Source organism: Desmodus rotundus, chromosome 6 (assembly GCF_022682495.2).
Source record: "Desmodus rotundus isolate HL8 chromosome 6, HLdesRot8A.1, whole genome shotgun sequence".
Lineage (NCBI taxonomy): Eukaryota > Metazoa > Chordata > Mammalia > Chiroptera > Phyllostomidae > Desmodus > Desmodus rotundus.
Window position 1 is genome coordinate 9,280,831 of NC_071392.1, and position 144,179 is coordinate 9,425,009.

Genomic DNA, 144,179 nt, shown 5'->3' on the forward strand with positions numbered 1-144,179 from the left:
TCTCCTTAAATGCCCTATCTCCAAATGCTATTACACTGGAGCTTAAGGCTTCAAGATACAATTTTTTTTGGCAATGGCGGGGAGGGGGGCATGAGTCGGTCCATATCGCATCTTTATAAAGCGAATGGTAAGTGGTATAGGGGACTACGGCTTTTCATACATAGGTGCACATGTGTCTCACTTGGAGCGTAAATGAAGACAAATCCCAGAACAATGTTTTATACAAAACAAAGCAGTTCTCTTTATTTCTACAAACACTTACAGGGAAGTGACTATGAGCAAGATACTGTTATCAGATGTTGTGAAGGATACAAAAGTGAATAAGATCTCCTTGGGACTTCCTGCCTTCCTGCCAACCACAAGAAAGGAAACCTATTATCATTCTAAATGTCAAAGGACATCCCCGTTTTCATGCAGAGCTTTAGGAGAAAGCAAATGCACCACTCAGGGCACTACATTTGTTCAGATTAAATGGGAAGTTGGGACTTGTTTTCTGGAAACAAGTATCTTGTAGAAAGAAGATGATGCAGGACAGGAATTCTGGAGAGAGCTGGGGACGGGGTACAGAGGCCTGCAGGGCGAGTGTCTACGGAGGAAGGTGGTGTGGAGACAGAGAAAGGAGGGTGAAGGAGGGGAGGGTGTGTCCACACCCCAGGAAGCCGAGTCAACACAGGAAACTGTGCACTGGTCCAAAGGGTCTGAGGGCTCCAACGCACAGGTTTCCCGACAGTGATGGGGACTGGCGAGGGGGCAGTTCTGGTAGTGGGTCGTTTTTAAAAGAATAGCTTTTTAGTTAACTTGTTGGCAATGGCCTCCACTTGCCCACCTTTCTATACAAATTGGAAGCTTCCATGCAGTTTCCTGACTCTTACATTCTTCATTTATTCCCCCTTCCTTCGCGTTCCGGGGTCCGTAGAGACTGCAAGTACATTTGGCCATAGTGTGCACATTTCTGCACTTTCTGGGTGGGCGGGGCCTCCCGAGCCTCCCCAGCTGAATGGAAGCAAGTCCACAGTTCTGCTTCTCACCTCAGGGGTCTTACCAACAGCCCACTTGCTGAGAGCTCTGCCTAGCTGGAAGACCCCCTGCTGTGCCTTTCCCACAAGGCAGTCTGCGTGACTTCTTAATGCAAATCAGATCATATGACAGCCCTGTGCAAAACTGCAATGGCTCTCCATTACCCAAGGGTCCTGGCTCTCCGCCTCCAGCCAGCCCGCGGCCCACCTCGTGGACTTCTGTCCCTCCACTCCCCCATTGCTCAGGCCCTCAGTCCCGCTCACTGTTTCTGCCTCAGGGCCAGAAACTTTCATTCCCTCTGCTTTCAAAATGGTTCCTTCCCCAGAATTCCACATGGCTTCCTCTGCCTCCCTCACCTGCCTTAGCAAGGCCGTCCCCAAGCAGCCTGACCACTGCGTGTGCGTCTCACCCCACACCATACACTCGTCCAAACCACAGCACTAGCCAGGGCTGAAATTATTAGTTGTTTCTCGCTCTCCGTCCAGTTCTCTGTGGGGAGAACCCAGTCTGTCTGTTCACATCTCTGTCCCAACACCGGGCCCGTGTGTGGCCCATGCGTGGTGCTGCACCAACGCTTCTGGCCACCCTTGTGCCTGGACCTCCTGTGTCACTCCTGCCGCTGGCCCTCCCAATCCCCTGGTGTAAATAGGACTCCCGGCTGTGTTCCTCTTTCATAAACCCCGTTATGGCCTTCACAGCATTTACACACAGGTTTTCAGTTCATACGTGTTTATGTTCATGTGGTCTCGGGGCAAAGACTGTACACCGTACACCGTGTGTGCTTTGAGACATACGGCAGACCCTTGAGTGATGTTCTTTTTTTCAACATTGCTTCATTAGGACGTTGATTAAATGCTGTGGGAGCTTATCTCTTGTTTGTAGCAATTAGCCTGTGGTAAAACTGGTTTCATTATACAATGTTTTGCTTCAAGTCACAGAAGGTATTGATGGTAGGAGGGGACCATCTGTACCTATATTGGCCACCACATATTCCCTCTGCCAGGCACACAGTAGGTGCTCACTTATTCTGTACTGAATGAAAATTAGAATAGTCTCAGTTCCTCCCAGGTTTAGCCATACAGTAGAATATTTATTAAAATAGCCAATAAAAGGCTAAGAGATAAGTCTAATGGGGAAATTCAGAGATCCTTCTCCAGCTAGAACGTGCTCTTGCATTTTGCAGGAAGGCCATCAAGCCCACTCTGACTTAGAGGTCGACATCTGTCTCCTTTTCTCCAACAGGACGGTGGGACAAAAGGGCTGCACCCAACTCCTCCCGGGCTGGAGGAGACATCCTGGTGTGGCACTCTAGGGCGAGTGGACAGGCAGCCACGTGGCTTACACGTGGGCAGGGAGTCTGCTGGCCATCATCGGCAGGGAAGGCAGCCCCAGGGGACAAGGCTGGGTGGGCCTGGGCGTGCGGAATCTGGCTCTTCTTGTCTTCTGTCCAGTCACATTGGTGCAGATTTGTACAGTTTTCGGGGGGTTCCCCTGTGAGAAGCTCAAGCTGCTAAAAGGAAAACAACAATACAAAGAGGGGACGACTTACCTTCTACACACCAAACAGCTAACTCAGATGTGTGGGGAAGGTGTGGATGGGTGGTGAGTTCTCCAGAGTGGGCTTGTGAGCTAGCAGCAGGTGCTAGCCGTGACTTAGCCCACCTTTGGTCCAAAGCTGTGTCTCTCGTTCTCGTTTGGAAAATGGGCTAATAGCACTATTTACAGGGCAGGAAGAAAGACTGGCATGGGGGCCAGGTGACCTGAGTTCTAATCCTGAATCACCATCGGTTAGCCACGTGGCCATGAGCAAGCCAGTGTGCTACTCTGGACTTCGATTTCTTGATATTTAAAATGAAGGGACTGGTGCATAGCCCTGGACTCTGAAATGACCGCACAATCCGGTTTCCCACTGAATGCACCCCGTCTATGCTGGGCAGCACGCAGTCCGACCCCATGCCCCCTTGCCCCGTACCGACAGGATCTCTCCTCTGATCTGCCGAGCTCGGTCTCCTAGCTGAAACTCCAGCTCCTCCACCTCCTGCCGCAGGGCTTTGCGTAAAGTTTGCAGGTGCTCCGCCTCCTTCCTGCGGGTAAATAATAGAACGTCAAATTTCCCAATCACCTCCACCCAAGCGCCTTCTTCCACTGTTCCTCTCAAAATGTGGGCCACTCCTCTGATAGTCCTTGCAAGAGAGCGTCCCCTTCTTTATTCCTATCAGTTGCAGAGATGGGTGTATTACTAAAGCATGGTTTTTCCTTTTAAACAACTCTGTTGCAGACTAACTTACACATCGTGAAGTTTACCTACGTCGAGTGCTATGCAATGACTTTTAGTGAATTTATTAGGCTGTGCAACTGTCGCCACTGAGATTCGGAACCCTTCTACCTTCCCAATGAGGACCTTCGTGGCCTTTTATAGGTGAACCCTAGTACCACCCCCAACCTCAGGTGACTACTAATCTACTTCTGGGTTTTTAATTTATGTGAAAATAATGCAGGTTTTCTAAACTCTAATAAGCCCGACATTTGTATTTACATGAGGCCATTGCTTTGATTAAAGATATACCGCTGGCTAGGACTTCTTCCTAGCTACGGCCCACCTCTGACCTCAGAGAGTCCTGGCCTTCAAGAGTTTGTGTGGCTGTCCAGCCAATGGCTCTCAAAGATTCCCACCAGAAAGCAAGCACAAGAACATGAACGCCGAGGCAAAGCTGGCCAGCGGCTCCTGGGTGCTCCTCTGTCCTGCCCTGATTACCTCTCCTGGCTTCAGGTGTGTGGGTTGGTACTTGCCCTTATGGCTCCCTCAGAAGAAAGTGTAATTACCTTTCCTCTTCTGACATGTCCCCAGAAAAGAGTGCCTGCTGTCCTGTCAGGTGCTGTTCAATTTCCTCTAAATGCTCCCGGAAACCCTGGCAGAGCGTCTTCATTGCTTCCATCTCATGGGCCGTGCACTGAGAACAACCAGAAAGAACTCAGAAGGACAGCCTTCTGATTCGCTGCCAGTTTACCACGGTGGAGCCTGCCGTCACCTGGGTCCACCGTTTGCTGTACTGCTACTGTGTGAGGAAGAGAAAGGGAAAGTCCAGCCTTGGGCTTCTCCGAGCCACCTGAGGCAGCACTGGCTGGGACAGGAGGGTGGAAGTGGTTGGGTGGGAAGGCAGTCTGGGGGACTAGGGATGGGAGGATGTAGATATGGGGGGTGGGGGGGGGATGGCCAGAAGCGGGGAATGGCCAGAGGGCGGGCGTGTGGTTAGAGAAGTCAGTCATCTTACAGCCTCACTCTGAACCTCAACAGCACTGAACACACGTGTTCAGATGGTTACGTTTATTTAGAGAAAGTCTTCTAAGAATACTTTTTATTAGTCTTAGCTTGGCTTAACCACAGTCCCTAGTGGCTGAAATCTGGGGTCACCTCTAGCCAGCTAACAAGCCCACCCATAGGAAGGCAGGCACAGCTAGACACCCCATCCCACCATGAACTGGAATCGGGGATTGAACCATCCTCCCAGGCCTGCTCCCAGGCACCACTCCTGACGGGAATTACTCTTTAAACCTTACTTTCTCTGTATGCTTTGGTTTCCTTATTTAAATATCTCTTGCAGCCAACAAGCCCTGTCCATTTGTCAGGCACTCTGCTGATTTGCTGAGTTCTTACCAGGCATCCCTTGTTTTCCAGTCCAGGTTGGACCAAGCTTTGAATGGATCCATAATCCAAAAGCCCAGCATCCCTACCCACCTGACTGACATAAATGCTGACTGGAGCCTAATGCCCTCTCTACCAGGCCCATGGGTTTGAACCCCCTTTCTGGTGAGGCAGAGGCTGCTAGTTGCCCACCCACTATCGTTCTCCCCTTTGTTCTCATTAGCAAACTCTAATATCTCAGGAACAGCAATGTGTCTAAGTGAAAAGACCGCATTCCCCAGCATCCCTCACGCACAGGAGAGCAATGAGATGAAAGTGGAGAGCCTGAATCTGGGCCTCTGGGGAGCTCTCGAGAGGAAACTGATTTCTCAAGCAGGCCTCTTTTTAACCTTTTCTTCTTCGTTCCACGGAAACCAGTCTCACAGCTATGTTAATCCTCCCAGCCCTGCTTTGAAGAAGCCCCCGACTTCTTACCCTTTTCCTCAAAACCACATGGCCCATCTTAGCAGCCTGGTGATGTATTTTTTTAAAAACTGGAATTTAATAAAAATTACTTTCCTAGGAATGCTATTTTTCTATTGAAAGCACTCCGTCATTTTGCTTGGAGAGTTTGGTTTTGATTCTATCCTCTAATTTTTATGGCAAATAACGTATTTGTACAGCACAGCCCTCCAGTTACTTTTGCTTCCACGTGAGTGCACCTGAGTCAGGTAGAGGCGTGTTTGAGGCATTCTTGGTGTTGGCAAGAGTGTCTGAAAGGTGACAATTATGGCTCTTCAAGCCACAAAAGATCTTAGAGACCATGAAGAACTTATTTTCGAGATAAAGTGCCGTGACACAGAATGGTTAACCCACTTGTCCAAGGGCAGGACGTGGCAGTCAGATTTCAAACCCAAGTCTGCTGGGTCATTCTGTCTCTCTGAGTCACAGTGGGGCTGCAGTGTGGCTGGCCACATGGAGAAGTCGTTTGTCCCTTCGGAGGGAGCTGATGTGTGGCCCCAGCAGATTCCTACAAGGCGACCACATTCCATGGCCAGTGAGACCCGGGACATGGAAATAGGCTGCTCAAGTAGGCTGAACGTCATCATCACTGAATTGTTTGTTTCCTCTCCTTATTTTAGGTTTTGTACTTGGAAGGTGGGGTGGGGACTGGGATACCTGGCCTGTGGCTCTCTGTCACGGGAATGACTTGGAAAATTCTGAAACACTGCCATCTCCTGGCCATTTGGAAACACTGAAAATACGTTTGGGCTCTAGAACAAGCATTGTAGTAGTTCCAGAAAAAAGAAAACGTTCAGCAAACAAACAAACAAATACAAGAGGGGGCTGTTTTAACTCTTTTTTGCAGTGTGAGAGCTGCGTCGTAACACAGCATCATGCAAGGTCTGCTCTACTGGCCCAGGCCACGAGAACAACCCGTGGCAATAGCCACGCCACCGAGAAACAATGAACTTTTGAGTTGGCTAAACTGTGTGTGCTTTCTTTTTTCTTTAAATCTAAATCACAGGCTTTATCAAAGAATTTCTTAGTACCAAAAAATCTAATTTATGATACATCTTCTTTTCTGGAAAATTTTTAAATTAACAAATCATTGTAAAGAATTCACTTATGCACAAACATTCAATTATGTCAGTAAACCATTGCCTCAGGGGACTCCCGAGACCATGGCAATGGCATTGACCAGCCAAGTGTGTCTCTGCACTGTTACCTGCTGCTATGCGAGGGGGTGTGGTGGTGATGTTTTCCTGAGCTTTTAACCTAAAACGCTTTTAATTTCAGCATGTGCTTGGAATGCCCATTGTCCTGTTAGAGATGGCATCAGTCTCTGCCTGTAATCTCCACTTGGTCCAAGACCTGTTTTCTAGGTAATTTTCTCATTAATTATGAACGTTTCTATCCTTAGCTAGCACCCAGCATCTAACTCGGAGCTGTTTTTCTCCGGGATATTTTTCAGGCCGGCAGACCCAGGCTCGCTCACTGTGGAAGCTTTTTCTCTTTGCTCCTGCGTCTGTTCTTTCGTTTAGTTAAGTAGCCTCTTTCACGGGTGAATGAAATACCTTACTTTCACTTGTTTTTCTGCCTCTGGGTGTGTGTACACAGGAGTACAAATATGCTCCTGTATGTGTGTTCTGGTTGTTTCCTTTGAGTGTATGTTTGTGGTTCCTTGGATTTAAATAAAGAGAAATGCATCGTCTTTTAGTAAAGCCCAATGTAGTATGCATTTCAGCAGGTGCATAATGCTAAATCAGTTTGATATAAAAATACCATTTTTTGGTATAATTCCAAATTCTAAGAGGTGGGAGGGCTAAGTTGATGTGAGACCAGGTATTAGAAGACACGGGATGGTGAAATGCACACTCGTCCAAACTCCTGTTCTTTTAAAACTTACACACCAGTCTGAGGCGGGGCCACGAAGCCCTGCACCTCCTGCAGAAGCGCTACAGGTCACAGAGTCAGGCCAGGAGTAATGACTCTTCCGAGTGGCCAGATCTCTGCACACTGTTGGGGCCGCTCAGACCTGGGCTCACAGACTCTGGCTGGCTTGGGCGAGACTACACAGCTGAGCGACTGTGAGACAGACAACTGGTTAGTTAGACTGCACTGCAGATCAGGTTCAAATGCAGTAATGTTTACAACCTCCTATAGGAATTTGTATAAGGTTCCACAGCCCTCTGTAAAATAGGAATTGACAATAAAATTTGCCTTCCTTAACTCACAAGGCAACAGGAAGTGTAAAATAAGCAGACATTGGTGAGAAAAGACCATAAACCGTAGAGCGCTCCACAAACACTACTCATGACTTGCAACGGGAAGGTGCGCCCCGAGAGCTTATGTTTAGAAGGAAGGCCAAACATCACCCCTTTGGAGTTAGCTGTTGCCTCATCCGCGACCCCGCCCCCTTGTAGAGATCAGCACTCACAGAGCACAGCTCCCTCACTGCGGTGTCCTGCAGGGCTTCCAAAGTCTTCATGAGCTGGGCTTCCAGGTGACCCTGTGAGTGCGGGTCGTGCCTGCAGGCCGAGCGCACGGGGCCGGGACTTGGTCCCCCTGAGTGGCAGTGGGGATGGTGGTGACAGCAGCCCCAGCAGTGGGCAGGTACAGCATGGCAGACGCACACTGGGTAGCTGCTGGGGAAGCCGGCGTCTAGGGAGACAGACTTGGTGAGGGGCTGGGCCTTGTTGCTTGGAACTGAACAGCAGTGCCAGGACCTGGGCTCCCACACGCCAGTCTGCACAGAAACATCATTGAACCGTCTGGCTTCTGTCCCCAGCACTGGCTGTGTCATTGTAACAGGGTCACCCACAGTGCATTCTGAACTTGTTCTTCTAGAGTGAGTCCCCCAGGCCACAGCACTCTGAGCAGCTGACACCAGACTGGAGGACATCTGGACTGTCGTGGACTCGGAGCTAACGGCGTTTGAGTCAGCACTGGAAGGAAGGGCTCCCAGCTCAGGTTCTGCCCTGGGTGGTGTTTGACCCAAAGCCCCATCCCTTGGCTTCGCTTGGGGAGTAGCACCCCTAGACAGCTCATTTAGGTGGGGCATGGCCTTTTCGCATGTGTGACTAAGGTCCACTACAGAGGTCCTGACTGCGCTGGGCATGGGGACAGGCGGTGGTGGACTTCCTTGTGTCTGGGAGCCGTGGTTGAAGTCAGGACAGGTGTTACTGCTTCCCACTGCTCTCGGGGACTCAGGGTCAGCAGGCAGGGACTTGTCTTGAGCACCATCCATTTCCGGTGATGTGTGAGACTCCCAGGGGTGGCTTTGCATGGGTGCCTCCCTGGCTCCCTCAGGCCTCAGAAACCCACCGCCCCCTTCAGTCACCAGGAACTCCAGGGGACAATTCCTCTGGCAGGGGGTCCTGCCGATGTTGGCCTCTTGCTGAGTTTGGGGCAGGGGCGGGGGCTGCCTCCGGTGGCTGTTTTTCCCTGGGCGTTCTCCCCCAGTGGTGGCCCAGCTCAGGACCACATCTGAGGTTAACAGTCCCGGCTGCCCCCCCATGGCCTCAAGCTGAGACTCCTTCTCCACTGCAGGTTCTGGGGACTTGTCTTCTAAGAAACTCCAGTCTTGGCTGGAAAAGGACATGCTCGCCCCACTCTTGGAGCTAGACTCCTCTGAGTCTCGCTGGCAGTGCTGGGATGACCCTAAGTGCGGGCTCTGACCCCCTGGCTTTCTGCATCCATCCTCAGCAGGGCTCTGGCCTGCAGGCAAGGAAGGCATCTGTGGAAGAAACAAGGGTGGAGGCAAAGGCGTCAGGAAGGTGGGGGAGGCGCTAGGCTTAATATGTGCTTTTTTTCCCCCCTTATTGTTACCACCATGAAGCTCAGCTTACTCGTTTAGTAAAATTAAAAGAAACTAAAAGGCAGAGGAATGCTGAGCTTCCTGGCACCCTGTTTAATGTACCCTGTCCCTTGGGGGCCTACGGCATTGTCTTCTAAGCATCGACTGCCCTTTCTGATTGTGGCAGCGCACTGGGAACTTGTATTTCCTCCCACCCTATCCTGACCCTTCTGTGGTGGCCATCTACCTGCCCGGCTGGTGCTTCCAGCGGTTCCTCCAGGAACCCGCTGCTGTCAGACTGGCAGCTGTTTGCTCTGCTCACTGTGACACCTGCAGAAAGAAAGAAAGAGGCCAGGGGAGCAAGGTGCAGACAGGCCAACACGACTGGGCTCAAAGCCCCCGTGTGCCCGACATGCTGTAGACCCTCCAAATGCCCGCTGCTGGGAAGGAGAAGTGAGAGAGGCAGTTCCAGGGGTTCTCCCCGGCCCCGCGCCCCCTACTGACTGTCAGAGGGTCCATGTAAAACTGTGTCACTGGTTTCCTAATATAAGGAGTAAACCATGAAGCAGAGGAGAGGAACTAACATCTCGTAGAATAGCAACGATTGTGGAATGGATCTTTACTGAGGGGAAGAAAATCCAGAAGGAAATGCACATGCCTTACATGTCGCGCTAGAAATAACCAATAAAACCCCAAATTTATATGTCCGTAAGTAAATGAATATTTGTGTCCCTCCTCCAAATTCAAATGCTGAAATTCTAAGTCCCAAGGTGACAGTATTAGGAAGTGGGGCCTTTGGGAGGCTATCTGGTAATGAGGACAGGGCTCTTATTAATGGGATTAGTGCCCTTATAAAGGATGCACCAGAGAGCTCCCTCATCCTTCCACCAGGTGAGGACACAGCAAGAGATGAGCATCTATGAACCAGGAAACAGGCCCTCACCAGACACGGAATCTGCTGGCACCTTGATCTTGGACTTCTCCAGAACTGTGAGAAATAAACTTCTGTTGTTAAGCCACCAAGTGTATGACATTCTGCTCCAGCAGCCCAAATGGACTAAGACATGCACATTCTTGTTCTTTGGACTCAACGTTGGCTGGGAACCCCTTACTAACCTCGTCTGGACTCTGTGTACGTGACCACAAGTCCCTGCTCATGTTTAACAATGCTGCTCCCGTCCCTTCGAGAGGGAGGGGCAGGGAAGGAGCACTGTTGCGTGTGGGCAGGCAACAACTCTCTGAGCATGGCCATCTTGAAATTCTAAACCTGTCTGTAACTCCTTCCATTAATACCCGGTTCTGTTAACAGGGGTGGGGGAAGTGCGTGGTTGCGAGGGAGTCACCCAGCTAAAGATGAAGTTGTAGGATTTTTTCCCCTCTTCTTTACTGAGAAATGCTTCCAGCTACATACAGTAGGGGCTAGACTAGGAAGTCTCAGGAAGAGGGTGGTGAGAATGTAGCTTCCTCACAATACCAGAAGCGGAAGGAGGAGAAGACAAAACTGGGCGTGGGTCTGGGGAGTGGGCTGAAGGGAAACGTTGATGGAAGGTGGGTGCAGTGCTTGGGTATCTGGTACCTGAGTGGGAAGTAGGGAATTTGCCTCGGCATGGAGGACTGGCTGCTGCGGAAGACTTCAAGGGAAAGACGGACAATCCAGCCTCTGCTTGTGTGCTCTAGGTCAACGACAGCTCCACTAAGAAGGGCAGCAGCGCCTCCTCTCCTGCAGGACCGCCTCCCACCAGCCTTTCCTGCCCACGCATCTGCCAAAGTGGAGACAGAGTTCCGGGGCGGGGGTTGTCTACCAGCCCACATCCCAGCTGCCTCCCCCTGAGGTCAACATAGAAAGAAGCTTAGATTTGTAGAATTAAAAATTTGTAAACTCCACGTTCATGAATTCACTTCAAATAAAATGAACGGCTAAAAACCAGAGGATGTCAGTTTTCAATGGCTGAAGCTGAGGGAGATGAAGGAAATTTGAGCAAAGTTTTGAGGACACAATTTCTTTTGACACAGCTGTTACTTCTGTTATGTAATTAAAGATAAAGTATAAAATATATTTACCATAGACCTAAATAAGACCTCTGCTTCTGGAAAGCTGGAGTAACAAAAATGAGATTTCCCTACCACCTAAACAACTAAAAAACTGGACAAAGCCTATGAAAATACGGTTTTAGGAAAGTGGAACATGAATGGTGTGAGCCCTATGGTCACCCTGAGAGAGTCTGCAGGCCCAGCTGCAGGGACAGGGACCCCAGGTTGAGGAGGCAGAACTGAGAGGCTGGAAGGATGGCACCAGCTCAAGCTCACAGAGTTGGGGGCGGGGAGAGGAGAGAGCTGCACAAAGAGGGAACTCGACAGGGCCGCCCTTGAGAATGCAGCCGAGCACCGGTCAGCTCACGCACGTAAGAGAGCTCAGAAGGCCGTGGAAGGAGCACTGCAAAGGATTAGAAGACGCAATGCCCAACGCTCGCCCCGGCCTGGAATGGCGCTTGCTCCCCCCAGCCACAGGCCCAAGCCCCGCACCTCACGGAGCATCGGCAGGACAGAGTACTCGACTGGGCCTTGCCTCAGGACTGAGGGATGATCAGCCCTCCAGGGAGTGTTGTTCCCCCCTAACAGATCGTAAAATGAAGACCTAAAATGATCGAACTGTTTCCACGAAGCTCAACTGGGTCTCAGACCCAAGCTGAAGAATATTTGTAGCAATACAGTAACATCTAGCACTCACAGGTAAAATCCACAGTATCTGGCATCTAATGAAAACTATTAGGTGTGCAATGAATCCAGAAAATATGACCCAGAGTGAGAAGAAAAATCAAAATTAGTCAATTGAAATGAACCTAAAACTGACACAGATGTGAAAATTAGCAAACAAGAACACTAAAACACTGATTATTACTTTAGTCCTTATGTTCAAGGAGCAGAAGAAGGATTAAATGTGCTAAGTAGAGATTACGAGATATTCAAATACACCCAGATTGAAATTCTAGAAATGAGAACTACAATGTCTTAGGTAAGAGTTATACTGGATGAGATGAACAGCATTTTGGAAATGGCAGAAGAAAATATCAGTGAAACTGAAGACAGAGCCACAGAAACAATCCCAAATAAAAGACAGAGATCACAAAAAAAGGAATTAAAAAAGTTGAAAGAGCACCAGTGAGCCTGGGACAACTCCAAGCAGTCAAGTTCACAGGTAACTGGAATGTCCCAAAGAAGAGAGAGCATACTGCACAAAACGTTTCCAAGAAGAGTTTGTTTTGAGAAGGTGAACCAACACCGAACACAAGAAATAGGAAGAAAACTGTAACAAGGCACATCAAAATGATATTGTCCAACACTAATGATCAAGAGAAAAGTCTTAAAGCCAGAGAAAAAAGACACATCACATGCAGAGAAAACAAAGGTAAGAAAGGCAGCATTTCTCATCAGAATAATCCAAGCAAGAAGATAGTGGAGTAACATCTTTAAAATACTGAAAGAAAAAAAAAACCCTGTGTGGGTGCATTTTAAAGATTTGTTACCTAAATCTTTTAAAAGACACTTGACTATTTAAACTGAAATAATAGAAGGTAGTGTGGGCTTTATAACAAAGACTTAGAAGATGGAAAAAAAAGTTACGTTAGAAAAGTTAGAAAAACTTTAGAAAAAAGTTAGAAAAGTTAGAAAAGTGATTCATTTGCATGGAAGGAACTACCTGTAAAATTTCCCTTTAACTGTGATGCACAATTTTTATCCAGGCTTTAGCCTGAGGGGATAGAATACTTGTTTCCTTGTTGTCAAAGGAAATAGTGCACATGAATTGTGTATTATTATAGAAAATTGTGCAATGATTTCTACAATATTATACAATATTTAACACTTACTGCTCTTGCTATAATTAACTCAGCCAATATTAAAACTCTTCAGATCCTTTTAGAGTTAGGAAGAATCCTACTTATAGCCACTATGGGTATAAAATAAATGGTGATTATAACAGAAACCTTTCAAAAGCTCAATGCAGAATTTCAAAATTTTTTTGGTTATATTCAAAGGGTGGAGCCTCTCCACGGACTATCTCTACGCAAACCTCCTGTTCAACCCCCCTCGTGTGCCTCACCACAGGGCCCACCACAGCCTGTTTCCACTGCATCCCCGAGCCCCTCTTCAGGGAACAAAGCGTGCAGACAGAAGAGAGCCAGACAGACTGCCTTCCGCCCCTTCCTCTCGGCCCCCGGGCTACAGAACGAACAGGAGACCCAGAGATACTCACCCAGAGGGCCGAACCTTGCTGAAGGGTGGACGAAACAAATTGGAGCTTCTTGTTCTGTCTACATGCTTTGGTGCAGAGTTCGCACTGTGAGCTGGGAAGGGTGCTGTACATCCCCATTCTTAAAACCCTGACAGTCTCCGTTTTGGAACAAAGGCTTCACGTAAAATGTTTGCTGTCCCCTTCTCACACCTCTAGGAGGTGCTGCGCTCAGACTCGCACTCTCCTGCTCACTGGCTGTGCTATCTCGGGCACGCCACTGTGCTCTCCGGGTCTGCTCCTCGTGGGGAAAGTGGGTATGGTAACAACATTTCACTTGTGGGCCTGCAGTGAGAATCCTGTCCAATAATACATGCATGATGACTTATGCATATGTAGAAAGCTGATATAATTATATAAATAAAGTTTTGCTGAACAGCATCTTAATATTAACTACTCAATCACTATCAATATCATTCAATCACTATTAATATCATTCCATTTCATTAGTGAGTATAATTATTAATATTAATATTTATGAGAGGTTACCCTTTGCAGCACAGGACTCCCTGCACAGAGTTAGATTCTGCCTTCCCTACACTGGCGGACCCTACCTGGGCAGGACCAGTCCTGGGAAGGAAAACTTTCTGCCTGGGAGGAGACAGATGCCTCAGGCACTTTGTCTGAATAATCAGCAGGTGGCAGCCTCACACCGACCACAGCGCAGCTCAGAGGTGCCAGGGAGCTGCTGTCTCTGACGGGGCTGTCTGGTGGGAGAAGTCCACTGAAGGGCCACTTCTCTGAGCTGGCCTGGTAATAAAAGCTCCTGAATCCCATTGGCCAGCTATACACTTAACTTAGTCTGAGCTCCTAGTGGCTCAGGGGCAGAGTCTATGGAGTTACAACGTGAGTGAGAGCAGAGACGACGACAGGAGTCTTTCAGGGGTGAGGCACGCTGGGGTTGTGTCAAGCCAAAGGAACATTCAACCTTAGACTCTCTGGGGTCTACCATCTTCATCTTTTCTTTACTATTCTACTTTGCCTATTCCTTTGCCATGTTCCTCTCTCTTCTGTCCCTGAATAGTAGAAAATTCTGTGACAACTCTGGAGGGAAGCTGAGGCACGGGAACAAGTGATCTTTGAGCTGGACGTTTTGGACATGCAAACTCAAAGGCCGTCAGAGGCTGGGCAGCAGCAAGCGTGGGGGGCAGCCGCATTTAGACAACAGGGAGCAGTGTGGGCTATGTGGACTCCCCAGGCTACCAGGTAGGAAGCCAGGATGGTGCCACCTGCCATCCAATGCAGGAATCCAGAACGTTCCTTATAGGTGGCCATCTAGCCATGGCTTACACACCTGTGTGACACAGACCTGCTCTTACATGTCAGAACATGTCATACGTTTTAGAAAATGCTTTTACATTGCACCAAATGTACTCCGTGGAGTAATACAGAACAGTCTAACCACCCCTTTCAGGGCAGCTCCCTTGCACTCCCCAGGCCTTGCCCCTCAGCTTCAATCTCCCCAGAGCCTTGAAGCCAGCCCTCGCAGGGAGGGGCTTGCAGGCCGCTTGTGTCCTGTACTTTTGAGTAAGCTCTTAGCAATGTGTGCGGTGAACTCTGGCACCTGCAGCTTGAGGCTTCGATACATTCTGACCAGCACGGAGCAGAGGAGGCCCCTTCTGGCCTCGGGATATTTCATGTCTACAGGCAGCGGAGGCTGCAGCAGTCTGGACAAGTGCATTCCCATTGTCAGTCTGAGGTCAGCCTCTGTTTCGACACAGAGAAACACGTTTTGAAAACTGAATGAATGATTTCAGTTGTGTGCTTGTGGAATTTGATGTAGCTCATCTGGGACCATGGCCCCCTCCTGTCAAGGCTAATGTTGATTTCCATTCTGAAGCCTATGTTATGTGTGTTACCTGCAGTTCTGAGCCTCATCTTGCTGTGGGCCAAGTCACTGTTAATACGCTGAAGAGAACAGGCCACAGAGACAGCTTGAAAGGGTATAGAATTCTTGATTTGCCAAATTTCCACTTTGAAACTTAACAGATGAGCCCCCATGATCTCCTGCTGTCTAACAGGAGGATGCTCGTTGAGAGGGAAGAGAGCACGAAGAGCCTTCTCCATTGGTTCAGTAGTCTGAGCGTTGTGTTGTGAAAATACATCATTCACACTGCTTCCTCTGGCGTCTTTTCAATACCATTTTCTTAAAAATTGTCTTAACACACGACCTTAACACATTGAAAAGATACCGTGGCATAAAGTATTCAGAGCCAGTGACTTGCTGACCTCTCTCTGCCCCGCCTCCCCCACAAGCTGCGTTTCTGCCCTCAGGAGAAAGAGGCCAGCGTGCCTGGAGTGGAGTGGCACGGAGTGGCCAGGGGCTGGTCATGCAGGCTCATGGGATGAAACAAGTGAAAACTTTCACAGCAAACCCGCCGTCATTGTCCTGGAAGAATGTGATGACAGACTTTAATTTAGACCCAGTGCTCATCTTATATTTCAACACAAAGAATAGAAGTTTCCGGCACAAAATAAACACTGCCCCCATCACCACTTGAGACAATAGCTGGATTGCAAATTTTGTAACACCAATTGCTTTGGAGCTTCTCATGTCTGTACTGATTCACCTGCCGTGGCTGTGGAGGCGACCAGTCCAACTGCTCCTTCTCCTGTGCAGCCGTCTGGGAGCACACAGTGGATTGTCAGGTGATTGTGTCAAACGTGCACAGTCAGAAGCTGTAGAAGTGCTCTTACATGGCAGCCTGCTTGATCAACAGTAATAATCCAGGACGGAAAAGGAAAGAAATTGGAGTCACCGTGCTGGAGAACTAAGATTTCCATCAGAAACCAGGCTCACCTTCCGCCTCGCTGCCTTCTGGGGGCCGTGTAGGACGCGTGGCTGCATCAGAGGCAAGGGGAGCCTCCGGGCAGCTGGTGTGTTGGTTCCCCTTTATCCCTCCTCGTCTCCACTGTCCCCACTCCAGTCATTCTCTGCCCCGTCTGTGCTGCTCCAGGCTGTCTCGTGAGTTCAGTTGATAGGAGGTGCCCGTAGAGGTAGGGGACTGAGGGCAGGAGAAGGAGCACGGGATACTGACTCACCACCTCCTCCTTTTGAAAACTGCTGCAGAGCTTCCTGGCCAGAGCTCCTGGTACTGCTGCAGAGCTTCCTGGCCAGAGCTCCTGGTGGGGGAGCTTCTCTTCTGAAGCTTCCACCTTTGCCAGGCTCCAGGACCACGATTCTCTCCCTCTGCTTTTTCACACTCATGGGTGACCACGGCTCGCTACTCCTGCTAGCCTTGGGGTGCTTCCCATTACCGACTCTGGAATCCAGCCCTCCTCAGTCAATAGTTCTTTTCAAAAATCTTTCAACACACTAGCAGGAGAGTGGAGCCCTTTGAAAGTGTATCCCGTCCCTGCCTGAGTGACGGGCCCCCAGCGCCACGGACCACACCGTCACAAGTGCCGTGGCTCACCTAGTGCTCACACAGCACTGTGTCTTTTCAGGTTAGTTCTGATTTCTCTGCTTCCTCATAAATGAAGAGGCGGGGGTAACCTCAGCTCAGCCAAGCTTGGAGGAAAGATGGACAGAGGACTGGGGCACTGCTCTCCGTAACTGTCACATTTAATCACTTTTGTCTCTTGGTCCTCCTCATTTTAATGATTCTCTAAAGAATATCTTCATGCCCCTTTTTCTCCCCATTACTAATGTTATTTTTTATTGCTTCCAAGTCATTTTAAAGTTTTATTAAAAAGTATTTTGTGCATAATCTCCACTCCTTTAACAGAAACATTTACTGACTGCGTGTTCTGTGCCAGGCCCTGGGTGAATGGTGGGGGGAATCCAAAGACACAGCGCAGCATCCGATGAGTTTGTCTGTGGGCAAAGCCACAGGTCAAGGGTGAAATAGATGGTAAGGAAAAATACTAGGAATGCCCTTTAATTTAAATTGACGACAAGGAAAAATACCCAGAACATCTTCCCCAACATATTTGTTTTAGAAACATGTAATTCATAAGGTATGCCTTCTAAGCAACCAAATAAAATAAAATCATCTTAAAACAGATGATTAGCCACCCTCTACAAGAAAGCTTGCTGTATTTATAAGTTCATTCTATAAATACTTATCTATTGAGTGCCTACTGTGTGTGAGGCAGTGTGCTAGATTCCGGGGATACACGGGGAAGGAGACCATGCCTCCCCTCTCCAGAAGTTCAGAGTCAAACGCTCTGAGAATGTCCTCAGCCCTTACAAAGAGTCAAACTGCCTTTACAACAAGAGCCTTTGGGCACATTTAAAACTAAGCCCCTTTATCTGGGGCTGTGGCAGCCCTGGCTCCTCCTCTAGAGCAGGGTTCCACAGGCCTGGGAACAGTGGATTCAAATGCTAAAAGCTACTCGGAAGTGAAATCCTCAGTACCTACCTACTACAGGAAAACAATCCGATCTGACTGCTGTATCTACCTGCGGGATACTCGTGATAGCACAGAGAAGCAGGACAGCCGAGGAAAAGAACATCATGGATCTATAGATAGTGGAGCGCAAACAAAAATAAGTTAGGAAAACCTATTTCTACCTTGTAGCACCAGATTACCGATGACAATTTAAAACGTTATCGGTGGCAACGCTCAGAACGGAAGGGCACACACCCAAACTTAAAGCACGAATTGTAGCCAGAAGGTGGCCTATTTCAGGCCGACTTTTCAAAAGGTGTTAGGTGGTTGGCCTAATTTCAAACAAGCGATTTTAATATCTTTAGTCACACAGAATATACTCCATTGCTTTATGTGATGTTACGATTTTTTTTCTGGACTTTGCTCTTACAAAAGGAAAACCAGAAGATGCATGCACAGCAACAGATTTGAGGCTGAATCCTTTTTTTCTTGGTAGAACATGTTTTTGCCAAGTTTACAACCCACTTGAACTTCTGTCTGTTCTTTGATTTTAGAATCAGTTCAGCTCCTTTTAACGTTAGAAAAATCACAGATTTAGTCATAGCGAAAGAAGTCTTAACAAAGTTTACAGAAGATTCTTATCATCCCCAAATATCCATAAATAAAGAACTTTCTTATAACGTTCAGTAAAGCTGAGTCTGATACATAGTGCTTTAATTTTAGAAGAGATCATTTTATTTTGATTAAGCACTTATAACCTAATTTTATAAAACAAAAGATTTCTAAAAAAAATCCTAAGAAATGTTTACTCTAATCTTTATCTGTTTAAAAAATATGCTTTATTTAAAAAACCTAGTTGATCATCTGTTGCTTCAACATACATACTTTTGAATCTTTGCTATATATTAGGCACTAAGGTCAATTCTGGGAATTGAGGAGAAGTGAGACATTATTTCTGACATTAAAATACTATGGTATAGTAGATTTAAGCTGCTCACACTTAGCTTTACAAATAAAGCTAAGACAAAGAATAAATTGGGAACATGTTACACAGACCATTGGTTAATCATCAAATAATCAGAATGGAAGAGTCAGGACTGAGAGTCTTGGGTCAGGATTTGACATTAATTATCATCAGCACTAGGAATAAACCTCACGGGCCTTTCTCCTCTCACATATGAAGTACGAAGGTTGGCCTAGAAATGCAGTCATCCAGTCTTCCATTTTATAATGGCCAAACTCTGGCGGCCTGGAAATGATCACACCCCCGCCTTCACCCCTAAGCATCTAACACGAGCGTGTGTACCGGCTCCACATGGCTCCCTGGAGCCCACGGAGACATAGGAGGGGGCTCAATCCATATTAAAAACTGATAGAATACTATGGCTCATGTAGACAGATTAAAGGTAAAGCGAGCATGATTTTTAGACTCTGGAAGAAGACAAAGGCAGGCAGGGAGTTGGAGTCGGGGAGGAGGGCAGGGAGGGGGGCGCCGTCCCAGACACACGGTCAAGCGCAAGCACTCAGATCTATGGGAGGGAATCTGGAAATGCTTCTGGTCCCCCAGGCCCTCAGGGAGCATCATAAACCATTTCTCCCACTGTGGCTTCTAGCGGGAGGCAATCTGCAGCAGCAAAGTTACATTGGTGGGTTCTTTGCAGCCTGGAGTTTGCAGGACACACCTTCTGGAGTCAGATAAAGCAGGGTGTTGTCCTGAAGCCAGCAGCACCTGCTGGCTGGATCAACCTGAGCGAGTTACTTAACTGTTGTGAGTCTTGGTGTCGTCATTCACAGATTAGAAACGATGGCAGGTAGGTCTTAATACAGAACAATAATTTGGGGGTTCTACGTGGCAACCCAACCAAGGAAGGGAAGTTTTGGGCATCTGCTTTTGGCCTTCTTGGGCTCCCTTTTGCTTTCTTAGCTGAAAGCCTTTTCTAACATTAGCTCTACCTTCTCTAAGGGGAAGAGCCTCCTGGAGCCATTGTGCCTTGTACCTTCCCTTTCTTGACCAAACGCTGTGCGAGTCTTAGGCAGGTCTGCCTCCCAGGGAGGTCACGGCACCAGGAAACGTCTGCACAGCACGCACAGTTTCTCTAACAACAGTACATATGTACGCTTCTGAAATTCTCTCTCTACCACCTCCCTCGCTACAAATAGGAAAGGAACTTTATTTTCTTTTCCTGCAGTGATTCATAGTCTCAGAAGAGAATTTAAGCACCTTTCTTCTGAAATCAAAGATTTTCTTCTGAAATTCAAATATTTTATGTCCATTCTTTCAACCCAACGTACTGAACCTACTGTGGGAGCGAGAAGGGGCACAGAGGTAAAGTAGGAAACCGTGAGAAAGTGTGGGCGCTATTTTTCCCTTAACAGACAAGACACTGAAGGATTTGGAAGGCGAGGGACTGGTCTAAAGAGCAAGTGCTAAGGAAGGACAGGAGTCAAAAGGTGTTCCCTCTGAGTCATCCTGACTGAGCTCTACTATTGCCACTTACAATGACGTTGTCTTCACAAAGAGCAAGACGGTTTTCTTTTAATTAACCTGTTGGGGATATTTGGATACTGTTTCAATGCCCCTCTTGCCTAGCTTAGAAATGCTTAGCACTGCATAGAGGGGTATGATGCCTTTGGCAATCTGAAACTGAGGGCTAATTTTATTGTAGCCTTAATGCTTCTCAATGAAGAACTTGACACGGAGAAGCATCGAGCACCTTCTCAGCAGAGGCCTGTCACTATGTTAGCGGCTGGTGGTATTTCTGTCCTAATGGGAGCAGTGCCGCAGACCTACTGAGGTGATCGCAGGCACAACAGGGTTGTCCCTTCTCCAGGCTTTTCTTCCTGAAAGATGCCAACCACTTTAAAAATTGAACAGGTTGATAGACAAATTGCACTGGGACGAGCACAGCTCCCACTGATGAGCCACCTTCTCGGCGGTAGCTCCCTCCAGCTGTTTACCTCCTCACGGTGGTGCGCAGGAGCAGCTGGTTAGAAAGGAAAGAAGGACGCCACCTGCAATGCAAGCAACAGGGGGCTTGAGGAAGAGAAGACTATCTAGGTTGAAATAGGACCAGGACAACCATACCATATATCAAACCATGGAGATTAAAATCATTCCTCTTATAAACAGAGTACTGGGGTTTGGAAAGGCATAAAGTAGTAGGGGAGATTTGGGAGGCTGACAATTGTTTGACAGACAAGCTAATGTTTTCATGTTGACAACGTGCATTTTAGGGGCCTTTTGGGTCTTGTGTTTTGTTTGTGTCTCATTCACTGGTGCATGATCCTCATGCTGTTTCCTGGTTGGGGCACAAAGGAGATCTTGGGGGAAAGCCACTGAAAACTACTTCCCCAGCTACCTGGGGAAGCTACTGTGTGACTGAGGTATTAGCTATTTTCAAAGCTAACCTGACCGACAGTTCCTGTGGAATTGGAGAGACGATGAGAGACTGGATCCCTATCTGCATGTGGAAGGGCCTGTTACGAAGTGTGTTAACCCCCTTCTCTTCTGGACCCTCTCTTCACTCCCCCACTGGTTTCTCGGGAACACTTGGGAATCACTTTAACACAAACCTTTCTCCCCAGTTCCATTTCTGGGGAACCCAATCTACGATAAAGGGTAGAGATGATTCATAACTGAACTCTGGAACCTGCATGTTGAAAAATCGAATTATTGAAAGCAAAAGGCTCAAATATGTAAAATATTCATCACTAGGCCCTGAAGGGCTAACCATACATATAATAAATGAACAAAGTAAATTAACCATAATTTATAGCTTTTAAAAACCAAGAAAAGCCACAATTAAAAGTCATGATCAGTTGAAAGTAATATTACTAATAAGCAAACCATAATTCTTGAAACACTCAAGAATTCCAACAGTGCACATGTCCGTGTGCATCGCAGGCGTCTTGTAACCGGGTCAGAGCGTGGCAGAGCAGTCGAGCTTCTTACAGAGCACTGGATGAGAACCCTCAGTAACCCTCAGCACCCTGCTTGTGCCAGTCCTCGGTTAGCCACTTAGCATGTTAGTAGGAATGGCGGTGATCGTGTCTGAAAACGAATGTCTATGTAACTGCACATCCTTTGCTCATAAGAATCAAGAAAGGATTTCCTTTTTTTAAAATCAGTTAAGGTCTCATTGTGCTTAAGAGTGTAATAGGGACAATACATCGATGATTACTAATCATGTCTTTGTATCTTTTCCACAGAAATGAGAGAAGGGAATTTGCTAATTACTTTCAAGATGGAGCCATAGTAATAACAATAGCACTAAGAGCTACTACTTCCTTCTCGCCATTATTGTTCTTCATGTTCTGTACATGTTTCTAGTTCTTACGACTTCCAAGTTGGATGTCTTCTCTAATGTCCATCATGAAAATGGAAACACTGACATTTGTGTCCTTGAAATAACTTACTGTAGGTAATGCATATGACCTGACCTTATGTTCATGCTTTTTCCATTAGAGCACACACATAACATCTTTGTTTTTTACAAGTCAGTCCCATATCCGCATTCAAAGAAGAAATAAGAACATACTGACAGTGTGTGTTCAATGAACCTATATTATTTTCTAAGGGTGAAATTCTGGATTATGGTAACTGCTACAGTTTTGCTAATCAATATATACTTTCTAGAAGCCACCCTTATTCTCCTTAAGAAAATATAAAATTAATCTCTGTTAAGTTACATTCTCAAGCTGAAAGCTTATAGCTTAAAAAGAAATATCCACTTAATCCCTTGGCTAATGGTGATGGAACATTAGCAATAGACTAAAGACCATTCAGGATTCCTGGTGATCTGAAAGTATAAACAGAGCTGCTGACTCGGGAGTTTTCTCCGTGGTGCTTTTGAAGTAGGTTTCAAAACTAAGCAATGACCTCTCTAAAGTCAGACAATGAGGGTGTTCAATACTCTTGACTCAGAAAACCTCAGTTACCCAATGTAACACAGCTCTCTGTGCCAGGGCACTCTATGCTTCCTTACCCCACTGATACTTTTATAGGCTTTAAAATCACCTGAAGTTACTAGTACTTAGTTAATTAATTCCATAACTACATACAGAATCCCCATCACGTACCAGGATCTGCATATGTTCTGCGGATCTGGGTATATAGGATTGAACAGAACAGAAAATTACTGTATTCATGAAGTATATAAACCTATTAAGTGTATGTCATTTCTTCCTTTTTTAGAGGCTTTGTATTATTTACAACCATGAACACAATCAGGGATTAATAAATATTTGTTAAATTATTAGAGAAAGTGTAGATTTGCAAACCTGCATGTAGACTTATTTTTTAAATTTGAGCTGAAGTTGAGTCTCTCCCTCCCTTCCATAACTTCCTCTGCACCAAAAGCAGAGGACCTAGATCCAACCTTCCCTAGTAGAGCATAATTTGATTGGAAAACATTTATGGACTGACCTTTCCATTCCATTTATTTTAGGTGCTTAGGAGGATACTGGAGGTGATATAGGTACTTCGGGACTGATGGTTTGGACTAAATAAAATCTAAAACTCCATGATACCTGGAGTCAAGGACATTGGACAGTATAGTGAAGAAGTCTCTACACTTTAATACAGGTGACCTGGATTCAACTCCCAGCCCATCAGTGCATACAACCAGTGTGCATACAACCAGTGTGCAGTGACTGGCCGTTCTGTGGCAATCGCTCAACTCCACTGAGCCAAAGCTCAGCATCTCAATGATGCGGATAAGCCTGACCGCTGGACCTACTGCCCAGGGGAGTGCAGGGAAACACATATGAGATAGAAAATAATGAAGCTCTTATTAATGGCAAGAATGACACACATGTAACTTAATGTCATTATGCTGTACAGAGAGCCATAAAGAGTTCAAAATGATATCTGCATTTTCCGAGAAGCCTTTTCTTTTCCAAACTCAGGAAGGTCCAGAGTAGTGTTGAGTATACAACGTAACTATAAACATAACCACTGGGACCGGGCTTCCGACTGAAGTGAAGCAGACTGTGATCATACGGGGATTTAAAAGGAAGACGACCTTAACCAAGAGTAGCTTTCCTTCTGGTGTGTCTTACTGCTTGATATTCTACTAGTAGAAACTCTTAAATCAATTGTTACTTAACAATAGAACAATGTAGGCTCTTACTAAAATGATGCAGTGAACACATATAATTTTTTCCTTGCTGACTTCTCACTAAAGCTACAGTGGAAAAGTGTGTTTTATTACAAAGACATAAAGAGAGAGAAGCACTTCTGGAGTAGTGGAAAACTAACCCCCAGCCCCGATACTCCATAAAAGCAATAAGAACACTGGTAAAAACTGTCAAAATCAATATTTTCAGAACTCTAGAATTAACCAACAGTTTGCAACAATCTAAGGAACATCAATTCAGGAAAATACAGCAGGATATAACTAAGAATAGTAAACTCTGTGGCATTTTAAACTTTCTCTGACTCCATCATCCTCTTCCCAGCTCTGAATTAGCCTGGTAATAACAGTCTTGAAACAATGATATCTGTGAAAACAAGCAGCCCTAGCAGTTACTGACCTGCCTGGCAGCTCTCTGTCAAAGCCCTAGTTACTAGACTTTTCTTTCGGCCTGACTTACTGCTCCTCAGGTGAGAAAAGCTGTATCATCAGGGTATTTGTTGAAAACAACTAATGGCGATTATTTAACACTGTGGTTGCCCGAGGTGATGACTAACACTAGCTGGCCAACCAGAAGCTGGCTCCTACCTATAGAGGACTTTGAAAAGTGCTGACATATTCCCGGCATCTAGGCGGCTGTACACATGTGCAGGGCTGAGTGGGCTACCAGCAAAGATCTGAGAAGACCCTCATCTGTCACCTTTGGATGACCTTGAGGTTCTGCACAGGAAGTGAAGGTTGAGTTATAAGTAGTTGGAACAGTGAAGGCAAGTCCAACATCTGCACAGAAACAATCTACAAAACACCACAGTTAATGTCATACTTAGTGGTAAAAAACTGAATGCTTTCCTTTTAAGATTAAGTACAAGACAGAAATGTCCACTCTCTTTGCTACTATTTTCAGTACAGTTAGTCAAGAAAAAGAAATAAAGACATCTGGGTTGAGAAGGAAGAAACACAATTATTTCTGTTTGCAGATAACATAAACTTTTATGTAGAAAATCCTAAGAAGCCCACTAAAAAACTATTAGAACTAATAAATGAGTTCAGCAAAGTTGTAGGATATAAGCTCAATATACAAAAATCAATGTATTTTGTATACATTAGCAAAGAGCAGTCCAAACTGAAATTAAGAAAACAATTTCATTACATCATCAAAAAGAATAAAATACTTAAAATAAATTTAACCAACGTACTATAAAACTTGTACATGGAAAACTATAAAACATTGTTAAAAGAAATTTAAGAAGACCAAATAAATGAAAGATATCCCATGTTGTAAGTCAGGAGGCTTAATATTGTTGAGATGGCAATTGTCCCCAAATAGATTTAAAGATTTAATACAATTTCTATCAAAATCCCAGTTTCATCTTTTTTTGGACAGGAATTCACAGGCTGATTCTACAATTCATGTGGTAATGCAAAGAATGCAGAGTGGGCAAACAACCTGGAAAAAGAACAAATTTGGAGGACTTACCCTTCCTTCTTTAAGACTTACTCTAGAGCTACAGTAATGAAGACAGTATGGCACTGACATAAGGGCGGACGTACAGATCACCGGGGTACAATTGAGAAGGCTTCGAAATAAACCATTATGCTCATATTCAATTGACTTTCAATAAGATTACTAAAAACAGTTTTGTCAACAAACAGTGTTGGGACAATTAAGTATTCACAGGTAAAAATAAAGTTAGACCTCCCACCTCACACTGTATATAAAAATGAGCTCAAATGGATCATAAACAATTTTGGAAGAGCTAAAGCATACGGATCTAGTAAATAAACATAGCAGTAAATGTTGGTGACCTTGTGTCATGCAATGGTTTCTAGATATGACACTAAAAGCACCAGCAACAAGAGAAAAATAGATACTTTGGACTACACTAAATTTAAAACTGAGTTTCAAATGATACCACCAAAGAAATAAAATGACAACCCACAAAATATTGAATAAAACATATTTGAAAATGACACCTGTGATAAAAACTTCTAGGTAGACTAACAAAGCTAAACAACAGAAAGAGAAATAGCCCAATTTTAAAATGGACAAATAATTTAAAAACATTTCTACAGACAAGTGATACAAATGGCTGACAAGGACATGAAAAGATGCTCAACATCATTAGTCACGGGGACAATGCAAAGAAAATACCAATAAGGTACCACTAGGATGGCTAAAATAAGAAAGGCCAATAATAGCAAGTGTTGACAAGGATGAGGAGAACTGGAACCCTCATGCACTGCTGTAAGATTATAAAATGGTTCAACTGCTTTGGAAAACAATTTGACATCTGCTCAAAATGTTAAACAGAGAGCTACCATATGACCCAGCAATCCCACTCCTAAATATACACTAAGTATACACAAGAGGAGTGAGAATGTGTGTCCACACAAAAACTTACTCATTAGTGTTCAAAAGCAGCATTATTCATAAGCACCAAAATGTGGAAACTACCCAAACATCTATCAACTAATGAATGGATAAATAAAATGTGGCATATCCATAGATTAGAACATTATTCATCAATTACAGGGAATGAAGTACTGATAAATGCTACAACACAGAGGAATCTCAAAAACACGCTAAGTTAAAGAAGCCAGTCACAAAAGGCCACATACTGTACAGTCTCATTCATATGAAATATGCAGACTAAAAAGTACATTAGCAATTGTCACCGGCTGGGGAGGGAGCATGAGGAATAGAGAAGTGACCGATAATGGGTGTGGGGTTCATTTTTGAGGTAATGAAAGTCTTGTAAAATTAGTAATACTGGTGGCATAACTGTAAATAAAATAAAGCCCACTGAATTATATGTATTAAAAGGGTGAATTTTATGGTATGTAAATTATATCTCAATAAAGTTGTTATATAAAATAAATGAAAGACTGAACAAAAACACGTGAGGGGAGAAGGAAGGAGATGAAAACACCTAGTTTTGAGAGCTAGAAAGCTGATGGGAGAGAGTGACTGATTTAGAAAGAGGCAGCTGAATCATAAAATAATAACAATGAGAACTAGTTCTATTTATAACTCAAGACCATCCAAAGATAGAAGAACCCTCAAGAGCAACCAAAGACTCCTAGAACTGGAGGTAAAAGTGGACATAAAGACAACAGGGATTGGATGGGAGCTGTTTGAGGAGCAGTCGGACCCTAGATTCCCCTCCTCCCAAGCCCACCACATTGAGTGGGTACCCACATGCACCCCAGCAAAATAATGGGAGTTTATTCAATGGATCTGAGAATATAGAGGATCCTTGGATCTAGGACTCAATGACCTTCTGCTAATGGAATGATCACCGTATTATAGACAGACACACATTAAATACTGAACACCAAAACCTCTAAGTTCTTCTTGACCAGGTTCCCAGACTTCTGATTGCCTGATTGTTATGCCAGGCAGAGATTAGAAAAACACTCTCTGAGGACCCTGACCAGTCCAAGAGAGATGGCTTAAATATATCCATACAGGGATCCCTCCCAAACTTGTCTTTTCTACATCAACATACAGTTAAGCTCAAGTTCAAAAGCCTCCTCTACACATTCAGAACTTCTACTGAGCTTTTAAAGAATGTCTTTTGTTCTTTTTTAAAAAAATTTTATTGTTATTCAATTATAGTTGTCTGCATTTTCTCCCCATCCCTCCACCCCACCCCACCTCCCTCCCCTACCTCCACCCTCCCCCTTGATTTTGTCCATGTGTCCTTTTATTCTTAATCATAAGCACTCAACCAAAAATTGCCAGGTATCTAAGGATAACTTATAACATGAAAGATAGAGACCACAATGAGCAGTTGAAAAAATCAACCAGGATGAAACAGGGACTACACGGTGAGAAAGAAAGTTCACAGAGAATGCATCCTTGCATGCACTCAACCTATCACTGATATCTTCAAAGAGATAAGAAAAAGCATCGCAACCACACACAAGAATAGGATGCTATAGGAAAGATAGCATTGTGACAGCATAAACCTCATGTGAGTTACATATGTGAAAACAGAAATGAATTCTATAGACATGTTGGAAGATAAACAGAAAAATATTTAAAAAAATCAGAGCTTAAAAACAAAGAAATGAAAACTAGGAGAGCAAATTTGAGGAAATTAGAGGATAAGTTCATTAGTGCCAATACACAAATAACAGAATTTCCAGCATTAGAAATTAACAAATAATTTAAATCTGAAGAGCATGAACTTGTGATTGCACTGGACCCTGAACACCCAGCCCAATGACAGAAACAGGACCACATATATCATAAAATTTCAGAACCCGAGAGACAGTGAGAAAAGTCTTTACATTTCAAAAGGGAGAGAAGCATAAAGCAGGGCTCACTGTGACTTTAGCCTTCTCAGCAGTAGAAATTGGAAGCAAGAAGACAATGGAGCAAGGCCTCCTGAATTCTGAAGGAAATAAAGATAGGACACGATGCTAAACCAACATATGAATCAGTGTGAAAGCAGGAAAAAGGCATTTTCAGATACATATGATCTTAAAAAAAAAGTGACCTCTCTGCACACTTCTTAAAAAGCTACTGGAGATACTCCTCCATCAAAGTGAAGACATCAAGCAAGTCAGAGAAGTACCAAAAAACAGGAGATCCAAAAAACACCCCATCCAAGGGAACCTCCACACTGATGATTGTAAGGTACCCTAGAATTCCAACTGCGCACTGGGCGTTAAGGGCCAGCACCTATTTATGGAAAAGGCACACTGAGGGCAGAGCATTCCGATTCTACATCCTTTTTATGTAAAGAAATCACTGGAGGCTGAGGGGTGTGAGGGTGTGGGGAGAGAGAGAGAGTGCGAGAGCACAAAGACCAAGGAAAGAGCTCCATAAAAGGCAGAGTCCAACCTAAGAAAAAGGCAAAGGAAAATCCCCAAGGGCGACGGCTTCACTGCAGGCTTCAAAGCCATCCTATCTGGAGGGGGAGAAATGCAAATTACCTTAAAGGTAGATGCTAAGAGTAAATTTAAATTATTGGATTTGCTAGCTTACCTGATATAAAAATTTTCTTTGGTTAAGAAAATGTATTCAGAAGGTATTGGATCACGTAGAAAGAGTAGGCAACATGCACAAAGGAAAATACAAAGAAAAAAATGCTTTGCCAGAAATATCTTGGTCCATATATTTTATGCAGCGTCAGTAGCTCCATGCAAACTTGCAGTTTCTTCAGTACCCTTGATGAAATCCCCAGTTGATACAACAGTGGGTATTAGTATTTAAAAATGATCACCTGATGGGCATAGAAATCTTGTCTTCCTCTAAATTCAAAGCACCTTTTCCATATGAACTCAGATCCACAGAAATCTATGATACTGGATTGTATTACCTTTGCAAAGTTTTACCTAAGTGAGTTACATAAGTCTCTGGACTGGACTGGGGTTTGGCTCTCTATGTAGACATTGAGGGAGCAGCTTGATTTTTGTGGTCTTTTTTGTCATAGGTAGAAACGTAGCCCCTGAGAAATCTTTCTTGCTCTCATTCGCCTACTGAACAAACACGTTCTGAGCTTCCGACAGGTGCCAGGCCCTCCTCTAGGTTACCAGAGTGTGTGTGCCAAGATCTTTGGATCTGCTAGGAAACCGTAATTTGTTCTCTCCACGGTTAGCAAAGAGCGAGTACTTGTGTTTGAAGTGGTCTTATCTCCCAGGAGGCAAGACCGTACAGTGTTATCTATTACTGCACTGGGAACGATAGTGATGCAACAACGACAAAAACAAAGCTGCCTGTAGACCAAGTCTACATGGTTTTCAGAGGAAGTCACTTAATGAAAACAGAATATCCGAAGTTCCTATCGCATTCTATTTTATAAAATAAGTATCAAATCCGACTGGCTGATGCGTCAGACCCTGACCCCCGTCAAACCTGCGCAAATGCCATGCAGGTGGGCGAACTGCACGTGCTGAGGGGAATCGACCATGTCAGATACCATCGTTGATGTCTGTGCGGGCACCGGCAGCAGGCTACAGTTGGCAGCAGGAGAAACCAATCAAAATCTCAGCTGCTCTGGCTCTGAGCCCCTCTCTAACCTCTCTTCCCAGGAAGAAGGACCAGCCTCACCTCTGGCTTCAACTTTCCCAGGAAAGGCTAGGAGAGGGAAATGCCAACTCTCTCTGCAAGGCGAGAACAGCCCGAATAAGGTCAGTTACAAACAGAAGAGCCCGAATATTCTAAGCCTCTTCTAATACCAGTTTCCTTATTTGCTCAACTTACTTCTAGAGCCTGATGCTTATCATACAGAAAGATGTTTGCTACACAGAACGAGAACTGGCAACTTCCTTCTAACAGATCCTGAAAGAGGAGATGGGAAGGGGTGATTTCCCCCTTGCTCTCCCCCAAGCCATTGATCTTCCAATTAGTTACGTACTACCTGAGATGTTTGGCAAAACACAAATTCCTTAATTAATTGCCTAATTTCTTAATGTGATATTCACCTTGAATGGTTCTATACTAGCCATTGGCCAGTAATTAAAGGGACCTAGGAAGCAGAGGGGGAAATGTGTGAGGCTGATTTGGGCAAGAATAGGGGATAAAATGCCAGATAAAGAGCAAGTGAAATGCATCCACTTTGCCTCCCCTTCCTTCTTCTTTGGTGGCTTCTGGCAACTACCCTGGCCACACCGTCCCTTCCTTCCATAACCATCTTTCCAAGCTCAAAAACAGCTGGATTTTCTAATCTCCCTCTAAAACACCCTCTTAGGCTAAAACAAAATAAAAGGATCTTGGTTTCATATCTGAGACAAAGTATCCTTTGAAAAAACTCTGAAGCACATCTCTTGTTAAACAAAAAAAATTAATTTTTAGAAGGGGCATAAGCAAGCATGTGCCTTTTTATTTTCCTATCTGGCATAGTTCTGTGGGGGTTTTGATATTTTTATTACTATTGTTGTTATATTATTATTATTATTAAGCCTGAATTTAAATAAACTCAAACGGTGCCACCCCTCGTGAAATCACAAACTTTGGCTTGCTTCCTTTTTTGGTGTGGACAACTTCAACCATATTAATATACTTTAACTTGAATATTCCCTTAGAAGTCTAGCCATTTTTTTTCTCTGCTGAACTATAAATCTACTTCCACCGACATATTTATATTAGGGTTGTATCTTGACTATTTGAATATGACAGAATTAAGAATTTTGCTAAGGCAATAGAGGAGTCTTTCAGCAAGAGCAAAGGCTTTGGGATCCGACATCTATGAGTCCTAGCTCAGGCACTCAATAGCTAGATTACCTTGATCTAATTATTCAACCTCTCTGACCCCCAGTTCCCATCTGTAAAATGGGAGTAAAATCCACTCACTCCTAGGGTTCTTCTGAGGATTAATTGAGAATATAAAGTGCCTTTTGTTGTTCCTGGCACCCAGATTTCTCAATACAGGTCTGTTCTTACTCCTTAACCCCATTCCACATGTTGACCCCTCTGGATGTGATGCCAACCCCCAGCTGAGAGACGGCTCCAAATATGTATACGATGAATCCTTAAAAGTTAGTTAGGGACGTATGTTTTGTACCAGCTAATTATCATCCAAGGAAAATTGTGTTAAGGCCTACGGTCAAGGCCTATCAAAATTCATGGGGGCACCGAAGGAGTTTAGGATCTTGGAGGAGATGGCAGAAGAGGTGACACTGAACTGAGACCTTGAAGGGTGGATGACTTCAGCATGTGGAAAAGGGATAGGAAGTGGAGTCCATGGGAAGGGGAGCACTGTAGTTGCAGAGATGCAAAAGTGGGCAGTTTTGGGGGTGCTGCGCATCCCAATCCACATAGAGTTTAGGCTGCGGGAGCGGAAGGGAGACCATCAGGATGGACTGAGACCAGAATGGCAAAGACCTTGAATTCAAACCTAAGGAGATTCACATTCATGTACAGACAGTTCAGAGCAATCATTTTTTCAGAAAAAAATATGAACGAACACTACAGCATCTTTGTGAGATACAAACTCCCAAGCAAGTGCAGGGGGTTCTATCTATAGAACGCAGCCTGGAGCAAATGCCCCTTCCACTCGATTGTGGATAATACCCGGCTTCACACTATTGGAACATACTCAGTCAATTAAGAGAAGTACTGATTGCCGGCTGCAAAATATCCGCACGGTGCCAAAATGTCTGTGGAGTGGGTGGGGAGGGGGAGGGAAGGTGTGATAATTAAAAGAATTGTTACTTGCAATGTCACGGGAGCCAATGTGTTAGCTCTGCATGCTGGGAAGCTAGAGTGCTCCCAGCTGCCACGGGGAGGGAGGGTGAGGTTTGATCCCTGGCACCACTCGTTGGGACAAGATGAATCACAAATGTGTTAATAGTGAGGTTCAATGTCATAATGTGCCAGATGGAGGTGGTTACATCTCTGATTGATTGCCTCCTGGCCAAGACAGGGGTTTTCCAGAAGGCGAATGTCTCCAAATTGGCATCGGAGCTCTAGGGATGAGCAGGTCTTTATTTTGGTCAACATGGACCTGACATTCTCGACTTTATGAAGTGTGGCTGCCCCCAAGACACGGCCAGCCAGAACCAGTGTGTGGACGCAGAAGGACGTGATGAGGCTGTGTGATACATGAAGAAATAGTTTTGGGCTGGACAGAGCTCCTCGGGCTAAGTGCGGCTGTTAATGAATCTATGGATGCACTGGAAATAAAGGGGTGGGGTGGGAAACAAGTTAAATAACTACAAAGAGAAAAGGAAAGGAAGAGAAGAGAAGGAGCAGGAAGAAAATGCTTCCCAGCTTCAGACACCAAAGCCCCACAGCAGATGAGCCCGGATGCCAGGCCGAGGCCACCAGGTGGAACCACAGGGCAGAACGTCGCGGGGTGACCTTCCCGCCTGTTCCCTTCCACTCACCCCACTGCCACCATCCAGCCCTTTGTTGTGGTTGTCTTTTCTCCCCCCGCAGTGCAAGCCTCCAACCGTACACAGCCAACTACAAGGGCAATAACTGTGGCGTCCTACTGGGAACCAAGGCAGCCCCTGTGCAGGCGCGGGGTCCTAATACAGGACAGTGAATAAAGCTTCATTACAGAACAATGGAGTTAGCTGCCAGAGCCTACAGATTTGAATAAACAACAAATAAGCAACATCTGCTCCAGCATATGTGTATGGTAAAAAAAAAAAGTCACAAAATAAAAGAATTTGTAAATGCCAAAAGCAACCCTAAACTGCCAGTGCTACTGTGGAGTGAATTTTTAATTGCACATGCAAAGAGGCAGGCTGTGGGTATTAGTCTCACATATGTCTTGTTGCTGCCAACCTGGGAGTATAGATGAATTTAATTAAATAAGGATTATCCCTTCTCCCCAGTACAATTACTTATTTATAACAATGATAAAATTGCCTAATAAAAAAATTGTAATATTTCAAAACAAGCCTAGAAAACGCCCTGGTTTCTGTGTAAGTTGTTCAGGGCTATTTGAGTTTGAGTGTCTCTTTGCCTACTGCCAAGGAAGAAAAAAGACAAACAAACAACAACCCTTATCATAAAGCCTGCCGCAGTGAAACAGCCAGAGACGGCATTACGGAGAAATATAAAGAAGGCACAGAGCAGCATGGGAATTGGCTTTCGTGGGGCGTGCAGAAAATGAAGCAATTGGACTCAAATCGAGGCCAGGCGACTGAGCCAAGAGACAGGGCCGCTGAGACCGGGGCTCCCCCAGCGTCCTGGTCCTAATCCGTTTTGTGAACAGGCAGGCAAGAAAGATCAGCTCCTTTCGCTCTGGCCGTCCCTCTTCCCCGTGTGCTAATTCCCTGTAAACAATAACACTGCCCAATGCAAACACAAAGGAGAGGGACACTCGGGGCCCCTCTTCCCAGTGCCCGCGGAGTCCATTTCTGCCTCCAAGTGAGCAGCCTACGCCAGCAGGGAGGCCAGTGGTGACGGTCCAAGGACGAAACCAGAGACGGTGAAGTCAATTCATGTGTACAGCAGGTTACCACAGAAATCAGTGACTTCTGAGTCTCGCGACCTAAGTTTGTTTCATCTTTGAGCAATTGTGTTGCCTTAATAGCTCCGTGCGTTAGAGGTTAAGGCAAGCACTACAAACTGATGACCTGGGGCATCCTCTCTGGGTCAGTTCAGAAGGCAAGCAGAAACAGAAGACGGGCTCTTAGGTTTGTGACTGTGGGCAGTCACACCATCGCTTGACCTCAGTTTCCTCATCTGTGCAGCAGGAATGATAAGGATAGCATCCACCTCCAAGGGAGGAGTCCGTGAATTACTGAGTGTGGAGAGCCTGGAGCTGCAGCTGGCACAAAGGAAGCACCCTAATGCTGCCAAGAATTTAAAGGGATGCTTTGGCAAGGTACTCACATCTGTACGGGGGCTCTTTCCTGGATGTTAGAAGCTTTTGTCTTTTGCTTCTTTTTTCATGACACTTACTACAATTGTTAGTCAATAATTAATTGGTTCCTCCTAATACTAACAAGCTCCAGGAGACCAGGTTCCATTTTGCTTATGTTTGTATCACCAGCACTAGAACAGGTTCTCATATCAATATGTGTAAGTGCCCATTAAATAGTTCTTGAATGAATGAATTCAGTATGGAAGAACTGGATTTGAATTCAAAACATCCTGGCTTCCCTTTATCAGCTATATAAACTTAGGCAAGTCACTTAATTTGTTGATGTCTTAGTTCTAAAAAGGGACAAAAATAGTGTGGTGATTACATTAAGTAATGTGATGGAACCTGCTTGGGACCCTGCTAAAATGTGTACCAATGTAAACTGTCAATTAACTATCACCTGTTCCTTAATAATAATTGTAATTGGTTGGAATATTAGTTAAATAACAGACTCCATGTATATTTAGCAAGACCAACTTTTTGAGAGGGTGGCCAGGAAGTGTGCAACACTGAAGTAAGTAAAGCACACGTTACTTAGGGCGAAATGCGATACCCCAAATAAAGCACCACTTCTTAAATTTGAAAGGAATATACAAATTGGATACATTCCTGGTTTACAAATGTTGAAATCCATGCCAGTAAAATCACTGAACACACCATGTACTATATATTAAGATCGTCATTATACTCTGCCCATAATGCACCGTTGCAATGCTAAGTCACCGTTGGTCAGTCAGAATGGGAACTCTTCTGGCTAGGACAAGAGAAGCCCAGATGGCGACATGACCGATGTGGGGGGACAGCGAGGAAGTATGGGGTTCTGCGCTGGGTCGGGCACTGTGCTAGGCCTGGGGATGCCCGCTAAATAATATGTAATCCCTGCCCTCAGGCAGGACACCATTTAGCATTAGAGAACAAAGGATTTCAGTTCTTCCAGGTGAGCCCTGTAGAAGTGTTGTTTACCAAGCATAGCAATAGCATGAGGACGACGCAGAGAACAGAGACTGTGGAATCTGTCTGCTTGAGAGAGGAGAATGGGCCATTTTTGATGCTCTTCTAAATTAAACCAGTCCCTTTGAAATAACACAGAAAAGAGGCGGGGGAAAGAGCGCACTTGAGTGCACTGAGCGGGAAGAGCACTACCAGGAGAAGGGATGGAGAAGGTACGTCTTCGAAGTTACCTTTCCCAAATGTGCACTGGGTCAGAAATCCTATAAGCAAAGCCTTAATAATTAGGTCTCGCCAAATCTCCAAATATACTCAAACGGTAAAAATTAACATTTAGGATTGTCTTTGTCAAATGATTATTCTGTTGGACAAACCAGAAAACAGAGAGAAGCAGGAGAAGGAAAAACCAGCAGCAATTCTATCGACCAGAAATCGCCACTGTGGACACCGTGACCTTTCCTTCTCTGTCCATCCATCTATCGATCTTTTTTTTTGTGGCAGGCGAAGGTTAGAAACTTGTTTAAAAATTTTAAATTTGTACAATATAAAAGGTAAAAAGACGAAAGAAAAAATACTACTTGAAACTCATCACCATGAGTTTCACCATTCATCTCATGGGCAATTTTATGTTTATATATGCAATTTTGTATCTAAGTGAGTTATTTTTCTGCTTTATTTTGTGCCTTGTTTTTCTCTCTTAACTTTGAGTCTTTAACCAGTGTGGCACGAAATAGCAGTTGTGTTCTCGTTTTAAATGACCACATGATATTCCAGTTTACGTAGCATTGTTTATTTAAACACTCCTCTATATTGGCAATTTTGGCTAGTTCTAGTTTTTCACGCCTCTTTACAGTTGCCACAGGATGACTTCTAGAGTACACACAGGTCAGAAGGCCAGCACGCGTGGAAGCTTCCTGATACACAGTGTTGTATTGCGTTCAGAAAGCAATGTGTATCCTCACCAACATTACATTATATCGCCTCTTACACTTCCATCAACTTAGAAACTTGCTTGACTATTTTAGTATAATTTAAATTTGTATTTCTTAAATTACTACTGAGATTGATAATTGCTTCATTTGCATTATTCTATTGAAGGAAATTCCTACTCACACCTTTGGTGTTTTCTTAAGCTTTCTCACAATGGGAGATGGTTCCCATAACTACTCACCAACTCCATGAAAATGCAACATTGTCCCTTAATTACTTCCATTTTTAAAAAACCCTCCCAAAATTAACCAGAATCCTAAATTTGGTGTTAATATTTTCCCTTCCATATTTTTGTGCTTTTACTTTGTATATTTATTTTATTGTTTTTGTGATTATTTCTTGAGTCAGATATTTGTTTTTCCTTGTTTGATAGTGAAAGCGATTAATGCTATGAATTTGCCCCAGATTAATGTTTCTATTCCAATTCCCCAATTTGACATAAAATGTTTATTATTCAAGTGATCCTCATTTATTACTTTCACTTAGCACTTTCTGCACCTGGAGAACTCAGTCCTTGGGTTTGGTGTTTGTTTTGTTTGTTTGGAGGAGGAGAGTGTTGCCTATATTTTTATTATTGAATTTAAATATCACTGCATTTATATCTATTACAAAGTGACCTATACATGATGTGTGAGAGTGTGAGTGTGTAAGAAATAAAAAAAATCTTTGCATTTACAAATTGTTAAACATTTCAATAAATATTTAAAGGACACTGGCAAAGAATGCTTATTTCAATATTTTTCTATTAAGTGCATATTGTCAATTACAATATTGCTATCTTTTCTATCATCATTTATTATTTCCCGTTTGATCTGTAAAAGAGGAGAGGAATATTAAAGTCTCTCAATTTGGGGGAAAAGGCTGGTCAAAGGGCAGTTGGTGGGATGAGTTGGTCTAGAGACCTAAGGTACAGCAAAGTGATTAGAGTCAATAGCACTGTATTAAATACTGGAAATTTGCAAGAGAGATTTCAGGTTCACTCATCGCATACACAAAAAAGGTCGCTGTGTGAAGAGATGACATGTTAATTAGTTCACAGTGGTAATTATTTCACTGTATATATGTACATCAAATTATCATTTGTATACCTTAAGTAATATCAGTTTCATTAAAATTTTTAAAAAAATTAAAAAATAACACAAGCAAAAATGTTTGGACTTCTTGTTATGGGGAATGGGGCAATAAATTAACAATGACAAAATCTCCCATTTTTATTATGTTAATTTCCTATAGTTTTGCCAGAATTTTTTGCTAAATGGTGTTATGAAAATAACATATGCACATGGTAACAAAAGAAGAGTAGAAGATGCCAATTAATTAAAACATGTTAGTTCCCTTCTGTTAAGGTGTAGCCATTAGTGGTTCTTCATTTAGTCTTCCAGGAGCGTTCCACGCACACTTCCCCCTCAGTAAAGATGGATACACTCTTTTAACTCAAAGAGATGTCTACACAGCATCTTTTGCATATAACTTTCTCCTCTCATTTAATAATTGCATATTTCTGAGACCTTTCCACATCAATATATAAAAATGCCGTTTTCTCAAAATAATGTCTGCACTGATTTCCATGTCCTTTCCTCTACCCTTTCTTCAGACTTTCCATCTACCACTTTTCAAATTCCAGCATTTCTGACTTCAAAGTGTCCAGTCTGATATTTCCAATGTGTCCTATGACGGAATTAAGTCTCCCCATTTGTCTATTTGTTGATTCTCAAAGCTGGAAACCAATCAATACTATATACATGGTTATGGCCGTGTACATATGACTCACTGCAGGGTCAGTGGTTTCCTCAGATGACATTTCCTTCTCTTTACGTCCACTGCCAATGTTAAGACTCCCATTATTTATGTACCACTAAAAAAAAAAAAAACACTCAACTTCTGCCAACTAAACTCTGACCTGTCATCAACTGCATCTTTTTTATCCTTACCTGAGGACATTGTTTTCACACCACAACTGGGAATTCACCCTGCAACCTGTGCCCTGCCTGGGAATCAAAAGCACAACCTTTTGGTGCACGGGACGGTGCTCCAATCTCGCAAGCCCCACCAGCCCGGACCAGCTGTATCTGGTCATCTTCTAACTTATGAAATTTGGTGGTCAACTCTTCTCTTGCCATCTTGATCTGTTCTTGAGAAGCTGTCTCCCTGGAGTCACACCCCATTCCACAGTCCGTATTATTATCCTCACACCTGGTCTGGGTGCCTTCCAACGGCACAGGGGTCCTTCAAAGTTGCACGTGCCGTGTTTAAGCGAGCAGACTCTGGTGCTAGATGGCCTGAATTTGAAACCTGGAACCACTTCTTACTATCTCCAAGACTATGGAAAGTATTGAACCTCCCTGTGCTTCGGGTGAGTCATCTCATAATTGGGGAAAACAATAGAGCCTACCTCCCATGTTATTTTGAGGGTTAAATGGTGCAATGCAGGTGAAGCACATAAAACAGTGCCTGTCGCTCTGGGACTGCTTCTGTTAAATACAATGAAGTGGCTCTGCAGGTGGTCAGTCTCCTTGAGGCCTCTTACAGCTCAGAGTTAAAAGCTAGCACCCCCAATCCTCCTCCAAATGCTGGAATGGGAACACAGGCGGGCATCAGTGTTCGCCAGTGAAACAGCACCTTCAATCAGTTTCCTTGGGAAAGCTGCGTATATGGGTTTGTAACACATCGGCTTTGTATCAACATTTATCTTTTTTAGAACCTCAGTCAAACCTAAGATGTGAAGAATCTAACTGGAACCACCTGTTACATCTATGTAACACTCTTTGGATCTGTCTTCCTTGACATTTTCCTTGTTATATTCATTTCTCTTTCCACTCAGTTCTTAAATAACTTCTCACACGTCTCCTACCTTCATAATCCGGTTATTTTCCTGCAGTATTCAACCTGTCATCTACTGTCATCATTGCAATTTTTGAATTGTATTTTAATTTCTCTTTTAACATTTTAGTATACTTGTGTAATATTTTTAGTGGTTGCTTTATATCCTTACTCTTTCACAATCTACTTAAATGTAACACTTGATGGAATACTGTAGGAACCTGGCAACGGGGCTGGTCTGTTAGGCAGTCCCCATACTCCGTGCTGTAATTGCCACAGGCGTTACACTGACGTACGGTGAACACACCACCATCCACTGTCCATATTTAGTCTGCAGACCTCCCTTTAGCATTGCTTGCAGTGCAGGTATGCTGACAATCTTGTTTCCTTTTACCTAGGAATGTCTTTATTTTACGTTTGCTCTCGAAGGATACTTTTGCTGCATGTAGAATCTGGTTCACAGTTACTGTCTTCTGGTCTCTGTTAGAAGTCTTCCGTCGCTCAAATCTTTATTCCCTGGCATGCAGTATGTAATTTTTCTGTATCTGCTTTGAATATTTTCTCTTTGTCTTTGACATTTTTCAGTTTGATCATAATATCATTTAAGTGTAGTTTTCTGTGTATTTGTCCTACTTGGATTTACTGGACTTCTTAAATATGTAAATGTAAATCTTCGAGTGAACATGGAAAACTTTCCACCATTATTTCTTCACATTTTTTTCCTGCTCAATTCTTCCCTTTTCTGACTACAGTTGCATGTACATTCAACCTTCTGATATTGTCTCACAGGTCCCTGGAACTCAGATAATTTTATAAATATAACTTATCTTTTTTACCTGTTCTTGGAGCTGCTCAACGCTGTTCACCAAAGTGCCTGCACGCAGCATCCACATATAGTGTGGGGTTTTTTTACACCACAAGGGCCGAGCTCCCAGAGAGACTATTCCAAGAGCAGGTATCTCAGGACCCAGGAAGCAGCCAGAGAGGTTGAAAACTGTGTTCTGGAAGTAGCGCAGAATCACTTCTGCCACATCCTCCTACTCGACAAACCAGTTCACGTGCCTTCATCTTTGAATGAAGTCACTTTTGAAAACTTTGAGTCAAATATTCATTCATATATACGTGAGTTAAAAATTCATTCATATGCATATATACTCCTATATATAGCAAAGTAATAATTTTCCCCTTTGTCCATTAATTGAATTAGTTTTACTTATTTTTCCCCCTCAGTCCTATTTGTCTGTTGTTGTGTTAACAACACTGGGAGAGTAATGAACTCATATTTGTCTTAACTGTAATTCAGATTTTCTCCATTGGGCTAATCCTCACCCATATTTCTTTGCTCTCGAAATTTGAGATTAAATGTAGATTAGTGCTTTTGCCTAACTTCCCAAATCATGTTTTGGAATGATTGGGGTGACTTACATGATACCAACAGACCTCTTAATTGAATGTCAACAAAGGCAGCTCCTATTGGCAGGGGGCCTCCAGCTTCACTGAGGGCATTCAATTAGATGGAAAACCGATGCTTATTTTTATCTTATAAACCTCAATGCAGGTTATGTGGTAATTACTTCGGAGAGCTGGATAACAATTTATGTAATCAGAAGGACCCTGTAATTACTAAGGCATAATTTCTAAATAGCATTTAGCAAAATGAGGCCCATACATACACTTTGTAATGAAAAAGATGTGTTTGACACCACATTAAATTAAATTAAAATTAGCATATTTTCTTCCAGAAAATACACTAGCTTCATCTGCTTTATTTTGCTTCACTAATCCCTGTCTACTTTTAGCTCTGCTATAGGAATATGGAAATGCTGAATCACAATGATGGCTGAGTGAGGGCATGAGAACCAGCAGTAGAGAAAGACTCTCTTCTCTGTTGTCTAGGACAATACAAGATCATTCTGAGAGATTATCTGGAAAACTACGTCTAGGCCTCTTGCTTCCCCTGAGAGTTTCAGATGAAGGTCACTCAATCACTTAATTTAGGACATGTGTTGGCAGAGAAAAAATGAACTGTACTTACCTCTTTGTAACAGGTAGAAAAAAAAAAACCCAAACTGAGGCCCCATAACATGATATGACTTGTACAACATCAAGCAGTTGGCAGTAGAAGTAGGAAAGTATTCACGCAGTTAGTCCCAGTCCTGTATGACACCCATGCCACTGCCCTGGCCAGCTCATACAGAGTTAATGGTAGAAACACCAGACTAAATTGGCACCACTCATATTAAACATTTCTGTAGCGTTTTGAAATTTGCATGTGCATTTGCATTGCTAGTAAGTTTTTAATAGCAGTAGACAGAAAATACAGTTGCAGTAGACAGTAGTAATAACACGTATGGCAACACTTTCAGTTCTCATCTTACGAAAGTCGAGCAGCAGTTACTTACATTCTGTTTCTGAAAGACCAATGATGAAATTGCACCCCTGGACGCTTTCTTACCTACAGTTCCTGAAGTCAGGTCGGGAGGATTACCACTCTCCTCTTCAAAGCTCTGGACCTGAGACACCAAAACGCATCCATCTCGTCAGTAATGCTTTCATAATAAATCCACTTCATTTAATCAGTCGACCTATACGGAGTGCCTGCTGGCTACTGCTGTAAGGATTGAACATGACTTCTGACGTCCAACAGCTTACAGACCGCTGAAGTCAGGGTGTGTACACGGCACTGAGCACAAGGGCTCAAAGGGCTACAGGAGCTCCGGGTGGGGAGGAGGGACGACCACTTCTGGTGGGAGGTGGCCCCGTCTGGAGTGTGGGGCATAGGAATTAAACTTAAACAATGTCACCGCTATGATTATGGATTTCTTCCTTCCAAACAGCTTTACCTATATTTGGGGAAAGCAAATTATTTCCCATATTTAATTTTGGCTCTCTAAGGGATTTATTTATGACTTGGTAAATTTATGGAGAGCAGTTCAGAAAATTCATGACTGAGTTGCTATATAAAGCTTAGCTCAAAGGAAATTTGATTTCCAAATTGATAAAGAATTTATTCTTAAAATTCTTTTAATAAATTAATGAATACCACTCTAATAATGAGAATAAAATTACTGTTCAAAGAAAATATTTCTTTAAAAATAATAATACTGCTTACTATGGAACCTTAACAAATATAGACAGGGCATGTATGAAAACAGTTACTATTAATATTTTAGAGTGTGTCTGTGCAGGTTTTTTTATAATGCATTTATTCTGGGTATAGTTATGTAGTCAACTTTTTCACTCAAAATTTGAAGGAGGAATTTTTTTCTGACATCAATTTTTTTGAAAAACACCATCTTTCATGACTGCACAATAAGCCATATTTAAAGCTGTATTAATTTACTTAATGATTTTCCTAATGTTGGAATGTTTTCTAAATTTTGCAAATAGAAATAACGCTGAGATGAATCTATTTCTACACGCCATGGTATTTATTTGGGATTGATGTCTGAATATTGCAATCGGAGTCAGAGGACATTAGCATCTTAAACACTGTGGTACATTTGGCCAAAAACGACCTTTAACCCAGGAATAAACAAAGGACCTTGAGAAGATACCTCAGCAATGTAAGAAGAAATATTTATTTCTCCTTTTAATTATTCATTTCCTTTCCTCAGAAGAAGTTACTTTATACTTATAATTAATGAGACATACTTCCACTTCAAGTATGATCAGAAAATTATTTTGCTGTGACCTTATCATGAAGAAAAACCCACTTAATGCAATGAAAAGTGTATATATATATGTATATCTGTCTATTGAGCAAAGAACAAAAACCAAAAAAGTCTCAGTAATTTAAAATGGAAACCAGGTGTATTCCTGGTTATTCTGCCCAAGCCGAACTTAGTAAATTAAAAAGAAATTTTAAGTAAAGAAATAGTTATAACTTTTGGAACATTTCCCACTTAGTCAAGATGGTGATTGGTATTGGTTAACAACAGGGAAAACACTGTTACACGCAAATTCTTGAGCAGGGCCCCTGTGCACAAGTGAGAAGAAGGTTTCAGATGCTTTACCATGGATACAAAGAAGCACTCTACCTTATGTCTACAATTGCAGAAGTTTTATAAAAATTAAATTCTCGTAATATTTTTGGGAATTAGAAAAGAAAGACTCAGCTTTACTAAGTAAAATTAAATACAAAACATGGTGTTATTTACTTTAAAAATCTGCATGCAATTGTGTTGGACTCGTGATTTTCGAGAAGCCAAACACATTGCCACAATCAGCTTTTAGCAGGACCTGAGGGAAAACACCGTAGATTGATCTGAAGGCCAAACCTGGCTACTCACAGTCGGGATTATGATCGGCTGATGTTTTAAATGCCATGAAAATCTGTTCATTTCATGTGTACTTTTCATTTCCTATAACTGTATTTTTAAATTTGCCATTGAAAAATGCCTATTAAGTCTGGTACTTGTTCCTGTTTAAGACACAACCCACCCAAGCTTCATTTACTTATCCATTGATACTGTGTAAAACAAATATTTCCCCGCAGCCTGTATGATGGAGAGGTAATGTTTTTAATGTACTTTTTAGAAAAACAAAATTCAAACAAAATTCTCATATCATTTTGAGGGCTCTGTCTGCCATACGTGTGCACACAGCCTCTCACACACAAACTTGGGCAAATGTTAAAGAAACACCATAAACACAGTTAGCCATGAAGGTCAAAGGAATATTCTATTTTCCATGGAAGCTGCCCAAAGAATAAATTGATATTATCAAATAGTTTTAATTTACTCATTCATAAATACTTACTGTATACCTACTATGTGCCAAAGCCCATGTGAGTTTGTTTCTTTCATTTCAGTGTCTGAGTGTGTTCTTCCTCCCCACTCCCCCACATATACTAATGCAGAGCTTTTCCCTGACTAACTGCCATTTAAGAATATTTGAGAGTGTACCATACACGGACTGACATTTTCCCCTCGTTCTTTACACTGCATACATTTCTCTCATCCTGTACTCGTACATGTAGATGGCATCCAGTCGAAGCTATTTCCCTCTGAGTCAGTCTAGTGTGAAGCAGAAGAAACTCAGTGAGGGTGAAGACGCCCGCCGAAGGGCTGGAGTTCGGCGAAATTTCTTGTTTGGTAGGTAACAGAGCAGACCGGCTAATGAACTGCGGATTTTCTTGATACTCTTTATAGTGATTTAACTATTGACTTGGAAATTAAATAATCTTTGCAAGATTGAACTAAAAATACTCTTTTTTAGTGCCATCTGTTTATCTTTGAATCAGGGCACTTGACCAAAAGTCTGTTTTTTTCCTCCATTTATAATTTTTGTTCATTTTTAGGCTACTGCTTTAAATTCAGATTAATATTCTAAGGTTCTTAAAATAACTTTTGATACAAACATATGTATGCATAAGCACATATGCATAGACATTAAGATATTAACTACATGTTCTGAAGCAATTTTTATACCTTTGTGGGACGTGCAGGGCTACCAATAGGCATGTTCAGCTAAATCTTTGCAGGGGGGTCCAACCCACAGCCTGCAAGCCACACACAGCCCAGGAGGGCTATGAAAGCAGCCCAACACAAAATTGTAAATTTACTGAAAAAATTATGAGATTCTTTTTGTGATTTTGTGTTGCAATGTATTTAGTGTGTGGCCCAAGCAACTCTTCTTCTTCCAGTGTGGCCCAAGACAACAAAAGTGTCATGATTAAGGCTTCCCTCCTACAAATTCCTTGATCCACTCAGCTTCTTGGCTGGTGAAGAACCTTCATGGGGAAGACCCCTTTCTGTGCTCCCCAGATATCCCAAACATGCCTCTGTAATGACATGAAAGTTCTTCAGTAGCCCTGTCACAGTCTCTACCCTGCTCTTGGTCCCTGTGCCCCTCCCTGCCACTGCACTGTGGTCCCCTGTAGGGCAGAGTCCCTCTGCCCCCGAGCCTGTCAGAGTACCTCCCAGGGGAGGGCTCAAAGGAGAGGGTGGGATTTGCATATAAATACTGGGCCTCACTTCTGAGTAATTTAACATGAAAAAGGAGGGGACCTTGCTCTTCTGCACTTTCTTTGTAATTATATCAGAGAATAGAAAAGGGAACCCTAGCGCACTGTTGGTGGGAATGCAGACTGGTGCAGCCACTGTACAAAACAGTATGGAGTTTCCTCAGAGAACTAAAAATGGAACTGCCTTTTGATCCTGCAATTCCACTGCTGGGACTATACCCTACGAATCCTGAAACACCAATCCAATAAACCTATGTACCCCAATGTTCATAGCAGCACAATTTACAATAGCCAAGTGCTGGAAGCAACCTAAGTGCCCATCGGTAAATGAGTGGATCAAAAAACTGTGGTACATTTACACAATGGAATACTATGCAGCATAGAGAAAGAAGGAGCTCCTACCCTTCACGACAGCATGGATGAACTGGAGAGTATTATGCTAAGTGAAATAAGCCAGGTGGTGAAAGACAAATATCATATGATCTTATCTATAAGTGGAACCTAATCAATAAAACAAACAAGCAAGCAAAATATAACCAGAGATATTGAAATAAAGAACTGAGCCCTGGCTGGTGTAGCTCAGTGGGTTGAGTGTGGGTCTGCGAACCAAAAGGTCGCCCGTTCTATTCCCAGTTTAAGGCACAGGCCTGGGTTGCAGGCCAGGTCCCCAGTAGGAGGCACTTAAGACGCAACCACACATTGATGTTTCTCTCCCTCTCTTTCTCCTACCCTTCCCCTCTCTCTAAAAATAAATAAGATCTTAAAAAAAAGAAGAAGAACTGACAGTAACCAGAGGAGAGGTGGGAGGAGATAATGGGGGGTGGGAGGAGGGTTATCAGAAGGGAGGGTCATTAAGGAACATGTATAAAGGACACATGGACAAAGCCAAAGGGGGCTAGGATCGAGGGTGGGAGGTGGGGATGGCTGGGGTTGGGGGGAAATGGAGACAACTGTACTTGAACAACAAGAAAAAAAAAGAAGAGAGAAATGAGTGAAGATGTGCACATGTATTGTTTTAAAAGACGGAGGAGCGCAGGTGGGGGTGTCATCCAAAGGAGGGTGAACATGAGCGTGAATAGATGAAGGTGTGGGCGGAAAAGCAGTGTGACATGGGGGTCAAGCTTCGTGGATATCAGTAACTGCCAAAGGGAACGAACACAATAATGGTCCCACAAAAATAAAAACCAAACCCACCCTACTTCTTTGTCCCAGGCCCTACATTAGTCGTCGTGGGGAAGTATTTCCAAGACAGATCCCCTTGGTGACAAAACCTGGTCCCCAAGGAGCCAGTGGGGGCGGTGCCATTGACAACACACACACAGTCTCCTCTGCAGCAAGCTCTGGCTGCCTGGGCTGTGAGAGCGCAGGGGAGGAACTGTCCCGAGTGGGGAGTGGTTGAACTGACCCTCAAGGAAGGTGAAATATGTGAAGTCAGAGAAGGGAAAAGCATCCTGAGATGCATAATAAAACAGTGAGCACCAGCAAAGGCTGGTTTCACACTCATTCAGTTCTAACTGAATCAACTAGAATGACCTTAAGTGTCCTAGACTAGACAGGAGTTTGGAACAATAAGGCATCATGCCCAGGGGCTGACAGATGAGGGGGGTAAATGATGGGCAAAGGATGCCTTGATTCCTTCCCTTTGAAGTTGAGCACAGAGGTGCAACACTGACCTCTTCCATTTCAAAGGAGTCTGGCGCTCTGCTCACACCAGGGAAGCTCTTGAGCTTGTTAGTCTGAATCCAGTTTTCTCTTGGCGTTCTGTCCTTGACTGACCCCTCAGACACGCAGGAAGGGCGAGCCTGCCTGGCTAGCATGGGTGTGGAAGGCCACTGCTTTTTCGGAAGAGCTCGGGGAGGATGACAAGGTGTCAAGTTATTACAGCCTTGGAGAGACCAATGCTCAGCCAAAGGAGGCAAATGGCTGTGGTCGCGGCTGTCTGTCATGGCTGGTAACTGTGCTCCACGTGCCCCCCGTGGTGCAGAGGGGATGGAAAATTCTTCCCTGTTCTTCAGTGACTCTGACACTTTGGAACTACAGTCTCCCCTGGTGGTCTGCTTTGAGGCTTTCCTGAGAAGTTCACCCACTCTTCTTTGATGTTCTTTGGCTCCACCCACTGAGGTTCTTTGCACACTTTCCTCTCCATCCTTGTCTTCAGCTTTGCTCTGCAGGGTGTTAACCTCATTCAGCAAAGATGAGAAGGCATTGGCCACATGATCCAGGATTTCCAGCTGTCGGAAACGGCCTGAACAATATAAAAAACACACAATTTTTAGATTGGGTCTTTTTAATGAAACTGCATTAAGGTAGTCAATACTGAAAAGGTTGGTTAACTCATGTAATTTTCAAGATGGGAAGAATTTTAAACTCTTGAAACTATTTTTCTCCATACATGCTACTAATTATTATGAAGGTGATTCCCCTATACAATGAGACATGCCTGTGTTATGGGGAAAGTGAATACCTTTTATATGTAGTTGTACATGCATAACTAGATAGGTTCATATATGCCAATAGTTAATTGCGTGCTAATCCATAAAACTGACAGGCAAGGATATATTTTGAGTTTAATCTTGTGAATTAAACAAAATGTCAAAAAATGAACCCAGCTCTTTCATACAAGGTGAAGTTGAGTTTCTTCCACCACTTTTGGCAGAAGATATCCTCACCCTCGCCGCCATTCTCTCCATCTATTGTCACCTGAGAGTGTGGGAAAACCATGGCAGACCGAGCCAGAAGGCCTGGATCCAAATTCCAGGTCTGCCAATCACTGCAGGTGTGACGGCAACGTAAGTGAATTAGTAGGTGTGTGCTGCTTAGCCCTGTGCCAGGCACACAGTAAGTGGTCAGTTCCTTCATCTAGAGAACGGGGTAATAATATGTGTCTTCATCTCTCACATCTGTTGTTAAAAGCACAATGCTATACAAATAACAGTTGTTAAAATTATAAATGTGCAAGACACTGGAAGGAAATGTACTGTCCTCAGTCTTTCAAGAAAAGGCAGTCATTAATGTGAAAACCCATTTGCTTTTCCAAACAAACCAGCTTCTGACCTTGTAAATCTTTATGGCTGATCTGGCCTCAGTTATTCAGGCGATATGCAAGTGTTGCCCTAATTCATGTATGGGAGAGATCTAACGCAACAAGGGCTGATTTGAGGACACACTACCCCTTTGAAAAAACGGTGAGAAGTACTTTTGATGTTTCAGTATCAACAGATACTAAAAACCAGTGGTAATGGAAACAGAACACTCTGTTTCTCTGATGCCGCCTTCTCTCAACCTGTGATCGCGTGTGGGGTGGCCCAGCTCAGCAGCGGCGAAGGCCACGGGGGTGGGTGAGGATGCCGTTCTGTTTTTCCACCATCACGGCAAGGCTACTGACTCTTCCGTGACCACATCTTGTGCCTGTTCCCTTCACCTGAAAGGGGAAGGTACCCACTATTCATCCTTCTACTCCAAAAACTGGGAGGGGCTTCTCCTAGAGGACCACAACATTCCTTCAAGGCCTAGAGGAAATCTTGCGTTCTGAATGTTTTCAGAAGCATTCTAACTACACTTCACCCCTAAATTCATCTTTAGTTGAAACTAAATCTCTTTTATCAGCCCAAGGGGACAACTGAATCCTAATTCCGCTTTTATGAGTGTGTTAACATCCATCCTATAGCAGATTTTTATACTTAGACTAAGACAAAAACCTATCAGTGTAATTGGTTCAGTCGATTCAGAGAGCTCAGCAGCATGACATGTTGGATGAGTGGGTTTTGTTTGTTTGCCTTTGGGCAGGTGGAACAGTGAACAAATTGATTCTCATCCCAAGTGTGAACCTTTTGTATTGACTTTGAATGACACGTACTTTTCTATTCTGTCTTTAGAAAAACCAACTAACTTTGTTATTCCTCGTTTTACATTTGACCTTCTCAGCTTTCTTGAATCCAAAGCATAGCTACTGGTAAATGTCGAATGAGAATAGTTACGCTGCAGTGTTAGCAAAGCGTTGAGTGGTGGAAACAAGAGTGGGCGGGCCATCAACCCGAGGGCCAACCCCTGGTTCCTCTATGATCCACGTGTCAATTTTATCTGTAAAATGTTGGCTTTACAGATCGGCTCTAACACTCCTCAGATATTGGTAAGTGTTACTGTTCTCCCCGAATAAAGAATCAATCGAAGAGCTGGGCATCTCCTTGCGACTTGGAGGAGAAGACAACAATGAATGTTGTTTCCTTCCAGTGTCTTGCACATTTATAATTTTAATTATAATATATCCATTAAGATACTAATTTCTTCTAAAAGGTAAAAAAAACCATATAAAACCAAAACATTACATTGCAACACCTTCAGGTTTACATACACTTTTGAAAATCTCATTGCTGAGATTTTGGAGACCAAATTCTCCCAGAGGAAGACAGGGGAAACAGAAACTGAAATGAAAAATGAAAGAGATTTGTTTGAGAGAAACACTTTATCTCATGCTCCTTTCAGAGAATTTATTTATTTAAAAGAACTTATTTCAGAAACGGAATTTTGGCATTTTCTTCTGTCCCAGATTCTACAAAACCCATCCCAAGGAGGAGATGTTCTTCATCACTCCTCCGAGAGGGGTACTGGATTGAAATGCTTTTGCAAACGCTGCCCCTGAGCCTGAGAGCACACCACAGCATGTTAACCAAATCCCGCAATAAGTAAACCTGTTTAACTGCAAGGCGTCTCTCCCCCAAAGTATTTAGGCACAGGACACACATCCCCAGAACATCCTTAGGAATGTTCTAGAAAAGAGCATTCCATTAACTACCAGTTAGAGAAAAAGAGCAGGCCTGCTAATAATCATGGAGGTTTGACAGATTAATAACCATCAGTTATAGCTCATGGTGGACTAAGTAGTGTTGTCAGCCTCATTGATGAGGAAATTAAGGTTCCACCTAGTGACTCATGACAAGCCTTGTCAGATGCTAGTGTCCTGCCTCCTGGGTAAGGGATCGTGGTGTACATTAGTGCTGTTAAGCAGCATTGCCAATCTTCTTCCTTCTGGGCATATGGTAGGATTGTTCCTTCTCACCCACTTGGAGTTAAGTGTGGCCACGTGACATACTTTGGACAACAAAATCTCAGCAGACCTGGTATGTGCATAGTCTGAGCAGACGGATGGAAGAATCAAGTATAGTGCCCCATTTCCACCTTTTCTCTGTCATTGCAACCACTGACGTTCCAGATGGTGGGCCAAGTTCATGAATAAGGACGGCATGGAACACATCTCCCTTCCCCCAACACATGCAGCAGCCTGCAGTGGACATGTGGAGTGGTCAATATACAAACTATTCTAAGCCACGATAGAGGGGCTGATTGCCACTGAATGTATCTCCCAGACTGTTCCTCCTCATTCTGTGGCACATCTCACCGCTCACAGTATAACTACAGAACCAGCTGAAACTGGTCTTATTTTGCCTCTAGCAAGATACTGGTTTGTTTTTCAGGGACAACAGAAGAAACCAGTATTTGGCCAAAGCATGCATAGAGGAGAGAATTGGGACTTCAATAACACCCAGAACCAAAGTCTCTCCATCCCATGGAACCAAAGGACTGGGACATAACTGGAAACTGAGTGCCAGAATCCTCTCAGAAGCAAACGGTCCATTTTCTAGGAACATTGGATGCTGAAGCCCTTCGCCATAGCGTACCGTAAATGGCCAAGTCCCAAAGCTCCCCAGTTGAAACTTGCCCTCCCAGTGCTTTCGCATGCCAGCATTTTCCCCTCAACCTCTCTTAGAACCCTGGATCAGAACACAGATTTGAGCTCTGCCTCTTGCCTCCTTGCTGGTTGAGCTCACAATAAAGTTATTTCTTTTTTTAAAGCCAGTGCCACAGTATTGGCTTCTACTGGGCAGCAAGCCCTGGCTTGGTAACAATTGCTGTTGCTAAGACTCAGAAGCCACGTGGTCCTCACTTACCATACAGGTTAGGGTTCTCGATGTCCATGCGCTGCTTTTGAGCTTCAAGGAAAACACGGATGTTGATTCCTCTGGCTGCTGAGCCACAACCCAGGAATCTGGCTGGAATCTGTGTGCAGATGTCTGGCTCGTCAGTACCAAACCCCAGATCCAAGAGAATCTCCACTGGATCATTTTCCCAGAATTCCAGCCATTCAGGAATGCTGCAGTAAAAAACAGGAATATCTTTATCCAGTGAGAGTTCACTTACCAACAGCCATTTTTTCCTAGTCACTTCAACACCCCAATCTGCTAGAAACTGAGTAAAAGAGAAATCTGAATGGACAGATGGTGCCTTTCCTAGAGCTCAGACGTACTTATTTGAAGGACAGCCCAGCACCCCCATTCAGGGACTGCTTGCTGTACCTTACATGCAATACCCATGACTTCACTTATGTGGCTTACCATTGAACAATAGGCAAATGTTCCATTCGACAGGGCAGGGGGATGGTGGGGCAGAAGCTACAGCACCGCACGAAAACCACAGTGGGATGGTAGTTGACGGCAATACAAAACAGGGGAAACCCCTGAGACAGTAGACACGAAGAAGACTATTTCTAAAGAGTGGCAGGCTGGGGCGTCCCCAGCTACACAACTTTGTTGAAGATATGCAGACAGGCTACAGGAGCGATGTTTCAAAGCAATAATTTTAAGTCTGTAGGTTGGGTTAAAATATGTTCTGTGTATTTTTGGACTTGAATAAGAAACAGAAGTGCTTTCATCAAATTGATTTTATTCAATAGCTTTGGCACTTAAAATGATAACCTTCAGTTATCAGGAAATTATGGATACAAACTCACTTCCTAATTACTGCACCTCTCAGTGACTGTGCAGCTGAACGTGTAAAGCTCATGGGCTCTATGAAAATCATGAGGGGTTTCTAGGTTTGCTACCTTCTTTTGCTGAAGTTTGTTGGCCTTTACTTGACATGCACACAGAGGAGCTTGTTTGAGATACCCCAGTAGTTTGGACACTTTTTCTTTCCTGACTCCATTGTTTAAATTGAATTAACTACAATTAACTTATTTACCTGTTCACACATTCAACAATAGCCACTTATAGTCTCGCCCAGCAGGCCAGCTTACCAGGCACCACCCGACACCCCTTTGACACTTTCTAATGAGCCATAGGGGTCTGGGGCTTCGCTCTTGATTAGATCACTGCAGAGCAGATCAGCCGTGAACCTTACCGTGGGCCTTCAACGGCCGGCTTGGATGTCTTATCTTTGAAAAGGACTGGGGAGCCGGGGGTGGCAACCACCTGACACCGTAACATAAGACAGGTTCAAGGGGGAAACGTTCTTGCAAGAAATCTATTGCATTTATTGTGTATGAAAGATTTAATCTGCTGTCTTTTTTACCTTATCCTACAAATTCCCACCTTACCCACTGATACAAATATTTGTGGAACATCCATCAGGACCTGGGCTGTCTTCAAGGCACCCACGGCACACACAGGAACAAACGCATAAGTCCCGCCTTCCAAGGGCTCACGTTCTCATGGCCAAGAGTGAAATTATTGATTGATTCGTCATGAAACGTATTTTCAGTGCCATTAACCATTTTTTATTTATATTTAATTTTACAAGAAAATGAATATATCCATTAAGAGTTCCCTTAACCAAAAGCCACTTTTTTTCTAGTCACCTCAACATAAAATGTACTCACCTTTTAAAAATTATATTACACATACGGAGCTCTCTCCTCTTGGCCACCCCCCCACTTCTAACCCCCATTCCTGCCAAACGTATACATATGAGTAGTTTTACAGACACTTTCTAGGTAGTTAATGCATGCTCCACAGTTTGTACGTTTTCTTTATAAATAGTAACATATTCTGTGGAGCTTTTGGCATCTTGCTTTTTCCCCCCTAAATATATGACTTGAAGATCGTAAGTTATTATATATATAACTACCTATTCCTTTTGTCACCATATGGAATTCCATAAAATGGGAGCCAATATTACATATGACCATTTCCTCACTGACATATAATCAGCTGATTTAACTGACCCCTTTATATTCTTCTTGCAAGTTGGAGTTTAGAAATCCTGATTCATTCTCTCATCCATCCATTCATGGATTTCTCAGGTGCCTACTTACAATTTCACGAAATCCACTGTTGCACAGAGTGATTTTCCTGGATGCACAGTGCCTGGAAATCACATACCTTTGTGGTATACTTGCTGCAGAATGGCACGAGTTGAAACTGGTCCCTCTGGATAGGGTGGGAGTTTCTGGAAACTGGTGCAGAGATCTACAGTGGGGGGTGGGGTGGGAGGGTGGATACCAATGAGATGTGTCCACTTAGCCCCCTGGGCCACTGCGAGTACTTCCCCTCCAGAGCAAATCTGCACGTCCTCATCATTTCTAACAGTCCCACAACGGCCACCGCTCAGAAGAAGGGAGAGCACACAGTGGCGGAGCTGTTCCTCCCTTCACGAGTGTTGTCTTCCAGAAGGCAGGAGAATTTAAGTGTTAGGTGCCCGCTAGTGCTCATTAGGCAGGTGACAGCATGTCTCACTTTAGACAGATGGCAAGTCACTGGGAAGCCTTTCAGGAATGACCTTTGCTAGGCACTGACTTTCGGGAGGAAGGTAAAATTATGTGATGAGAGAGGCACAGGGAGCAGCCACTGAAGTGACCCTCATTCACTCTCATCACGAAGGACTTCGCAGTGCCTGGTTAGCAATCTCAGAGTACTGCCCCCAGGCTCCTCAGGCCAACCACGCGCAGCAGTTAACAAACTCCTACACTACTGCAAAACCCAGTGCCACTCTACCCAAAGAGGCTGGCGTGGCAAGGCATTTGAAAGCATTTCCAAACAGAATGGAACCCTGTTATTATACAGTTGGCCTGCAGATAGCACAGACCCACCAGAGCTACACCTCGCCTCATCAAATACAACAGCCAGTTGGCACAACATTGGAATTTGTCAAAGAATACGATGTAGACAACAGTGTTCCCAAAGACACCAAGGTGTCCTGGTGGGCAGCTGAATTCACCCTAGTCCAGTCCATTGTCAGTAAGAACAGCTGGGCCCCACCTCTTTGCTCAGTTGCTTCTCTGCCTTAAGGCCAAGGAAGTGCAACTCTCCGAATTGTAAACTCTGTTTCAACAGACAGCTGGGCTCCCCGGGAGCCATGAAGGTCGGCATGGGATGACCTCCCGTTTGTTGCTTCACCCCAGTTTGTGACAGGCCCACCATCATTCTGTTTCACTCGGGGTTTGAGGGTCACACCTTATTTTGTAATGTTCAGCAGAGCTCCCCCAAACTGGGCTGGCCTCGATTCCAGGGGAAGCCACGTGTCATCCCAGTTCTAATCAAGCCACAGGAGCATGAGCGAGTCACTGACCTTGACCCTCAGTTTCCTCTTCAACAATAAGAGCGGCCTCTGTCGTCCTCTATGGCTCTACGATTTTTCGATCAGCAAAAACAACTAATCCTTTAAGGGGGGAAACTAGGACGAAGTAGCATTTTTGGTGTGAATTGGTAGGGCCTAGGGGATACAGTGCTGAATATTGGGGCTTCGATTAACTGGAACTACCCTGAAAGTGCAGGAGCGGCTGAAGCGTGGGAAGCAGAGCTCCCGACCTCCAAAAGCTCACGGTCTAGTTCAGAGTCCTTAAACCAGGGCGTGCCCAGAGCCATCCCTCCGGAAGTCTTGCAAAAACACCAAGTTCTGAACTCTATCCCTAGATTTTCCAATTCAAAGTGTCTGGAGCGGGGATCAAATTTGTTCTACTAAGTTCTCAGGTGACGTGGATGCCGCTGTTTGGGACCACTTCGAGACCTAGTCTCTACTCAAATTAAGAGACTCTCATTGCTTTCCACCTAACATTGGAAATTATACATATTATTGTCCGGCAAAGAGCATGGGGTTAATAATGCTGGCAATGTGAAAACATGAACAATGTAACTGTCTTATGAACAGGTCCTTATGGACAGCTGAATTACAGGAGAATGCCATTTATGCACCTCTTACTTAAATCCCCCGAGTCAGCACTTGTTGATTTAATTTGCGCATGCCTTTCTGACATGTTCAGAACCTGTTTCTCTCGAAGCTGGTGAAAATGTTGTAGGCACTGTGGCTCAACCAGTGACAAGATCCCAAGATCTGTGTCATTACTAAGAAACCCCCTTCACTGCAACTTCACTAATGAAAGACGTGGCCATAAAACCCCAGAGGGAAGCGGCGCCAAGGCTGCCACCTACCTCATGCAGTCTTGCACGGTTGCGTGGACCATTGCTTGTTCAGGCGAAAAAGCTGCAACAAAAAGGGAAGAGGGAGACTTAATTTCCTTTCATCTCGTGGTGGGTTTTCTCATCCTCAGATGAACCAACACGTGATGACTGCCACGTCTGGGACCGTACAGGCACGAGACCAAGGCCTCTCTGTAGTGAGCCAGACAGAGTGTGATTAATGGCTAACCTGTGTGACAAGCACTTGAGGAAATGTGGCCCTTGCTCGGTGAGAGGGAAGCCAGTGGCGAGTGAAGCAGTCAGCAATGACTTCGTGGAGACAGCAGTGCTTATCTTGGGTTTTTAAGAATGAGGAGAATTTGACCTGGAAGAGAGATGTTGCTGGGAAAGAAGAGAGCTGATAGCAAGGGCGGAGCTCAGCGGCAGGGCCGTCAGATCAGAGGGCATTTGGGATTCTCTCTCGTGGTTCACAGCAGGATGAGAAGCAAGGGCGGGGACAGGCAAAAGCCACAGGCAGGACTCCACGTTCACTGAGCGTCTTTCCTTCATTTGTACCATCTCGTCCTTAAAACAGCCTTATAATTTAGGGCCTGCCCGTACTTTTCAGATGAAGAAAAGAGACACGCTTTGAGTAAGGAGCCCAAGTCACACAGTCACAAGAAGCGGATCCGGAAATGTATCATTACCTTTGTTTTTCATTATGGCAACAATATCACTATTTACTTAGTATTAACTTGGTGCGAGGTGATGTGCTAAGCAAGTAACGTGCACAGACTCTTTTAATTCCCACAACAAATGCACGAAGTAAGTATTATTAATCCCCACTTATTAGAGGCAAACTGAGGCTGAGAGGGACTGAATAAATTTCAGCGGCCTACAGGACACCACAGCTTATTGTTGTTAGTTGCTGGGTTTTTGTTTTTGTTAAATACCATAGTGCCAACAGAATGTCTCGTAGCTTATTTGAAAATCAGAAAGAAGAGTTTATATGTATTTGTCGGGACACAAAAATCCATTGAAGATTTTTTGAGCAAACAAGGAAATGTGAGAAGGATAACGCTGGAGGTCCATTCGCCTGGTTAGCGGTGCTGAGGGTAGAGGAGAACAGCGAGACCCTGGGGAACAGGGAGGCCCGTTTGGGGCCACTGCACTGCTCAGAACCTGTGTCACACGTGGCACCCCACAGCCGCATCCTTCCTGGGTGGGGGAGAAACCCAGAACATGGGCAAGTTCCTCAGAAGGTCCTCCCGTCTTCTTGTGTCCTCTCATTTGTGGTTCTCCGAGGTGCCAGTGAGTGACACAGATAAAACTGGGGACCATCGTCAGCCTGCACTGCTATGAAAATGTGACTTTTTCACTGTAAGAAAGATAAGAAAGACGTTTCTCCCTACGGGTTGGGAGGAACCTGAGAAAGCAAATGGAGCGACTGGAACCTGTGAAGGGAGCTGCAAGTGACGAAAGGCCCGTTGGCCTGGAGCCAGAGTCCTCGTGTGGGTGGGCGTCGACAGAGAGACCACAAGATACCAGTGAACCTGTCTCTGAATGCTACATTTGGGGGTGGCGATAAGAGTGCCCATAGTTTTCAGCTGTTTTTTCACGGCTCAGTGACTGCTGGATGGAAAAGGAACGCTGGTCTAGGGACATGAAGACTAGAGATATGTAACTGAGGTGTGAGCAAAAAAAGATTCTTAACTCAGCCTCGAACACACAACTGCCTTTGAAAGAGGTAGAGAACAGGTAAAAGTCTGCCCGACATGACAAGTGGAACTCCGTGAGCACAGGAATCACGTGGGGTGGAAACACACATCTGGGATACAGGTTTAAAAACGGGGTAGGGGTGGGCATGCCCCGTGCTGCGGCCCCCAGCCCTGCTCCCGCAGCCCACATCACCAGGTGATTACGTCACTTTCCCACGGAGCCTGGACAGGCTCCCCAAACCACCAGAAACTCACTAGCAGGTGACCGAATGAGATAAAGCTCATCTGCCATCCGTTGTTCAGAATAAATGGCGTGAGTGGGTTTTTGAGAAAAACAGTAATTTCAGAGTGCATGCCTCAACTTCAGAAATCGCTAACTCGAAGAAAATACACAACCACTCACAACTCACATTCCAGGGAGCCGCTGCCGAGGACGGGATGTTGAGGCAAATGATCACGATGATGATACAAATGTGCCATTTTCAAATGTCCTAGGTGACGTCTGGGGACAGACACCCATGTAAGTCAAAATATCGGACTCAAACCTATGTACCAAGTTAGAAATGAACTTAGAACCAAAACTCCAGTCTTTTTTTGCCCATTACATCAGTGGTTTTGAAACTGTGGGTTTTAGCAGAGAAATTCTTTGGCAAAATTCTAATCATTTACATAGACGAAAAGGGAGCTGTTTGGACGGTGTGGTCCCATCTGCTCCTCCCTCACCCTGTGAGGCACCTGCAAGACCCAGAGTTCTAAGGCCATCATTTGTTCAGCATCCAACACCCCCCTCCCCCCGCGGCAGGCCTGGCTAACCCCCGGCGGCCCTCTTACTGAACTCGGCCCAGTCTCGGGGCTTCTCAAACCACGCGGCCGTTGCCGACTGACGTGGTCACATGAGAGAGCCCATTTGCCACTTTATTAACCACGCCACAGGTGCAAGCACAGTGTAATCTTTGACAGTCACATTAATGACTTGATGCCGTAATAAATTAAATATGCTGCCCAACATGGAAGGTAAAATAAATATTTATCAATTTTAAGCAATGTTTTCTCCTCTCTCCCTGCTCCCCTTGCTACCACTACCATCTCCACCCACTGCTTCGCATGTAACTCACAAAGGCAGGTTCCCTTTGTGCCTGGTCGGCCTGTCCAGCGAATTCTGGAGCTGCTGAGCACCTCTTCTCTCCTAAAGCATCCCGGGGTTCTGCCCATCCTGCCGGGGCCACCGCTCTGGCCATGGTCTCGGTCTTTCCTGGTTGTCTGACACTGCTCTGGATTTCCTGGGACCTGTGCACAGATGTGCACATCCAGGCCAGGGGTCTGGCGTTGTGGCCACAGTGAATTGTTCAAACGGTCCCAGAGGAAACGCTCTGTTTTCAGATATGGATGAGGAGGGTTAGCTCAGCCTTGCTGTGGGTTCAGACACCCTAGCCCTGCAGAAAATCTACTTGTCCGGAAGACTCTGGAGTCCTGGCCCAGGGCATCTTCAGGAGATTCTAGGACCCATGCAGAGCCAGCAGCCTCACTCCATGGACCACACCCAGCGGCCCTGCCATCCATGTTCAGGAGCTATCTGGTTGCCAGGAAACCAAGGGAAGCCAGAAGAGGAAAAGAAGCCCCTAAAGGCAACATGTTCTCCATGGAATGTGCAAAGTGGAGTGGGCCAGGTCACCGGGAGGATATTTCCTGGCCAATGACACATGCGAAAGCCTTACCCAACCTCAACCCCGCTGGGAGAGGGCCTTCTCACCTTCCCCCCTCCCAGCTCCCCATCAGGCCCAGCCATCACTGAACGGGGGAGGTCAGGTGGGGTGCTTGACCCCCCTCACCTGAATCCTGCCCTCTCTGATGCACAGTGTCGGCTTTTACATCCTCTGTTGGACTCACACGCTTTCTCCTTGATCTCGTTTAAAGTGACAAGAACGTCTATCTCCATCTAATACATTCAGACACATAAGCCTGCTCGGCTGCCAAGCTCAGACTTTGGAAAAAACCCAGCCAGGGAAAATCAATATGATTTTTTAAAAATTCACAAGAGAAGCCCGTTTTTAAAATAATAAAATTATGAAAAATTAATTTGGTTCATCGCTCCATTTCCTTCTGGCATTTCCAGGTGCCCTGGGCCCTGGTAAGCGTGCGACTGGCCTTTCCAGCACTCTGCCCTGGCAGCTGAGAGGCTTGGGCAGAGAAGTGTGAAGATACCGTTCCTGGCCTGGTGGGCGAATGTTGTTGTTAGTTTATTTTTCCTTTTTTCCCTTTGCCCCTTTGTAAGGTAAACTTCCTGGAGCCTGATCAGGGTTTACTAGGGTCAGGTCACCTGTTTTCAATAATGAACTTGAACTGAGTGGCATAAGCTGGTGGCCCAGTTCCCACTGGCATTGGGATCCCTAGAATTTCCTTAAAGCTCAGAAAACCCAGCAACACTGGCCCAGGCCTCTTCGGGGCAGCAGCCTGTTGGGGGCGACCAGCTCTGCAATTCTGTTCTCTGTCCTGCCTGCTCAGTTCAGTAGTGGTTACCTGCCTGGCTCCCGGGGGCATTTGAGTCTGCTGCTCAGATCAGAGCAAGAACAAGCAAACTGCCTGTTGCCCTGGATTTTCTCCAGCTCCTGCAGGCACCAGGCTTGCCCTGGGCAGAAGCTGAGACCCTTACGGAGGTGCCTGTATTCACCACAAAGCCTGCGTGCTGGGACCTCCTTCATTCCTCACTCACTTCTCTGGTTGCTTGGTTTTGATATATTCTCCAATTTATTTCCCCTTCCAAGACATCTTTATTAGTTTTATAAAACCAGATTTTACTTTCTAAAAGCACTGGGGGGTGAAGAAAGGAAAAAAGAAACGAAGGCCCTGCCCTTCCCGAGTTTCGCGAGGGTTGATTTGGAGGAGAATTGCAGCGAGAAAAAATGTGCCCTGCCCTGTCAGGGCAGCCCGCTGCCGGGTGAAAACGCCAGCTCTGATTCCCTTTTAGAGACTCGAGTCTGCAGCCACCCCGCCGACTGTTCGGTGGACGCCTGCCATCTGAAGCAGCAGACACCGCACTTAACCCTGCAAAATGTATTACTGGGGAAGATGGCGTGAGATACGCAGAAGGCACTAATTAGCACCTTTATTGGCTTAGAAAGCATTTTTTATTTTGGTTTTCCTAAGCATTTCTGACTGATTCATGGAAGACATTTGGTTCTTTGGAATATCGTCCAATAGACTAATCAAATTACATTTTCACAGGGCTCTAAAATAATAGCATTCTGCAGCTTTCTGTATACTTAACCCCTGCATGACCAAGGCACTTAGAAGAGGCAGCAGTAGGGTTTGTCTCATTTGATGAATTATTAATCTCTATTCTGAGAGAGAGAGAGTCAGTCAGTCTTCATTCTCCCTGACACTCATGCTTAAAACTTCGAAGCCAATTGTAATGCTTGGTTCTTCTTTGTCCACATACCTGTTTGGTGCCATAGAAACATAAGCCCTAATGGATGTGACTGCTGTTGACTCGCCCTCTCTATCCCACTACTGATACCCACCCCAAGCGTGAGGTCACAGGAGCTTCATCTCAAGGTGTGCACCTTCCTCCACTGCCAGGGAAAATGCTGCAATCTGTCGTCTGCCTTCGCAGGAACTGTTCAGAGTTCACCACAACGGAGATGGCAAAGGTATGCAGGCCTGCTTCAGTTCCCTGGTGCTGCACTGGTGGCATCTGGCACTTATGACTTGTGACCCTCTGTTCAGGTGGACAAAGGCAGGGCTTCGATATCCTACTCAACACATACCCTGGTTACAGCCGCGTGTCCTTTGGCTGGAACCTGAGATGACACTGCTTTGCCACCCTTCTCCTAAGACATTGAGTGAGATTCCTTCTTTCTGGATTTTTAGGGCACCTGACAACACCCTATTTAACAGATTTAACAGAAACATTTCTACCTCTGCTGCCTAGCCCGAAACCATCGCTCCAGTCTGCCCATCTCTGCAGGCATTCCTGCACACGTGAGATTTTCTTCGCAGGCTGTGACTTTGTTCAAGCTCCCCCCGGCTTCTACCAAATGACATGGTCTTGCTTTGCCTCTTTGTTTTCTTCAAAACCATATCTCTCTTTGTGTGACTAGTTCAAGCCTCACCTCTTCTTTGAAGATTTCCCGATCTGACTACACCATCTTCGTCAGGGACCCGTTTTACTAAGATCTTCTCGTTGATTAGCTTTGGAGAAATCAGACATGTTAGAGGGAACTCCTGCCTCAGGGGAATTTATAATTTTGTTTGTGAGGCTGATCATCTCCCTAATAATTTGAGGCAGCACAGACCAAAGGTCATACGCATGGAAGCCATAATGGATGTGACTGATTGAATCTCTTAGTGCAAATGTCTTATTGGGAATATGGAAGTTAAGTCAGGACTCAAAAGAAGGGCAAGAGGTGAGCAGAACCGGAAAGATGTTAAGGCAGAAGGAACTGGATGAAGAAAGAAACGAACTAGGGATGTGATCAGAGGGGATAAGACTAGAACGTCTTTTAGAGAATCGGTACAGGCTACGTCCAGATTGTAATGGTCCCAGAGAGTCAGAGTGATGTTCTTCAGAGCAGGAGCCATAGATGCCACGTCTTTGCACCCACTGCCTTGCACAGCTCTTCGCTCTGAGAGCTTTCTTGTGATAAGCATCACGGGAACATCTACTCTGTTTCACTGGATTTACTTTGACCTTTTCTTGTAATTGAGACCACAAAATTTAGAATTTGATTTTGTAAGTTCTTACGGTTTAATCAGTTCCTCGTGGAAAGAGATGAGTTTACTCATCAGGGACCTCCTTGGGGACTGGAGAAGAAATGTCTAAATATTAAAAAAGGACAAGTGATTTAACCACCCTCAAATAACCCGTGAGGCCAAGCGGATCTGTGACGGACACAGTCCCTCCGCTGCGGGAATCAGTGCCGGTGTTCCCACCTGCAGTCGGGCCCAGATGTGTTGTTGAACAAGTACACGCTGTGTAAGCCTAATGTCGCGCGTGCATTTGGTGGGCCCGCCTGGCCTTGCGGCATCACGACGACACACCGAGTCAGGGCTGGTGTCAGTTTGTTCTCCAGTGGCGGCAATGGGTTTGCCACCAAGCAGCTCCTTTCCCCAGGCATTTCAACCCGGAATCTGGGGTTAAGGAGTCAGCAGCCTGGTAAGGACCACCCCGGACCATGGTCCATTTAGCCCCACGATTGCCTCCCAAGGCCCTCTGATTACCTCGTGTGTTGTGGTCATAGGAAGGTCTGTGGATCCTCACTGCGCCCAAACGAGAACCACACGTGTTTGCTTGTGCAGTTGGTGACCACTAAGAGGAGTTAACCTGCACTCAGTGTGCTGCTTCTGGAGTGGAATATTCCAGAAGAAATTGAAGGATGCCCACGTGGCTCTTCCCTAGAAACCATCCATGTGCCCTGTGAAGACGATGCCCTGGAGATGCTTAAACACGAGACTGTCAGACCACCCAGCTCAGATGCCCTAATCCTTGTCGCAGACAGGACAGACTGGGGAGGGACCATCCTTTGTGAAGTGCTTTAGTGAGATGTGAGACTCAGGCATCACTGGCAGCTGAAGAAGGAGAAAGGGCAGGTTGTGTCGTACAGGAGAAGCCCAAATCATTTCTATCAGTAAATAAGCTTGGGTAGGCGATGCAGCAGGGGAAGAGCCTTCAAAACCCCCAGAGCAGAGGTCCCGGGGTGGGGGGACAGACGGGGAGAGCCAGCTTTACTGACTGCTCCAGGGCAGCCGGTGGGAGGCGCCACACCCACCTCAGGACTTCTCTGACCGCCTGGGCACTCCCCTCAGTTTATGCACCTCCTGAAACTCCCTTTGTCTCCATGCTTCCTTCCAGCTATCATTTTAATTAACTGCTCCCTTTTACCAACTACTCCTCCGTCTTGGTAAGTACTTCTTTCCATACTGATCACAATAACTGCAATAAGTCGGGCGGATGCCCATGATACCTGCAATCTGAGTCTCACTGCAGGACCTCATGAGGCATGGTCTCCACTAGACGGCTCCCTGTGGGCGGTACTGGGTCACCTGGAAGGTGGGCAGGCACCTGGATCTTGTTGCTACTTCAGTGCGTCAAGTTTTAGAAGTGATCGAGGAGGGAAACGAGCCTCAGAATGATTTCCACTTGTAGTGGGTTGAATAGTATCAGCCCCCCATTTTATGTCTGTATCTGAAATTGCACTTCAGAATGTGTCCTTTATTTGGAAACAGGGTCTTTGAGGATATAATTAGTAAAGAGTCCTAAGTCCAATGACCGGTGTCCTTGTAAGAAAAGGAGAGGATGCACGGGGAAAGGCAGCCATGTGCAAACGTGGGCGGAGAACAGATGATGCAGCTACAGGCCGAGGGACGCCAAGGGTGGACAGGGGCCACGTGAAGCCAGAAGGAGGCAGAGACAGATTCTTCCCTAGAGCCCTCCCGGAAAGAATGACCATGCTGACAGCTTGCTTTCCGACTTCCAGCCTTCAGAACTGGGAGAGAACACAATTCTCTTAAGCCGCTGAGTTCGCGGTAATTTACGACGGCCGCCCTAGGAACCACTGCGGCATTCCGCATCATGCTAGGATTGTGGGGGTTGTGACAGCTTTTTCCCTCCAGTGCTGACAACCTTTCTTTCTCCTCCTCAGTTCCTTTTCACTTCACCACGGTTCTCCTCCCTGCCACTGTCTGCACGACCTTCAGGTCCCCAGCCGCTGGTCCTGTCCCAGCTCCCACACTCCCCGGGGCAGCCCCTGGCTTCCCTAAACTCAGTGTGTATCCACCTCCCTGTGACTCCCACCAGCACACAGAGGGGATAGTGGGGTGCTGGGCCTCAAGTTTCTCCACCTGCCACTAACCAGCTGTGACCAGCGACCATGGCACCTGACCCCGCCATGCCAAGATTCCTCACCTGGAAAACACAAATGAATACCAGCCTCGCTACCACACAGGTCACTGGGTTTAGAGAGTGATGGATGGGAAAGGGCCTTGTAAAAGGGAAGGCTCCATTAAACCTGTGAGGAGCCATTCCATTATGATTAGAGACCTTGCTGAAGAGACAGGACCCGGCAGACGGAAACTGCATCTCCCATCTCAGAATCTCAGAGCCGTTCTGAGATCCTTCCTCCCCTGCGGGTCCTCACCTCATGTCTGCGCTGCTCCAGGTCACTGACTTGATTCAGAGGAGGAAGGGCCACGATTCGTGTTTCATTTGGGGGAAGTGACGTTTTTAATGCTGTTATTGACAACCCCAGACCCGGTGCCAGGCCGCCCCAGTGCCAGGCCGCCCCGGTGCCAGGCCGCCCTGTGACCCAGGCAACTTGAACCGCCAGGGACGTGAAACGCTGCCTGCATTCCCGAGGTTTTTGCCTTTCCTTGAGTCTGAACTGTGATGGAGAGAGGTACTTAATTTCGATTGTGGACAAACATCTCCAGAGATTTTGGCAGCACGGAACTTGTATATTAAAAAAAAAAAAGCTTGGAAAAGAAGAAAATTTCAATGATAAACCTTTTTAAGTAAAAATCCCAAATTTCAACTGGTTTGCAGCCAATGGTCACTTAACTTAAAAGGCAGTGGCAACAGTGAAATAATTAAAAACAACCAACTAAGGAACAGTTAGACTAATAATTTTTTCTTTAACCATTAAGCACCTAATTTATGTCATTTTTATATACATTATTCATGGCATTTCATCAATTTAAAAACATATTTTTTTCACATTTTAACATGCACAAAATCAGAACGTATCAGGATTGCCGTTCACTTATAATTGCCATGGCTTGTTGTTTTACTTTCTCATCTGATTGGAACTTATAAAGTGTGAGCACGTTTTATGATGACGGGGTCTTAGAGTCTATGAAATACAGTATTTCACTTAATGAAGATAGAAACTGTGAGACTTGTAATTAAATTTCTTTTTCTCATTATAATGTTCTTATCAAATCTCAGTGTAACAAGTCTGATACATGGTCCGCCTCGGAAACACATACTTGCATTGTTCGCTGCAGAATTCAGTCATTTACTCTTTTCGAGAACAAATGCATCGTTAGAGAGGATATAATTTTGAGACTATGGAATAGAAAGAAACTAGATTTAGGAATAAAACTACAATACACTGTGAGGAAAAATGAAACAACTTCATTTCCATGGTCACGTCTTACAAACTGTCCTCCTGGAACCCTGTGAGTTTTCTGCCAGAGTCTGAGCTACAGCGATGGCCAGGGTCCTGGCTGGCAGCCCCGACTGGCCGCTGGATGACCCCCGACCCTTCCTGCGCCTCGGTCCCCACACTAAACAAAGCGATGGCACTGGATGGTGTCTGAGATCTGTTCCACTTTGGAACTTCTGATCCTTTTCATCTGCAGAATGTTTATTTGCACAGACACGTTAATACATCTCCTACCCGGGTTTACAAAGCGTAACTGCTCCTGGGTTCTCTTGCCTTACCAGTGTGGTCGATGACTTGCTGGAAGTTTTCATTTACAGAGACACTAGAAGGAAACAAGCATTGTGAATCAGACAAGGTGTGTAAATAAATTATGCTAAGTTGCTTTTTAGCTAAATAGATGAGAGTAAATGCAGAGTTAGGCTTTATTAAAAAAGGACTTTCAGAAACCAAGGAGAAGCCAGGGACTGAAACAGTATTCTGTCTTGTACTTCTACACTGATACATAACTTTTGCAATAACAGAAAGTAATCTGTCAAGCACCCAGACAAAATGAAAACCCCGCCCTGGCTGGTGTGGCTCAGTGGATTGAGCACCTGCCTGTGAAGAGAAAGGTCACCGACTGGATTCCCAGGCAGGGCACGTGCCTGGGTTGCAGGCCAGGTCCCCAGTAGGGGGTGTGTGAGAGGCAACCACACACTGATGTTTCTCTCCCTCTCTTTCTCCCCCCTTCCCCTTACTCTAAAAATAAATAAGTAAATAAATGAAATGAAATGAAGTGAAAGTCCCTGTGTGCCCCACCCCCTTGTCCCAGCAGGGCTTCCCACATTGTTTTCATGGATCTATGTGAGGGAAATGTTTAACGGCACAAAGAAACACTTACAAGAATCCAGAGTCGAGCCACTGCTGAATACTCTGTTGTTTGGGATCTTCTACAAACGAGAAAGGAACAGAGCAGCCGGTCAAAGTACAACCTGCTGAAATGACTGTTTCATTACTCAGCCGCCACCCCCAGCTCCATTTCCTACGTATTTAGTTACATGTCACTGTGAGCGTATTCATGTTTTCCATAATCAGCCTTTCCTGAAAATGAAGTAAAAACTTGCCAAAACATTGTAACTTCAAAAAAAAAAAAAAGAAGAAGAAAACATAAAAGAGAAGGGAAGGAAACCACCAAAGAGCAGGAGATGTTAGAATAATTTTAAATTACCTGGCGTGAGTGCAAAAGGCGGAGAAGCACACTAGACTTTTGTCTTTCTCTTGTGGGATGGAAATCACCCCGGAGCCCCTCCTGATTGAATCACGACATTTACCTAAGGCAGCTAGCCAGGGATGTTTATTTGCAAGGAGCTCTCTGCCAGGTTAGAAACCAAATTTGCATTCATTCCAGGGACAAATTGCACTAGACTCCCAGGATTGCCAAAGGCACCCTGTGTTAAAAAGGCACCAGTCTTTTAAGGTGGATCTTTATCACCAGTACAACAAAGAGTCACCAGGCAAAAAGGAGAGGACAGAAAGGCAGTACTCCCTGTTAAAGACCTGTTTCCATTCTGGTTGGACACAGGCTACTCTGCGATGACTGTCTTTGAGTTTATCCTTCCCAACAGTGAGGTAGCTGAGTTACCCCCTCATAATGTGTCTGTCTGGTGAACCCAAAAGTCCAGAGGTGTTTATTCTTCAGCTGAGGTATTGTGATTGGACAGAATGAATCAGGTGGTGGACAAAGAAGATAAACCATCAGACAGTTACAATGGGTGTCTGACCTGTGGCCTGTGGGCCACATGTGGCCCAGGATGGTTATGATTGCGGCTCAACGCAAAGTCATAAATTTACTTAAGACATTTTTTTTTTGCTCATCAGTTTTGTTAGTGTTTGTGTATTTAATGTGAGGCCCAAGCCAACTCTTCTTCTTCCAGTGTGGCCCAGAGACGCCAAACTGTTGGACGCCCTGAGTGGAGGGAGAAGCGTTTTCTTAGCTACTACTCTTTGAGCTATTAAGTGATTATTGATGCTCTTGTAGGACCCAGCAAATAAAAGCCTTTCAATGGAATGCGTGAGGCCTCATGTCTCTGACATAGACTCTGCACACTTTGGGGTCCTGGGTGGCTTAGGATGGGGCACACTGGAGTGGAAGCCGAGCTCATTCTTCAGTTGTCTGTTTCCATCAAGAAGGTCTGTGCTTTGAGTGTCTGTAGGGAAAGTCAGAAGTGCCATTTCATAGAAGTTTCTGGAAGCATGCCAGGAAAACGGGTATCTTCAAAGCCACATCCTCGTTCCAAAATCATTTGTCCCCAGGCAAAAGCCGCTACACATCCCTCCCCACCCAGAGTAGGGAAGTTTCAGGCAGCCCTGAGGGCCCGTGCTCACCCAGACTGGGGACGGCAAGGCCTGGAGGCAGCTGCTCCTCCAGGGGAACCCACGCTTTCTTGGTGGACCTCAGGATGTCTCTCCTGCCCCTGTCCCCGCATTGAGGGCTGTCAGATCCCTGTGGCGCCTCCATCATCCTCAGAGAGTAATTCCACAGGCTGGTTTCAAACAAACACAAATGAAACACAGTGAGTCAGCTTTCAGGCGTGGCTCAGGGACAGGGCAAAGGGCAGGATGCTCACAGGCCAGTGAGTGGATCCAGGTTCACAATCTTCAGTTGCCTGGCTCACCCACCTGAGCCCAGCTCCCTGTTTCAATGCAGAGAAAGTTCCCCTCTCAATGGAGAGGCAACTGGAGACCAGGGACTAATGTGGCAGGCCACATTCACACTCCGTCACCAGGCCACATTCACACTCTGGTAGATTCAAGCTGCTGGTGGGGAATGTGGTGAGAGAGAAAAAGGTTGGACCCGTGGACACACCCAGCCAAGGAGAAAACTCAAAAACGATGATTAACATAATGAACATAATAGGTAGCCTTCAATTTTTCCAAGTCACATCTATAAAAATATTTTCAGACACCCAAAATATATATAAAAAAAACACAAGGGCTTTGGCAACAAAACAGCCTGGCCAAGTCTCATCTCTGCAACTTATTGTGTGGCCTAGTGTAAATGATATAACCTCTCCATTCCTCATTTTTTAATGGGGATAAATTGTACTGAATTTTCATAACTGTTTACCTCAGTGCGTAATTATTATGCTCTAGATTTAATGCTAGATTCTATACACCTGTTATTTAATCTATTAGTCAACATAGGAAATAATCGAATTGTTACAATTTTGCAGGAAATTGAAGAGCAGATGGGTTAAGCTGCAAACCCAAAGCCAACGGGCGTCAGAATTCAAATCCAGGCCCCGGCTTGCAAGCATGTTTCCCTGACTGCGAAGCGGTACCATCTACCCTATCGGGACAGTTAGAATATATTCTGTGCATGGTGCAAGAAACATGTGCCGCCCTGTAATCTCTTTGGACGTTTATTAATGTCCTTATGGTCAGACAGCAAGGAGACAGAAGCTTAGCACAGCTGTGGAAACTGTTTAAACTCCCCAGACCATTGCCACGTGGAGAAAAACAGCCTCCCTCTTACTCACCAGAGGGTTTCTAGTATATGGCTGAATTCCTGGCACATAGTAGGTGCTAAATAAATATGTACAAAATCAAATAGCAAAGCTAGGGTTCAAAACCACACTTTCTGATGACATCATCTACTTGAATTTGCATTAGTTTATTCTTTAAGCTTAGAGAAATGACCAAATAGTCAAAGACCTGCTTCCGCAGCATGTCTTGCATCCTGGAACTTATGCATAATCCCTGACCACACGACACGTACACCACCATTTCTAATCGGTGTTGCAACAAGGCGAGTGATTCAGACTTATTGTGGACATCTGAACATCCTAAGTAGAGGTGAGCATTCTAGGTGCGACTGGCAGTAAGTGTCTCCTTACCTGCTTTTTATGTATAAACATCCTATCATTCATTGGAAGAATAAACATGCATTTATTGTTGTAACAGTAAACTGCTGCAAAAAATTAATGACAATTGTGATGACTATTAATTTTATGTAAAAATAGCAATTATTAGGAAATTTTAATTAGTTAAAATTTGGGCAAAAGGTGGACAGTTAATATCTATATTAACAGTGAGCAGAGTAAATTTCAGAAAGTTAACTAGGAATATCCTCTGGGAGGAGACAAATGTTTATAAAAATTTCAGGGATGACACAAGACAAAAATAATGCCAATTATGTTTCTAACCCTTACAGAACTACTTGGCAGACCAGAATTCATAATATACAAAAATAACCTATAGAAACTGCATTTAATTTTTAGTTACTTAATTTTACATAAGCTTTGGGTCTTTTGAGTAAGAAAAAAAGTTCTTTTTGGCAACGTCTTGCGCGTGTGGATTATAATCAAGGGCATCAACTGACAGCGCAGAATTTCACCAGGAGGAACCACCCCAAAGTCATGCTAAACCACACGCACGGGACTATCAGACTCGATAACGTGTCAAGGTTTGAATAAAGGAGCCATCTGTCATGGGAAAATGAAACCCCCCGGAACGATCTCGCCCCTTTGCGACCCCGGCTGAACGTGGCCCCTACTCAGCAGGAGCGGTTCTGCTCTGCAGTGGGAGCCGCCGCTGTCTCGCAGCCGATGGTCCTCAACCGTTGCTGCAGGGCCCTAGTGTTGAATTTTAGCCTCGCTACCCCTTTTTCAGCTACAACATGAAACATTACCAAGGCTTCCGATCAAAGTGCTGCCAGCTCACTTGGACTTGGCTTCGGAGCAGGGAAAAGCCTGTGGGGGAAAGGGGGGGCCCTTGCCAAAGGCCGGGGTCAGGGGCCACTTTGTAAAAACATTCTTTTGCTCCCAGCTTTGGCAGGTGCCCTCCCAGTTAGAAAACATGTCTGCTGGTGGAAATGGATTCTCCGAAGCTTGAACGACTGTCCTTTGGCTCCCTCCCACTGGCTGGATCTCCAGAGCAGCCTTCTGGAAAGGGACACAGCTCAGGGGGCAGCCCTGACTTGCCAAGTGGACTGACAGGGTGGACGTTATGGCACATGGCCTCTGATGATCCCCCTAGTTAACCCTCCTGCCCCCAGGACATTTGGAACCCAATTGTTGCCAACACTGACTGGGCCAAAGTGCGTCCTCTTCCGGACCACCTCGTCCCCTGTGCGGTTCCTTCTCTCTCTCCAGATCGTTTCTATTCTCATTACTATGTCATTAATCCTCATGTGTATAAAGAACTTCCATTCATGTGGGAAATTTCTTACCATATTTAATTTAAAAAAGACAATGCAAAACTATACATACACCAAGACTCAATTTTGCAAACTCAATTTTGCAAAAAAACAAACAAAAAAGCAATGTATTGAAAAGACAAAAAAAGAAATGTATTAAAATATTGTCAATGCCCTGGCTGGGTGGCTCAGTTGGTTGGAGCATCATCCCATACACCAAAAAGTTGCAGGTTCGATCCCCAGTCATTGTACGCAGGGAAGGAAACCAATTGGTTTCTCTCTCTAAAATTAATAAACATATCCTTAGGTGAGGATTAAAAATGTTATCAAGGTTTAAAATTTTAAAAATAATCAAAATGAGAAAAAGTGGCTTCTTTTACATTAAACTATATGGCACATTTTTTCACCTGAGCAAACCGAACCACCCACACTCCTCCTCACTGAGACGCCTCTGCCCACAGCGAAGTCGTGCCCTGAAAGCAGTGGCAATGGTTGCCATCTGGTCCTCTGGGGTCAACTTTCTGCCCCTCCCTGCACACAGGCTGCTCCTGCTGGAACTCGGGGGCTGCGCTTTATCCATCTCTGTGGTCCCCCCAGGTCCCAGCACAGCCCTCTGCCCAGGGTGAATAGCCTGTGACTGTTAGTTGACTGCTTGGGCACCTGGGGAAGGAACATCCGGTTGTCTGAGCCAGTGTCCTGGTTTTTACGTGGTTAAAGCAGGAAGTGTTTTCAGGTCACATAACTCCAGATTTTACGCCCGGCTCTGCTGCTTCCATCTCTTTGGGGACATTTCCTAACATCTCTGACCATCTCTTTTACTGAGTACAAAATAAGCATTCCACAGGGCTTTGGGAAACAGCGATGAGAATGTACACACAGAATCAACAGCCACACTGGTCCGTTTCTCCTTCCTCTCTCCCTCTGCTCTCCATGTTGCCTCCTGTCACTGTGAGTCCAGAACTGTCCTGTGACGGGGCAGAATCACCAGTCAACGCGGCGCCTTTCTCACAGGAGACGAATCGACACTCACTTTGCGGATGACCTGTGTATCGAGATCACTGAGAAGTTGACATGCGTGGGGAATGTGAGAATGAAATACCTCTGTGACCCTGCAGAGACAGATTTCCCCAAGACTATCAGAGGCCACATCAAAGTCTGGAAATTCCTTCAACTATGGGCAGAATTTCAAGGTTACAGTTAAAAGCTGAAGCTCAGCCTTAGCCACCACTGTGGTCAAGAAGAAAATACCGTAATGAAAGAACAGCCTCAAGGCACTGAGCCCACAAGGCATCTCACCATCTTCTTAAAAACTTTTTATTTATTTCAGAGAGGGAAAGGGAAAAGGAGACAGAGAGAGAGAGAGAGAGAGAGAGAGAGAGAGATCAGTGTGAGAGAGAAACATTGGTTGGTTGCCTCTCACACACACCCCAATGGGAAACCGAACCCGCAGCCTAAGCATGTGCCTTGACTGGGCATCGAACTGGTAACCTTTCACTTTGCGGAATAACACTCAGCCAACAGAGCTACACTGGCCAGAGCGGGATCTCACCATTTTTATGTCTCCACCATGAATCCTCATTGCCTAGCTCTGTTCAAGCCTTCACAAGATCTGAAATAGCATCCAGCTTGCCTTGCTCCCTCCATAAACAGTGACTTCCCAGTAACAGGACTTACGAGAAGGCTACACAGAGCCATGTATGTGCTCCATGAAGATCCATTTCCCAGCTACACCACCACTTAGAGAAGCTTAAAAAAGAATTCTCCAGAACCCCTCATGCTCTAGAAAAGATGATTATCATGAGCCCAATACCATTCATCTCCCTAACACACGAAGGGAGAGTCTGAAGAGAACCGAGTTACTCATTACCTAGGAGACCGTAGGACGGACCCCATCATGCCCTAGAGCCATGGCCATATGGCAGTGAGTGCTGCCTCATCTGGCCCAGTCTCCCACCCTTCCCAGACTCTCCCAACCCGTATCCTCTGGAATTCATGGACGGTCACCGCCAAATCCCCTTTATCCCGAGCTCTTCGCTCTGTCCCTTTACCTCCTTTCTCTAACTGAAACGTGGACACGACTTCCTTTGCCACTCTCTCAAGATGTGCCTTTTTCTTTTTTCACCCACTGAATCGGGACCATAGCCTGAGACTGCACATATCGTCCAGGTCCTTCACGGCTGCTTGCAGACTTTGTGTCCTTGCTTCTTTGAAGCATGTGCCTCAGACCACACAGGCATCCACATCTAGGGCATTTGCCCTCACTTACTGACAAGTGTAAAACGGCATTTCTGCTGTCTTTCTGAGAGATTTCACGGTCCATCTAGATGACCCAATGATACCTAACAACTCAGTTCAATAATCTGCCGACTTCCAACAATTTTTCCTCCACTGATGCCCACGCTCAACTTTGTCCGTTGGCGAACACTCTCCAGAATCCCAATTCAAGCATCCCTTCCATTCCACTCACAGACTGTCCTTGGGCACCATTTCACCCGCCATCAGGCCATTCCCTTCAACTTACAACATGCTACAATGTTTCCCATCGTAAAAGAGCTTCCCACGGACCCCTCAACCTTCAACTCCTACTCTAGTTTTCTATGAAACAGATGTTGATTCCCAAATTCACAGGTCCAAATCTGATCCAGAGCTTTTGAGCAGGGTCGCTGGGCTTCTGAATGGGGGACTCCCAGTTTTCTGACACCTCCACTTGCATAGTTACAGACATCTTTAACTTAGCATGTGCCAACCTCAATTCTTTATTCTTTCCTTGACTTCTACTTGATGCCTCCCCCCAACACACACACGTACCTGTCCTGTGTCAGTGTTTCTCACCTCAGTAAATGGCACCACTATTCAGTCCAAGAACTTATGAGTCTTCTTTGATTCCTCCAACCCTTCCACATGAAGCCATTGAAAAAGAGAGAGGTGGAGGGCCCTTCATGTATCTCAGACCAACCACCTCCTGGCCACCAACCTGATGTCCTTGAGAACCTGTTATCTCTCTTGGACCACAGCAAAGACTCCAATTTATAGTCCCTCCCATCCTCTCTATAACCCCCTCAAACCAGTAGCTTATGGTCAACTATCAGTTCTTATCACTTTAGAATTGTCAGCAGCATTTGATGGAGTTGACTGCTTTCTCTTAGTGGGAACAGTCTTTTCATTCAGTTTCTAATTCCACACTCATCCAGATTTCCTTCTCTCTCACTCACAGCTTTTTCTCCAGAGGCTCTTTCCCTGCTTTCGTCCTTTCTAGCCTCTATGTCTTGAGTGGCCTGTGCCTCAGTCCTAAGCCCCCTCTTCTCCTCTCTGTCTAGATGTTCTCTTTACATGAATATGGCTTTAATTTCTCCTCTAGAATCCCGCAGTTCAGTGTAAACCACTATTAAAGTATTCTCACATTGCTTTGGTAAGTCTATGTTTGACTTCTATTTAAACACACTGAGCTTTTATTCAGGACCGAGATCGTAGCTCTCATATCGTAATTGTACAAAAAAAAAGGTAGTACTCAATGTATGTTTGTTAAATGAATGCTTGTTTAAATGAAGGCCAACGAGGAATTGAGAAATACCAAAGCAAATGTGGTTAGAAACCATTGAGGATTTAATACATATGCATACATACACACATGTATGTATATGTGTATTGTGTGCGTATATATTTTTTCTACTTCCATTTTGAAGCAAAGTTTTCTGAGTAATCACTTGATGCCTGCTTCTACCATTTCAACCAAAACTATCTGAGTAATACCTTCTTTTACCTTTTCCTATGTGTCTTCCAACAGCAAACAAGCAGATAAAGATCTTAGAACTTAATTAATTACCAGGGAAACAAAAAAGAAATTTATTTTAATTAATCAACAAACAATTAATTGGTTGCCTGACACTGAGCATGCAGTTTTAAGTTGTCTTGGAATGTAATTTCCTCTTGCGTTATATGAGAAAATTGAATGAGATGAGATAGCTCCGTAAGTCGATTATTCTGTCTCGGGCTTCCACATGGACTGTTTAATATTTGACCAATGAAGCTCACATTTAAGAAATACTTTACAGCTATGTTTGTCAAAACTATAAAAGTCAGAAGAATGAAACGTTGTTCCTGTTACTCATAAGTTTGGAAGATCATGCAGAAACTCAAGCAACAAAGCGGAGCCAAGCAATGCCCTTCTGCTCGTCCTCCCTGTCCAAGTATCAAAGTCCCACAAACACTTGTAAAGACTTCCAAATGATTCAGTGAAGTCGGGGCAGATTCCGGGGAAGAGAGTGTTCTGTCAACACTCAGCTGGGAGGAACAAGCAGCCTGTGATGACTTGTTCTGTGGGTGGCTTCCTCCCACCATGAAATATGTGAAGGGTACTCACTCCTGCCACTTCGGAGCAAGCTGGATTTAAAGATGAGGCAGTTGTGCCCAAGTTGGAACCCCAAACCAGTTCTCTGGGACTTCAAGGTTTCATCTTTTGCTGGTGAAAACAAATAAAAGGTGACTGATTCAGGAACCATCAGACAGCTTCCTGGAGACTTGAAATGCCTTCGAGGCTGGTAATGTTGGATCAACTGATTCACCTACCACTAGCCCTGTTCCAAATCCCCTTCCAGCTTCAAAGTGTTTTTTCTTTCTCAATGAGTCCCTCTTTTCTCCTCATTTCTATTCTTTCTTCTCAACATTTGCCTTGCCTCCTCCTGAGGAGGGAGAGTGAAGGGGTGTGGGGTACCTACGACCTGCCTGGGGTCCCCCATGCCCACAGCACTGCAGTGTCGGTCCTGCATGCACACCACCTTCCGGGTCCCCATGACAACGAGTTATCAAATGCGCCCTCCTCGCTGACCCCACCAGCTGCGGATTCTCCTACTAGCTCTCCCCTTCTCTTTACTGAGTACCAGTTCACTGAGTTCAAGTGGAATTTATTCTACAGAACTTATTCTGTAAAACTTCTCTTTATCAGTCTCTGCTGCCACCCTGGCCTGCTTCTGGCACTCACCGCAACCTGTGTAACCCCTTATTGCCGCGCTCTCCACACTCAAGCTAAGTGGTTTATTGATACTTCTGCCTTTCCCTCTCAACTAAATGAACTCCCTGGGCCCAAGGGCCATGACTTGGGCATTTTTGTATTCAGGGTACTTAGTCTAGGACATGAATGATAGCAGGTGGTTCGCAATGACTGCTTCATGAGTGAATGATTACTTCTGACTGTGACTGTCTTTTCTCTCAGTGGGTGGGAATTGTGGCTGACTCATCTTTGTAATTTCGGTCATGTCAGGCACAGCACTGTGCGCTAGTAGTTGCTCACAAGAGCATACTGTGTAGATGAACTATTAGATACATGTGTTCAGTAACGCTATCTACTAATTCAGTTTAATTAAATACTGTCTACTGGGTACAAAGAAACTTTGAGGCGCTTACAGTTGATTACAAGAAATAGCACTTATTAACTATATATGTTGAAGCAGAATATAATATGCCTTTTGAGAGAAGTACAAAACAACTGTTCTCAAATATTGAAGGAGGAAAATGTTCGTTCAGGGGCATAAAAAAGGCCTCTTGGAAGGAGAAGTTTGGGCTCTTGTTCTTGAAGATGAGATAATGGATAGGCGATCGTTCCAGACAAGGGGACTGAAATGCATGCGAGCAATTACAGCATAAATCTCACCAAAGGGCTATTAAGCAGTGGCTTTGCAACAATTAAACAGATGTTCTTCAGTGTTAGCTTACTGAAATCACAAGTCATCTTAACTGATGGGGTGATGATTAATTTTATGTCTCCGTTTGACTGGGCCATGGGGTGCCCAGATACCTGGATAATCATTGTTTCCGAGTGTGTCTGCAATGGTGTTTCCAGAAGAGGTAAGCATAGGCCTCTGGAGACGAGGTGACGCAGACTCTCACCCCAGTGTGGATGGGTTTCGTTCAGTCTGTTGAGGGCCTGCAGAGAAGAACAAGTGAAGGGAAAATTCTTTCTTCTCTGCCTCCCCTGAGCGGGCTGGGACATCAGCCTCTCCCTGCTCTGGAACTGGGATCTACACCATTACTACTCCTGGTTCTCAAGCTTTGGCTTCAAACTGGAACTATACCACCAGCTTCCCTGGGTCTCCAGTTTGCAGATGGCCAATTATGGAACTTCTCATATCCCATAATTGTGTGAACCAATTGCTTATAATAAATCTATAGACATAAAATGAGATGTAGGAATAGATGTCTCTCTATCCCTGTCTTTGTCTCTACATAGATACAGATAAATATAGAGATAAATATATAGAGTCTACTTCATTCCTGTAGAACTCTGACCAACGCAGGTGGTGATTTCTCTTATGAGCACTCTCAGCTGAGCTCTGTTTACACTTCCCTTCCACACGCCTTTCCTAATACCTTTAAAAAAAGACTGGTCGGGGTGTGGGGTGGGTGGTTGGAGGGCTGGGTGAAAAAGGTAAAGGGATTAAACAAAGGAAAAGCCTCATCCACACGGAGGACAGCATGGTGACCACTAGAGGGAAAGCGGGGTGGGGGCAGGGGGGAGGGAGGAGGAGGTAAATGGTGGTGGTGACGGAAGGAGACTTGACTTGGGGTGGTGAGCACACCATACAATATACAGATGGTGCACTACAGAGTTGTACACCTGAAGCCTATATAATTTTACTAACCAATGCCACCCCGATAAATTTAAAATAAAATAAATGATTGGTCAAGTCATTCACGTTAAGATCTTCAGTTGTGCAGACCTCAAGTTTAAAACACATTATTGTACAATAAAAATCGCATCCTGTTTCAGCCCAGTAGGAAAGGATCGCGATGGTAAAATCCTTAATTATACAGATGAGGAACTGTTCTGTCCAAGAACACAAAGAAGTATCTGGCGGTGAGGAGAAGGAACCAGGGTTGAAGCCCACTCCTCAGTCTCACCCCCTCCCCACTAACTGCCATTGTCACCCCTCTGACACCAGGAGGGCCAGCGGCCTTCCTTCCCCACCACGACCAAAGCTGCAAACTCTCTGGGATGCGGAGAAGGGAGCAGACATTACTCCTGATAAGCGATTACATGAAACTGTTATGATATTGCAAACTTGTCCCTGTGGATTATGTTTGGGAGACAAAGCTCGTCCTAGATAAAAACCCTCGAACGCAGAAATGAGTTACTCATGCATCGCCGAAGAGTTCCCTCCACCGAGGCAGGTGGACTTTGTATTATTTCCTGGAACTCTGTGAATCTACAACTATTTCTACATTTAAAAGTTAATGAAAAAAATACAAAGCAAAACAAAATTTGAGTTGTAAATAATTCATTAAAATAAATTTCAGTGGTACGAAGGATTTAATGTGAAAAATAATGACATAAAATCTGGGTGAACATTTTCTAGTCCCGAGGTGGTGAAGGCCTGCAGAGAAGTGACCCCAAAGGCAACAAAAGGAAATCATACTGAATTTAACCAGATAAGATGTGAAAGGTACTGTGGTAAAATGACCAACGTGTCGAAGAGTTAAAAATAAAAAAATAAGCACAAAGATGCTTGTGGGACATGTGACATTACAGGTTTCATATCCTTAATGGGTGACATGCAATTACAACTCAGTGAGAAAAAGATACACAGAAGTAGGAGCCACGCCAGGCAATTCAAAGGCAGAAAATCTATGAATGACTAAAAAACGTGACTGTAGTGAAACTTTGATATTCAAGGAATGAAAACGAACAAAGCACACAGCAGATGACCATGTTTGATTCCCCGACAGAAATTCACTGGCGTGAGACCACCCAGAAGGTGAGGAAATTGGCACTAGCCAATATTTGCCAAAATATTAATTAATAAAACCTTCCTGGGAAGCAGAGGTAATACGTTCCCATGTCTAAAAGGTGCAGACTATGGAGAGAAGGAAAGTTATTTTTTAAGAGTAGAATGTTAACAAATAGTAGTAAAAGGAAAGGTGAAGTTAGAAAATTATCAACTGAAGTACACTGTAGCAAGGAACAATTTCAGTGACTCGGTGCAGAAATGAGCTGATAAAAGTTATACGACCAACAGGATACCTAGATCCTCTCAACGCACCCCTCTAAGAAGCACAAAGGGGGAAATAGTAGCTGCGCCGTGCAGGAGCTCGGCAGACACCATGCGAAGCAAATGGCCCAGAGCCACATCTCAGGGAGTGAGTGGGCCACAGCGACACTGTGATCCTCCTAATATGACGCAGTGAGAAGGACGCCTCCCTGTTTTGTGCTGTTCCTAACAAAAATGCACAAACTGCATCTAATATAAAGAATTATCCAACACGTCCAATTTGAGGGGCATTTTACAAAATGACTAACCTATTCTATTTCAAAAAGCGGCAATGTCATGAAAGACAAATAAATACTTTAAAATATTTGCACTCTGCAGTATAATTACAAGTACTGTAAAAAAGCGCTTATTTTCTTCTTCCTAAAACACTCACAACTGTGTCTGATTTCCCTCTGTCGTATACAGAGGTCATCCAGGGCCGCACACTCGGCGGGCCCCCTGCGTGCCTGGACCGTGGTCTAAGAGCCCCGCCATGCCCAGCCCCCCACGGCTCCCTCCAGGGTCCCACGGAGGAGCCCGACTGGGAACGTGACCGGCCCTGAGGCTCTCCCAGCCCTGCCCTACGGGGCAGCGCCAAGGGACAGGGGATCAGTGCCTGCCAGCACACAGGACCCCCCTGGGCACACCGGTGGAGAAGCACTGAGCAAGGCTATTCAGGCAGCAATCTGGCGTCTTAACCATCAACCAGGCATAAACCCTACATAAAGTCATGATCATAATCAATTGCAACATCTAGTTGGGAAATGAATAAAAGAAATCTCATGCTAACATCATGAGGCAAGCTTCATTGGACTCTGAACTCATTAACTGTTTTGACTATTCCTTTCTCCTTTTAAGGTTTTAGCCCTGGTATTAAATCATTTCCTAGTATGGCATAATATTACAATGATAATTAGGTGATTTTTCAATGGAAAATTATAGTGAAAGTTTTATAATAAGAAAAGTAGATGATGCTCTTTTATTTTCTCAAGGCCTTCTCCAACTTTCACCCGTAAATCAAGCTGCCTGGGTTAGCAACTGAAAACACAGGATGTGGGGTCACATTTGAATTTCAGATCAAAAACGAATAATTTTTAACGTGAGTATGGCCCATTATTTGGGACATATTTATAACAAAAATATTGCTGTTCATCTAAAATTCAAATGTACCTGGCTGTCTTTTATTTATCTGGCAAACCTATCCCTGAATCAACTAGTTTTTCCACTCTTTCAAAAGGAGTTCTCACTTTGGTAGCAGGTTCCACTTGTACTAAAACACCCCACAGCACCTCAAGCTCAGTTTTTATATTTAGTGAATTCACTGATTAGTTAAAAACGAAAGAGTTTAACTCTTTTGCTTCATCTTAATGATCAGACAGCCCTTCAATAGTAAGGAAAAAAGTTCTCAGTAAACATGACACCAAAGTCTCAAGCTACAAAGAATAGCTACAAAACGAAGAAAAATATAATTTCTGCGTCTCACCTCAGACACCTGCTTGAGGTAGACTCGCAATGAAGGAAAAATAAGCTGACAGTTTGGAGCCTGTTGCAGCCCCCTTCCCTGTGTTTCAGACCTTCCCATGCTAATGGCGCCACCCAGGGAGCACAGGATGCCAAGATCATCCAGGCCAGAATGCGCGACAATTAGCTGCATTCCTTATTGCTAATAGTCTTTCTTCCTAGGACTCACCCGGTCACACAACAGCAGGTGAAAAAGTTTCAGAATGTGCCAGAGCTGCCCTTTCATTCCAACTGAGAGAAAATGAGAACAGAGAACTAATATTCCCTCCCCCACAGGCTGGAAACGAACGACAAATGATGAGAGTTACTACGCTAGAATAAAGGCGTCTCAGCAGAGGAGTGGCCCTTGGAGCTTGTTCTCAAAGTGCCTGTAGAGGTCTTGGACACCTTCCTGTTTGCGTGAGCATCACAGCTGCTGACACAGAGACGTCCTTGGGACCACAGAACTGAAACCCAGGTTTCCATCTGCTCTTACTTAAAAGTTACTCATAGAGAGCCAGGACAGTCTCCTTGCCAAAATCCATGGTCAAGTTGAGGGTAAGGATACATAGTCATTCTCTGTACACAGCCCTCCAAAGAGAGAAAGTCATGAGAAAGAAGTCAGAAGTGGTGGGCGTTGCGAGGGCCAGGCCCTGGACTCAGGGGAAGAGTGTGTGGGGAACAAACACAATGGCTCCAGTCAAGTTTCTATTTCTGTGGACTCCTCTGCTTTTCTTCTATGCCCTTTGACCTGCTGGCACAGGCGCAGCTCTGAGTGCAGGCCTGAAAAGTACTGAGTGGAGGAAGTAGAACGAACTTGTCTTCATTTGGTTGCCATGGTTATGGTGCCGCATGTCACCAGCCCGGATGATTTGCATTGCAAACCATCACTGGGACCAGGGACAGCAGAACTTGATGTTCTGGGTGGAGAGATTCAATTTGCAGGAACTTCTGGCAAGTTCAGAGGGAGCAAAACATAGATATACACACATACTCCCAAACACAGAAAAAAGGCGCCAAACTGTAAGGTCTAACAGTCAGTCCTATCCTCCATGAAATTTCAGTATCTGTGAGGTATTTCAGTTAAAGATGCAGACAATTTCACTTGAGACAGGAAAATAAGCACATTATGAACCGCATTTTTTTTAACCTCATTTTTTAAACATTAAATTTCACAGACACATTCAGCATGCATCCTTGTAAAGGACATAATAGTAAATCACTACCTAATAATTATTACATTTTTGGGTCATGCATGACAGCAATACCCTTCATTTTGATACCCTGCATTTGAGAATTGGAAATAATGGAAAAGACCTTGTGCATTTCAGATTATGTATAACTTCAAACAAACAGGAACCCCCATATATAAAAAGGAAGTGCTGAGGTTGTCTCCAAGGAGAATGAGGAAAAAGGGCCTTACCAGATCTTCCCTCTCCCTCTGTGACAGCTGCTGAGGTTTCTCTGTAGAGCTCCTAGTGCCTGTCAGTGGAACTGGAATGGCTCTCTGCACTGGCCCTGAACTTGTCCTGGGTGATTTCCCTGTCTTTTAGAATTCCTCTGCTTCCACCACCAGTATCTGAGACGTCTCCTCTCAGAAGCCCAGGAGTGTCTCCAGGCCTGAGCTGGCACCCCAGCGTCCTTCTCCTCCTGTGGCAGCCACTGTGTACTTAGCCCCGAGAAGACCGGACTTTTGCACCAGCCATCAGGACGTGTGGTCTCATTGACAAAGCATATTTTAATTGAAAAACCATGTCCAGAATTACACTTGGAAAACGATGTTTCTATATTAACAGTTTCCATTTCATAAGATTTTCATAAAAGTGATTATTAATAAAAATAGAAATGCAATTACATTCATAAAGAAACCCTCAATTACCCATATTTTAATTACCTATTAGTTATACATAAATTTATTTATGTAGTTTACTTATTGGGAGGTTGTAGAACACAATGCATTGAAATGTGCATTAGAAATTAGGAGAACAGGACCCTATATAAACCCAGTTTCTACTAGAATGGTTTAGGGAAAATCAATTCATCTTCAGAGACATATTTAATTTAGAAAAATAATGTGCACATCACTGAATTTATTTTTTAAAAGCTTTCTGCATGAAAATTTAAAAAGATACCATGTATCTCAAAGCCTGGGAAGCAATGAGCAATTGACAACCAATGCCGTGTTATGCTAAGAACAGTCTTCTCCAAAGAACACTTCCCATAGGTCTGTCTCCATTATACAGAAGAATATTCTCCTCAGTGACAAAGAGATACTTAAAAGAAAGTTGAGCTCTGGCTGGTGTGGCTCAGTGGATTGAGTGCTGGCCTGAAAACCAAAGGGTTTCTGGTTCGATTCCCAGTCAGGGCACATGCCTGGGTTGCAGGCGAGGTCCCCTGTAGGGGGCACATGAGGGGAAACCACACATTGATGTTTCTCTTCCTCTCTTTCTCCCTCCATTCCCCTTTCTCTAAAAATAAATATATAAAATCTTTTTAAAAAACCATAGAAAGCGGAAGTAGTTCACTAAGGAAGAAGGCAATAAAAGAAATCAAAGTGACAACAGGGTTGCTGAGTGTTTTTGAGGGGGAAAGGAGAGCATCCTATGGGATCTCATAGGAAGAGCTCTCAGACTAGTTTTGAGGATTTGAAAAAAGCAGTCAAAGCAGCCCTACCTAATACACAGAAACAAACACAGGGGGGCTGCCACATTGAGGAGAGAAAGAGATAGGTGGTCCAAATGAAAGAACAGAGCAAAACTCCAAGAATAGAACTAAATGAAATGGAGATAAGCAACCTATCAGATGCACAGTTTAAAACACTGGTGATCAGGATGCTCTAGGAACTCACTGGGCACTGCAACAGCATAAAAAAGACCCAGGCAGAAATGAAGGTTGCATTAAGTGAAATTGACAATAATCCACAGGGAACCAACAGTGGTGGGGATGAAGCTGAGATTCAATTCAATGATTTGGAACATAAGGAATAAAAAAAGCATTCAATTAGAACAGCAAGAAGAAAAAAGAATTCGAAGAAAAGTGAAGAGAACAAGGAAACTCTGGACCATCTCCAAATGTACCAACATCTGAATCATATGGGTGCCAGAAGGGGAGAGCAAGAAACTGAAAACTTATTTGAAAAAATAATGAAAGAAAATTTTCCTAATTTGGCAAAGGAAATAGACATATAAGTCCAAGAAGTACAGAGAGTCACAAACGAGTTGCACCCAAAGTAGACCACACCAACACACATTATAATTAAAATGCCAAAGGTTAAAGATGAAGAGAGAATCTTAAAAACAGCAAGAGAAAAGCAGATAGTTACCTACAAAGGAGTTCCCATAAGACTGTCAGCTGATTTTTCAAAAGACACTTTGCAGGCTAGAAGGGATTGGCAAAAAGTATTCAAAGTGATGAAAACCAAGGACCTACAACCTAGATTACTCTATCCAGCAAAGCTATCATTTAGCATGGAAGGGCAGATAAAGTGCTTCCCAGACAAGGTAAAACTAAAGGAGTTCATCATCACCAAGCCATTACTATATGAAATGTTAAAGGGACTTATTTAAGAAAAAGAAGATCAAAACTATGAACATTAAAATGGCAACAAATGCACAACTGTCAATAACTGAACCTGAAAAACAAACTAAGCAAACAAGCAGAACAGGAACAGAATCACAGAAGTGGAGATCATATGGAGGGTTAACAGCTGGGTGGGGGAAGGGGGAAGATGGGGGAAAGGTACAGGGATTAAAAAGCATAATTGGTAGGCACAAAATAGACAGGGGGAGGTTAAGAATAGTATAGGAAATGGAGAAGCCAAAGAATTTACCTGTATGACCCATGGACATGAACTAAGGGAGGGGATTGTTGGAGGGAATGGGGGTACCAGGCAGAGGGGGGCAAAAGGGGAAAATTGGGACAACTGTAATAGCAAAATCAATAAAACATCTTTTTAAAAAAGAAAAAAGCATCCTGGAACATATACAGTCTAAGCTTGATCCTAAATGAGAATACCAGTTAGTCAAGGAGTTAGGGAGAAGGAAGTAACTAAAAGGAGAGATGCTCCAGTTAGCAGGGAGGTGAGGGCAGGACCGAAGTGAGACTGGAAAAGAGACGCCATTAATTTTCCATGTTTTCAGTATGTAAATCGTTCCTGTTCCCTTGGTCCTTGTGGATGTACACAGTACTCCCTGTAACGGGATGGCAGACATAAGGAAAGTGAGACCCAGAAAAGCTAAACGATTTTGACAGAGTCACAAAATAAATTTTTGGTACATTAGGCTAGAACTAAGGTCTCAGAAATCCCTGCATAATGCTTCTACTTTAAAGGGTCACCTGGGAAAAGAGGCTAAAAGAAGAGGCAGAGTTTAAATATCTTCCCAAATAACTGAGTTCACTTACAACCCCCTTTGTGTGAAGCAGCCTTCTGAAGGGTGCCAGTAAATAAATGTAAGCCCTTATCCTCTGGTTGAAGTAGGGAGAAGGGTGATCCAGGCAGAGGGAACAGCATGTGCAAAGGTCGGGGGGCAAGAGGGAGGATGGTCTGCTTGAAGAACTGCAAGAATCTAAGTACGGCTACTATTAACATATGAGGAGTTAATGTCAAGTGATGTCGCTGGAGAGGGGAAGGGAAGCCAGGTCATCGAGGACTTTACCTGCCATTAAGAGGTTTGAACTTTATTCTGAGGGTACTGGGAACTGACATGATCAGATTCCTATTCTAAAAGGTTTCTCCTGCTGCACATTGGAGAATGAAATGAGTGGAGAAACAAGACTGGGGACAGGAGGCTGCGGACTGTGTGAGACAATGGTGACTGCGTCTATGGCTTCAAGATTAGAGATAAAGACACGAGTTACTTTTGAACTATGTGGGACAAAGAACCAGCAGGTCTGACTGATCAATCCACTCTATTGGGAGAGACAGTGGTTAAAGATTGCTCTCGGGTTTCTAACTCAGGCAAGTGGTCAGTACTCTCTCACTCACAGGGCAGACATTACAGAAGGCACTGTAAGTTTGTGGAGGGGCCTGGTGTGTCTTGTTTTGCAAATGCAGAGTTTGGGCTCCTGTGAAAACCACCAGGGGACATATCGGTATGCAGTTTGGATGCCTGAGTCTCGAGCGCAGCAGTGGAGTCTGGGCTAACCTGCACCTCCGGTCTCAAAACAGCTCCCACTTGAAGCCGTGAGGACAGATGAGTGCACTACAGGTGGGAATTTGGAGTGGGAGTAGGACCTAAACCTGGAAGGAGAGTGAGGGGAGGGGAAGGATTAGGAGTGCCTAAAGCAGAAGCAGGCATATGAGCTCTGGAGAACTGGAATGTCCGACCTACAAGAGAAGCCAAATTATCACCATCAGTGGTTTGGTACGTCTAGAACAGAGTCCGTTGTACTGCTGGACAGTTGTCTACCAGGTCCGTTGTCTACCAGGTTCAAACTGTCACAACAGACAGCTGACACTCCTGGTTCAAGGGTTCCCAATCCTGGGTGTGTGAGAGTCTTAGATGTTTCCGTCAGCAGGTCTGGGCTGGGATGAGAAAGTCTGCATTGCTCCCAAGTTCTCCAAGACCACTGACGCGGTGAGTCTCAAGAGCTGCATTTCAGAATCACTGTTTCTGGTTAGTGCATCCTTTCTCCTGATTGAACTCTGACCAATTCTTTTAAATTTACATTTTATTTTTCAATTTCCGTTTAAATTCAGCATTATTTTGTACTGGTTTCACGTGTATAGCATAGAGGTTAGACGATCACTTACTTTGGAAGCGTTTCCACCCTGATATTCCCAGTACCCACCTGGCAGCATACACAGTTGTTACAATAGCATTGACCATTTCCCTCTGCTATTCCTCTTAACCCCTTCCCCTTTCTCACCAGTCACCCCGCACCCTCCCCTCCAGCAGCCATCAGTCTGTTCTCTGTATCTATGAGTCTGCTTCTGTTTTGTTTGTTAGATTCTACACACAAGTGAAATGACATGGTACTTGTCTTTCTCTGAATGATGTATTTCACTCAGCACAGTACCCTCTAGGTGCATCCCCAAGTTTGTTTCTTGACCTTGGTAGTGGTGATTTTAATGACCAGAGGCAGAGCCTGGGGCAGGGAGAGAGAGCTTCAGCCTCCCCAGAATCTCCAGCAGACCCACTCTCTTTACTAACGCTAAGTGAAGTATTTTCTATCTTACAAAAAGGATTACTTCAGTGCAACTTTAAAGGTATTCACACTCTCAGTTCAGCCAAATTCTTTCCATATAAGAATTCTGTGCTTAATAACGTTGACAAAAATAAGATGATGATAATAGCCATCACTTATTCTTAACTTGGGTCAAACCCCACAGGTCAATATTTTCTTACTTGCTTCTCCCAAGAAACTTAGGTGGAAGTAATTTTTATCCCCATTTTATAGATGAGGAGACTGAAGTTCACAGATGTTACACAAGTCACAATAAACAGAGCCAGGGCCCAGGTAAAACTAGGCCTATCCAACTCCCAAACCCATATTCCTAACAATTATGTATGTTCTCAAAAAAGAGTGTACCAACAGCTCCTACACAGCCCAAATGGTTAGTTCAGGGAGGGAGAGCATATTTTTCAGAGATGTCAGAATCTGTCTCAGTTTTTCAACGATTCTGAACCAGTTGTTCTGGTCCCAGCAAGCCAAGTCAGAGAACTGGTTCTTGTTTGCTGAGGAGCTTCTATGTAGCGCCAACGGCCCTGGCTACACAGAGACAAGGGCCAAAGAGTTTCCTTCCTTCCACCTTCACTCAAACACAATCAAGCTCAGTAGTTTTTTGAACATTCCCAACGAGCCAGAAACTGAGTAGAAAATACCAACTCTGTGCACAGCACAATTAAATGATGATTGGGGCTGATCGATACAGGTTAGGAAGCTACAAAAATAAATGGGAGACGATTCTTTCCGAAGTGACCTTTGGCAGGTAATATGATGCAAAGTGCCATGTCATGAGATTAAGTGACCCAAACACCTCTATGTTCCACCTGATGGTTGTTAAGATGGTGTTTCATTTTAGGAAAACATTTAACAATGCTTATGGTATTTTATTCTTTAGAGTTAAATTTGACACATCACACATGCTCAACGCGTATTTGGTATTCACTCATCACAATAAACCTTGCTCAGTCAACTCAATCTTTCTACAGTGAAGATCCAAATCAAATTCTACCTTCCCCATGAAGGGGACCCCCTCCCTATTTTACCCTTCTTCTGTTACGCTTGTCCCACAGCACTTACCACATCGTGCCCGCTCATAGATCATTGATTCTCAACTGGAGCTGGTTTTGCCCCCAAGGGGACTTCTGGCAATGCTGGGAGACATTTTTGGTTGTCATGGGAGGGTGGAGAATGATACTAGTATCTCCTGGATCGAGGCCAAGAACACCGTTAAACACGTTGTAATGCACAGGACAGCCACCGAACCTATGCACAAAGAATGTTTCCGTCCCTGGTGTCTAAGTCCTAAACTGCTTAGGACTTAGAGCCACGAGCGCTTAGTTCCAGCTCTGGCTCCAACCCTTAACCACCTGTGAGACACTGGGCGAGTCTGGATTCCTGAGACTCAGTGTCCTCAGCAGTACAACGCAGGTACTCATTTTACAGATGCTCCCCTCGGAGAGCTACCATGGGGGTCACTGCAACGATGCCTGAGAAATGGCCCGTACACTCAGCATGATCACCGTTAGATGCCCTGGGGCGACGGCCTGTGCAAAGATGACAATAATAACAATGGGGTAGGCGGTCTGGACACATCGGTCTGGAGCTCACTAAGAGAATCTAAGCTGGGTTTCAATCTAAACCCAAATTTATTCATTTAAAGTGTATCTCGACAAGTGTTTATTGAGCAGCATCTCTGGGCTGGCTTTCTAGTTACTACAGATATAAAAATAAGATATTCTCCCTGAACTAAAGAGCTCTCTTTTCCGGATGGAGGCAGAATCACAAACAAGAAGTTTTGACACTGTGTAAAATAATGAAGATAACAGAGGGCGGGTGGAGAAAGTTTTTAGAAACAGAGCAATTGAAGATGTACTGTGAAGTTCATGGGCGGAGTTATCACTGGCAATGACAAAGACCTTTCTACTACTTCACGTTACTGATCCCCTTGGGGGGAAAACGTGCAGTCTTAGGACTTAGCTGACCCACTTGACAGAACAGATCAAAGTCGGTAAGAAAACTGAAATTGCCTTTTAAAAATGAATATGTTAAATCTGACCACCAGGGTTTCTCTCTAGTTCTCTCTCCACTGTTGCTGCAGGAGGCAGAGCCCCCGCACTGCGTGTATCACTCCATGTATTATTTAGTTGGGAAGCACCAAAAAGGAATGAAAAGGCAGCCCTACTCTAATTTTCTGAAAATACAAACAAACAAAAACAATCTTTCCTCTCGAACTCCCTCACTTCTTGACCTTTGCTGCGGAAGGGTTGGGGAAGCGGTCCAGGCAAGTGGTTACTTAGCTGCATGTCACCAGACAGGGTTAGGGAATAACCAGAGCACCGTCTCCCTCTCTCCTGCCGGCTCCCCAGGGGAGGCGATTAAAGGGGGCCAGTCTCGCAGCAGAACCAGGAGAAGGGGAGAGGCCCTGGGCTGACTTAGGGAAAGTACCCACTGAAGCCACAATTGCTTTTATTGCACAGGGGGGCAGACAGACAGGTAGACACATAGACATATACATGCATACATATGTGTGTGTACATATATACATACATATATAAAATTGTGTAAATATGCTCCATTGTCTGTTTGGAACATTCAATTGTATTAGTATTTGGCACATTTCATTGTGACAACTTGTATCTGTTAAAGATGAAGTACCAAAATACCACTGTAATTACAGCATTCTGAACGTTGTTCTGAATGACATCCTCACACGAAAAACATCACCATCTGGAAGCCAGAGATGCAGCACTATGCTTCCAAGCAGCTCTTACCTCCTGGTGTCTCTCTCCCCCCCACCACCTCCTCCCTCTCGAAGCAGCCAGCTCTCATGAGCACAACACTAATCTGTCTACTCTAAGCTACAACTTTAATTATTTTTTTATCTGCCCCATCTACTGAGAGACTCAGATTTAATTCTCCTTCAGTCTAGTCCTCAGTGAACTTTTCAACCCCTTCAGCATCAACAGCATTTAACACCTTTCTGTTGCAACCACCAAAGTCTCACCCATATCGCCCACGCTCAACCCGAACCTGTTAGCTCAGTCAGGGCCACAAGGTTCTCACACACAGGATGAGCGAGGCAGGAAGCTGACCTTGAGGGATGGGGAGAACACTGAGGCTGCTATGCACAAAAAAAGGTCTTGGTAAATCGTTCGTCGTACCTCCCTCAGTAGGCGTGCTGCTCGGGGAACAAGCTAAGTCCTTGATCTAAGGAAGCTGATCATCCAGCCCCTCGGCGCCTCCAACCACCTGCAGCCGAAGCTCTGCTTCTGAGTCGGGCTGGCTGTGGACCTGGGCAGGTCCTGAAGGGAACAGTGCCGCATTTGACTAATCTCGCATAACATTTTCATAATCCACGCCCCCTTGTCCTAAGGAAAACCTGTTCTCCTGATCTCTTTTGTATCAGGAAATATTCAAAACAGGGCCCTGAGACTTCCTGTATTCAGGGGCCCCACCAGATTTGTGGACATCCCTTGTGCCAGAGTCTGGGCCGGGAAACGGGTGTGTGAAGAGGGTCAGATCTCTCCTCTCCACGGGGAACCTGCAGCCGTTGGGAGCCACAAGCAGTAATGCACACCGTGGAGGACGGAGGACACACAGGGACAGGGGACTCTTACCTAGAGGGGATCTGGGAAGGCTTCGCCGGGGAGATCACATCTGCTCTGAGTTCTGAAGCTTGTGTGTGGGGGCCTCTCCTGAGGAGTAAGAGGTGAGCTAGGCTTGAGGCCACAGGGAGGAGAGGGTGGGGAAAGCAGAGAGCGGCGTGCACAAGGGCACAGGCTGAGGGACAGGACGATATATTCTGGGAGCTGCAATGTCATCTGTGTGGCTGAAACAGGGAGCATGGTGGGAGCAAAGGGAGAGATGAGGCTGGAGAAGCAGGAAGCCTCACCTGGTGGGCTGACGTGCAACTCAGAAAGTGATCCTTGGGAATTTGGGTACCGGAATGAGTCCACACAGTAATGACTGAACTTAGCACATTCTTTGCGATCATGAGAGAGGAGCACTGAGGGAGGAGTTCGGTGTTCCTTTCGTTACTCTGCGTGCTCAGGAAATGGGGGTTCTGATTGCTGAAATGACCGAATTTGAACTGGGACACTGAATACCAATGCCACATAATTAGAATAATGAGAGTACGCACAACATGAAAGCTGTCATTAGTACACATGAATGTTCTGTTGACACTTCAGAAGGACCTTCAAGACTGTACAAAGGGTCAGGACTGTGATCAGCATGAACTTCACTCTGTGTGGCATCCAAGGTCACTGCCAATGTGGTCTGCGAGGAAGGAGGTGAGCTTGGGTTTCTCCTGTTTTAAAAATCACTTGCAGTTAAGAGTATTTTTACACGTTCATGTGCTGTGAAGCCTCCTGACAGATTGAATTTGGGCCAGCGTAATAAATGAAGCCCTGCACTAAGAATGTCAGTACAAACAAATAATCAGAATAAACCACATTTCTCCACATGATCTGGGAAACATATGGTCTTGTGGTTGAAACTTGGCAAGTTAGTTGTCATCAGAACCCTGAAAGGAAGGTGGAATGAATTGGTAATCCTATCCCTAGGTCAGCCCTCCGTCTTCGGTATTTCCCTGTTCCCACAGACCAGCAAACCCTTGAAATAGCAAGTACACTCGACTGTTAGCATTTCTTCCCCCACTGAAGTCACAGTAACGATTCTAATGTGCTCCACTAGCACTGGCTTCGTGAAGTGTTTCCACGCCCATTACTTTACTTTGTTTCTAAAGACCTGTTGGATACTCGGTGCAGGAAAGTTGGTTTTTCCCCCTCCCACACTTAACACAGGAGAAGCTGAGACTCAGAAAGGTGGCTTACATTGTCCAAGGTCACATGCCTGTAACTGCAGTGCGTGCTTCTGCCTCCGAGTCTGCGTAATCTTGATGTCGTGCTATACTGCCTCCAGCACGTTTTCTTAAAAGGGAGTTGTCTGCAGTCAGTGAATTGTTGGGATGGGCTCGGGGGACTCCTGACCATTTTCCATAATGCCCCAGTGATTTTAGATGGCCCAGTGTCCGTCTTCCCTAGCTTTCTCCAGTGTCCTGGCCGGTCTCCACCTAATAGAAATTGGCTTGTTTCCTTCCACATTGACCTTGACCTCTCTTGCACTCACCTGGTTTCCCCAGGCTCTGTTTCCTGCTGCTACTTGGACTCTCCTTCTCTGCTCAGCATGCTAAGGTTTCACATCTCTTTTAAATGGCTTGTCTGTCCTCAACTTATTCCTTTCACCATACTCATTTTTTTATTGTCCCCAGGAAGACTGTGGACTGCAGTTAATGAAAGGAGTAATGTCTCCATCTTATTTTTGGTGCAGCCCCATGCTCAGCATCTCAGATTGCTGGTGACCTGTCAGAGAGGATGAGTCACTGGGGTACAGGCATAAACCTGACTGTCCCTGAAGACCAAGAGCAGGGCACAGGGCTGCTCCATGTCACACCAGAGCCCAGAGGGACACTCTGGGACAGGTCAGTCCAGAAGGGTCACTTACCTGAGGTAGCCTGGCTGAATGGCACAAGAATACACATATGATCAAGAGGAAAGGGTCCATATCTAGAAACATAACGCAGAATGTCAAGTCCAAGGATCAATGAGTTTTCAAGAGTAAGGTCCTGAGCCATGTGGGGTCCATTATGGTGGCAGAAATGAGATTTGTTTCTATAAGACCCAGGAAGGACTGGAGAGATGTTTAAGCAATATGAAAAAACTCTCTTTGGTTTGGGGATCAGTTATAAGAGGCAGGCATGAATGTGAGGGTCAAAGTCTGAGTCAAATGCAGAGATCCATGAGCAGTCATCTGCAAGACCAGGGCAGAAAGCGGGAAAAGGGGAGGGAGCGCCGGAGAGAGCAGACCGTGAGCGGTGGAAAGGAGGATGACAAAGCGTAGCCCAGAGCATGCTTTAATAAACCAGGGCTCCACAGGGCTCCAGCGCCTTTCCATCCCCATCTACCTCTAGTACCAGAAATAAACAGCACCCTCCAGGCATGCGGAGCTAGTCAAATCCCCCCAGACCCTCTGCTCTGTCTTGCCTCCATGACTTTGCCTATGCACTTTCCCTTCTGCCTGATATGTGTGTGGTCGGTCCACTTAAAAGACACCTAAGCTCCTTGTCAGAGCTGGGCTTGCAGATGGTCTCCTGTATAAACCTCCCCTTGATGCCTTAGCACCAATCTGTTGAAGCACCATGTATGTTCCCAGCACTGCCCTAATGAAACCCCCGCATCAACCCTGTGGTACAGGCAGTACCATGATTCCCATTTTGCAGACAAAGAACCAAGATGTGGAAAGGTCAAGGAACACAATCTGTCAGAGGAAGAATCAGATTCAAACCCTGGTGGCCGGCTCCAGTCTGTACTCTGAACTACTACGGATGTGCCCCTAGGGCAGTGAATCTCCCCTCCCTGGTGCCGGGACTGCCTTGCACTTATTACTAGGATACCACTTGTCTATGTGGCTTTACTATTCACTGAACTTGAACATTCTGAACAGACCAATGACTTAATTATCTTTATTCATAGCCTTGTACTTGTTAACCCCAGAATATACTCCCCTGTGTTTCTGATATCAATTAATGATACAACCATCCACTCATATTTCAAGTCAGAAACAATAGGATTACTTTAAATGTATCCCTTCTACCTCATTTTCATCAGATTCTTCTTCCTAAATCCCTCTCAAATTTACTCTTTCCTCTCTATTGCCACCCCCAGTCCTGTTTAAGCCTGAACATCTTCCTGAGCTCTATCGGCCACCTTGCTGGTCTTCCTGCCTTCTCATTTCCCCTCACTCCAGTCTACCCATCCTCTCTGCAAGTAGTGATCTACCACACCCCCCAGTTCTCAGCGTGTAATTGTTTAAAGTGCCTGAAATGTCTTCTTCATTTTTTTTTTTTAACACATCACACCTATGTAGATGCTGCTTCCTCTTTGGGGCCAAACTTCCCCTTACTTCTTTACTTGTATAGTTCCTACTCATCCTATAGTACTCAATCAATCAATCATTTCACTTATCCATTCCACTGTTGATAAGACACTCAGCTGGGCTCCAATGCTACCCCATCCCCACAATGGAATTATGAGTATTCTTGTTTGCGTCTTTCATGTCCTGCATATAAGCTTTTCTGGGATATATACCTAGTAGTCAGATTTCAGGATCAGGGTCGGCTAGACAAAGTCACAAAGGCCGGTCCAGAGTCATGGACTGGGGAGAATGACGCCCCAGATACGGCTAAGCTTAGATTTTTAATTGTTTGTGTGACGATGATATACTTCAGATCAAGGATCCACGGTGTTTGAATGGTCACAGCTCCCTGGGGTGTCTCTTTTAACTCAAGGGGACCCCTCCTAATTTAGAGGCCTCCACTGGCCTCACAGAGTGAAAGTCATGCCATGGCTGAGAGGCCCAGGGCTTGGGCTGTGCCCTTCGCTGTTCCGGGTGGGGGCAGGGGGGGGTGTGTGGGTAACGTCAACATCAACGGGCCACCTTGTTACAGCAACGGGAATTTTATGCCAGAGTGGGACTGCGTGATCTGGTCGCTGTTCCACTGGTGTTTCTTGATGGCATCTGTGTTCCCACTCCTCACCACAGGCCAGGCCACCGCCAACTCTAGAGGGCGTATGGATTCCTAAGGTCACCCAGTCTCTCCACGCTGCTCTCAGGAAGGCGAGGTATTGTCCGTACTCCCACCCACAGGTCAGGAGACATCCCAATTCCCAAGCACCTGCTACCTCTAGGTGTTACCTGATTTTCATTCAGAGAGGTGCGAAGTGATATGGCTTCATGTTTTAATTTTCATTTCTCCTATTACACTTTCACTAACAAGGCTGGGAATCTCTTCATATACCGGTTGACTTTCTATGCTCTCCTTTCCTTAAACTGGATAGTCATAAGCTTTGTCTGTTTTTCTATTGTGTTCATTTTTGTTTCTCATCGGTTCATAGAAGGCTCCTGTATTTTCTAGATTAATCCCTTGTTGGTTTTTAAAGTTGCAAATATGTTCTCGTGATCTGCCACCCATACGTTAGAGTAACCTATCCAGCGGCTCACTGAACAGAGGTCTTTAATTTTGATGTTGTCAATCCCAGTTTTGCCTTATGCTTTGCGCTTTGGGATTCTTACTTAAGAAGTACTTCCTACCTAATGATTAAAACAGGTATCATGTTTTCCTCCCTTTGTTTTATAGCTTTACCTTTTCATACAGGTCTTTTGTATCTCGGGAGGTCCCTCATATATGGTATAAAGTCTGCCCCCAAACTTATTTTTTGTGCATACGGTAAGCCAGTTTTCTGAGTATCATTCATTAAAAAATGTCCAGTCGATACACTTCTCCTTACTCCCGTTTATAGTGCCATTTCTTTAACATATCACTTTTTTCTGTTTCTCTGTTTCTTTCTCTGTCTGTCCCTAGATGTTTACGCACCTCTCTCTGTGAATATCTATACATTGCGAGATAATGAGAGGGAGGGAGGAAGAGCGAGCCTCTGATGTACACGTGTGTACACATGCACACATCTATCCTTCTGCTTCCGGAGAACCGCGACTGGTGCGCTGGTGCAGAAGAATGATACTGACACGTAGTGCCTGAGTGTGATCTCGTCCGCGCGGCATACCCAGTCACATGAAGTCAGTTTGTCCCCTTACTGGCGAAGTTAAGTTTGATCGTTCGGTCGGGGTGGTGTCTTGCCTGATAGGGTCTATTAACATTCCTTTCTCCATTATGGGCTGTGCACCCTGCTCTCTTCCTCTCAGTGTGGTTTGCCCCTTAGCTTTCCTGCTATTTTCCCCTGAACACAGTGAATATCTCAGCTGGTGATAACCTGCAGGAGACAGTTGAAGTCTGGCTCCTTCCTGTCCGCAGGAGTTTAGGTAGTGGGTGGGGATAAAGGGATGGCCCTCAGCAGGAGAGCTGGAGCTGCGTTTGTACCTTAGCACTGGCTCTCTTTCTCTCTCACTGGTCATCACCTAACCAAGGGGGGCTGGGAAGGTTAATGACTAAAGAGGAAAAGCTCAGTTACTCATTGGTCCAGTTGTCACATATCTGTGGCTATTAGCTCTGACTGTGGCCTGCCTCCAATCCCACCCTGACGAGGCACCCCCAAGCCTCTGTTGCTGACTTTGACTTTCAGAGGTAACAGGGTGGTCACAGTCTTCCCAGGCCAATGTGTGTGGCAGGGAGAAGAGCGCATGCAGAACTTCCTCCCCTGCCCGATCACTCATCTGTGCCGTTCGTCCTCCTGTTGCCCAGACACGCCTCGTGGTTTGTGAAGGTTGCCAAGGGCTTTGTCTCCCTCAGTCCTCGGGGGTAGCTCCAGGCTTGGGCTTCAGAAGGGGGCCACTGGCCATGTTAGTTTCCCGTCCTGCGTTGCGTTTCATGAGGACTGAGTGAACTATACACAGAAGCGTCCGGAGAACAGTGTGTTGCTAATATCATGTGATTGTTATTATTGTTATCATCCACAATAACATTTTTATAACAATAACAAATATTCTCATTAACACACATTAGGCCTCTCCTACATCTGAGACTGCATTCTGGATGAAAAGACACAAACGTTTTCCGCACAGGCCCTGCTCTGTAGGTGCACAGGTCAGAAGGCACACACCACTTGGGACAGAGAGCGTGTCCATGGAGCCTCAGAAAGAGAAAGGTTTCTAAAATCCTCGGGAGTTTGCCAACAGCTCTTCCTAGACCTGGCAGAGACAAAGCTGACCATCCTGAAAATCAGGCTGGGGGAAATGCAGAGCCAGGGCTGTGCCTGGAGAGCCCAGGGGACACTCGAAGTGTCACTGATGTGGGGCCTGAGGATAACACGTATCGATACGGTAGGAAGAGCGTGTGGTTGGAGCCAAGGAATCTGGAACCTACGAGGGACTCCATAAATGTAAATTGTACTTAATTGTTGTGGGTTTAAGAACTGGACAGCCACTGACTAGCTCTGCGACATTGGCAAGCTGTCTACCGCTTTTGATTCTCAGTATCCTTATCTGGCAAATGGGGACAACAATGTCATACCTGCCTGACTCACGGGGTAGGGTGGTTTTGAGGAGCAAAAAGATTAGTAGATATTCATTTGCTTTAAAAACAGTCCAGATACATTGTATACTAATAGCTCAGCCCCAGTGTTAGAAGGTTTTACTGTGAGAAGGAGACCCATGGAGTGCTGTAGACCAGCTCAGGGGATCTGTGAATCCTGAAAGCGGCCAGACTGTGTGATTGAATCCAGTACTTTATCTCTCAATTACTGATGAGTCCCTGGGTTCAAGTTCATGTGCTCATTCCTTCTTCAGGGCTGAAAACAAGTGCTGTAACTATTACAACCTATTACAACCTGTTCCCCTCTCCACCACCACCTCACCACCAACAGGAGTTTTGCTTACACTAAATTTAGAGGTGAGTGAATCACACCAGTTACTCACAGTCTAATTTCCATCCTCTGTGGCCAAGTATTTTAGGCCACTGGCCAGACATTGCGGCACAGGTGGAATTGGGCTAGGATGCTGTCGTTCCACCATAGCGAGGCTGGGAGCAGCTCTGCCTGATGATAGAGTGCATTGTGTTTCCACCGAGAAGGATAAAAACGTCGGCCCGATTAGATTAGGAGGCTATTCCCGGGCTTTCAACATCACAGGATTGTCCCTGTGAAAGCTTCTCCCATGTGTGACAGTCTTCCTGTGCTCCTTTCCTGCTCCCACCAAAGCAGAAGGAATCTACAACCTTTGCACAAAGTAGCAACGTTAAGTAAAGTATTTCTTTACGACAAAGAATCGTGGACCCCTCTGCACACATCCTCTCGGTCTGTTGAAAGAGCAGGAATGGCAGTAAACCACTCCTGGCTGGAAGGTATTAAGACATTCCTGAATTCCCTTCTCCCTTCCAGTCCTTGTAGGAACACAAGTGTTGGCAACCTGGCCCTCTTCGTGGAAGTAGAGCTGGGACACAGAGTTTGATAGAGCTGGAACATTTTAGTTTTAGGTAATAGTTAATAAGCTTAGTAGTTAATGCGTGTGAAAAGCTATTGTTTCAGGAACTGAAGGTATGACCCGCCCTGACTGCAGGAGACCACAAGGAGTTCCACCTTTGTGCCGCAGAAGGACTGCAAGCCATGGAGATGGTATTTGAGCCATTGTGCTCCAGGGAGAGACATCCCGCTGTCCAGGACAGAGGACACAGGACACAGGACACAGATGGACACCCAAGCCAAGGAAGGAAGCAGAGCCGCCCCAAACCATTGGTGAAGCACAGCCAAGGGGCCCTCAGTGGCACTGCCAGGCCCCCCGGCCTGCGACCACACCGCAGGCGGCTCCACTGGGAAGGGCTTCGAGAAGAGCCAGAATTCAGGGCCCAGACTTCCGGGCAGACTCTACAGTCCTGGAGAACTGGTTTTTCCACTTGAGCAAAGAACAATGAATATTTCAGATAAGTTTGTTCAAGGCACACTAAGGGGGAGGCTGAGAATGGGACTTGGTGATACTATTTCCCTCATTTGTGAAGCGTCCCCACCCCGGATGTTTCTGAGATAGGTGGCCGGTGAATGAGCACATACTCAATCTGGCAAATGTTTTCTGCTTCTCTCATCCTCCACAGGACGTTTTTGACTAGTGTGGAGTCAAATTTCCTCTTTACATTTCTTACAAAAGCAATTTGATCTGAAGGGTGAGGCACCACTTGGTAATAAGAGCTATTAAGAAAAAAATCCAATCTTCTCCTAATTTCACGACTGCCTTTTCCTTAGGTGGGCCATGGGACACCCTCTTCCACACCTGCCCACGCCTCAGACTGAAGCCGACGAAAGCGGCCGTCTTCCAGAGACTGCCCACGCGCAGCCCTTCAGCTGAGAAGCAAAATCTGAACACTCAGCCCGCTTTATTTGGAGACTTCGTTTTTCCGTTTACTGATGCGATCATAGATTAACCTTTTGTTGTTACAGTCTACTATGATGGGATGAGGCCAGGGATCAAGACCCTGCGGCTCGCACCATTGTTTCTTTGGAAATTTTGATGCTATCTATATGAGTTAACATAGATTTGATTTCTGTACATTTTACAGGAATTGGGTTTGAGATTCTCAGCTTGTAAGGATGTGAGACATTTTATATCAGCTGTATTAATTATATTATTCATATATTCATATAATACATAACCTTGCTTATAATTGTATATGTAGATATCTCTGTGTGTACATATCCACGTCCACATCAATACCCCTGTACACCCGCATCTACAGCAGTGTGTCTGTCCAGGCCGTGCGCTGATGGAGAATTGTATCTCTGTGTGTACATATCCACGTCCACATCGATACCCCTGTACACCCGCATCTACAGCAGTGTGTCTGTCCAGGCCGTGCGCCGATGGAGAATTGTATCTCTGTGTGTACATATCCACATCCACATCAATACCCCTGTACACCCGCATCTACATCAGTGTGTCTGTCCAGGCCGTGCGCTGATGGAGAATTGTATCTCTGTGTGTACATATCCACGTCCACATCAACACCCCTGTACACCCGCATCTACATCAGTGTGTCTGTCCAGGCTGTGTGCTGATGGAGAATTGTATCTCTGTGTGTACATATCCACGTCCACATCAATACCCCTGCACACCCGCATCTACATCAGTGTGTCTGTCCAGGCTGTGTGCTGATGGAGAATTGTATCTCTGTGTGTACATATCCACGTCCACATCAATACCCCTGCACACTCGCATCTACAGCAGTGTCTGTCCAGGCTGTGCGCCGATGGAGAATCATTAAACAGCCCAGCCTATACTCACACTCACCCCTTTTACATTATAGCACCTTCATTCTCCTTCATTCTTGAGCTCTTGAGCTCCAAAGTTTGCTTCACTTCTTGGTTAACTGGAGTACATCTTCAAATAATTTTATCAGGTAAGATAACTATGTGATTGGTGTGTTTTATGACATTTTATTTGTCAGAAAATATATTTCTATGGCCTTCTCACAACTGACCAGGTCTAAAATTCTTGGGTCTAAAATACTCTTCATTGAGAAAGAAAAAACACTGCTTTGTTGTCTAGTGGCATTTAAGTATATAAACGAGAAACTGAGCTAAATTAATGTGTGTTTCTTTGTAGAAAACCTGTTTTTCTTATTCAGATCATAATTGATTTTTATCTTTATCCTATTTGTTTGTCTTTATGCAAATGTCTAGGTAGGTGTATGTGTCATTTCTTTGACTTTACATTTGGAGGAATTTGCAGAAAATGTTCTCATTATAATTCTATGTTACTTCTACTTTTTGCAGGGTTCCATTCTGAAATAATAATTATTTGCAAGTTGGTCATCTATATTTGTCTTCAGTATGCATCATCTTTTTTTGCTTGGCATTGTTCTCCTCTTTTTGTCTATTGAATCTGGGAAAAGTTTACAGGTTTGTCTTTCACTTACTGATACATTTTTTACACCTCAGTTCTACCCCCTTTCAGTGTAAACTTCAATGCCGCTACAGTGTTTTATGACTCTTGGAAATTCCATACTATGTCATCTGAATCCAAGCTTTCACCCTCAGTCTGACCTCTGTGCACGGCTCCTGTTCACGTTTCACACTGACCGCGTCCTTCTGCTCAATGCCGAATGCACCAAACCGCTTCTCCAGATCTTCTTTGGGATTGTGAATGGATCACTCACAGAAATACCTCCCTAACCTTATTTTCTCCAATGATATGCCAAATGTCCTATTTGAAGGTCATTTCCCCACACAGTCCCCATGCTGTTGCCTTCCTGTTATTGTCCATCCTGAGAGAAAAGTGAGACCCAGTGATTCATCACGTTCAGTTTCAGACAGGGTGAAAGGAGCCCTTTTCCTGTTCCGTTTCCACGTGTTGATTTCCCTTCTCAAATCTAAAGTCCAAGGGCAGGTTCTCCAGCACATCTCATGGATCCATGGCCAGTCTCCAGTGGGCTTTTAACTAGGGTACCCTCCTCCTCCTGCTGCTTTCCTGCCTTCCTTCTCTCCTGCTCTGAGTCCACACAACACAGGAAATCCGGTCACGCTAACTCGCTGTGCTCTGCAAACTTTTTCCTTCCTCAGCCTTGGGCTTCACTGTTTTCCTTATAGGACGGAACTTTCCAGAACGCATGCTGCCCAAGCCCTGCGCTCCGCATCACCTAGTTGAGTTCTAAGGTTTATTGTCTCTGCCCCCGAGTAACAAAGTGGGTGGGAGGTGAAGGACTGGGGATGACTCCCTGCTCATCTCGTGGATGCAGGGCCTTGTTCTCAAGTCTGAGGAGATGATGTGGAAGGAAGAAAACATCCATTATTTCCTTAATGATACTGTTCTATGACATCAAACCAGGTCACGCCACAGCTGGTACTTCTTTTTTTCTTAAAATGATTCCATTTGTGTTTTTTGAAACGACAGACATTCCAAATCCTGACAATGAGTTGTCTATACACCACAGCTTCTGCTGCCTTGGACTTTCTCTCATTCCGCATCGTTTGAGCATTTTAGCAAGCAGCTCGAGGGCCTGAGCTGGGCTACTGACCAGGCAGAGTTCTGGACAACTCCATAATGACCAACTTCTAGAAGCCCTTCTGTAAAGACGGTCAGATCACCAAGTCTTCGAGCATTAATCTGCCGGAAGCTCCACACACCGTCCAGTCAGCCTCATCTAGATGAGACACAGAACTCTGGAAGACCGCGTGCCCAGGCAGACTCCAAGCTCAGCCAATTCCACAGAGGACATCCTCAAACTTTCCCGTCAGCCCCTCTCTCCGCCCTGGCTGGGTCAGGGGCACATGTGCAATAGCGCAGAGAAGTGGGGTCCTCACTGCCCCCCCCGGCAGCTTCCCTGAGAGAAGCTGGTGCATTTGTCACATCCCAGACCCCAGCAGCGTCTGTCCACACCAGGAAGTAGACTCACGTCTCTGCCTTCTTTTCCTTCTCTCTGCACCCCCAACACCAGCAAAACAGGCTAATCTCTGACAAAATTATTCCTCATGAAATCGCCACTTGCAGTACTCACGTAACAAAGGGGGAGAAGGAAAGTTGGAGCAATCCTTGAGCCCACTTGTAGGGAAAGCAAGGAAGTGACAGAATTTGTTTACCTGCAGTCACCTGCTCCCTCCTCCCAGTTAGGCACGTGGATAGGCCCCAGCTCTCAGGTGTGCTATTTCTCTGTTTCCCTTATGAACACACACACACACAGTACTGAAGATTGCCTGTCTCTGATAGGACTTAAGATTCTCTCATAAGAAAACTGGGGTGTCACAAGTTATAAGTCAAGAATGTTAACTATATTACTACTACACGGAAACAAAGAACAATTCCTTGAACGGCAATAACAACACCTGCTACTGCTGTGTGAGTTGGCTCCTCAGGTTAACATCTACTAACCAGCAAGCCCCCCTAAAGAGAGCAGCAGCTCAGGACACTGTGCAAGGGCCAACATTCAGGGGACAGGCTCTACACCCCTGTTCAGCCTGTAGGTGCTAGGCCTTGAATGATACTGTGCATCTCTCAGCACTATACCTAATTCCTGGTAGGCCCTGGGTTTAAAAAGTACATGTATGTGTTACGCACTCATTAACTGAGCGATTGGTCTCACGGGCAGTGGGGTACAAGTCTCACTGTCCTTGGATGTCCGTGTTCACTGCACAGTTTAAACAGCATGAGATCATCCAAGCTTTGGAGGGACCCTCCACTCCCTACCATCCAGTGGTTTGAACCCACCCCACGTATCCCCCTAACCGTCACCCATGTGTTCCTATGCTGCTGGACACATGACTAGAAATGAGAATCACTCTATTTTCCAAGGAAGCTGATTCCAGTTTTGAGGATCAGATGGTGAGAGCACCTCTCTCAGGGTGAACCCGGGTCTCAACGCTGCCAGTTCTGTCTCACAAGAATAACTGCCATGCACGTTTCAAATAACCTTGGCCCCCGGTAAAACCACAACCAGCATATTTTTGCCTTTCTTTTTTAAATGGTAACTCATAGCTGAAACATTCCTCCACCTGCCATTCCTTTTGCCTGGTACCACGGTGACCTCTGCCCTTCTTTTGTTTCGAATAGAGCTGATGCCACAGTATCTGACATGATTAACTATGATGCCTACTCGGCTGCTTGATTAACGGCAAAGCCCACTTGCCCTCCTGAGCAGCAAGGACTCCCTCCCCACTGCCATCACGGGATGCAACCTGGGCGTTTCTGCTCACATCAGCGCTGAGGTCCGCTTCTCTCGGGGACAGGTGGCTGCTTATTGCTGCCTGGCAGGGACAGCAGGAGAGCCTCCTGCCCTTTGCTTCATGTGGGTCCCCAAGGCAGCGACATCAAAGGGACCCCTGGATTTCTCTTTCCCTTTAGTGAGAGCACTGAAAAATGAAGGTGGGGGGAGGGACAGGCACTAATCTTGGAATAGTCTGTCTTTCATGCTTGGAAGGCACAGACGCTAGTCCTGGATTAGTCAAGTACTCATCATCCATTGGTGGTCCAGCTCCCAGCTCCAGTCCTCTGGCCTGACAGGTAGCAATGACCTTGTACTACTGCTACTCTGTAGGTTTCTCACCTTTCCCTATCATTCCCCTAACCCTATTCATACCTCTGCTTCTTCACAGTAGTGTCTGCATTAAAAATGTGGGAAGAATTCTGCTTCTTGCTGGAATCTGAGCCGACACGCCTTGCGATGGTACGGGGATGGAGCGTCCCAGGCAGAGGGAGCCCGGGGTTTTACAGACAAAATGAGGAGGATGATAGTGAACCTTCGGTGATTTTTAGAAATCGATGAGGAAGCGTTTTCACATGTAAAATCTCATTTAAGTCCCATCACAACAGTGAGAGCTTGGGCAGGGATTATTCCCAGGTGGAAAGAAGCCCCTGAAGCCTGAGAAAGAAATGACTTGTCAGAGGGTGATGCAGATGGTCCATCCCAGGCCCTAATCCCGAACACTCGAACCCAGGCTTCTGGCTCCAAGCAGACTTCTCCCCCCACCCCTGTCACTGAGCAGGAGGCTGGTAAGGAGAACCCAGGGATGTTTCTCAGAGACCACCTCACCAGCTTCAGCAGCGGCTCACGAAATCTGCCACACTGACTGCCAACTGGAATCCTCCCTCCAGACACAGTCTCAGGAATCTGCAGACGTGCAAAACCCTCCCCAGGAGCAAACGTGACCACGTCAGGCATCCCATCTTCACATCGGGAAAGCCACGTGACTAGAGCTTACAAGTTGATACTTGGTTTCAGAGCATGTGCATTCCCTGCCGTCCTCTGAACACTTCTTTCTGCTAACTAGGTACAAGAAGCCACAGGCAATCCATTTCAGAGGAACTGGAGAAGCTGGATATTTATAAGAATCACTGGATAGGAAAAAGAGAATTATACTGGATAGTATAAAGAGAATTATTTTGAAATTCAAATAACAAGTGCATACCTAATGTGTTTTGAAGTTGAGAATTTTGTATAAATGGTTCTCTTAAAGTGGGCATACCTTTCTATTTAGAATGATGTCTTCATGAACTCTATAGTAAGAATTTAGGATTCACAGAATTGGGTCTTAAAAGTGGAGTAAGCCACAGGAAAATCAAGTTTCCAGCAGTAGGTCATTCCTTCCAAGACTTCCCGTTAACTTATCACTGGCAGTTGAAAATATCTACCTGCACCTCTGCAATACAGCAACAGTTAGTTCTCCAGGGGTTTCGAAGCCAGACTGAACATCTGGATTTTGCAACGGAAGCTAAAGGTCCCCGGGTTCAGAGTGGGAGAAGTAGATGGATAAATGGGCATATGACAATACGCGGCCGCCAAGACAAACTGCTCCTGCTGGCGCTGGCCGGCCTCTGAGCTTCGACGCTTTAAGGCCACACGGGGATCTGCCGAAGGATGAATTGTCAAAGGGCTCTGGAAAAAGTCGGTGTTTGCAAGCCGCCCTGAACATCCACAAGGGCGCAGCCTAGCAGGTGTGCATTTGTGTGTCTCGGTGTGGGCACGCCTGTACAAGTATGTATGAAGACATGATACGTGTAGGCCTTACCTTAGGGACCTCACAGAATTTGTGAAGAATACTGACTTACAAGCTCACAATTCACCAAATGCCACTATGAGAAAGGGCATCTCAAAATCATCATACAGCAAAAGGATCCTGGCTCAATTCCTGGTCAGGGCACATACTAGGGTTGCAGGTTTGATTCCTGGTGGGGGTGCATATGGGAGGCAACTGATCAATGTTTCTCTCTCACATTAATGTTTCTCTCTCTCTAAAATCAGTAAACATGTCCCTGGGTGAGGATGAAAAAAAAATATCGAGAAACGGCCCAACTCAGTTTCCTAGTGGTAGAAAGTTTCTGACAGATGCACGTTGGGAAGCGTGGACTTTCTGTCACTGTAGTTGAAACATGATTGGGGGGTGACGTCATGGTCAACGTGGGCATGGGGGGCAGGATGGGCCCTGCTCTGGTGAGGAGCTGAAGAGGCCACAGTCCTCATGTCTTTTTAGTTATAGGTCACAGACACTGGACTCAAGCAAGCTTGGGCAAAACAGGAAGTCAAGGGGCTTCTTAGAAGGTTTCTGGGGTAACAAAGGAAGCAGAGCAGTGTGGAAGGTTCGGGATCGAGGCCCAGTGACTCAAACCTGCCCCGCTTTCCGTGCATGTACCCCTTAAATTGTCCTGCCTGTTCGGGACTCCACCTGCTCCTAGTGCACACAAGTTTTCTTCTGGAGGCAGGCAATGTGGTCACAGGCTGCTGGAGTCCAACCCACAGCTTTCCAGTGAGAATGACTTCAGAGAAGTTACCTGATGAATTCATCTTCGGTCACACAACTTCCCATGGCCAACCAGGACCAACCACGAAGTCCAGGCAGACTACACCCGCCTGACCCAGTTCCCCAGGATCAGCATCCATACAAAAATAAGTGGAGGAGTGGCGGGCAGGCACAGGGGACAGTGGTGGAGGCCCCCTGCCCAGAGGAACACAGTGTCCTCCACAGGTAGCCTCACAGGCTGAGTTGGCTTGTGGCAGTCACACTGACATCCCAGTAACACATAATTCGAGGAAGGGACACATGTTTGAAAGCTGGACCAGACCCCACTGCGTTGGGAGTGGGGGGTGCACAGTTCACGACAGCCTGCAGATGCTGCAGGGTGTGGCCACCACCCGCAAGCTCACCTGGTCTCCCCCTCTGCATCTACTCACGCTGCCCTCCTTTCCGGTCCTGGAGCACAGCAGGCCCTTTCTCTCCGACAGGCTTAATGTGTTTTATCCCTTCTGTTTACAAAGGTTTCCCCTTGGCTGTCCGCATGGTGAAGACCTTGTCATTCCGGGGTTTCTGTCCTCAGAGAGGGCCTCACTGAGCGCGCCTGTAAGTCAGCCTTGCTCTCCAATGTATCAGAGAGCACTCTGTCAAGTTTTTACACAATGGTGCTTCACCAGTTCGTGATCGACGTGTCTGTCTGTGTGACTGCTCATCAGCCTCATGACAAAACTGCAAGCGCCTTTCATTACTTTACTCCCAGCGTTCCTGAGTCTGTCCCACCCATAGTGGGGGCTCATAAGCACTTGCTGAATGAATGGATGGACAGATGGATGGATACATTGTCCAGATAAATGCAGCAGCAAGCAATGAATAAAAAGCAAAAATGAAATCCAACCTGAAAGGTCAGAGAGAAGATTCAAAGAGTGGATCCTGGGGAGCCGGGCAGGACCCACAGAGGGCTGCTCTGCTCACAGCACCAGGGGGCGCCATTTGCATGGACTACAATGATCCTGGGGGCCCTGGAGTTAGTCTGGCCCACCTCCTCCCAGTTTGATTCCCCTCCATGTTAGGAACAAATGAATCAATTCTGGAAAATCACAGGCTCTTTGAGTCGTCTCAAACTTAAGATAAGTGCATGTGCAATCACCTGTGATGAAGGGCCAGCTTTATAAAATTATTTCCAAACCATTGCTCACCAAAACATTTGTAAACTACAATAAAAAAATTGCTAAAAAAGAAAAGACAAAAAAAAAAGACATACAAAATAAAAGCCCACATTTGTAAATGGATCGAACAGACATAAAATCATTCTGTCCAATTATAATGAGAATATACAAATACCCATAACTTCTATACTTAATAAATCTCATTGCAGACCAACAGTGGTTTACAGATCAACACTGGCTGTGGGCCCCACTCGGGGCCTGATGGTTTCTGAGAGAGCTTGAGTCAGAGGGAAGGCCCGGGCCCTGGGCTCGGTGCCACTCTCACCCTGCAAGGAGCGCGCGTGGGGACCCCATGAGAAGGGCAGGATGAAGAGAGCGAGGTGGGTCGTGTACGTGCAGGTCGAATACTGTTTTCATTAAAATTTAAAATTGTGCTCTTTATGGGTTTTCGCATTAATTTTGATCTTAAAAATGTTATGTTAAAATAATATTTTTTTGGTGCCCCCTTAAATTTTGTGTCCAAGGTGAATACTTATTTACCTCTCTCCCTAGTCCTAGCGCTGAGGAAGTGTATGAGTTACTATTCTTACATACGTGGAAAATTAGGCTAAGTGAGGCTAATTACTCAATAGGTGAGTAAGTGCCAGAGACCCAAGCACAGGCCTAACCCAAAGTCCATACCGTTTTCATTACACCGCACAACTGCCCACGTGGCGCACCCGCCATCCATTCATTCACTCATTCATTCACTCACTCATTCACTAGCAATGCCAACAGAGATCAACGTAAGTGTGTGTTCCACATGTAGTTGGAAATGGATAAGTTAGGAGCAGTAAGAAGGGACCAAGTGATCAATGAACTTGAACGCGAAGCTGAGGAATACGGATTTTATCTGGGGTTACTGGAACATTCTAAAAGTGACATGGTCAGCTCTGACATCTAGAAAGTGAACTCTGAGTGCGATGGGTGACTTGGTAGAGTGGAGTGGCGTAAACTGGAGACACGTCCCTGGTTAATGGAAGGGTGTAGCAACTCAGTAAGAAAAAATGAAAAAGAAAGTGAAGATGCTGGTCACATCAGGAGAAGATTCTTATCACTGCATTCTGAGGATTCAAGAGAAGAATGAAATCACCCCGGCTCCCCTGAGTCTGTGCCCCATCAAGGGATAAGGAAAGAGAGAGCACAGGTCTACTGGAGAAGCCAAGCAGCACGTAACTGTGAGCAAGGGGTGGAGAGGGACAAAGAGGAAAGCTCAGTGAGAGTCTGGAGGGAGGAGAACGGGTGCAAGGAGACGTGGAGATGAAAGCCACTGGTAAAGGGGAGAGCAGAAGGCAGGCGCATCTGCATGCTCAAGGACAGGAGGGAGGAGGGAGGCGGGAGTGGGTGGAAACAGCAGTCAGACTCTCAGCACCACTAAAATTGTCCCTGCCACTTAGCAGGAGCCAGTTCAGATGCCCCAGATCCAAGAGCCAGGTCCTTCTCCTTATTCACAGAACTGCACACATTGGTGAGATTCAGGGACCAAAGGGTCCCTTGGCAAGTATCAGTTCTATTCTCACAGGCGTTTTAAGCTCTCAAAGTTGTGTTTATTGAAGTGATGACAATGACATCAATGAGTTATTTCTGCCAGAGAAAAGAAATTTCTATAAGAAATTTAGTCTGGCTGATAAAAAAGTTTGTAGAACAGTTAAAACATGTATAATGCTTTTTAAAAAATGAATTTAGGGTCTAAATTAATACGTGATAGATATTACCTATGACTCAATCTTCAGAGACCCCAAACAGTCCTATTTTCATTATTGACCATTTGAATAGTGAGAAAAAAGAGACCCCTGACACTGTGGACAACTTCACAATTCTCTGAGGCTTTTTACTCTCATTATACATTTATTTTTACTTTTGCATTTGTTTTGCATATGCATTATGCAATTGTTGAGTCAAAAATTGTATAAACTAGAATGGGCAGGAGTTACTTATTCCCATTTTGCAGAAGTGAAAACTGAGGCCCTGAGTAGTGCAGAAATTAGCCCAAAGTCACACATGTGCTAAGTGCAAGAGCCGACCCTGGGATCCAGCTCTCTGGACTAACAGGGTTCTTCCCACAATTCCCACTGTTCACCCTGAGCAGCCCGTGTTGTGTGGCTTTCCCGGAAGTGCAGCCTGCTGAGCCCTGCCGGAAGAACCCCCACCCTCTCTCAGGATCCAGCTTCACGCCGCCTCCAGTGTCCTCAGAACCCTTAGAAATATGCATCTTAATGAATCTTCCTTACGTGCCTATTCCCACTGGGCTGCAGACTCCTTAAAGAGCTTTTTGTATCCTTAGGGCCTGGAAATCGATACCTAAATAAAAATAACAATAAATAATGACAATACCTACCATTACATAGTGCTTACTGTGTTCCCAGCAGTGAAGTGGGGTATGCGACTGTGTGCACGCACATGGGTGTGTATTTAAATAATCTTCACCAGAACCCTGTGAGGTAAATGCCATCCTTAGCCCATTCCACAGATTCAAACACGGAGGCAAATAGGTGAACTGGCTAGGCAAACACCACACAGCTAGCACATGGCAAAATGGGGTTTCGAACTCAGGACCAGAATCCTGGCTCTTGACTGCATCGCACAGGACGTTCTGCAAGTTTTGGACAGAATGATTAAAACACAAGGCAAAAGGTAAAGAGAATGATGAGAACGGCCAAAAGCGAGAGGCCTCGAGCTGGGGTGCAGTTCAACAAAGGCACAGAGGTGGGTGACGCTGGAGTGTCTGCCAGGTGGAGAGGACGGTGCAGACAGAGCAGACGGTGTGAGCAGACCCGACTCCGGAAAGACTGCAGGGCGGTAGGAGAACACTAGGGAGTGGAGCACAGCTGCGGGACTCCAGGGCAATCTTTAATCCCAGTGCACGAAATGGTCCCTGGGAGTTACAAGTGTTTTCGTTACCTGGGGCTTTTCTCCGGCCTGTGGTAGGACTTTGGTGGGCTCATGGCACTTTTACCTTCGCGGGCCCCCTCTTTCATAAACAATGTAAAAATTATATTTTATAACTGCATTAGTATAAAGATGAGTACATTAATATTATATATTAAAATATTTTATTCAACCTAAAGTTCATTTTTCTCTTCCGATGTTATGAGAAATTGAAGATGGGCCCTGAAAATCTTGTGGGTCCTAGGAAGGCTGCCTTCTGTGCCTAATGAATAAATTGGCTCTGACTTCTCCCTTTAATTGTGCAAATCCAGGCCTTCAGATACTCCCTCTCAGGGATGAACTGGAGGTGACTCTGGCAGGGTTAGTCCTCAAAAGCCATTGTTTATTATGAGTTTCCTTATCTGCAAGGTAAGAAAAACAGTCTCTATCACCTCTGAGGGGCTTTGGACTAAAATTTATGTGCTACCTTGTTTTAAAGGTACTTTCAGAACTCACAAATCTCCTTTAAGTTTGCCATCCAATTACACTCTCACAAATCGCCATTATTCCTCGGCCAACAGCGGCAGGCAGCTGCCTTCCCAGCTCACCTGTGGCCGAGGCCAAAACAAGCCCAGGTCTTCTCTCACGCAGGACTCAACATCAGCGGGGCTGTTCCAGGAAACCACCCCTGGGATGGAAGAGCTGCCAACACCCACGGGCAGTTCACAGAGTCAGCACAGACGGTAGGTCATGAACTTGGAGCTGGCCACGCGGAGTCGCAGACACTGTCCTTGGCTTGGGGTCAGAGGCTTAGGTTCTTGTTGTAGCTCTCCCATTGCAAAGGCAGGCACCACTCCTTGTGTTGTTAGTCACCACAGACCAGGGAGCTTAAACTACAGAGGCTCCACATTTCCCACAGCTCTGGGCCTTACGAGCCTTAGATCGTTGTGTCCACTGGTTCATTTCTGTCTGAGAGTGCTCTCCTGGCTCGTGTACAGTCACCATCGACTGTGTCCACACAAGGCCTTTCCTTGGAGCAAATTCAAGGAGAGAGAGTGGTGTCTCTCTCCCTCTTCTGATAGGATGGCTAACCCCATCATGAGGGCCCCACACTCATGGCCTCGTTTGACCCTAATCCCCTCCCAAAGGCCCTACCTCCTAACACCATCCCACTGGGATTAGAGCTTCAACGTACCAATGGGGTACACAATTTTCAGACACTTTCATAGAGAGTAGATAATATCTGGCTTGAAAAAGACTACTTTCTTAGATCCTGTCCTTGCTCTGCTTCTGTGGCCTGTCCACTAGCAGGTGATACACTGAACCCCGGTCACTGACTTCCAGACCAGATGCAGAGTTGGTCGGCGGGAGGGGTCTGGCCTGGTCACATCCACAAACATTACACACTTAAGTGTCTCAGACACCCCGCTGGACCCCAGCAGGGCCGGGAAAGGAGATGAAGGTACATGGCCACGCACTAACGCTGGTGTCTAGGCTAACGGCATTGAGTCTAATGGAATGTAAGTTTGAGAACAAGAAGATGACCCCAGTAAATAGGACGCTAGGAGCCAAAACAGGGGGAGGAGAGCAGTGGAGGAGGAAAGCTACAGATCCTCCCTCCTTTCCTTGGGCTGGTTTGCTCTCCCCCTCCTGCTTCCACACGCCACAAAAAGAGAAATTGGAATAAAATCACCTAACAGGCAAAACGAAAAAAAAGATGTGTTTGTATAATTTCCTAATAAAGCTGTAAAAGTTGGCCTGATTCTAGTCAGCTGAATGTTCTCGCCACCCTCCCTCCCACCCTATCCCCCCGCTGGCCAGGCTAATAAGCATTGTATTGAGGAAGTTTGGGCATGAATTTTATCACTCCCCAAACAGTTCTGAGCAATAGAAGGGGGGGAGTTACTACGAAGTTTTAAAACTCCTACCACTTTGAAATTATCACGCAAGAACTGTCACAGGGGAAGGCAGTACAACTGCGCTGTCTCCTTGTTTTACACCACAGGACTGAAAAGGGGGCTGAAGGAGATTAATTACATTCCCTGCTAATCAATGCAAAGACATATTTTTCTGCTTCTCCATCTCATAATTTTTATTTCATCTAGTTTGGGCTTTTTTAGGGTTGCCAGATGTCCCAGTTTCAGTGGGACAATCCTGCGTTTTGAAGGTGCGTCCCATCTGCTCTTGGAAATATTTCTGCTCACTGCTCTCTCGTGGACCGTAGGGTTTTTAGAGCTGCCAGCCAGAGCGCGGCTGCTGGAGAGAAGATGATGAATTATTGTAATGCTATAAAAAAAATCACTCACATCCGCCACCACCCCACCTTAGCAAGGCTGTGAATTATTCTGCACGAATCTTTGTCATGAAAGGTGAATCTCCAAGTCTCCATGCGGGAATTGGAAGCTCCTACCGCGATGGCTTGGAGAAGGCAGGCGAGCGGGCAGGGCAGGGGCGGGTGTGTGAAATGATCCCTGGACTGGCTGGCAGAACAGCTGGCTCTGCCCTTTTCCAGAAGAGTAACTGCGGGCCAGTGAGTGCAGAGGAGAAACTGGTTTGGAGCACATGCTGTCTACCTGGCGGGCCGCTAGGCACCGCAGGTGCAGTGTCTGACTCGCCACTGCAGTGATGTTGGGGTGCATTCCCCTTTTATAGCTGAGAGCGCTGAGGCTCACTTCTCTGACCCCGAACTCCAGGGCACCAAACCCCATGCTCTGTTTCCCATGGAGGACTCACTTTCTTCCTCCAGTGGGCAGAACGGCCAGTCATGGACACCCTGCAAGATGTGAAGCAGAAGCTGACCCATAAGGTCTCCTCCAGGGCTCCCTCCTATCACGGAGATGGGGGAGCTTGTCCATGAGCGTCCTGTCTGCGGGAGGTTTTACAGACATGGGCTCCCTGGAGCAAACATTCTAAGTACTTTCTAACTTGACCTTGGTCTAGGTGGCAAGGCCAGCACTGTCAGAGATAAGCTACACGATCTTAGGTCTGGTCTCAGCAACCAAATCGTCTTCATCCTTTGTATTCTCATATTCCTCGTTTCTCCTAATTGAGGCGTTGAAACAGCTGCTTCATGCCGGCTGTCACCCGAATAGCTGTCACTCCTTACATCACAAACAGCAACCATAACTTGCTGAGAGTGAGTGGAGCCTATCTATTTGGACAGAACAAGACCTTAACAGCAGAGGCCGGCTGGGCAAACACGGATGATGGCTGCTCTCCCAGGTACGGGGTAACTGACACCTGGGGACAGACACTGCAGGGAAAGCTGTGTCACCAAGAGGCAAGTGAGAATGTTCTGGAAGCTGGTGGGAGATGAACCGAACACTTCTTAGTACACAGGGCACCATTTCCATCACTCCCACAGCTTGTGTTCCCCCAGGGCCACAGTCCTTTATGGTTGTCAGGCCTCAACAGAGAGGCCGCAATGGGAAGAGTCGATAATCTCCATCCAGGGCCTTTGTCAGCGTATCCAGGCAACAACGTGCAAGTGTAGGAGAGACCCCAAAATACTGCTCGCACGTCCGCTGTCGTGGCTCTGGACGCTTGCTGGCAGGGAGCGCGCCACACAGCCAGCTGACGCGCCGAGCTGTTTTCCTCTCGCCCTTCCCGAAGGCCTGCTCTCCCAGCAACGATGGACATCTTTTTCTTAGATTTAGTTCCTTGCACTCTGCCCCTTCCCCACCTCCCTCTGTCCCTTCCTGGGAGTCAGGGGTTTTAATCTTATAAACTGTAGAAGTACTTCAGGGGTCATACATGTGTACAGTCCATGGGATTCTCGAAGGGTCCATGACACCAAAGTCATGAAAAACTAGCCCTTTCTCTGGTGTCACAGGGCCAAACATAGCAATCTGGATGGGAGGGAGGAACCCCAGCCAATGTCCGTGTAGAAGAGAGTCGTTTCTAATCCTGATTTCCTAGGCCACCACAAGCAGACTGCTTCCGATACAAACTCCTCTGCTCTCTCAGGCTGTAGTGGGCTTGGACTGTCCCTCACAAACACTGCAGCCCCTCGCCGGCCCTGCAGCTGCTGCGCGGGGCGCACAGGGGCTCCCCCAGGTCTCAGTGCCCCACAGCTGGTCACGTCTGGTTCCTCTGCCTGCGACCTCTCAGTCCGAGCACCCTGCACAATAACGGCGTGTTTGCACGCCAGCATCCCCTCTGTCTGCATTACCCTGGCGAGCGATGGCTTCCTCATTTACCCCCAGTGTCGGGCAGTGGGAATAAAGGAAGGTAGGAATTCACAAAGATTCAGTTTCTCTCAATTCTCACGCACCTGGCCACCTTGCTAGAGAAAGAAAGAAGAAATTAGCTCATCGGGCAGGAGTTTCCAAGGGCGCACAGAGGGTGGGGGTGTGAAGGCGGCCTAACTGCCTCCGAGCTTTCAGTGTGCAGAGCAGCGTGGGGCAGCTCAGTGTCACCGGGGAGTGAAGTACGGCACAGGAAGCAGGGCCCAATACCGTTGTAGTAACTGTGTGGTGGGTACTGGACTTACCAGAGTATCACTTTGTAAATTCCATAGATGTCTAATGTGAGGCTAACATAAAATAATATTGAATGTCTAAATAAAAGTGACTGGTTTAGAGGGAAAAGAGATCTCTAGGCACTGCCCACAGAGATTCTGATTCCGTTTGAGATGGGGCACCTGAAAGTGAACTTTTAACACGGTCCCAGGTGGCCCCACAAGGCTTAGGCTGGTCAGGATAGGCGGGGAATCCACGTTACTGGACTGGAACACAACTGCAGCGGCTTTCCTGAGATTGGAAACGGGTCTGAACAATTAAGGAACCACTGGATTTCCTTGAGTGTCCCCTGGGTGGCGCTGTGCAGAAGCTTCCCTGAAAAAGAAGGCGGCCTTCCTCTGGACTCTGGCCTGGCCCGAAGGTGGGCTCAGGATTGACAATGCTAGGGACTTCTATGAGAATGCCTGGCAAGTGTGAGCTTCTCATCCAGATTTCTCTGCTCGCTCTGATTTGTGGGAGCGAGCACCGTGTCCAAGTTGGGAGGGGGTGTCTGGGATGATGTGTCTGGGACCCGAAGGTGCCTGTCCACTGATCGATCACACAGATAGTGAGATGAGAATGGCTCGGGTCTCAGTTACCCAACTCGTTACTTTCCTCCTTGGTTGTTATTTTTAATTACAGAAGTAATGCATGTTTTTGTACATGACTTCCAAAAAAGCATGTAAACAAAAATAATTCTTAAAAGTCACCTGACAACACACCACCCACAAATAACCACTGTTAACATTTAGTACATATCCTTAAAAGGATACTGTTCCGTAGAATGCTTTTTCTAACTTAACAATGTAACAAGAACATTTTCCGGGCTAATAACAATCCTTAAATCATCTTGAAAAGTTGCACAGTATTGTAGCATTTCAGTTATAGATGAACCACGGTTTACTTAACCAATTCCATATTGTAGGACATTAATCTCCTTCTCCTTTCTCCCTCTTCCCTTCCTCCCTCCCCTTTTTAAGCATCTTTGGCTTTTATGACCAACTCCGTCACCGGCATTCTTACAGTTACCAGTTGCTTCGCCGTACACTTGTCCAGAAATTCCCTAAAGGATGGATTCCTAGAAACAGAATGTCTGGGGAAAGGACATGTAACTGCAGTTTATGGTTCTTACTGCCTTCTGGAAAGGGGGCCGTGTTGCTCACACCACCATGAGGGGCCAGAGGGACCTCCCTGAAGGGATGCTCTGAAGTCTTCTGAGAATCTGTCCTGCTGCTAGTCAAACAGAAGTTGATGGTCAATTCGCTTACCAGCCCTGCATCTGAGGGAGGCAGAGAACCGTGGCCGCACAGCACCTGCATGTGGGAGCCAGCGGCTCTGCCTTGTCCCGGCCGAGCAGTCGGGGTAGTGAGCCTGCTCATCCTTGCCATCCTTACCTGTTGGGCTTGAGAGCTCGGGCATTTACTGGAATTGCCCCAGAACTGCTCCACAAGCAGAACAGTGGGCCGTGGTGGCGACAACGCAAACAGTAGCTCAGATAAATTCAGTGTCAGCCCCGGGGTCTCCTCAGCTCTCCTCTGGATAATGACAATGACTTTCTTTTCTTTCTGCCACTCTGAATTCCTCAGGTATGGGTGCTGGGAAAATGGCTGGGACTTCATGCTTTGCCCCAGCGTGGGTTATGAGCTACCAACAACACACAGGCAAAATGGTGGAATCTGCTCCATCCGAACGCGAGGAAAGGGGGAAGGGGCTTCCATGGCTAGACCTGAAATTCCCTGTGACCATGAGGTTAGGATAGAGGAGACGCGCACAGTAACAGAGAACACTGAAAACCACAGGCCAGAACCAGCCAAAGACCGAGAAGTAAAAAGAGGAAGGAAAGCTGCCAAAGGGTACCAGAGGCAGCACTCCAAGTTGGACACAGAGTTCAGAACCTGAAGCTGTGAAATGAAGAGCAAGGACAGGTGGCCAGAGAACGTGGACACGACCTAAAGTACCTTGTTGCTCCAAGTTTGCTTCCTCAGTCTACATAGACATGGCACTCAGATGGGTCACACACAGCCCCCGGTGCCCCCCGCCACACACACAAACTCACAGGCCTCCTGCCCAAAGGCCTAAGGACAGAAGAAACTGGCAGAGACAGCCAGCTCTCCAAGTGCACAATAGTACGGTCAGTACAAAGCAGCCAAGCAGCAGAACTGACCTTTGGCAGCCAGGGTGGGAAGTAGTATTTTATAGACAAAAACTCCCAAGGAAGAAACGTGCCTGGCCAGGGATCCAGAGAAGCCACGTGCAAACCCACCCCCCACCCCATTTCTGCTGCTCGCTGCCACTGCACTGGGAGCAGGCACAGCCCCAGAGAGGGTCAGAGGCCTTCCCTCCCGGCACAGAGCCTGGCAGGCGCTTTAACCCGGTGTGTGGGGAAGAGATAGGCCTGGGCATGAGCGAGCAGAGACCACACACTTGGACACCCCTGAGCTGTCTACCACAGGAGAACGAGTTTGTTTCCCAGTTTAAAAACTATTAATTACATTTGCTTTCCACAGTGTTGCCATAGAATTCTCATGCTGTAACAATACAATGTTGACTGAAAAGCAAGCAGAATATAAAATTATGTATATGGTATAATTTCAACTCTGCATAAATGTTTATGCATACACACAGAAAAGGTACTGGAAGGAGATAAACCAATATTTTGACAGTAGGGGCAAATCCTAACCTTTGATCTATTTGGCCTTCCCTGTGCCACCCACCAGCCCATGTCACAAGCCAGCTGGAGCGCAGGCAGGAGCTTTCGTGGGACTCAGGAAATGAAAGAACAGGCCGCAGCCCCAGCACAGCGAGGTCCCAGCCCCCGCCGCCTACTAATGGCACCTACTGTCTTTCTGTAGCTTTTCCTCATTCCTTAATTTTGCTCCCTCTGCTTTCCTCTGTAATAAAGTTTTAACCTGTTGAACTGTTCGTGCCTTTCACAACCAAAGTAGGTGTCTGTTGATTAACTAATTGGACACCAGGAGGCAAGCATGGCAAACACCGTTGGCAGGGATGTACTGATCACACTTGGGGAAGCTGCAGAGTGAACAGCAGGTAGTTCTTACCCTATGACGCAGTGCTGGCTGCATTTGTGTGTCCTGTGTGTGTCGTTCACTGGTTGAAAACACCTTTAAGCATCATCAGAAAGACGTATGTGAACTGGGGGGACCAACTGTGTGGTGAGAGGCAGCTTGGACGAAGCAGGAAAGATCACGCATGACAGTGAACGACACAGGGTCTGACCCCAGCGCCCATCTGCCTGCTACACTGCCAGCCATGTGAGCTGGGAGAGCTCGCACACACTGAGCCTGCGTCCTTCTGTTGGTTAAATGGAGATGTAACACCTATCCTCTTGGTAAATAAAATTCATTTAAAAAATGAGTGCTGCTAGCCATCAGAGAGATTAAAACCACAATGAGATACCACCTCACACCGGTGAGAGTGGCCATCATAAACAAATCAACACCCAACAAGTGCTGGAGAGGACGTGGAGAAAAGGACTAGTGCACTGTTGGTGGGAATGCAGACTGGTGCAGCCACTGTGGAAAACAGTATGGAGTTTCCTCAGAAAACTAGGAATGGAACTGCCCTTTGACCCAGCAATCCCACTGCTGGGATTATATCCTAAGAACCCTGAAACACCAATCCAAAAGAACCTATGTACCCCAATGTTCATAGCAGCACAATTTACAATAGCCAAGTGCTGAAAGCAACCTAAGTGTCCATCAGCAAATGAGTGGATCAAAAAATTATGGTACATTTATACAATGGAATACTATGCAGCAGAGAGAAAGAAGGAGCTCCTACCCTTTGTGACAGCATGGATGGAACTGGAGAGCATTATGCTGAGTGAAATAAGCCAGGTAGTGAGGGACAAATACCATATGATCTCACCTTTAACTGGAACCTAATCAAGCAAAATACAGCCAGAGACATTGAAATTAAGAACACTCTGACAGCAACCAGAGGGGAGGTGGGAGGGGATAATGCGGGGTAAGGGAGAAAGGGTTTTCAGGAACAACTATAAAGGACACATGGACAAAAAACCAAGGAGGGGCGTGGAAGCAGGGGAGGGAGGTGGGGATGGCTGGGGTCAGGGAGGAGTGGTGGGGGTAAATGCAGACAACTGTACTTGAACAACAATAAAATCATTAAAAAAATGAGTGCTAGAGGTGCCAGCACCATCGCCCTCCCATGTATCCCCTCAACCTTCAACCCAGATTAATGCGGAGCATGGCTAAGATCATTCGTAAGATGCTCGCTGTCCAAGTGGAGCGCCCTAGCCCAGAGGCTTTGACCTGAGCCTCTCTCCCCTGCTTCCACGGCCTCTGCCTGCACCTGGTCCAGAGGTGTCTCCATGGAACTCATGGGGAGCTAGTCTTTCCCCCTCCCGGCCTACAGCTCTAGCTTTGCTAAGTTCCATATTTCTTCTCTTTGTAGTCCAGGGTGGGTGCCAAGACAGTCATATGTTTCGGATATTTAGAGTGCCTTTTAGGAGAAATTAATTGGTGCTCAGAAATACTGTCACTTAATGTGACTATTTTCTTCACTTGACAATAGTAAAAAGTAGCAAAGCTGTTGCTCTTAAAATATGTATCCATGAGTTCTGAATTTCCAAAGACTAATTTGCCTGGTTTGAATAAACATGTACAGTATTTAATCTTTTATTTTAACAATTATTTTTTTTCTATGAAAAGTAAGAATCTGTTGCCTGCCCATTAAGCTAGATCAGACAAGCATTTTTTTCTCCATATTTTTCCAGCCTCCAGAAAGCCCTAAGTCTACCTGATAAACACCTGAAACTTGAATATCCCTTGTGAACTACAATGCCATACATTAATTTTTACCGCAACAATAGAGCTGGACTCGCCTACATGGCCAGGTATCTGAAGGCAGATTTCCAACCAGAAGTGGCCATCTGAGTAACAATGACATCCAGAGAAGATGAGCCACCTATCCCCATCTCAGGTACCTGCAGAGCGTAGAGGCTGAGCACCAGAGACATCTCTTGCAGTTGTGAAGACAGTCCCTCTTCACCACTTTCTCTCAATTCTATCTCTATATGCAATTCCATTTTAACAGTAAAGGGGCCCCATAATTCTTAAATTACTGAGATTTAGTTTGTGGCCTAATATATGCTTTACCCTGGAAAATATGCCATCACTTGCCTTGGTGTCTGTTCTTAACACAAGGCAGGGTTTCCTCCCTCCTCTGCGGCCCCCTTCCCAGTCCCACAAGCCGGCCTGTCCATTCTGCGGGACTGGGCACTGGTTGCTGCTTCTCTCTCCCGTTTTTCTGTGCTTAGCCCACGGCCAAGACTTTGATCCCCAGTTATACACCGGCGACTTTCAACTCCATGTATCCAGACCAGAGATTTCCTTTGATCTCCAAATGTGTGAATCCCTAAGACTACTTACTGCAGCTCCTGTTAGGTATTTCAAAAGGACTTTGGTTTCAACTTTTCATGTGCTTCTGAAGTCAAACTTACGATCTTCCCACCGTAACTCCGGTCCTTTACTGGTGTTTCCTTTGTCAGTGAATGGCCAGAACTCGCCCTGCTTGGCCCCCTCTCCCACATCAACACGTTACATAGATACATACGTGCACAGATACATGTGTGCATGTATACAAAGTGGCACATATGTAGAAACGAATCTCGCTTTATCACTTGTTGAATTTCAGAGTCTTGATGACTATTCCCCTTTATGTACTAAGGTAAGGAAAAATCACTTATTTAAAAATAAACTTGGTTTCAATTCTACACAAGTAAAATATTTATCTCAGCACACACTGCAACTCCTTCCATCATAATTACTGTAATTATAGCCTAAGTTGTCATCTGTCATTTTGAACAACTGGTTGAGCTTTCTTGTTTGACTTCTGGTTTCCCCACTCAGCGGAGAGCTGCTCATGCTGTTTTTCTGATGGAACCTCACCCCTAATTTCACTGCTACCACAGGTCAGCAACCGCTCTATTTCCCGATCTAAAAGCAAGGATGAGAAGGAACTACATATACTGTTTTATTTGTTTAAGTAGAAGCATGTGATTAAAAGATGCCAACAGCCCCATTTCTCACTTTCATCCAGATGTAGCCATTAAGGACAACTTCATCTTTCCAAACATTTTCTAAATATTTAATTTCCCATTTACTGCTAGCATCTGTACCCAGGATTGGCTACATAATTTGTGAGATCCAGTGCAAAATGAAAGAATTTCAAAAGAGCGACAGCCAAGCATTAAGTTTGGGGCCCTTCCAAGCATGGGCACAGGCCACACAGCCATGGAGCAGATTGTGTCTATAGCTTTTCTAGAGTTCTCCTTCAATCCCGTGTACTCCAAACACCATGTCTCCAATTCTTCTGAAATTCCCATACTTTCTTTGGCTTCTTCTGTCATAACCATCTGTTATTCAGCCATTAACAAACCCTGAAGGAAGGGCTCCCATGTACCAGGCCCCAGGCTAAGTACAGGAGATGCAGAGATAAATAGTGATGAATCTTACCCTCAGGGGCCCCAAGTCATTCTCCAGAGGACTTCGGGTACCAACCTCTGAGTCAAAGTCTCTTCATGGGGTTTGAAGAGACTAACTTTGAGACTAGCTGTTCATGGGGTTTGAACAGCTAACTTCACCTGGTTGTGGATGAAGAAGATACACTCTATGGCATGTATCTTTTTAAATTATTGACATTTAGTTTGTGGCCTTGCATACGTTCTATCCTGGAAAGTGTTCCATCGCTAAAGAAGAACATGTGTGATGTTGTTGCTAGGCAGGGCGTTCTGTTAGATGTAGTTGGTCGATTGTGTTGTTCTCTGTTTCCTTACTTGTCACTGTTCTGGTCGTTCTTTCCATGATTGATAGTGGGTATTAAAGTCTCCAATTATTGCTGTAGACCTGTGTTTCTCCCTTCCATTCTGTCAGCTCTGGCTTCATGTAATTTGATGGTCCGTTATTAAGAACACAAATGGTTGTAACCGTTGTATCTTCTTGCTGCGTTGAACCTTTTATTAGTATAGAATGCCCTTCTTTGTCTTTCCAAAGCTTTTTAATTTAAAGTCTACTTTGTCTGATATTAGCATAGCCACCTTTGCTCTTTTGTTTCCTATTTGCACGGAATATCTTTTTCTTCTGCTTACTTTCAATCTGTTTGTATCTTTTGTAGACAGAATATAGTTGAATCTTGCTTTTTTACCCATTCTGCTAATCTATGTCTTTAAATCAGAGTTTAATCCACTTACATTTAAAGCACTTACTGATAAGGAGAGACTTCTGTCACAATTTCTTTTCTATATGCCTTACCTTTTTTGTCCCTTATTTCCTTCTTTTATGCACATATTGTCTTTTTTTGTGTTTTGTCCTTTATTTCCTTACTTACTGTGCATATTGCCTTCTTTTGTTTTTAGTTGATATTTTGGTAGTGAAATGTTCACACTTCTTTCTTATTTCCTTTTATGTATATTGTATAGCTATTTTCTTTGTGGTTTCCATGGAGATTACCTTTAACATCCAAAAGTTATAACACTCTAATTAGAACTTGCACCATCTTAATTCCAGTAACGTAACAACTCTACTCCTTTACAGCCTTATCTCCATCTCTTTTGGTTCTTGAAAGCACAAAATTAAATCTGGATATTTTGTGTGCCCTAAAACGTAAACTAATACTTATTTTAAATGTATTAGTTTATTAAATTATGTTTAAAAAAGTAGAATTACAAACCATTGTTACAATAACACTGGCTTCTAGATTTGTCCGTTATTTTACCTTTACTGATATCTTTATTTCCTCATACAGCTCTGAGTTACTGTCTAATTTCCTTCCACTTTGGGGCATTTCTTGACAGGCAGGTCTACTGGTAATAGACTTCCTCAGCTTTTGTTTATCTGGGAACTCTTAATTTCTTCCTGACTTTTGCAGGTCAGTTTAGCTATATATAGCATTCTTGGTTGATAGGTTTTACTTTTAGCCCTTTGAATATATCTACCCATTGCCTTGTGTCATCCAAAGTTTCTGATGAGAAATCTACTAAAAATCTCATTGAGGAGCCCTTATATGTGACAATGGTCTCTTGCTGCTTTCAAGATTGTCTCTTTGTCCTTGACTTTTGATCATTTGATTATACTGTGTGTCAGAGACTTTGAGTTCATCTTACTTGGAGTTCAAAGGGCTATCTGGATCTTTATATTCATATATTTCATCAAACTTAGGAAGTTTTAAGCCATTATTTCTTCAAATATTCTCTCTTCCTCTTATTCTTTCTCTCTTACTCCTTCGGCTCTCACAGTGCACATGTTGGTTCACTTAACGATGCCCCACAGGTCTTTTAGGCTCTGCTCACGTTTCTTTAATACTTCTACTCTATGGTCCTTAGACTTAATAATTTCCATCATCCTGTCTTTAAATTTACTAATACTTTCTTCTGTTTTCAAACCTACCTTTGAATTTTCACTTTAGTTACTGTACTTTTTGACTTCATAATTTCATTTTGGTTTCTTTTTAGGTTTTCTATTTTTTATTGATGTATCCATTTTGTTCATTCATTATTTTCTTGACATTATCCATATCCCTAGTTCTCTGAGCATCTTTAAGAAAGTTGTTTTAAATTCTTTGTCTACTAGATCTAGTAGATTTGCCATCAGTTCTATTTCAATGACAGTTTCTGTTGACTTACTCATTTTTTTTCCTTTAACTGGGCCACATTTTCCTGCTTCTTCCTATGCCTTGTGATTTCTTGTTGTTGTGGAAAACTGGACATTTGAATCTAATAAAGTTGGAACTCTAGAAATCAGATTCTCCCTCTTCTTCAGGGTTGTTGGGGGGGGAGCTGTTACTGGATTTGTTTACTATTGTAGACTCTCTCTGTACCAAGTACTGAGAACCACCCTGTGGCATAAACCAAAGGTCTTACAGGATCTCTTCTGAGCTGGAGCCTTTCCCTAGACATGCGCAGTCACTCCCTAAATGTTCCCATATATGCACCTGCTTTTGAATGTCCTAGTCTTCAATGTCTAGCTTCTAGCAGGGAAAAAAGGAAAAGGCAGGAGAAAGCCTTTAAATCCCCTGAAAGTCACTTCAGTCGGGGTTGGGGGGAGGGGTGTCACTATAATGGGGAAGACTTGTTGCTGCAACAACACAGACCTCTTATTTTACAGGATTTTATTTATTTTTAGAGAGAGGGGAAGGGAGGGAGGAAGAGAGGGAGAGTAACGTTGATGGGCGAGAAAAACATAGACCAGTTCCCTCTCACACTCCCCCAACCAGGGACCTGGCCTCCAACCCAGGCAGGTGCCCTGACTGGGAATAGAACCAGTGACATTTTGGTTTGTGGGACGATGGCCAATCCACTGAGCCACACCAGCCAGGGCCACAGACCGCTTTGTCTGCACCTTTGTGACGAGCAGTATCAGTCAGTGATCAGGGCGCAGTCCCCCGACATTTGGAGAACAGGCTCATATCTGCCCATCCTGTCTCCTGCAAGCCGTGTGCAGGCTGCTGCAGGAGCACACACACAGCTGACGGCCACGGGGGTGAGGGTGGCGGGTGGGCGGCTGCTGCTGTGGTGAGAGCTAAAGTTGACTGAAAGTAACTGCAATTTACCTTCTAAGGCTTCCATGGAAGTTACAAATCCTCAATACAGTCCACGGTTCCCAAAGAGTTGTGTCAGACAGATTCTGCCAGAGCCATTGTTGTCTAGGTGTGGAGACGGATACCTGGTACCTCCGACTCTTCCACCTGCCCAAAATGCTCTCTCTGCCCTTAGGTTTTTAAAAACTTTATATTAACTTTTGATGAAAGCCCATATACCAGCTTTTGCAAAGATAATGGAGGAGATAAGGAAATGTCCTAAATAGGCAGCATAGTCGAGTGGAAGAAGCAAGACACCCAGAAGCAAAAAACTAGATTGTCAGTCTTGTTTGATTTATCCTCCAGAGCAGTACTACACAACAGAATGTGAGCTACGTGTGTAAATAAAAGTCTGGTTCCCACATTCAAGCAAAGCATAAAAAAACAGGTAAAATTAATTTTAATAGATTTTTAAAATTCAATATATCCAAAATATTCTTTAATATACTATCGATACATAATTTATTGTTGAAATATTCCCGCTATTTATACTCAGTCTTGGAATCTGACACCTATTTTATGCTCACAGCACATCTCCGCAGAGATGTTACACTTGCCTCAGAAGAAACTGACCTGTATTTAGATTTCACAAAGTTTACGTTTGCAAAAGCAGGTTACATAGCCAAGTTGCTCTAGACATACTTAAAATTTTCCAGTAACTAATAAATATCAGTTTTTAAATTTAAATTAGTTAAAATGAGATAAAATTTGAAATCCGGTTTCTCTAGCCTCATTTCAAGTGCTCGGCAGCCACGTGTGGCCAGTGTCTATGACCTGGGCAGGGCAGATCTAGAGTGCGACCTTGGGAGAGGCCAGTCACCACCTTGAAAGTCAGCTTTACCAGGTGGATTATGAGATGATTGTACCTCTTTATCTCTTATGTCACTCGAGGTTCTATCACTTAGTAATCCAAAATGACAAAAAAAAACCCCACAAAAAACCCTCATAATTACAGAGCACCTCAGAATCTCCACATCACATCTTTGAATAATTCCTGGGCTGATTTCCACATCAGTGAGTTTTATACATTTCTGAAGGCATTTCAAACTTCAGTATGTTAATCATAAGTAAATAGACCCTATAAATATTTTTTTAAATATTTGCTAAATTAACCTTGAAGTTATCATATTCCTCAAATACCTTTGCTTCTTATGTGACACATTTAAGTGCTCGCCCCTAAAGCTTTGGAAGCGTGCAAGGTGGCTGTGCCAGAACCAGCAAGGCCGGGAACACCACCCTGCCGCCAGCTGCTTCCCTCCATCATTACTCATCTGCTCAAGGATGGCTCCTTCCCATCTCCACACGGGCTTGTTTCTCCCTCACCTACCTGTCCCATGAGTTAAAATGAACCTGGAATTTTCTATACTGTCTGAGAAGCCGAGAAAGTAAGTGGAGAACTAACTGCACATATGCTGCTTCCGTTTCAGATAATGACACACAGTAATAACCCATAAATGGATCACACTACAAATTTCAAAAACTTTTATATAAATCGTCTCACTTGAACACCCAACATTCTCATCAATATGAGTGACAGTGAAAGAGATGTCAGAATCACGCAGCCAGTGGACAGAAGCACCGGAATGACAAAACAGTTTTCTAAATCTTCGTCAAAGGCTCTTCCGGACGCGTCTCTCTGAGTCGGCCACAGCAGGTTTCCTCTGGGGCCGGCCTGACAGCAACGCCACTGAGCATAAAGTCAGCCCCCAGCTCAGGTGCTTTTCCTACGTGTTCAGGATGTGCTAGGGTTCAAACAGCTGCTTTTGGAAAAAGTGGAACATTATTCCGCTTTTTCAAAGGTCAGTCTTCTGGCAAGGTCTTTGAACTCTCAGGATGCAGTCCTGAATTCAAAATCAAGAAGAAATAAGCCAAAAAATATGCCACTACTTGCTGCTGAGCCATACGTGATTAAGTGGGTTGTCAGACCTCCTGTTTCCAGGAGATGTTACTTAAAATTTTCCACAGTGCAGAACAACGGGCCTTCATCTTCTAACTCAGATTCCAAACAGGAAGCTCACTCTTCCCTCCTGAAGGATGCTTTCCCCACAACAAAAGAACGAGGGAGGGAACAGGGCACAGAGGTGCAGTGAGGACAACAAACAGTCCTCTGGGAGCCTGGGAACGGAATGAGAGGAGGTTCGCAGATGTCGTGCAGTGGCTCCGTGACTGGGGAGACTGACTCTTCGGCCCGGCTTCTAGTATCCCTCCAAATCTGTCACATCATCAGTCCCCTCGGCAAGAGCAGCAGCAATGTCATTTCATTGGCACCGCAGCTTGGGAGAACATGGACTTGGAAAATTCAGGTTAACAGGAAAGAAATCTGCAGGGTCCCCCAGCCATTTCAGGCCAACGGAGCACACTAACATTACATTAATAGTAACTGCACTGAAGCAAGAAAGGGGCATTATGGCTCTTTGAGGTCTCAGGCCTTGATGAATCAGTAGGGCCTGGGAACACAAACAACTCAGCTAGGTACACGCCTTTCATACGCAAACCAACTAACACCCCTAATCAGGAGTCTTCATTAGGTTCTCACATTCCAGGCTACTATTCTCCTGCCCTATCACCTCAGGGCCAGGTACCAGGCCTCTAGGAACCACCCCTATGCCCCAGAGCCGGCTGAAATATTTAAACTCACCAATCTTAAACCTGCTTACCCTGCCTTGCCTCTTTCTTCCAGGAGAAACCACGAGAAAGGCCCTTGCTCATGTATCCACACAATCAGCTGCTCCCTCGGCCTCCTGGCCCATCCCAGTGCCTCTCCGTGCGGCCCTGCGTGGCGCGCCAGGCTTCCGGTTTCTAAGGAACTGCAGAAACTCCTTAGCTGCATGGGCAGTCATTTCTGTGCCTGCATGTCTTAGCATAACTGATTCACACAAATCTCAGGTACCGTTAAAACACAAACCATGGCCCCAGCCCAGCCAGCAATGCCCCACATAGAGCAAGCAGGACTGGTATGAGCCTAATGCAACTTGCTGGGATGAGAAGAGCTTGCCCAGGAACCTTGGGCAGCTGTGCAGCTGCATTCTTGGTAACCTCCCACAGCTAGGAACACAGCTAGTGTAGGGCTTATTTCTAGAACCAGGGCAGGCTCCTTCCGCGCTAGCAGGGTTCGGATGTGTTGTGTTGGGCCCTTTTGGATTGAAGGAGTCAGACACAGGGCGGTGGCCTGGTGCTAGCTGGTGCAGGCTACTTTTCCTTTCTCCTTTCTCTCAGCCATGGTCAAGGAGCTGATGGGCTCCTTTAGAGTTACAGAGTCAGGTACTACGACAGCAGGCTGCTGCACTGTGACAAAATGGATGTTTCTGTCACAATTGGGTGGGTACGGTTATCTGAGGCAAGGGAGTTTAAACAAGGCACGCAGAGTGTTTGAGGGCAGGGTGAGTGAGCAAGGACATAGCTTGCACTGTTTTCCCTTCCCTGCATCCTCATTTTCCACTAGAATCAGAGACTGTGCCAAGGACAGACAGGGTGAGGTCCAACAGTGCTGACATTGCATTTTTGGGCCATATTACTTCTTGATGTGCAACATATATTCCATTGAATTTGGTTGAAAAATACAACTGATTAGAATTCAAAATTGGAAACAAAATGCAGTTGACTTCTCAGATCTGATTAACTGTAAATTCTCCGATTTGGTGTGAATTTTATGAATATCCAGTAAAAATCCATTTCAATGCTGGAAGTGTTGCACCCACTGACACAAGAAACAGACGTTCGGAGACTTTCAGGACGTTTACAGAGATGTTACTTTAATGGCCAACTCTTTTAACCTGCGCAGGGGCGGACTCTCGATGTGTCCCGGGGACACTTGCTCAGAAGAGCTGCAGATGAGAGCCGCGCCAAACGCTCACAGGCTAGCTCTTTTATACAGTGAGAAGCAAGCAAGCAAGTTACAAAAGCGGGAGTTGCTGTTATCTCTGCATAGCTCTTGGCTCTGGAGGAACATTAACCAGATGTTAAAACTTTCTTTTGAAACCCTGTCTCCTGTCGATAAGAACCACCTGTCCTACTTAATTTGTACCCTCAGTTTAAAGGGTCCAAGCCTGAGATGAGTCTGGCGCCTAAAGTTTTATGGCCCTCTAACTAATTGGCTGTAACTCAGGGCCCTCTGCAAATCACATATTGTTTACCTTTACTTTGGCCGACAATGTTGTTTCTCTCCCCTATCTATTCTGGTGACCTTCAAGAGGTTTTCTGCTTAGCAATGCCTATAATTGCCTATCTCTCTTTCCTAGCTCCCAACAGAAGCAGCATTTAACAAACATTGAGAAAGACTTTGGGAATTGAGCCATCTACCTGCTGGGCCCTGCGGGATCCTGGGAATAAAGGTGAGGATTCTGAAGGGAAGCGGGTTTTGTAAGGATGCTCAGTAGATTTCCTCTCTGGGGAGGACAGCTGCATCTCTATTTGGCCACAGGCCTGAAAAACAAGGTCACTAGACTGAGGGGAAGATAAGAAGTGGAGGAGTGATGTCCTCTACAAAGGTTCAAGCTCCCCTTGGCTCTGCTCTGTCCCCTCCTGACTCTGTCACTGGAAGAGTGAGACACAACTAGAAGGTAGGGCATTTTACTAGGTCACAGTTCTGGAGGCAGAAACCTTCACTGGGATAAGCAGAGGGGTACAGATCTCATTCCACACAAGACCCAAATCTGGGCCGTTTGCCTCATTGCTATCTTTTGTCAGCCCTGTCCTAAGCCAATCTGGGATAGGCAGCCCAGACTACCTGTGCCCTAGACATCAATATAAACACAGCTCACTCTCACTTCATCTTGTGGACTTGCCCAACTTTCTTCGACCAGGACCTTCCTCTCCATGGGATGATGCGTTCATTAGTCTGTTTTGGGAGTGAATGACTCAAGCTAAACTTACCCAAACTCAGCATAAAGGAGGGCGTGGTGCTCACAGAGGCCAAGCACAGGTCTTTGGGCAGAGAGCACTGCCCCAGCGGTGCAAATGCCACCCTATTTTGCTCCCTATGGTTTCTGTCCTTTAGTTTGACTCTTAAAGAAGCTCAGGATACCGCTGATTACCTGGCCACCAACAGCTCCCGGGCTAACGATGTCCCGATTAGAGACTGGAAGAGAGTGAGTACCTCCCTGGTCCCATGAGAGCGCCAAGGAAGTACTCTGATGGCAGCTGCTCAAAGCAGGGGTCCAGCCCTGTAAACATTTTGGCTGAGAAGGGGCAAGGGGACACGCGTTCCCATGAGGCCCAGCCACGGCCTTCACAGTCACACTGACACTGGAGCAGGGAAATGAGCTTTCACCAGAAGTGTGTTTGTGTTTGAACTAGGGGAGGGGCTCTTGACAGGGAATGATTTAGCCCCTGCCCCCACCCCTAGGGGATATTTGGCAATTTCTGGAGACATGTGTATTTGTCACAACTGACGTGTACATAGGGGGATGTTGTGGGCATCCAGTGTTTGAAGGTCAGTGGTGCCGATAAACATCCTACAATGTAGAGAACAGCCCCCTATAACACAGAAGTGTTCAGTCCCAAATGCCAATAGCGGCGAAAATGAAAAAGCCTAGGCTAAACGGGAGGGAAGGGGTGAGGAGAACCTTGCACTTACTAAAAGGGGACAGAAATGTCGGGCTGATATGACAGTAGAAGTCCCTACAAATAATAAGCTGTAGAGGCTGCAATTTAAACCTGGGCAGAAAGGACAGAGGTCCAGGAGCCACGTGATCAGCTCTGATTCTCATGGTTTACCTGCCTGGGTCTGGCGGGAGCCCGCTGCATGGTGCAGCCTAGTTGGAAGGCACTGCATTCTTTCAAGGAGACAGAAGCCTCACATTTGGAAAGGCTTTCTCTTGGCTGTGCTCCTGTACCTACAGCTCCTGGGGGTTCCTGGGACGTCAGGTGGCTGGGGGTGCCAGGAGCATGGCCACCTGTGCGGCACGGACTGCCTGCCCACTCCCCTCTTCTGCTCTCCCCATAAAGAACTGCGCACCTTACCGCTCTCACCTCTGTGCCTCTGGGTAGGCTGATCCCTTTTCCTCTGACTGGCCTGCTACTCTGTACCCTTCGAAGGCTTGCCGTGGGGGTCCCTCCTCCAGTAACCTTCTATGAACCACACACGCACACTAATACGCACTCTCAGGGGACGTGCCCCATGTCTGAGCTCCTATAGCATTCTAGGCTCACCTCTGCCAGAGCAAGCATCACACAACACCAGAGTGAGGTTTTTGGTCTCAGGACTCCAGACCCCGGCAATCTCCTTGAGCAAAGCGAATGTTTTAGTCCCTCCTGGATCTCCAGCACCTACAACAGTGCCTACCACAGGGGGTGTGATGTCATCTGCCTGAAGGCAGGAGGCTGGATAAAATGACCCTAAAGGTTCTTCTACCTCAAGATTTTTGACAACAGAATATGTGGGAAAGGCCAGGGGTTAGAGCAGATCTGTAATCTAGTCCTGTGAATACAAATGAAAGCTTCTCCTATGCAAGGAGAACCGGAATGGCAACAGAGGTAGGGCAAGCCCTGTCTTTGTCTCCCAGGAAAGCTCTCAATCCACAAGGCTGGCCCGAAAGCCTGTCTTCCTGAGGATGTGTTGAGGGCTCTCGTTTCCAGCCTGGCACCGAAGCAGTTAAAGCTGCACCATTTGCTGTGTGAGGCTTTGATTCTGCTGACTTTATTTCAAGCAATCAAAAATATCTAATTTGCATTCACATTCACATCAGTGGCCCATATGTTAGCCCTGCTTAGAAGCTATAGGCTTGCATTCATTATGAAAGACTTGGCTCCCCTTCCTTATCTTTTTCACTTGAAAAGTACTGAGATACTGTCTCTACAGAGGGTTATATTTAGCGAAGACACAGCGTTTCCGGGTGCGCGTGTGTGTCTGCCCGTGTCTGTGTGTCTGAAAGGGAGCTGGTATTTGCATCTTCCTCCAAAATACCCGATTAACTTTCAAAGTCGGAAGAGGAAGAGCCATCTCTTTCTCTAGCCATTTCGTACGTGACAGCACTGCCTCCTACCTAACGCATCTCTGAAACACCGCTACCGCGTTGCAATCTGTTGGTGCACAGGATTCTAGAACACACACCGAGCCCGGAGAAGCAGGCCCCTCTGGAGAGCTGCAGTGAGAAATTCACAGTTTCTTGAGAAGGAGCCCAGCCAGGGTTTGCTCCTGGGATTCAATCACATCTCAATTAGATTCCACTCTCCAGCAGGAAGGGCCTGTTTGTGTCTTCTTTTATTTTTGAAAACTTACTGAGCCCCAACTATGTGACTATCCAATGTCAACTCACAGAAATTTGCAATAAAGGGTTTCTGTTCTCAAGGAACTCACAGGGAGCAAGGACAGAGGAGGATTCTGACAATTATGGTCGTCGGGAAAATGCTAGAGTCTGGCATGTGCAGCGTGCTCGGGGAGCATTCCAAGGGGACGACAGGTTCTTCCTGGGCAGAAGCAGCAGCGGCAGGACGAGGTGGACAGGGGGGTTGCCACAGAGCTGGGCTCATCTGACCTGGACGTTTAGGAACAAACTCATGACTGTGAAGCAGCACAGAAAGGACTGGACAGCAGGCGCCAGGGCAGGGAGTGAGATCAGAGGGCACCTTTGTTCCACTCCCAAGCTTCTGGTGCCCTGAGCACCCCGCCCCTGATCTGCGGCCTAGATAAGAGGTACAGGGCTGGGCGTGTGCGCCCGGCCAGAATAGTTTCTTTGTTCTCTAGGAGGATATGCAAGAAACCAGCAAAGCGGTGGCCTGATGGGGTGAAAACCAGGAGACTGAGGACAGAAGTCAGGAGAGCTCTACATCCTTTTGACCTGCTTGGACTTCTTTTCCTGCTCTGACTAGGCATTGCTATTTAAAGAAAAAATAGAAAGCTACTTTGAATTGATGAATTAAAATAACATTCTATTTCAAAGTTTTGTCACTAGAGAAGCTAATCAGAGAAGCTGTATCATGACATAACTTGATGTTAAAAAGATGAAATACAGTGAAGGGAGTCGATAGCTTGTATGTAGTCAGTACTTTCACTCCTGGTGGTAACAACTTCCTCCCAACTCCCCAGCCAGGAGACACTCAGCTGAGAAGCCCCAGGCTGGAGGGCATGACTCACAGGAGGGTGTGGTGCAGGGGGCAGTGACAGAGGACAATGGAAAGCAGACAAGAGGACAGCAGTTTGGTTCCATCCCAACCACGAGGTCAAATAATAAAAACCCATTACCTCTTCAAAGCACTTAAGACTAAAAATTCCCGGCCCTCGAATTTTCTCATCTGGTAACCTAACGAATGCTGGGCAGCCTGTACACTAGGCAGCTTGCTGCAAGATTGCGGTTAGAAAGCCAATTCAACCCACAGGTCACTCAGTGAGGGGTGCTGCTGGTGTGCTGTCTCTCCTTCCTCCCACCTACATCATCTCAAGCCTGGGGTGCAATCAGGATGACCAAACTCTCCTTGCTGTTCTCCCACCCTTGAGCCTGGTCTTCTCCACTGTAGGAACTGCAATTCATCCTCCACGTCCTGTTTAATGACCGCCTTTCCTGTCCTGCACTTTGCCTCTGTATGACGACACCCATCTTGGCCTGCTCTGGCTGAAGTTAAGAGTAAGAAATGCCACTCGACTTGCCAGCTATTCTCTGATCGCCTGAGAATCTTAGCTCTATCATTTACAGTATGACATGGGTAAGTTACTTAGCTTCTCCCTGCCTCAATGCCCTCATCTGTAAGATGGGGATAACAGCATTATGGCATAGGGTTGCTGTATGAAGCAGATGAGATGATGTATGTCGAGTGCTTGGTGTAATCTTTGAAACACAGTAAGCATTAAGTAAGTGTTAACTATTAGTACTGTATTAGTAGTAGTAGCAATAGTAAGTGGTAGCTCCCACAGCCCCCACTCAGGGAAACAGCCAGAGGGATGGCCATTGACATTGAACAAGAGATGAGGCATGGGAGGGGCCTTTACATGGACTTGGTGTGGATGCAAGACCTGTGTGGTCTGGTTTGAAATGATGATGTGTATGAATTATATACTCTCCTTTTCAATCTGAACAGAATCACACATGGGAGTTGCCAGTGATAGAAGGGCAAGTTCATCTTAACTCTTATAAGTGAATCAGAGTAGTGAGGGAAGTAGAGATCACAGAGGGAAGCACATAAGCAGAGATCCAGAGAAAATGAGAGAGACAGGGAGACAGAGAGAGAGAGAGAGAGAGCGAGCGCTCAACCCTGCAGCCTCTATGAAAAGGAACCCAGGTTCCTGGCTACTTTCCAGTTCTCAGTTCCAGTCTCCCGGAGTCCTGCTGTACTTTGGTTTCTGTCCTTTGATTTGAGTGAGTGCCCTTTGTGTGACTTCATAATAAATGTCCCCATGTTGAAGCTGGCTTGAGGGACTCTGTCCTACTCATCAGAAAACTCCCAAACACAAATTAGTTGCAGGCATGCCGCGCTGCCCCTCTGAATGCGTATACTGTGAACAGCTTTAAGTAAAAGACTAAATAACTCTTTTAACCTGTGAAATGTTTAAAACACATAGAAAAAATAAAAAACAATTCATGTGCATTTGTGAACCCAATAATTACATTTACCAATTATTAAATAGTTTTGCCATGTTTGCCTCATAATTTTTTAAAGAAATATGGCATCAGTGTAGATAAAACCTCTCATATACTCCTCCTCAATCCTATTCCTCATCCTTCTCAAAAGTAGCCATTATCTTGAATTGGTATTTATCATTCACAAGTGAGATAGATATTATATACATATTAATATTAAAAATTTACAAAATGATATCATTCCTCAAATTCAGCACATTGCTTTTCAAAGTTACCCTTGTGGATATATAAGACTCAGTCTACTATGTGACTGAATCATACCTTGTTCTTTGTACTGGGCTCATCACTAGATTTTTTTTGCTATCATAGCCAACGTGTCAATGAACATCCTTACACGTGTTTTCCCACAGGCACGTTGAAACTTTCTCCAGGACAATTGCTTAAGGTACATACTGAGTTCTCTCATTCATGGACATGGTATACACCTCCATTTCTGTTTTTCACATGTTTTCATATCCTTCAGAACTGTTTATTTTCGTAAATTTTTCCACATTGTGAAAATGCATGGATAGGCTATGAAAACCATTCAAACCCCTCTCCTTCCTTCCTTTCCTGTGTCTCAAAGGATAGAAACCAAGAATACTGAACTACCCAGTTTCATTTATCTAAGAAAACCAAGGACACGGTTCTGGTCTTTCAGATGAGAAGCCTTTTGGAAGCTGTGAAAACAGAGCGACAGATCTGACTTAGTCTGTGAAGGGTTACTCTGGATGCTGTGTTAGGTGTAGACTGTATGCAGGGGACGAGGCATAAGAGGGAGGATGCTTCAAAGGCTTTAGCAATAATCCAGAACAGAGCCATGGACCAGGGTGATGACAATCCGGTGGTGAGAGGATCAGATTCCTAATATATTTTGATGATGATCCTGACAGGACTGACTCACTGGCTTGTTGGCTGTGGGATGTGAGCATATTGATAGGAGTCAGTGACAGATGCCAAGGTTTGCGTCTTCATAACTGGAAGAATACAGCCATCATTTACTAGATCAGGGAGACTGTAAGGGGAGCCAATTTAGGGGGGATTCAGAAGTTCTGTTTTGAGCATTGAAATTTCAGTTTTGTATATGCTTCTTTGGATTTTTTTTTTCCAACTGTTTTAAATGATTCTTAGCTCACAGGCTGTACAACAATTGTCAGTGGACTGGATTTGGTACATTAGCCTCAATTTCCCAACCCCTGTCCCAGAAGGCTGAGATCATGTCTTTTCAGCTGTGCAAGTCTATTGCCCATTCTGCTGCCTGATACAGTATAAGCTCGTTAAACTTTACTTGAATAAATGAATGACGAAATAAAAGAGAAAGGGTGATAGGAATAAATAGGCATGTCTGTTCTCTCTGTGCACATGGCTTAGGGCTCAGGACTTTGAACCTGTGGGGTTATCAGGATATGATCAGAGTATACATAAAGTCTAGGACCAGCATCTTCTAGGGATCTCTTCTCGGTGGGGCCAATCAACAATTCAGAATCAGGTTGGCATTCTCAAAGATGTCACAACAAAAAGGTAATGCCAAGTTGTGGAGCCAGACTAGGTAGAGCAAGAGGGGAGCCCATCGAAGCTGGACGGGAGTGGACTCAACGCGGTCCAATGTAAGGTTAAGCCTGGGAGGTTCGCCTGCTGTGTCAGCAGTTCCTACAGCTTTTCTTTCTTTCCTGCAGCTGCAGGGACCATGTCCCGAGTCCTCGCGTGAACAGCTTGGGAGACGGGGCTTATGTTAGGTGACAGGAAGAGTCATTGTAACACAGTGATGGGACAGAGTAGGGAAAAATACGAGATGCCTGACATAGTGCCAGACTGACAGGAGATTTATAAGCCAGGCAGAGGGTGTTAGACACGAAATATGATCAGAATATCCGAGCCATGAAAGATATTTTTTAATTGGGGTAAAGATAGGGTTTAACAAAATTTCGTTGCCATGTACAGGATTGGGAGAGACAGAAGTAAAAAATGTTGAGAGTCTCTTGAATAAACTCAGGTGTGACATGATGAAAGGTGGCAAGGGAAATGAGGAAACACGACGGTTTAAGAGAAACTTCTAAGCAACAACCAGTAAGCCTCTGTATAGCCTCAGCAGGCAGAAAGAGATAAAATAAAGATGATTAAAGATTTTATGCAAAGCTGATTGAAAAATATGTAGTTCCTTTCTCAAAAGAGACAAGGGGTAGAGAAGAGGAAGGGAAGAAATTTGAGACTCAGGTTTCAGCTTTTGCCAGGAGAATTTGAGATGCCACGATAAATTCAGAGTAATGTCTGTCAGGCTGAGAGAGGTGCAGGGGCGCACTGATAATGTTTGACAACTGGCTCTCCAGAATGAAAGCACTCTAGACTGCTGTACTTGCCAATTTTGGGGGTGCAAATGCTCCTGGAAGAGCTGATTTTCAGCTACTGACCTGATGTCACTGAATGTAAAGTTGGAAGAGCTGACAATGGGGACCAATGGGAGCTGACCCCAGCCCACTGGAGGATGGCAGTGATGAATGCTTGAAAATAATAATAATAATAATAAAATAGAGCCGGGTGAGCCCTTAGAAATCTTGGGCTGAGGCTTTCATTTTATGAAGATGAAACTAGAAATAGGACAGAGAAAAACTGAGCTCTTAGAAGTCGTAGGATGATTTGGAGCAAAATATCACGGGTTTAGCCTTTCTCTACATGGAAAGAAAACACTCCACCTGAAGATTTAAAAAAATATGACATCTACAGTAAAAGAAATATAATTCCCAATGATTATTGGTAGACAGAAAAAAGATAATGCTATAGGGTTGGCTGTTGTTTCTATTCTGAGTCCTGATTTACGTACAGTCTGTTTTACTTAGCTACCAGCATAAACTACATAAACAGCATAAACAGTGCTAAGGCGGTGAGTTTGCATGCATATTCATCTGATAAATCCCTACGATAAATCGAAAGAAGGAAATGGCCCTTGTGAGTATTTAGCCAGGCATCCGAAGAGAAGGCTACAAACCCACAACCTCTCAGAGCTCATTGAGAGCATTGCCATGTCCCAGAGGATGGGGAGAGCTCATCTATCATCTTTGGGGTCGTGGGGTGTCACCTTCTTACCTCCTCACCATGACTCCTACAACCTGACTTTTAAGGAAACTGCCCTAAGAACCCTGATGTCCCGCCCACCACTTCGTCTGGCACAGCCTTATCTTCTGAGAGAAGTGAGGGGACTCTTAGAACATGCAGGGAGTTAGAGATCGCATCAAACCCCCAAGTTCCAGGAAAATCCAATCAATATTTTTCTCTGGGTATGACAGTTCTCAATAATCTCAACACATGGAGTATGCCCTGCTCTGTTTGTAGGGAAACAGGCTCACTCAACTTCATGATGTATCGCTGAATCTTCCCCAAAATGTCTCGTTGGAAGTTGCTTCATCCTCCCTTACCTATGTTTTGGGTTTTTTAATCAACTGATATTCTGTGAGAACTTAATTTTATGGAGCTAGATAAACCTATCTATAAATATTTAACAGATTTGTTTCAATTTTGTAGAAATAAAGAAAATCGTGTTTCTTTTTAGGACTTTGACCTAGGTGAGATCAGACCCTACAGTAGACAATATTGATAATGCCTTACAAGGTCACTTAAATTTTTTTAACATACAAAGGCCACATGGTTGACCAGGGCCACACGGATCTTGCTGAGAAAACGTTCACAGGGAGCAGCTGCAGTCTTGCATGCAAACACTTATGAGTGCAAGTCAGATCTCTGTAACCTGCCTGTACCTCACTCATCCTTCCTAGTGGGTGACCCCCTCAATCGCTCAGCCAGCAGAGAGTCAACTTACTAGTTGAAGCTACTGTTTCATTTTACCTCTGTAATCCAAATTAAATGGGCCCTTGGTTGTGGCCTGAAGGCCCATTTCCTCACACACAAAATACGCACATGCATACACATTCCTGCAGAAACTTTCAAGGGTAACATAATTCCTTTCTAAAGGTTTTCTTAGATTCGGGCAGTATGTCAAAGGAGGACTCATACTATATCTGGTATACACAAATTTTGTAAATACTTCAATGGCGTAACAGGTTCCCCAGTCTCTTTTCTTTCTTAAACTTTCTCTGCCTACTCTTTCTCCTCTCCCGTATCCCATTTTGGTCCTTCTGGCCTCATTTCTGTCCATTTCTCTGTCTGTCTGTTATGGTCTGAATGTTTGTCCCCCCCCCCCCCCCCCCCCCCAGTTCACAGAGGTGTTAGGAGCTGGGGCCTGTGGGAGGTACATAGGTCATGAGGATGGGCCCTCAGAAATGGGTTCCCAGAGAGCCCCCAACCCCTTCCACCTTGTGAAGACAGCTGGAAGTCTGCAACCTGGAAGAGGGCCTTCACCCAACCCCGCCGGCACCCTGAACTCAGACCTGCTGCCTCCAGAACTGTGAGAAACACACCACGGCTCTTTCTAAGCTCCCCCGGCTCTGGCCCTTTGTTGTAGCAGCCCAAATGGACAAGACAGTGACCACCTTTTTGGTTAAGGTAAGCAATCTGGTCATTCCTTAAATCCTGTCAAATCAAAGCCGTCTTCATATAAAGCCCACATAAGAGAAAATGTGATCAATATTTTAACTTTCTGGTCCTATTATAAAAATCCTGTGTCATGATTGTTGTGAAAACAAAGCGTGTGCTCTTATACCAAATCACCGATGTGGCCTGTGTGGACGTGGCGACTGCTGCTACTACCCCTCCTCCTCGTTTCTCCTCTCCCACACAATGTGTCTCCCACTGTATTATCGGGGGGCTCCTGTCTGTGGGCCAGGCAGGTGTCTACGCTGAGGACACACAGTCTGGATCTCCTTGAAGCCCAGGGAAAAAGGGAATGCCCCTCAACTTGTTCCTAATACCTCCCACCTCTCTCCTCCGAGTGAAAGTAGCTTGCATTAGTGCATCATGGTAGGTCATCACCCACTGGTGGACTGAAATCATGTTACTAGGTCACGCTGGTATTTTTTTTTAATGAAACAGAACAGAATAAATATTGGAATGCATTAGATATGAAGGATAAGTATACTTTCATTTGTAATACTGTTTATTATTCATACTATTATTTAATAAATATTTATAAAATAAAATATTTTATTCAATTTTAACTAGTGTAAAACATACAGGGTGGGGCAAAAAGAGGTTTACAGTTGTTTTAATGGAAAAATAATGCAATAATTAATACATAATAATACAAGAATGAACTCTCTGTTTCATATACTCACGACTGTAAAACTACTTTTGCCCCACCCTGTGTTTCTGACTGTGAGTTGGAAGTGAAAAATGTTTGAAAGTTTGAAAGCCACCGCCCTAGGTAATGTTTTCCTGGAGAGCTCAGAGAGTGTCACTAACCCTGCTGAGAAGACTGGGATGGGGAAATCAGGCGTGATCCTGCTGCAGCTCTTATGCGCCCTGTACCAAAGCCAAACTTCCCCGTGGGACTTTGAAGCAGGGGCTGCTCAAGTGTTCTCTCTGCAGGCTTTCAGAGGATGTTCCACTTGGATTCTTCTCAATGTCAAACTTCCCTGCATCCCACAGCCCCTCTCCCTTTAAATCCTGCTCCATATAGAGGCCAGCTCTGCCTCTGGTTTTATTAAACCAGAACTCCCCATTCATAATGACAAAGCCAATTAAAGCTCAGCCACCACTACACATTTCAAGTAAATGACACACTTAACAGCTTCAGGTGTTGGATATCTGCCTCTTAAGGACTGGCGAACCCTGGTGCCCCTGATGGCGTACACACGTTTGCGTGGAGAGAAAACTCTCCCCTCGGCATGCTCCTCAGTCTGTAATGGAGAGGTTGTTACACTGTAGATTCTGATTCTGTGTGTCTGCGGTGGGCCCTGAAGATTCTGCGTTTCTATCATGCTCCCAAGTGATGTCAAAGCTCCGAGTCTTTGGACCACACGTTGAGGAGCAAGGCGTAGAGTACTCAAAATCAAATGTATTTGGCTGCCACTATAAGTAACTCCCCCACTAACACTCCCGTCTTCCCTAGTGCACACTGAGGTCCAAACCCTTCCATTAGCATAGTTTTGATTCATCTGACTTTATCATGCTGAGACGACACAGCCGTCCTCCCTACTCAGAGTTATCTTCTCACAGGACTGGGACATCTCCGGTAAGTCAGTGATGGAGAGTGTCGCGCCTGATCCTCTTCTTCTTCTGGCCTGGGGATGAGATCTGAGGACAAGTCTGGGTATTCCATGCCACACTTACGGCTGCTGTTCCCATTAGTACCGGTACCTTGAATGCCTCATTAGACTTTCTTATGCCATTGTCTGCAATATGAACTCACACACAAAGGCACACACATACATTTTAACATCTCTGAATACTGGATGTCTCCCAATTATTGTCTGTCAGGGGGTAAGCTTAAAATGGTTGTGATCACCTGTGCATGAGAAACATAGTTTTACAGGTGGAATAATCAAACAGCTTCCGTTCTTAGACCTTTCAGTCAACTAAGTACTGAGGGAGGTTGGTAAGTTCTAGTGGTTGCCTGAAAACCACCAACGATCCATCTGGTAAGACCAAGGAACTTTCGGTGTCAAAACTTGCAGAATGAGTATCAGTGGCTTAGAATGACAACACCAGAACCAGAAGTGGCATCCTCTTCCAAAGAAATGCACACCACCTGTGCTCTTGATGATGCAGACAATGATGTGGAGGGAAAACCACTAGCAACACTGAGCCGAAAACGCAGAAGCCTCCACTCTGAAGCACTATTTTATTTTGCTTGAATTTTCCTTTGGTGTATATACAATAAGATGCATAATTAAAAAAATATATTTTATTTATTTTGAGAGAGAAGGGAAGGGAGGGAGAAAGAGAGGGAGAGAAACATCAATGTGTGGTTGCCTCTCATGTGCCCCCTACTGGGGTCCTGGCCTGCAACCCAGGCATGTGCCCTGACTAGGAATCAAACCAGTGACCCTTTGCTTCACAGTCTGGTGTTCAATCCACTGAGCCATGCCAGCCAGGGCAGATTTTTTAAATACATGTTTAAATCTCAAAGAGCTATTTCAGCACATGAAATAAAAATTCCAACTGGAGAAGAGAGAATTTATCCTAGTTTAGTGGTATATAAAATAAGGCCCATCTTACAATCAATAGCATCTAAAATTGCTAAAACATGGAAGTACATTTTGAACCATATTTCCTCGCTTGTGTCATGTCCAGGATCACAAAATGTGATTAATCCACATTTCCTAATTCTTGGCCCACTCCACCCCTACTATATATCAAAGTACTTGTGCTAAGCCACAAAACCTTTAGAGGCAGAATATCTTTTATTAGAATCCAGCAGCATGTCTGGCATGCAATACCATTCAATTAGCATTTGTTTTCTGAATAAAGAGATGGATAAATGACACAAAATACATCTAATCATTCAAAGTGACATGTTTTTTGTTATATGAAAAGAAGCGATGGCCAGTAAACACCAAACTCAATTTCAGAAACAGGCAAAGGGCTCCCTTCTTCCACAACAACGGAACATGGCCAACATGTAGGTCGAGGGGCAGAGTGGTTCATCTTTCATGAAGACACTGTTGCCTAATGCCATTTGAATAGAAGGCTGAAGAAGAAAAAATAACCCCTTCTCCACCAAACCCATCTAAATCTAATTAGCACAGCAAAGAGAAAGGAACTCTATTTGTGAAAGAGTCACTCTTTCCTTAATTTGTGCCTGGAATCTCTAAAGAGGACAGGATGTACAACCCCAGGTCTAGATAAATTCAAGCCAGCACCCAAGACACTCTGCGTCTTTCAGGATGCTCATCAGTGATGGAACTGTGTCACTTTCACCTAAGGCAATGTCATTGCTCAGGGGAAAGCAAAGCATAAGTGTTAGGTCAAGGGATTTGTATACACAGAACACCCACAGGCATAAGAGGTTTCTTCAAAGAGAAGTGTAAGGACTATGAGTGAAAGTATGCAAATAGCCTTGAAAATGAGATCAGAAGTCTTTGAGAACTATGGGAAGCCCTGGATAAACCCACAGCTCTAACACCTCATTTACATGCCAATTAATTAGAGAACTCTTCTAAGGAAGATAGAATCCTTGGATTGAAGACAAAATTGCAGTGGAATTTGGATCCTAACTGTGTATAATCAATAAGATGCCCAATGGATCAACATTATGCAGAAGACATTTGATAAGTCATCAGTCAAGGAAAACAGAATACCAACCCAAAAAGAAAACTTTGATCAGTACCTAGCTTCCCACCAGAAGTAGCCAGCTGGCCATCCACCTAACCAAATTTGAGAACTGTCTTCCTTGAGTCCTGGAGTGATAGTGGGAGACATTTTTTTTACCCTTAGGGGAAGCTGGGAAGGGAACGAAACAATAGTTCACTGGTCTACAGTAATGAAACGGCCTAAGAAAGACTCCACAACTCAGTAGCAATACCTACTCAACACTCACGGAGTTTGGATTGCAAGTCCCATACTGCTATCCCACCGGCTTCTGATGAAGGAGAGGCCTGGGGCAGAGTTTGAGGAGAAAGCCTGCAGCAATTCGTCCACTTCCATTGGTGTGAACCAATGGACAAGGTAGTCAGGAAGTCCAAACCCAGTGCTGGCTCTGTCTCCAACTAAGCAGAAGACCCTCACATCTCTGAGTCTCAGTTTCTTCATGGTTAAAGCGAAGGTGCCTGAGTAGGTCACAAGACCTCACAGATCCATTGTGCTATACAGGCCACTCCTGCTCTTAAGAAATTTAATTTCAGGCAGTAAAAGTATGAATACAAAGCTAAATAGCAAATTAAAAACTGATGAGCTCCAAAGGGAGGAACCACTGAGTCTGCAAGTATACAACGGAAGAACAAACACTTCAGGGAGTAGGTTCAAAGAAACTTCATGGCCTGAGTGTCATTTAGAATGAGTAGAATTTGAACTTTCAGAGAAACAGGGAAAGCATATTAGATGGACAGAAAAAGCAGAGCAGACCTGGAAAAGAGGGAGATTACTGGGGAATAAAGAAAGGAAAACAGGGAAGGAGAGTAAAAAGGAAGGGGAAAACTAAGATGTATTAATCTCCTTCTGTGTAATAGATTCTATGTTGGGAACGTCACATATTTTAATCACTTAATACATAGAACTGTAGTAAGTTATCTATTATTAGGCTTGTTGTATAAATGAAGAAATTAAGGCCTAGAAAAATTAATATGTCTTTAGTCATGTAGCAAGTAAATATGAAAGTAATGATAGAACTTATGTTTATGGGACCACACCCTCAAGGATGCGCCGGAAATCCTAAAGATCACCCGGGTGTTGCATGTTGAGATGGGACGGAGTTAGAGTCTCGAGTAATCTCTTGATGTTGCCAATGTACCGATTCAGAGGCTGCGAGCTGGGCCTCACTGGAAAAGCGGGTGCCTTGCCATGACACCCACTTGTGACAGCGTCCAAAGTCCCCGGTAGATTCTACTGCATCATAGGATGGGAGGGTGGGTACAGGAGAAAGTACCAAAGTAGAAAGAATATGTTTCTGTATACATACTGTATTTTTTCTCATGTTAATGGTATTTTTATTTTTCACCTGACCTCTTCCCAACTACCCTGAGAGATAGGACGAGAACCCATTCTAGTCCCTTTGACAAAGGAGGGTCTTAATGACTGGCTGGACCACTGCTGTAGTAAATGACAGAGTTGGGCATGGTCAGGCGACCTGTCTCATCCCTCCCTTTCTACTCTCTCTGATCATCCTCTCGTGGGCATCTTCTCTTCCAAATGTGTATGGCATTTGGATTATAAAGTCGTTTATGTACACCGTTGCACTAACTGCAGTCCTCCCAGCAATGAGTTCCTGTTTTGCACGTGAGAAAACTGAAGTGTAGAGAGGCTAATCACAGAGCAAGTGATAAATGACGTAGAAGACATCAGGAGCAATGAAAGAGACACAGGTGCTTCATTTCCTCCCAGCTTGATAGGCAGAGGGACACAGAAGCTCGGGTGAGGCTAAAGCTCTTAGCTGGCAGCTCTCTTCTAACATTCGCAGGCTGTCATAGATAAAAGAGGTTAGATTGCTCACTTTTTCATCTGTATAAAGGGACAACAAGAAACAAAAACAGACTGGTGAATGGATAGTGAACATTTTGATGGTTTCCAGATGGGAGGAGACTGGAGGGACAGGTGAAAAGGGTAAAGGGATTAAGAAGTACAAATTGCCAGTTATAAAACCAGCCACAGAGACACAAAGTACAGCACGGGGAATATAGTCAATAATATTGTAATAACTATGGATGGCGTCAGATGGATACTGGACTTACCTCTTCATAGGTTATATACATGTCTAACCACTATGTTGTGCATCTGATACTAATATGACATTGTATGTCAACTGTAGTTTAAAAATAAAGAACCAGTTAATAAGAATGAGACAGATTTCAACTCAATTTAAGAATTCTTTTCAATGTTTTCTGCTTTTTGAGAAAATACATAATGATTTGGGGAAAATTCAAAAAACAAAGAAAAATAACAGTATCTATTCATAATTATATAACTTAAAGGTTATATTACTATCTCAGCATATTTCTTCCCAGCATTTAATGCATATGTATGATGAAATAATTGAGATCATACTGTACAGAAAAATTTGCATGTTAGTTTTTCACTTAACACTATATCATCTTACAAACATTTTTCAGCTCATTAAAAGCTCTTCATAAACATAATTTAATGGCTGCATAATATTCAATTGTATGACTGTATCACAATTTATTTAACCAATGCCCTATTTTTAGACACTTACGTTGTACATAATTTTTGGCTCTTAGGAAATAATGCTTCAGCAAAAATCTCTTGTGCATAAAGCTTGTTCCACAGTTTGCATAATTTTATAAGCTAGATGTTTAGGAGTTGAATTACTTAAAAGTATAATTATCTTTAAGACATTGATACATATTGCCACTTTCCCTCCATAAAATTTATACTAATTTAACCTTTGCATCCTCACTTTTTCTCTTGATGTTCAAGACTCTGCATGCTTCTGGTTTTTTAAAATTTTCCTTCCTATTCCTTCTTAACCCTTCTTCCCTTTCTCCCTCCCTTCCTTCCTTCCTTCATTTTGACATTTCTCTTCCAATTGGCCCCTAGGTGCTGGAGAGTCACAGGACTCTCTCTGACTCTCCCCTCTCTTCACTATGAATATATTTTTCCTACATGAATTAAAACAATTCTTTGGCTTTGAAAACCATATATAATTCCCCACTTTACATCTCCATCATGACCTTTCTCTGCAAATTGAACCTAGCACAGCAATTGCTTCCATGACAAGTAAACTTGGATTGGACATTATTCTGCAAACCAAAAGACCACCAGTTCAATTCCTGGTCAGGGCACATGTCTGGGTTGCGGGCCAGGTCCCTGGTTGGGGGTGTGTGAGAAGCAACTGATTGATGTTTCTCTCCCTCTCTTTCTGCCTCCCTTCCTCACTCTCTAAAAATAAATAAATAAAATCTTTAAAAAAAAAAGTTGTTTACATCCTAGTTGAGGAAAACAGACACTAAGCAAGGAAAACACAGGCTATAGAAGGAAAGCTGGGGCCAGCCACTTCATTATTGCATTTCGGGTGGTAAGGGAAGGTCTTTCTGGTGAGGGGCCACTTTAGCAGAGACCAGAGGGAAATGAGAGAATGTGCCACAAACATATCTTGTCAGTTTTTTAAAAAGATTTTATTTATTTCTTTATAGAGAGAGAGGAAGGGAGGCAGAAAGAGAGAGAGAGAAAGATCGATGTGTGGGAATCAAACCAGCGACTCCTAGGTTCACAGTCCGGCACTCAATCCACTGGGCCACACCAGCCAGGGCTCTTGCCAGTTTTAAAGAAGCTGAATTCTCTGCTCAAACCAAATTTAGTGCTGGCCGACATGGGAGGCAGGAGATTAACAGAAAATAATGGAAAGTCTGCAGAGTGGTCCCATGATCCTGCACTACTTTCAAATATCTTACCTGATAGCAAAAATCAAAAGTAAAAACCTGAATCATGTTAAAAAAGAAAATCCGTTTATAATTATGCAACCCTAAAAACCCAACTCCACTTTACAAGTGAACAGAACG

General features: G+C 45.1%; 1 protein-coding gene and 1 long non-coding RNA gene across 4 annotated transcripts; one reads left to right on the forward strand and one right to left on the reverse strand.

The window, feature by feature from the left end:
- Positions 1-238: 238 nt before the first annotated feature.
- ITPRID1 (ITPR interacting domain containing 1) lies at positions 239-88,939 on the reverse strand. Of its 3 annotated transcripts, none has more exons than XM_045197381.2 (14): positions 88,822-88,939; positions 67,160-67,317; positions 65,676-65,724; positions 65,074-65,117; positions 54,952-55,003; positions 52,906-52,992; positions 50,698-50,900; positions 46,426-46,997; positions 41,240-41,297; positions 9,187-9,269; positions 7,581-8,879; positions 3,841-3,968; positions 2,990-3,101; positions 239-2,524 (listed from the first exon to the last, which is right to left on the reverse strand). In XM_045197381.2, the coding sequence occupies exons 2-14, from the start codon at positions 67,293-67,295 to the stop codon at positions 2,225-2,227; spliced, it is 3,123 nt and encodes a 1,040-aa protein (XP_045053316.2). In that variant the 5' UTR covers positions 67,296-67,317; positions 88,822-88,939; the 3' UTR covers positions 239-2,224. The 3 variants fall into 3 exon arrangements, with proteins under 3 accessions (XP_045053316.2, XP_024418688.2, XP_045053317.2); XM_024562920.3 differs by having other exon boundaries at positions 239-2,527; XM_045197382.2 differs by lacking the exon at positions 67,160-67,317 and having other exon boundaries at positions 239-2,527.
- Positions 88,940-89,143: 204 nt separating this feature from the next.
- LOC139441006 (uncharacterized) lies at positions 89,144-98,463 on the forward strand. The gene is made up of 3 exons (XR_011651381.1): positions 89,144-89,952; positions 93,263-93,342; positions 97,408-98,463. It is a non-coding gene; the product is annotated as an uncharacterized lncRNA (long non-coding RNA).
- The last annotated feature ends 45,716 nt before the right edge of the window (positions 98,464-144,179 follow it).

Excerpts from the sequence above, each read along its gene's own strand:
- ITPRID1 (XM_024562920.3), bottom strand. The coding sequence starts at position 67,295 with ATGATGGAGGCGCCACAGGGATCTGACAGCCCTCAATGCGGGGACAGG. Across the intron at positions 55,004-65,073 it reads GCAAGTCATCGACCACACTG|CTTTTTCGCCTGAACAAGCA; the intron begins GTAAGGCAAGAG and ends TTTTTGTTGCAG. Across the intron at positions 3,102-3,840 it reads GACATGTCAGAAGAGGAAAG|GAAGGAGGCGGAGCACCTGC; the intron begins GTAATTACACTT and ends ATTTACCCGCAG.